The sequence below is a fragment of the Stigmatopora argus genome, chromosome 1, assembly GCF_051989625.1.
Source record: "Stigmatopora argus isolate UIUO_Sarg chromosome 1, RoL_Sarg_1.0, whole genome shotgun sequence".
NCBI classification, from domain to species: Eukaryota; Metazoa; Chordata; class Actinopteri; order Syngnathiformes; family Syngnathidae; genus Stigmatopora; species Stigmatopora argus.
The window spans coordinates 25,192,067-25,311,809 of NC_135387.1; the positions used below are offsets into that span (position 1 = coordinate 25,192,067).

Sequence of the window (119,743 nt, forward strand, 5' to 3'; positions counted from 1 at the left end):
TTCCTAAATAATATTTCAATTGTAGGCCCGGTTCTGATATCTGAAAAGCTCCAGTGTTTGTATTTAAGCTCCAGTGTTTGTATTTAATTACTAAATGCTGCTAGGAAGTGGATTTTACCCGTTGAAGGCGCTACGAGAAAATGCACGGACCGCCACTGGAATACAGTAATGATGACATATGTTCAAAGAAGCCATTTTTTTCCAAGTCTTGTCATGTTTGCTCATCGAGGAACCAGACTCGGAGGGATTTGCAACTTTGCCAGTGAAGGAAAACACTAGGACACCATGCTGCGTCGGCAATGTGTATCACATAAAAGCTAATTAAACTAATATGTCATGCAGCAAGAAAGCAGCGTGAATTGCCTCTCTCTCTCTCTCCCTCTCTCTCTATTTCTCTCTCCCCCTCCTTCGCAGGCGCCCTCCCTTCTCCTCCAAACCACCTAACTTCCGGCCACGCTCCCCGGCTATTCTACCTGCCTTTTCGTGACTCGTATCCCGCGTGCAGTTTCCAGTCGCTCCCCGTGTTCGAAACCACTTGAAAGCTCCATGTTGATCCGGAAAGTGTGGATTTATCGGCCTCATTGGAACCACGGCTGGCATCCCGTTTGTGTTGCGGCTCCGCCCGGCGATCGGTGCTAAAGTGGCCGGCAGAGTTTCTTGAAGGGTCCAACAACCGCGGTTAGTAGGGGGGTCGGTGTTGCTTCCCCCCCTACGCTGGACAAAGAAAGAAAATGGGATATAATCGCGTAATGGAACGGAAAATAATGGATATCTACCTCCTCTCGGTGCTTTGGGCGACGCTTATGTTCGGTAAGACGTTTGTTGCTTGAGAGCTAATTAACTCGAGATACGAATCTCGCTTTAGGAAGATTCTTTTTTTTTTGTCTTTTTCTTTTTGTTTTTTAATTCCACACGAAATTAGTTTGGAAAATTCATGTAACTGTGAGAGGGGGACATCACGCAAAGAAGTTAAGAATATTCTAAATTAACACAGCAATTTTAAATAAATTAATGATGCACTTGACACTTTTCCATCATAGAAGTAGAGATTGTTGGTGTGTTGGACAGGCGGACTTAAAAGTGTTGTTACATTAAAATATCAAATGATTTTTTTTCGATAGTAAATTAGAAAGTACCTACTATGGAATTGAATTACTGTACTTAACTTGTTGGGATTTCTACGTGCTATGTTAAGCACTCCGACGCGCCTGGTGTTGTTTGTTATGCTCTGTTGCCTTGGCAGCAGTAGGTTTGTTGGTAAATAATCCAAATATTAAGATTTTTTTTAAAGTTTTGGGTAGTTTTTTTAACAACCAACTGCACTGAACCTGCAGCTCGATAGTTGTGTGTTGGTAATATTTATATTTATGTATATTTGTGTGTGGATATAAATTGTGCTAAAAAAAGAGGGCACCTGATAACTGATAACATCCTTGAATTTCCTCCATTAATAAAGTTATCTATGCAGGTGGAACAGACATAAGCCATATTGGTAGGACCAAGAGAGGCATTAGTTGAAAATGCTGGCCAAGCAAACGGTTAAGAGGCAAATAGAAAGATATTAACATGTGGAGAGAGGAAATATTTGCTTATAACCTCTCTTACTGGATAGGGTGTGATCATACAAAACAATTTGAAATTGTTTCCCAGCTACAGAAACTTGCTTTATTTTAAACAGATTCTTTCAAAGGTTAGAGAAAGTTGTTTGGCGAGATCAAATTCTTTCACACCAAAACACACTGGTCAGCCTAGGTTTTTGACATGCCTATTTTTCTCAATTGTGATGGAATAGAAAAGGTCCTTCCCTGGAATGCTAGTGCAAATTGGAAATATCATTGTAAATACAAATACAGTCATACTTGAACTTACGAATGCCTCTAGTTATGACATTTTCAGGTTACAAATTTATGCAAATGAGTGACTCAAGATACGGAAAAGATCCAAGTTACGAAATCCCCCCAAAAGTAAATGCATTTCCTTATCTGTTATTTTATTTTGAAAATATTGTCGTGGATGCATTGATTCTCACTTTAGAACATCGCTACCCTCTAATGGGCTCTCAATTCATTTCGTAAGTAGATTTACGACTGTATATGCAAGTGTCTACATGGCTTCATGTGACCGACATTTTTTTTGGCAACACTCGACACACTCGGCAAAGATTGTTACTCCTCGATGAATGCCTTTTTGATCATCTCTTGTGATTGGTCTGTTCAGTCACATCCTGTGACAGCATACTCAAATTTCCCTGGCATGGCTCCTAACTACTGTCAAATTTAAAAGCTGTGCAAGGACAATGTCTGCGTTTTTTTAATGCCACCACTACTATAATAATACAAAAATTCATAAGTGTCAGCGAAATCCTGGCATTAGATTTCCGCGCTGTTAAGTTTACAGATATTGGCATACCAGTGAAGGTGGAAGTGTCAAATCTAGAAAAGAAGTGTATATGAAATGATGCCTTTAGGCCCTATTTCAAAATGTAGAAAAAACTGCCATGATCAGGATGTTGCCACCACCATCACTATACAGTTGTGGTCAAAAGTTTACATACACTTGTGAAAAACATAATGTCATGGCTCTCTTGAGTTTCCAGTTATTTCTACAACTCTGATTTTTCTCTGATAGAGTGATTGGAAAAGATGCTTCTTTGTCACAAAAAACATTCATGAAGTTTGGTTCTTTTATGACTTTAGAATGGGTGAACAGAAAAAAGTGATCAAATCTGCTGGGTCAAAAATATACATACAGCAGCGCTAATATTTGGTAACATGTCCCTTGGCCATTTTCACTTCAATTCTGCGCTTTTGGTAGCCATCCACAAGCTTCTGGTTGAATCTTTGACCACTCCTCTTGACAGAACTGGTGCAGTTCAGTTAAATTTGATGGCTTTCTGACATGGACTTGTTTCTTCAGCATTGTCCACAAGTTCTCAATGGGGTTTAAGTCAGGACTTTGGGAAGGCCATTCGAAAACCTTAATTCTAGCCTGATATAGCCATTCCATTACCACTTTTGATGTGTGTTTGGGGTCATTGTCCTGTTGGAACACCCAACTGCGCCCAAGACCCAATCTTTGGACTGAATTTGAAGGTAATCCTCCTTCATTATCCCATTTATGCAAAACACGCTTGACTGTGGACACTGACACCTGTGTTCCAGCTTCTAATTCTTGGCAGATCTGCTTTGTGGTGATTCTTGGTTGAATCTTCACCCTCCTGACCAATTTTCTCTCAGCAGCAGGTGATAGCTTGCGTTTTCTTCCTGATCGTGGCAGCGACAAAACAATGCTATGCACTTTATACTTACAAACAATTGTTTGCACTGTTGCTCTTGGGACCTGCAGCTGCTTTGAAATGGCTCCAAGTGACTTTCCTGACTTGGTCAAGTCAAGATTCGCTTTTTCAGATCCATGCTGAGCTCCTTTGACTTTCCCATTGTAGCGTTTGTGGGCGTTTGCATCCAATGATCCCTATTTAAATGGCCTCAGAGAAGTCACCAGCTGTAGTCACTCATAATCACTCACAAGAAGTTAAGAGGCCATGCTATGAAGCTCATTTCACTGACACAACTTTCTAAGTCACCAAAATTGCTAATTCGTGTTGCTGTATGTATATTTTTGACCCAGCAGATTTGATCACTTTTTCTGTTAACCCATAATAAAGTCCTAAAAGAACCAAACTCCATGAATGTTTTTTGTGACAAAGAAGTATCTGTTCCAATCACTCTATCAGAGAAAAATCAGAGTTGTAGAAATAACTGGAAACTCAAGAGAGCCATGACATTATGTTCTTCACAAGTGTATGTAAACTTTTGACCACAACTGTACATATGGTGTTTCTTGGTGATGAATAGTGTTGTATTTGTGACAAACACGTTTAAGAACTTTGGCCCGAAAAATGAAATTTGCTTTATAAATGAAATACAATTTTCAACTTGTTTTGGAGATGTTATTTTACAGTCAATATAACGTGTTTAATATATGTCACAATGTGCAGCATTTTATTGGCAGTTTTCAAGCAGTTTGCAGAATTAATTGGCATTGGTTGGGTTTCTAACAACTTTTTGTTGTTGTTGTTATAATGTAAAATTATTGGTATTATTATTAGCATATGGTTAAATGCAATAGTTTTGCTATGAGCTAACTTTAGATGGTTTCTGACAGAAAGCCAAGTTCTGTATAAAAAGACCTTGTCTTGGCTGGCATAATCAGTTAAAAGGCTGCAAACTCGCCAACAATTGAGCTCAGTTCTCCCTTCATCAAGTTTCTGATCTTTTGCTGCTCATTTTCAGAAAACATTTTCACGGTTGTCTCTTCAAATTAAAACTGAAAAGACAACACATCAAGTTTTATTGTGTAGAGAAGGTGAACGGGAGGCTTTCCAAGCCACTCCCTAAATGTAAACAATGATAACCTAGGAAGGATATAAATCTTTGAATATTTAATAAAGCCACCCAAACTAGGATAGGCTTGCAAAATTACAGGAACAATTTAACATTGGACCCCTTTTCATAATTGCAACAGTGGGAATAAACCAGAAATTTTGCAACATGAACTTAACTTCTTAAAACATAATTTACATATGACAGTTGGGGAAACATGTAGTATATGTATATTTTTTAAAGTGTTTTTATGTACAGGTTAAACTTGAACTTCAACTTTAACAAAATCAAAAAAAATCCTTTGAAAATGGAGCAATTAATAGCTATATTTCAGAGAAGATGCTTCATTGTCCATAATGTTGTGCTTAACAAATGGCCCCAATGTAAAATGGCTGGTGGTTGACGATACCTGTTCAAAGTATAAGTGCTGCATATTTCTAATTTCCTTGCTGTTATTGTTTAAAAAAAACATTCAAAATATATTGATGAGATGCGATGTTAGGTAATTGACTGGTAGTTAAAGTTAATTGGCCCGTGCTGACTCTGAATCGCTAATCTGAGTAAGCATTAGGCTAATGTTAATAGGTTTTTTCACTTTATTTATAATTTTTTTATAATATGAATGATGTTAATGTTCCGTGCAACAAATATATACATTTAAATGATTTAAAATAAATAAACATAAGTAAACATTTATTTTTTTTAAATGTATTTCTGTCCCTGGTCCTGAAAAACAATCTTAAACGAAACACACGGGCACGTGAGGACACACAGTCACAATCTAAACAATTTTCATAAGTTGAGAACCCTGTCTTTACATCTTTTGCTCTGTTCATATTACATTGCAGATTACTTTTTCTCCCCACTCCTTTTTGTATATACACAAACCAAACAAAGAGCTCAAACTGGTTTGAGTGGATTAGACAAAGTAAACAAAAATGGCATTTACAAGCTGAACAGTCTTTTATCTTTCTCAGGTTACAAGTGTAATTCTTCTACCTGAAATACAGACACAAATGACAGCACGTGACATACTAGCTGTTTGGTACACCATCCAGTCATTTGTTTACCCCTCACTTGGATTGCAGGTGATCCTATCTGTGCAGTAAATATATATTTTTTTCTTTTATTTTTTACATCAATAAAATACTTTGAAAACTTTTCCTCTATGTGGAGCTTCGCTGAGACAGTGCATTCATTTGACTTCCTTTGATTGATGGAACAGAGTCAAACAGCAAATCTATGATAAATAAAAATAGATTGCGAAAGTGAGTTGCTTGAATGCACAACAACAGTAATTGGAGTTCATTACTACCAATCTCTGGTTTGAAATTATATTTCAAAACAACCTCCAAACTTTGAACAGTCTACAAATAAGAAAGAACAATTGTAACAGGTGTCTCGTAAACATATTTTTGTACAACCTTTGACTGCTGTCTACCTCGAGCAATCTTAGTCAAATGTCTTGCCTAAACAATTTGGAAAATTTGGATTTAAAATATGCAGGTGGTTTATCGGTGACGAGCAAGGCCACGAAATTGGACTCCAGTTCAGAACTCAATGAGTACCCATAGGTGGTCAGGTCACATTGTGCCTTGTCTCTTCACACTCTTTAATACTAGATTATTTGATAGGATGACATTTGCCTGTGCTAATGAGAGAAGGATGATTTGTAAATTTTCGAGTGGCTCATCTACGTAAATCTCTCGCTTTCTGCTTCCTGGACAATCATTCTTAATCTGCTGACACAATCATTCACATGAATTCTCTTCATGTTGGTTCTGATTGCTCATGTTCCTGTTCCTGTTCCTCTTCTCTGCATGTTGCAGCGTGTTCACTTTGTCAGCTAAATGTTTAGTGTTCTGTAGTTTAGGATGTAGACCAGTGTGCATCTGATTTTATGGTTGGTTTCATGCGCCCTTGTGGTTGTAGTTTTTGATACTGTATCAGCATAATTTTAGCTTATATTGTAAAATACATAACACCAGTGTCATCTTTTCGGACTCTAAAGATGGAGTTGAGAAGCGATTAATTTCAAACCAGAGTTGGGGCTGTCACCTTTTGAAAAAAATTGTTTTAACCAATTATCTTAACACTTGAAATTGCCCCTATCCTATTCATCCTTTCCTGTCCGTGAGATTTATGAAGGACCAAAATGCCCAAATAAAAAATAAATATAAATACAAAAATAAGAAATAAGGTTCAATGATTAACAGTAAATATGGAAATAAATTCAATTCAAGACTCTTTTTTTTTTTTTGCTTAGCCGATTAGCTTTTCTGTACTTTTTATGTTACTTACTCATTTATTGGCACCACTTGTGACCAATTTTAAATTCAGATTTTTTTTTGGTAGTGATTGATCTTTGCTATTCACTCAAGGTGGATGCTTGGCCCGGGTGGTGACAGTATCTCCTGGCCCACTGGTGCGTGTGGAAAGTCAGCCGGTCTCCATCAGATGTGATGTCACTGACTACATGGGGCCTCGTGAGCAGGTAGGTTCTTTTTACTACACTACAGGAATACTGTTTTTTTTTCATTTTCATTTCATTTTATCCAAACAAAAGGTAAAAATAAATAAATGTATACATTGATAGATAAACAACACAATATCTTCACTCTATTATCGGCAATCTATCCAATAAAATTCAATCCGAAAAGGGTCCGAGAAGAATTAAAACAACTTATCTATTCCCACCCATTTACCTTCACCAGGATATGGCATTTACATTCACCCTGAAGCCTTGTTCACTGGTAACCAATTGATAAGTACCTTCTAAAGCAATAGCAATGTCAGAAAAATCGGCAATTAAAAAAATCAAATCAAAAGCCTTTATTGTCATCATACAGCTGTGTATAACGAAATTGGTGGTGCTACTCCACAAAGTGCGTTTTCCCAGTAAAAAAAACATAAATAGTAATATAAAAGTATAAAAAGTCACATCCCGGCTAGGTAAATTCTAAAATATTGCATATTCTAAGATATTGCACATTGTTATTGCACCCCCAAAAGTTATTGCACAGAAGGGATTGTGTGTCGTGCTAACGCAAGTTCAGAGTCCTGATGGCTGTGGGAAAGAAACTGAAAAATAAGAATAATGATGATAATGCTACATATGTATGGAACAAATGTCAACATTGAATACATAACACAACTAAGTGCTCAATTTGTTTTCCGATCCTAATATTCTATATTTGGATTGGATTGGATTGGATAACTTTATTCATCCAGTATTCGGGAAATTTCATTGTGACAGTAGCAAGAAAAGGCATAGTTATAAGTTAGACAGTACAGTCAAAGGCCGCAGAACAACAAAGCAAAAGCAAAAAGCACAAAGTACAAAGCAAATCTAAGTCAATGGGATCATTAAGAATCACCAAATCATTAAGACAGAAAAGCAGCAAAAACACAAAACGAGCTACGAGTTTCGGTAGCAAAAACGGATAGACTCAAAAAGACGTAAAGTTGGACAAAAACTGGAACCACACACAGGAAGTCTTCCACGAGATGGGGAACTTCTGCAGACTGTGACCGAGGTAGAGAATATGCAGAGTCACTCTTCCAAGCTTATCCGCAAAGTTCCTCAGTAGTCTGGAGCTGAAGAAAACAGCAGCAGGGCAGAACTCCTCGACTCCGTTGCTGGTAAGCGCCGACAGCTCTTCCATCTTATCCCACTCATGGAATGGTTGGTCAGAAGCGTTGCCTCTCCTCCCGGCACTTTTGGCCAGCTCCGAAACTCCGGCGGCACCGAGGTGTTGCTCCTTCTGCTGCGTATTGCATACCTGTCAACCTCTGCCGATAACTGCCCTTATAAATGATTATGATTCCCCTTACAACCCCCCAAAAAACCTTACAAACACCGTACGTACGGTGTTTGTAAGGTTTTTTGGGGGGTTGTAAGGGGAATCATAATCATTTATAAGGGCAGTTATCGGCAGAGGTTGACAGGTATGGTATTGTAACAGCTAGTCCCGTGTGTGTAGGCATGGCTGAATGGTTCCAAAAAAAGAAGTAGCCGAAAGAAGCCAGGCTAACAGAACAAGGAAAGTTGTAAAATCATTAAAGTAAAAAGTATAAAGTACAAAGTAAAGTAAAAAGGGATGTGTTAAGAAATATTAAAATGTAATTTAAAAAAAAAGATTGAAGGGCTGTAAAACACGAAAAACATAAGAGTGTACAGAGCTACTCCCACTGGTTCCCGCGTGAACGGCGCCATCTTGGAAATTTTGGATATTTACTTAGTATTTAATTTTTAAACATTTCAGCCTAGTACCTTTTAGTTATACCGGCTTTCAATTCATCAATGCAGCAGTTTTCCACAGTGTGACCGCCTTCATTTTGAACTGTCTAATCCACTGTCCTTCAGGACTTTGAATGGATGATGTCCAGGGAGGCCAACGGCCAGCATATCAAAATTATATCAACCTTCGATGCCAGCTACTCCCACGGATCGCTCAGCAAGCGAGTGGCGTCAGGTGACATCTCAGTGATGCGTCTCCAGGACAACACAGTGGAGTTGAAGATAGCGGAGGCCAAGTCACAAGATGCCGGTTTCTACGTGTGCCAAACGCCAAGCACTGACTCTGTCATCAGTGGCAATTATGAGGCTCAGGTCCAACTCATTGGTATGAGGGAATGTGGGGGGGTATTTGTGTGTCTGTGTTCGCGTGGCAAGCGAATCATTTGACCAAGCTATTTAGTTTTACTTTTTATAAGTAGTTATCTCCCCATGGTTCATTTAACAGCCATTGCCATGACTTAGCAATGCTCTAGTGAACATGTTAAAACCTAACAACATGAGCAGCCATAAAGGCTTCCTTTACTATGACCCCGGTTTGTGTTTTGACTTTCACACGAAATTGCTAAACACGCGTCAAACTTTCGGCACGACTGAAAGAACATCTGAATTACTTCCAAAGTACATAATACAGGAAAAAGGTGTCACTTGAACATTCATCCATCTTTTATACTTTATCTCCTCACAGTGTGGTAGAAAAGGCCATGAATACATAGAGTAGGACCACTTCTTATTACAGTATTTTATCAAGTTGATTCACTCCTTGAACCCTTGACCCTGGACTGATTACTCAACAAAAACTGAATCTTTATTTGCTTAAAGGGCAGAGTAAATTGGAGTTTTGGGGAAACGCCTGCTGAAAATATTTTTTCTTTGAATTTTTAGCGCATTCATGAAGCCTTAGTGCAATTTCAGTCCTGCATAATCTGGCTTGTTTTATGGAAAAATAATTTGAAGATGATGTGTTCAGCATTTCTTTGAATTTAATTGAGTTTTTGGCCTGCGGTTTGCTCGTAAACACCCCGGAATATTAGAGGGGACCTTCTGTTGTAACACTACGTCTGTCCCCATCTCAAACATGCATAAAGAAAAGGATGCTTGTTTGGCATTTTTGAAATATTTGACACATAAGCGATGATGCCTGAGAACAGGTTATTTAGCTTCATAATGCACAATCATGTTCAGCTGCTCCCTAGTTTAACTCCCCTGGCACCTTGTTAAATATAGACCTGAATTAACTTGGCAGAACTGTTATGTGGACCATGTGTGTACGCGTGTGTGTGTGTGCATGCAATTTGCTATGCACATGGCGCAGAATATTCATGTAGTGTGTGAGAGAGAGCCACTTGGTTGTTAGCCGAGATGATGAGTCGGATTTGCTGCTGTAGGGTGTGTACCAGTCGAGACTTGTGCACTACACACACACACACACACACCCTGATGAGGGTGTTTGGTTATGTAAGAAACGAGTGAATTGGAGGTCGCTGTGGGTTTCAGAACTCAGTTCGGGCTAATTTTAATTGATAGTGCAAAACGAGGATTATTATTTCCTTTGGCCTTAGCGACGTGTCATCAACACTCATGTCATAGCCCCCCTGACCACAAGTTGCACTGGGCAGTAGTCGTGGCATCACGAAATCCGTCTTAATTCTCTTGACAATCAAACCATGGAAACCTGATAAAGTTATTTCTGTTCTGACATTTGAACAAGGGGGTAGTTGGCTTTTTCTTTTTTTAAATCGACTGTACTGTATTCCAAAGGCCTGAATAGATTAAGGAACAAAAGTGTTGAAGTAAATATCTGCCTTGCAATTGGCACTATCAGAGGTACATTTATATTATTTGTAGCAGTGTAGAACTGCACAGGATTATACTGATGTTTTTTTAATATATAAATTGTTCCCTTTTTGCAAAGCTTTAAGACATAAAAAATACACCTAACCATGTAAGCACAACACTAATGTGCGTATTACAATAACGGCACAACATTCACGCTGTGTGTATCTAACGTTTATGTTTTCCAATTTAGTGATATTGATGCTCTGTTCTTTTAATGCATCATATGGTACTTTACGTTCTAATTATTGCTGACTCCCCCTTTATTACAAAAGATAATTACTCATGAATGGGCAAATGTACTTTTGGTTTTAAATTAATGACTTGGTTCACCAAAATGAAGACAAAAACTTGCATCTACTAAATTGCAACAACAGCTCCTGGGTGTGTTTAATCCACGCACCATGTGATCTCACAGTTCTTGCAATAACTTGTCGGACGTCATGCTGCGGCAGATGAATCATTACAAACTTTTAGCTTTTATGTAACATGTGATTGACCAACCCACCCTGACCCTGAACAGGATAAGCAGTAAACCATAAATATATGAATGGATGGGTGTTTGGTGTTAATTGACAGACAGTTTTACCCAAACCACATGCTTCCCTCAGGCTCATTAATTTTTATATATTCTCAGTGAATTAGATTTGCCTTGAAATTAAAAGTAGGGCAATGGGAGCGTTGCTGGCAAAGAGAGCTCATCTTCATTATGTCTTTTTGTTTTTCTCCCTTTTTTATTTTTGTCGCAAAAGTAGCAGACATGAATCTGGTGTAAATTTTCTTTCCGCTACAAAATAAACTGCTGTCAGATATCCGAACAGCAGCAAAACATTCCGAAACAGAATATGCTATCAACAGCATGTAAAGGCTTTTATTGTCGATAATTTTTGGTAAATTTTATATTTTAGCAAGAAAATAAAGTCTCAGTGGAAAGTGGTTAGCTTGCCGGTCTCACGGTTCTTGGATCGAGGGCTCGATCCCAGGTCTGGAGTTTGCATGTTCTCTCCGGTCTTGTATGGGTTTTCTCCTGGTACTCCAGTTTCCTCCCACATTCCAAAACCTGCCGGATATACTGATTGAACACTCAAAATTGTCCCTACATACTGTGAAGATATGTCACTGCATTATTTTTGAGTTGCATGTTGCGGTCCTGAACTCTATTGGGTATGAGTCTGAGCGTGAGTAGTTGTCCCACTACTTGTGCCCCACGGTTGGCTGGCCTCCAATTCCAAATGGCCCATAGTTGGCTGAGATAGGCTCCAGCACCCCCCGTGACCATTGTGACAATAAGCGGTACGGGAAATTAATCAATGAATAACGCCTCATGTAAGCACTTAAAAAAACATTTCTTTCATGAAGAGACCATTCATTATCTTGAAGCACTTGAATGACTTTTTTAGTGTCAACACATTGTAGACATTTTACCATTCATAACAGAAATGAGTCATTTCAACATAAGCCACCTTTGACAGTATAGTAGTATACATTATCCTACTTTAAACTGTCTCGTGTTTTTTTGAGAAACCAGAAATACATCAAGCAGCATATAATGGTCAACCTCTAAAAAATGTATATCCTCCAAAGTGACCAGTGAACAGTTTTAAGCATGTTATTAAACCTGTAATTTGTCTATTTAAGAAAACATGCTGAACATAATCAAAAGCATATCCTCTCGCGGTAGGTTTAAAATAAAAATAATTTGATCTCTTCACCTTTTCTTTTTCAGTCATTCCAAACACACTCTTGGTGACCCCTCAGACTCCGCCCCCTGTCGTCCCAGAGGGTAGCGATGTCACGCTCTCCTGCAACGTCACCAGGGAACTCACACAGTCTACCTACCTGTCCGTCACCTGGTCAATAAAAAAGGGAGGAACGTCAGAGGAGATTTTGACTTTTGGCCCTCAGGGTGATGTGGTCACGGGTGCCAAGTATGCGCGCCGATATGCTGATGGAGCCATCCGCTTAGTGCCCGGGAAGAGTGGATTGTTCGAATTGGTCATTTCCAGAATGACAACATCTGATGAGGGGATTTACGAGTGCAATGGAACAGAGTGGACTCATGAAAATGGAGGCAAATGGATTCAAATTGTGGGAAGCAAAAAGGAAATGGGAACTATTGCTGTTACTCCAACAGGTAAGAAACACCCATTCTTTCAAAATAGAAGAAAAACTAAGACTAAGAAAAAAACGATTTGTAACATTGCAGTGGTTGTTACTCAGCTTTTATGGCCTTGGCTCAGAGTGCTATTTATTTAGAGAAATCTTGGCTGCAGTGACTTGAAAATTTTGGAGCAGGTGGTGAGAGCAGGCTTCAAACTTATGGTGCTATGTCCACGCAGTTATTTTTAAAAGAAGCGCTGCATTTGGAATAGACTTTAACGTCTGTTATAGACCTTTTCATCACATGTTCCTGGTGGCAAAAGTCTTGACTCTTTTCTCTTCCCTCAAACCTAATCATAGTGGTTTGGTTCTGTGTCTGTCCTAGTATGCCACTAAGAACTTGTGATCACTATGGAATTATTTATACAAGCCACCCTATTTATTTCTTTCCCCAAAAAATAACCCTCGATAAATATCCATAATTTATTTGGAAAGAGCTGAAAACAATCTCAACCTTTTGGGAAATGTTTAGATGTAAGTACATCATTTTCTGTTACTGTCGGCAGTCATCTCTTACATTCAGCCCTCTAGATATTGCAGAAAAACAGGTTGCTAAAAGACACTATGGTGGTTTTTGTTTAAGGATGGAAAGAAGAAAGGCATTACGGTGATGTGTTTTGTATTGTTAGTACCTCTCATGAGAGGTCGTCTGCGATAGGCTCACCTGCAACAACTAATAAGCACCAGTCTAAAGAAAATGCTTGGATCGACTTCACTCAAAGAGGGTACCCTCCATTGTGTGGCTGTCTGCATTGGAATGGAATCCTTTGCTCTGTTTTCTAGAAGGCTGATGACCCTCACTGCTTGAGTATTGTGTTTTAGTGAGGCCTAAGCACACATACTTGACTCATTCATTGTTGTTGCCGTAGCCACCATATCTTCTATCTTTCTGGGTCCCCACATCCTCTAAAGTACTGGAAAACACACTGACTGATTTATGATTACTCTCGTCTCGAGTTCAACTACTACACACTAAGGTACACACATGCGCCCGTTGGTCCGGGGTACGTCTTGTTTCTTATTGACTGAGCAACTTAAGCAAAGAAGATGAGAGAAGTCAAACAGTTTGGGCTTTGTCTCATTGTGTCCAACTCCAGACTCCATATAGAGACTTTTCCCAACATGGAGCGCTCTTGGTTGCCACTGGAGACTGTGTCCAAGTTGTCCGTTTGAAGATAGCCAACCCCCGTTTTTAATTAAGCAGTCTGTTTTTTCAAAAGGCAGCACAAATTAAAAATGTTTCTGTTCTTTGTTGATGTTCGCAAATTTGGTTTTTATTTTGACTTTTTCCCAGTGATTTTTAAATAATATGAAGAGATAAGCATCTCTGCCAATTGCTCATTTTCTTATAGAGGTATAGATCAATAAACAAAGCATCCTGTTTAGGACTTAGCAATTCAAATTTGGCACGACTGTTTTCTGCGGGGAAATCTAGAAGATTGACAAGTCTTCATGCTTTATTGATGTTATGACAGTTTACGCTGATGCGCTGCTTTCAATGCCTTGGGGACTAGTTTACTGGGTATGGCTTTAAGGTTTACAAAATATTAGGTCTCTCCAAAAATCTGCAGTGTGTTTTTTTGTGTGTAATTTTGAGAATTTTTGTTGATCTCCATTTAATAATCAATATCTGTAGTCTTAGATTTGCAGTTTCAGCTAAATTATTCGACTTTTACATTCATTACAAGTGTAAAATGAGCACGAAAGCCACACGGTTAAGTTTTCTGTCTGATTTGCAGCCATTTGTTTGTTCTCTTTTCAAGGTCAGTCTCTCAGCGTGAAGGCTTCTTCGTTTTCCTCGGCACCCTCCATGAATCTGCACCTCACACCCGGCGACAAACTGATGCTGCTTTGCTCTGTCGCCGCCGACAACTTGCCCTCCTTGTCCCTGGAAGTTTCCTGGTTGGCCAATGGCCGAGATATCATCACTATGGAGCGCAGTGGGGTCGTGATCTCCAATACCTCTGCCAGTTCAATGCAAGGAAATCACGAGGAGGCCAGCATAGAGAGAATTGGTGCTAATGAGTACAGGTTAGCGCTGAGGCAGGTGAGCACGGAGGATGGTGGAGCCTATGTTTGCCGCATCCGGGCCTTCATCGAGAAAGGAGGCAAGAGCTCTGGAGGAGGAGGGCGCTGGCACATGGCAGCTGAAAAAACATCCAGCCCTGTGATGGTGAAGGTGATGCATATCAGTAAGTGTCATTTTGGTTTTCTTTTTAAATTCAGAGGCAACAGATGTTAGAATGAAGAATGAAAGCCCTAAATAGATTCAAAATGCAGGTAATTTTAAACATGTTGGTCTACATAAATGTGTGTTTGCACTCACACATACATACACGGGATGTGGAACTGTTCTAACTGGTGGTGTTCCCATGTTGTAGCCTGGAGGCATGCATTCCGGCATCCTTCATCTGTCGACATACTACACGTGACCAAGTCCTTCCATACACGCACCAGACTGTCAAGCTGTTTTGTGGAAACTTGTTATTGAAGTGCACACATGCTCACAGTCACTTATACACGCACTAGGGGTTAAGTCCTCTAACCCATGGGCTGTGCTTTGAAGTGTGTTTCTTTTGTTTGTCTTTGTGAGTGTTGCTTTGTCAGCTGGAATTGTTGTCAATAAAGTGCTCAAAATTTCAATAGAATAGCAAACTTTGGGGGCAGGGCTCGGAGTGAAGCCGATGCTCCTCCGCCTTGAGAGGAGCCAGATAAGGTGGCTTGGGCATCTGATTTGGATACCTCCCTGGTGGGTGAAGTGTTCTGGGCACTTCCCCCTTTAAAAAAAAAATACAAAACTTTACTACAAGGGACAGTAGGGAACGGTGTTTAAGTAGCCATAACCAAGGTTTTGGGTTCGATTCCCCACGTCTAAGTGATTGTTAGTTAAATGAGAATGTAGGGCAGGGGTGTCAGACTCGGGTTGGTTCGCGGGCCGCTTTAACATCAACTTGATTTCACGTGGGCCGGACCATTTTAGATATAATATTTAGATTTTTTTTTTATAAATGGATTAAAAGAATTGGATTAAAAGCCCGTAATATTCAGTTTTTTATAGATCTAAAACAATGTTTTATTTTAGCTTTTTTATATATGTTTTGATTTTACAAAATGATTTTTGAACTAAAAACACAGAAAAAAATGATTAAAAAATTACAATTATTGATTAAAAAGAGGGCAAATCAGGAAATTTGATATACATCTATACTCTTCATTTTAATCTGATCCTAAAACAGAAAGTCGGCACTCATAATTTACTTTCCCGGGCCACACAAAATGATGCGGTGGGCCAGATTTGGCCCCTGGGCCGCCACTTTGACACTGGTGATGTAGGGTTTAAAGTCCCTGAAAGTTGGAAAAGCGCTACTGTAAAAATGTAAGTCCATTTATCAACCATTTACCTGGAACAAACAAATATTTAGTCTCACTGTAATGTATTGTAGTTTTTTAGTAGTTTGTCTTTTGAATTTTTCTTCCATTGCCTTCCTAGCCTTACGATTTTACCAATTAGTATTTCTTGCGGAGCGTTGTATGAATGCACATAGTCTTGCATTTGCTGGTTAGCGGGAAAGTCAGACAAGACGAATTGGGTGGGTGTCTGGCTGTTTAGTGTTGTCAGAGTCCGGATCAAATCAGCCTGTCGCACCCACGCTCTCCGCTGGCAACACAAAAGGAAGACGTGTAAGTGATGGCACCTTTAAAAAATGTATGTGTCATCTGGTGTATCTGAGCACAATAAATATGCAAGTCTTTTTCTTGGCCCTGATCCGTCTTTAAATTGATAAAACAGTTTCATTTCTTATAAGCATGTTAATATGCCTCAAAATTCTAAATAAATTACAATGTAATATAGCTAGCTTCATAATGTTATTTTACTTTATTTAAGCATGCCCTACAGAAGGGAACGTGCGAGCAGTTAAAATACAATTTGTAATTTTAATTTTTATTCCTTGCAGTATTATTTTTTCCTCAAAAGCTACATTTTCAAGTCGCTACTTGAAGTTTTGGCCTAATCTTGGTGAGACTGGGGAAAAGGAGTGCCAGTTGACATCAACGGTCTGCTTGCGGTGCCTTGCTTGTGTTGCTTTGCTAAATAAGCCATTCCAGTGAGCGAGAGTGGCACATGAATAATTGCCAGGGAAGCTTCACACTTTCTCATCCATCAAAGTGTATGTGTGTGAGTGGGAGTGCCTGTGTGCCTGTGTGTGAGGGATGTGCTGGAGTGTAAAAGCAGATGGTGGCTGTGCATGAGGTGCTGTGTGTATGTGACGTCCAAATGACATCACTCTAAACCAAACGCATAAATGTGCATGAAATAAATGTGCTTTTTTTTTACTGTGCTGATGCTTTGGAGGGTGATGTTCACCACAGATCTGTGAACAATGTGGGTCAATATTAGGAACATCTCACAGCCCAACACCTTCGTCATGCAGGTGTGTGTTTGCTGTTCACTGAAGTGTAACGATGCAATCTGTAGGGCTGACAAGAGATGCACACCTCATCTCCCAGAGTCAACAGTGTTATTTTTCTTTTCGTCTTGTGGCCTGGCTCGTTGAATTCGAGATCCAACGCAAAAAGCAGCCATCGCTACACTGGACTTGTCTGTCCACTAAGGACAAAACCTGGCAGGGACATATGAAAGTAATGTGGGAAGGGAATCATTTGTCGAGAGGCAGCCCCGTTGCTACCTGCGTTATTATTAGAATTAAGCTGTTGTTCAAGGAAATGCTGCTCATGATAACACTGCTTGAAACAGGTCCAAATAGTACTTTGACTTGTTTTAACAGCAGATATGATATTTCGAGTGAGAAGGAAATGTAACTTCAACTGTTATATAGAAGCACTGAAACATATTCAACGCAAAGTGTTTGAGAGTCTCTAAACACTGAAGTGTAGCTGCTGGTACTCAATCAATATCTGGAGCACATTGAGTAACATGTTTTGCTTTCTTTTTTCCCCCAGAACCGAGTTTCACCCTGGATATTGAGACCATCGTTCACCCCCAAATGACCAGTGAACCGACAGAGTTGGCTTGTCATGTAACCAATATCACACACTTACCCTTGGGAAGCAGGCTGGGTGTTACATGGGAGCACATTGCACTTGCTGGTACTTAAACTCTGGTCATCAGGAACATAAAAAAAATGCATTCGTGAAGAAAAAAAAATCTTTATGGCATTGAATCTTTTTCATTGTCACAGGAGCTACCAGTGAACCCAAGGCTGCACATTCTATTGGCTCTATGGACGCTTATGGCAATCTGTTGCCTGGTGCTATTTATACTGACAGACTGAAGAGTGGCATGATGTCACTAACAAGAGTCCAGCCTGACACTTTCAAACTGCGAATCCTCCGCTCACAGGTATAAAACGTGACCGTTTCGTCGAAAGACGTTTGGTCTCCGTACGTTTGGTCCCCGGACGTTTGGTCGACCGGACGTTTGGTCGACCGGACGTTTGGTCGAACGGACGTTTGGTCGAACGGACGTTTGGTCGAACGGACGTTTGGTCGAACGGACGTTTGGTCGAACGGACGTTTGGTCGAACGGACGTTTGGTCGAACGGACGTTTGGTCGAACGGACGTTTGGTCGAACGGACGTTTGGTCGAACGGACGTTCGGTCGAACGGACGTTCGGTCGAACGGACGTTTGGTCGAACGGACTTTTGGTCGAACGGACTTTTGGTAGAACGGACATTTGGTAGAACGGGTTCGCTCGCTGTCAAATTATGACAGAGAGTTTACTGTTGAAACCAGCTCTCAAAATTATAATCATGAGAGAGAGTGAGTTTCAACAGTAAACTCTCTGTCATAATTTGACAGCGAGCGAACCCATTCTACCAAATGTCCGTTCTACCAAATGTCCGTTCTACCAAACGTCCGTTCTACCAAACGTCCGTTCGACCGAACGTCCGGGGACCAAACGTCTTTCGACGAAACGTCCGAGTACTGGTATAAAATCTGCGTTTTTTTTTTCAATGGCTCAAGAAAGCATTCACATGAGTCAATTCCTGAGTGTGTGATATTTGCCATTTACAGGAAATTGACATGGGTCAGTACATTTGCGCCGTCTCTGCGTGGAGCATTAACAGCCAGGGCGATGTGCTGAAGACTGCCGAGCACCACAGCTTGCCGCTGATTGTGCGATGGGAAGCTAAACGTATGGGAGTTTCAATCATCCAATCCCTATGCACATGTTCTCGGAATATACCAGTTTGTTGTCTCTATGAACCTCAGTATCTATTTCAAAACGGCGATGTGTATCCTGTGGCCTGGTTTAAAATGGATGGCTCCATCAAGTCATAATCACCCCGCTGTTGGATTTGATCAATGAGTTTATGTCTGAAATACAATTGTAGCATTTCTAGACTTCAGAGGAAATCTCTCAACGGGGTCTTTTGTCTGCCTCCGTCGATGCACTTCCCCCTCCCCAACTAAATCCACATGCTGAACTTTATGCCCTTACCCTAGCTAATTGAGCCATGATGTAATAGTCTTGCTCTGTGGGCACGCACATCTGCTATGAATCAAATTTACTTCATGGTTTGATTGCTGCTGTTGTGGGCTTGGCCCTTCAAAGAGCATGTACTTCCACCGCGACTGAATAATGTCTTTCATAAAGTTAAAGGATCCATTCATTGATCCACTGGTGGGTATTTCTAGGGCCATCGCTGGACGTTGTAGCCAAACGCATTCGCGAGGCTTCCGTGGGCGGTGCTACCTTTGAGATGGGCTGCACCATGATGACCCAGAACCTCGGTGAGGCGGGATATTCAGTTCTCATCCAGTCACAAGAGAGCCTGCAAAGCAATGTGAGAACCATTATGACCCTTAGCCCCGACAGTGTGGTGCAGCATGGAGGAGCCACAGACCCAAACAGGAGGTATGCAACCCCCCCAGGGAAACCCCTCCCACTTGGCTCACTGTAAATCAATTTGTATTTCAAAACAATGTCCTTTTTGTTTATTCAGAGACAGCCTCGTTTTGACAAAGTCCGGCCCGGTTGAGTTTAGGTTTCGCCTCGGTGGTGTCCAGTTGTCAGATCGAGGTTTCTATTGGTGTGACATCACTGCCTGGACAAAGCAACAGCCCGGTCAAACATGGACCAGAGCCACGAGTGCAGAGTCCAACAAAGTCAAGATCGACTTTCAGGAAAACGGTGCGTTCAAAGCCATTTGCAAATGCTCACATTCCAGCGTAGAAGCGTAGCATTCCAATCGACCACCCACACTTGTCAATAGCTCACAACTCTACATATGTGTGCGTATCTGACCTACTTTACTGTGTTTGATGTGAATGGGAGGCAATCAGAACAAACGTTCAAAAAGGAGTAGACGTGCTTCTGTTTAAGGATGCACACAGAAGACATGTGAAGGATGAAAGGAGGTGGAGCTAAGCAAAGTAAATCTTTCTCTGAGGAGAAAGCCAGCCCTTGAACGTGCCCTCTTTCACCTAATTGTCGATTTTTCTCTCACGTTCCAGCCGTCAAACCTCTCCTTTAAGTTTCTTGCCTTTTCTCCCCCTCCCTTACTGGGATGTCTTCAAAGTGATACCCTTTGGCTAATAATCCATCTACAGAAATCTTCACCACTGCATGCTTTTCCCTGCGTGCATACACGCATGTTGTTTCCCAAAAATATGCTGGGTAGGTTGGTTGAACACTCTGAATTGCCCCTAGGTACGAGTGTGAGCGTGAATGGTTGTCTGTCTCCTCGTGCCCTGTGATTGGCCGACCACTGATTCAAGGTGTCCCTCCCCCCTGGTGCCCGTAGTTAGCTGGGATGGGCTCCAGCACCCCCGTGACCTTTGTGAGGATAAGCGGTTCAGGACATGAGTGATTTTAATGAGAAACAAATTGTCTGAATTAAATGTGGGGCCACTTCATTAGTGAAAGTTGTTTTTTATGCTAAGACTTAATGTTGAAAAGGCTTGGAAATCTTTATTATTTCACAATACGTGTAATGCTTTCAGTGTAATTATTCTATAGCAGGGGTGTCAGACTCGAGTTGTTTCGCGGGCCGCTTTAACGTCAACTTGATTTCACGTGGGCATTTTAGATATAATATTTAGATTTTTTTAAATAAATTGATTAAAAGCCCTGAATATTCAGTTTTTTTATAAATCTAAAACAATGTTTATTTTAGCTTTTTTATATATATTTTTTAGATTTTACAAAATGATTTTTGAACTAAAAACACAGAAAAAAATGATTAAAAATTGCAATTATTGATTTAAAAGGGGGAAAATCTGGAAATTTAATATACATCAATACTCTTCATTTTAATTTGATCCTAAAACAGAAAGTCGGCACTGATGTTTTACTTTCCCGGGCCACACAAAATGATGCGGTGGGCCAGATCTGGCCCCCGGGCTGCCACTTTGACACATGTGTTCTATAGTATAACATGTGTAATATTGTTGAAGTCATGGGGTGACTGAAGAATATTAAAAGACAAACATTGCTCTCATGTTCCATAAGATTTATACTAGCTTTCTTTTTCCAATATTGTCTATGGAAAAATAAAAAATTCAAAGGGTCCACTTCTGTTTTTACAACCTGGGTCACATTCTCCACAGCTGAGGCCCCTTTGCTATCTGGACCATGTGTATGAAGCTTTTTTTTTGTTCAAAATATTTGTATTCATGCACAGGTCACATAATGGACTGTTAAATGTAGAAATAAATTGATTAAAAAAAAGGATTAGGCTTCAAAATATATGAACACTGGATAAATGCCCACTGGATTTAATTAATGATGTCAAGAGTGATCTAAAGGTTGAATTGTCATTGTAACTTATTTTCATCCATTGTTACCCACATCCTCAGGGATTACAATTTTTTTTCTTGAGGCAAATACTGCTGCTAAGCACGTTTTTTAATTTTTTTCCTCCCCAGGACCTTCCTTCTCGATTGCCATCCATTCAGACACCAGCACTGTTTATCCCTGGCAAACAGCCAAAATGAAGTGTTCCCTTCGCGTCTCCGGATCCTCACCAAAGACCGGTACAACACACAACCAGAGGCTCGCATTACATACGTTCAAAGTCATCTTCAGAAGCCCAACCCCCACTAAAATTCCATTTAAAAAAAAACATTAACAACCAAAGTGAATCCAAATCACGTAAAAAAAAAATCCTTCTTATAAATCTTAGCGTATCCTATTTTTGGTGAATACACACTTTCCACGTGCTTTTTCATTCACACACAGATCCAGAAATAGACAAACCTGGATCTCAAGTGAATAATTTGGAACTTTCACCTACCAGTCAACACCACTGCCTATAAGGCTGCTTAGTATATAAGAGATTTATGAGTAAAAGTACAAAAATACAGGAAACAAGTTACATTCACTCTTACAAACAATATTTATTCCTGCTCAAATGAGTTGCATTTATCAAAATCATTCTGCAAGAAATCGCATGTTCGTCTCATTGTAGCAGACTATGCCACATGCAGAAAAAAATGATTTTGTTTGTGTTTTCCATTCCGCTATTTCACTGCATCATTCCAACCATGAAGGATTTTATCTCACATTTAACCATGCCTTCATCCTTCTGCTTTCTAGAAACCCATCAAGTTTCCCTTTGTCGTCATGCATACGTTCTGTAGATGTAAACATGTCACGTGATCCCATGTGCCACTCCCTGCTCGCTTCAATCCATCTGTCAACATTCTTTGCCTCTTTACCATACCAGCCACCACATGCCTTCTAAGATTAATCCCCAAATTGATCAAACACGGCGCTCGTCAGCCACCGCTTGTGAGCTTGTTTGGGGTTTCTTTGCAGGATGGCATTCCCTGCCATGCTTTGTTCATATGCAAATATGTTTCTTTGCACTTGGGTTCTTGCATGAATGTGTGCATGCATGTAGTGTGGAGCCTGGCTCTCGATTCTTCCAATGCGATCACCTATTTTCACCTGCAGATGCAAACTGCAATTCATCTTCACACTTTTATTGACCCTGAAATAGAATTGTTTTGTTTTGGTGTTGAAACTGTTGATGTATCAGGTTTCCACAGTCTCAATGAATGGCACTCCTAGTTGTTTCTCAACTGTTTTGCAACTCAAAATTCCCAAAGGTAGAGAATGTCACTCTATGGTTCAAAGGTTGAGGATGCATGTAGGTTTGAATGTTAAGTAATAGGCCATCGAGCAGCTTGGTGTCATGTGACATGCATAAACAAAGGCGTGCCGCTTTTGCTAGCCAAACCTTTGCTTAGGTGTTCTGACTTAACTTGTCTGCTAATAGCTCTAATGGGTGTGCCAGGGTATTTCTTTTGTAACACCAGTACTGCCTTTTTTCTCCGTATTTTTTCTCTATCGTTTAGGGAATGCAATTTACTGAACATTGGGATCAATGTTGTACTAATCAGATGCCTTTCCAACCTGCCTGTGGAGACACAATTCCTAAATACATCTTTATTTAATCAAATGGGCATACAGTACATGAGAAGTTTATTAGCATAGTACAATAACTAACGAATGCAAAGTAAACCCTGGTCCTCGCAGTGAAATAGACAAAAGAGTATACTAACCATTATAGTACATGGTACCAGTTGCCCTTTCCCTGACATCAGACGTTATAAGATCATTGGAGCATATCATCCTTTGTCACGTGAAAATACATGCCTCTTTCTTCTTTCAAGGATGCAAATCAGTTTTGCATAGAGAGGCCTTAGATTCCTTGATGACTGTATCATTTACGCTTTCCAACAAATTTTCAAATTAGTATATCTTCAGTTTTCACAAGCGCATGGAACAGTGGGCTATGGGAGCCTCCTATTTCATACCATGCATTGTGGTCATTCAATGTTGTTTCTCAGGCCATTCAGGGCATACCTGAACGTGTTTCAAGCAAAAAATAATAAATCCCATGTCCTCCATAACCATCTGGTGTAACAACTCTGCCAAGCACACAAAAAGACTTCAACGAATCATAAACGACTAATAAAAAATCATTGGCCTCCGTCTTGTATCAGTGGACAAACTCTGCACCAAATAAAAAAAATCCACGACATAAACTGTCCAACACCACACACCCTACTAATCTTGTCTTCTGACTTCTGTTTCCTGGAAGACGGTTCAGTTCCCTCAGAATAGTTTTCTCCAGCCAGCACCCTCAGAATAGTCTCTCCAGGTTCATTAAGTATATCAAATTACACATTTCTGGTCAATTCAATCTACACATTTATGCGGTTGCGTTGGCATATTTAAAATCATTTATTTAAATATATATATTTAAAAAATTATATACCCCACAGTATGTCACGTTAACACAACCAACATCGGAATGCCAGAGATTCATTGCTGACTTGGTGAAAGGCAGACAACAATCGTAAGGCACACGTAGAAACAAATAACAATTTGCACAGCAATCACAATCACACCGCCACTAAGCGGGAATCGATCCCACACTGCCCGTACCTAAGTCAGGCGAATGGACCACTACACGACCAGGGGGCCTTGATTTGGAATTTTCCACCTACATAGTTGGTCAATTTGTATAACTCATTCTTCCCTGATAGATGTTTGTGTGCTCACCACAGCTCGCTAGCCGTTTTGTAACTCAGTTGCGCAATTGAGCAAGTACATTCCTAAAAGGCCGCTAAAGACAGCTTTCCTGTTCAAACTTGCTTTTAAGATGGGCATTATTTATTCATTCATGCACTTCCTATGATTCGCCCTCACTTCATCAGCAATCATTTGTACTGCAAAGTCAATTGAACTGCAAACGTGTTTTTAAAAGACCAATCTTGTCTGTGTAATGGGAATAGAAAGTATTTTCTTCCAGATGGTAGGTGGCAATGAAATAATCTCACTGGTTCTTGTGTAAATAACAGGTGAACATTTCAGTAAAATAGACTGTACAGTGGTACCTCTACATACGAGCTTAATTCGTTCCGGGACTGAGCTCGTATGTCGATCTTCTCGTAACTCGAACCATTGAAATAAACTAAAAACAAATTAATTCGTTCCAACCCTCTGAAAAAACACGAAAAACAGGATATTGGATTGGAAAAAAAAATTATTTCTTCTAATTCGCCATCTATTAACAAGGTAACACATAACTAGTGGTTTAATAGTAATAAAATCTGTTTAATAGAACTAAATTTACCTCCAAATTTTCACTCTCCTGGAGCTCGATTAAATCCTGTGTCATCAGTTCTTCGTGGTGCTCGGCGATTAGATCATTCACATCTCCCTCGTTAACCTCCAGCCCCAAGGAATTTCCAAGTGATACAATATCATCCATGACAATGAGCAAGCTCTGTGACATGGGAAAATGCAAGCTCCGCCCAGTGCTCGTAGATATCTGTTATACACGAAAGAGATGCGGCAAAAAAGACTTGCATCTTGAAATTTTCTCGTATCTAGAGATAATTATTTGCTCGAAATGTTCCTCGTATCTCGAGCATCTCGTATGTAGAGGTACCACTGTATTACCTGCTTTCTTATATCCCACAGTGCACAACAAGCAAACAGCTAATCGTTCGTTTTGCGAGGTGAAAGACACAGACAGTGTTTTCTATTTTTCAAAAAGGAAATCCATTTTGGGAGAATTCAAGATTGTCGCATCTATAAATAGCAAACAATTCAGTGCTTTTATTTATCAGTATATTGATGTCAATTTTAGATAAGAATAATTGAAGTCTTCCCTTAATTACGGCTATTTCACTTATCGCAAAATAAAAGTATAAATAATGTTATTACACTGTCTTTATATTCCGGGAGAAAAAAATCAAGAAATGACACTTAATAGATACACTAGATAATTAATACACTTAATGGATGAGAACACAGTGATTTGACAGGTTTAGCACGAGAAATGTAAAGCGCCATTCGAGTGTACGAAATAGTATTTGTTATTTACATTTTCAGTGGCTTAAAAAAATAATAATTCCTTCTTATTAAAGTGCTATTCCAACCAAAATTGTGCCTTCCTTTTTTCTAGGCCAACTTACTCTCTCTAATCACCTGAAACATAATAGCAGGCTTTAGTCTCAATCCGTCTAGTAGTTTTGACACAATTTGACATCAAAAGTGTGCCTCCCCCTCTGCGTTTCGCAGACCTCCGGACCAGAGTGCGACATCACACGAGGTGTTTACACTTTTATGAGGCCACACTTCATTACTATTCCAATGACGAGTCTAGCCATCCATCCTCTTCGTCTTTTTTCCCCAGGAGTGATTTTCTATAGTAGTGTAACATTTGCTGCTAAGTAAATTTGGGTCTCAGGCTAAGCAGGGAGAAAGGAGGGCAGGTTGATAAAAAGAGAGATAGGTCAGTTGTTTTGACTGCTGCTGATAGCTTTAGGACAAGGGTGTAAGACTCGGGTTGGTTCGTGGGCCGCGTTAACGTCAACTCGATTTCATGTGGGCCGGACCATTTTAGATATAATATTTAGATTTTTTTTAATAAATGGATTAAAAGCCCTGAATATTCAGTTTTTTATAGATCTAAAACAATGTTTATTTTAGCTTTTTTATATATATTTTTAGATTTTACAAAATGATTTTTGAACTAAAAACAGAAAAAATTGATTAAAAAAATACAATTATTGATTTAAAAGGGGGAAAATCAGGAAATTTAATATACATCTATACTCTTCATTTTAATTTGATCCTAAAACAGAAACTCGGCACTCATGATTTACTTTCCCGGGCCACACGAAATGATGCGGCGGGCCAGATCTGGCCCCCGGGCCGCCACTTTGACACGTGCTCTAGGAGGAACGTATTTTGAAAGCTGAATTCAATTCGTCTATGCGGTGAACGTCTATTACTCTGATGTACTTCATGACAGCCATATATCAACTAAATACATTTAATCCTTTTTAATCAGGGCTAAAAACCCTATTGCTTACAATACTGGATTCCTAACACCTACCAATTTTCCAAATCTAAAGGTGTTGCGCAGTGTTCCCCATAATCCCCTTCCATGTCGAATGATATGTTTACTCTGCTATCGGTGTTGTATGTCCGTTCAAATCAATAGGCTCCGGCGCCAAACTTCTCTTGTTGAAAAGCTATATTTCCAACAAAAAGTTTGCAATATCCACCAATTGTGTTTCAGTCATGATCCCATGTTGCTGCTTGACTATTTTGCTTGTACTAGGTAACAGCATTCCCTGAAAGCCATTTTCCCCCTGCTGTGTGTCACTAAATGCCTTTTACTCAATGATTGACTAAAATCGGTGCATTTAGCTACCAATATGTTATAATTCAGATGTACGTGTAGCAATATTTTAGTAAAGAAGAAAGCTCGAGTGAAAATGAAATGAAGACCCATTTTTGTCAATGGTAGGCAATGATTTAAGGCCATATTGCAGCATTTGTTTTTGTTTGGATAATAATAGCCCTTAATAATTCAAACAGGATTGGCATAGTTGCTCATACTACGCAAAACATAAAACACACATGACACTATCTTTTGAACTGTTATGTTGTTTCTGCCAGTTTACCACTGCATGCTAACAAGAAACTTGTATTAAAACAGGGATTTCATGTATCTTCAGGAAGTGTGTTTAAATCACACTACAATTTTACTTTCCCGACAGCAATGACATCATCATTCGGAATTTTTTTTCTTCCTCTACAATGAAGCTTTGTCCTTATTTTCACTGATGTGAAATGCAGTACCTTTTTAAAAGCACCAGGAAATGATAAAGCTGTGTGCATCATGCAGCTTTTTGGCTTTTCAAAGAACAAATCAAGATTAACGTTTTAGAGCAATCGTCTTTAATCTCAGTATTTGCTCAAAATCAATTTGGTACCAACAGTCATTGTTGCTACATATGCACATGCCCATGTTATGGATATTGGAGCATGAAAATGTAAAAAAAGCATCTCACACTGAACATAAAAAAAATTCTATCCCTGACCAAAACTCTCTTTAAAAAAACGAACATGTTCTGCCTGCTCGGTCATTTGATCCCAAAGTATTTCACAAATATTACCACTCAGATAAAATTCCATCTGTGTCATTTATAACAGGTGGAACTTTGAAACGGTTTCTGCCCCATCTTTTTGCAATGGCTAGGATTGAAGCAAAGCGACAAACATGCCGATGTTTGTCGCGTTTGCACTTTGTGACCTTCCTCAAGCAGGTGATTAACACCTGCCAAATTGTTGAGCACCTCTGATGAATGGATCGTATCATCTTTTTGAGTCACAAGTCTATCGTCTCTCTTTTCATTCCTTTTGCTCCTTTTCCTCCTCCTCTCCCTTCCTCTCCACTCTCACCAAATTACCCAGCTGTCTTTGCAGGGGCGACAGGCAACCGTTAATTAGCCAATCTCACGCTCCGTTAGCCGGCCGAGGAGACAGAACGAGCTCGCGAAAGAATAGGTGGTGATGTGGAGAGGGAGTGAATGAGAGAAAAGTGGAGGCCACTAAACAGACTGTTAAAGTGAGCAACAGCGATGGAGGGTGAATAGCGGAGCCGGCAAATGGAGAAGAAGGATGCTTGAGAATGGTGTGAAAAGTTTCCCTGAGTTGGGAAAAAAAGCTTGTTGAGGGGTGGGAAAAAATCCTTCCCCATTGGTTGCATTTCACAGCAGTTCATAAAAAGCATTCCCTGTCCGGAAATTAGCCAGGAATACACATTATATGGTGCAAAAAAAATAAAAAAAGATGAGTCACACTAGTACATTTCTTAGCGGTGGCAGTCAAGTCGCATTTGAATAACGTCCAAAAACGAACCACCATTAGAATGTTTTGCACCCCCCACCATCCCCACTACTGGAAGAGCTCCAGGAATCTAGAAAGTGGTGATTATGTAAGTAACAAAACCAGGAGACAGATGGATTTGTTGATGCAGCTTGGCAGCTTGAAATCACACCACCTGATTGGATGTTAAATCATCAATGTTCATCTCAACAGGATACGCTTGTACAGCATAAGCTCTAATTCTGTTTGGACAGCAAAAATGTCTTGTTCGCTTTGACTCAATGTACTGCATATCCCACAACTAAGGTGGGATAGATGCCTTTTCCACATTATGAAGTGGGAAGAGGATTCTTTCATATAACTTTAATGCGCCTCAGCCAGTCTCATTTAATTATTCCCAAACATTTGTAATATTCAGAGACCTCCAGATGACTTGAATCAAAATTGATGCGCATGCTTTTGACACTTTTATGCTACTGATAGCGTAACAAAAAGGAATGCGTAATGGAGGACGTAGTGGGAGGCTGGTCAATAAAGAAAGAGATGCAGAAGAGAGGTAGACAAGAAAATTAATTAAATATGTCAAGGAAATAGAAAAATAGGTATAGATGTACAGTGATTTTAATTTTATTAGCCGCATTGTTAAAAAAAGGCAAAGAATTTGAAGGAAGCCTTAAATATCAAATTCAACTCTCAGTTTACCGATCAAAAAGCCAAAGCGTGAAGAACAAGAATCAGTCAGTAGATGAGCGCTAAGCAGTAATGAGGGGTGGATTGCTGCCCGGCAGCTTTGTCTCTTAAGGCTAAATGTTGTTTTTATCTTTTGTCGGGATTCCGCTCTGCCAACGCCGCCTTGCTTTATGGTGCGGAGAACTCAGCCATTTTCATTATAAGCCTGTGTGGTAATTGCCGGTATTTTGCGTGTCTGTGTTTGAATTTCAGGCAGTTAGGACCCTTGTAGTCTTCTCCAGGGATTAATCAGAAGAAAATCCAATCAGGCTGTTTTCATTTCCACAGACAGCCATTTTAGTTTTATGAGCTTAGACGAGAGCCGGATACTCCGTTCTAGGTGCGCTGTAGTTCCCAATATGCCATCGCAATGCCGCTCCTTCCCTGCTTAATGAAGCCACCACATCACTAAAAAAAACATGTAATGAAGCCTTAGCACTTAGTGAAGTTGTTCGCTAATCAGGTTGACGGGATTTTCCTCCAGTGTTGCATCTTGAATTCCTCGTAGTGCTAAGTTACACTGAAGGGACAAACTTAGCTGGACACGAAACCCCGTAATCTTGTTGGAAACGGTAGAAAACAAAAGATTGGTCTTAGTTTTTATTTTAATTGTGCCGTGGAATGTACAGGACTGTTTTTTTTTCTTTTATTGAACAACAATTTTTTTTCTGTTGTTATTTATGACTTAGAGCTGATTATGGGGGGGAAAAAAGAAAATATAGTCCCTGCCCTGTCACTTCCTCGCAGCATTCCGTGTGCGGTCGTTTTGTCGCCGGTCTTTTGGTCGCGGTCTTTTGGTCGCCCGGACGTTTGGTCGCCGGTCTTTTGGTCGTGGTTTGGTCGCCCAAATGATCGGCTGCTGCCATCTACTGTCAATTTATTAAAAAGAAGACAAAGCAAATTCACAGATAGTGTTTTTATTGAAGCAGTAAAACGTACAAATTCTAGCAACCTTCATTCTCTCTGGGAGAAATAAGAGCACTCATTTAACACATCGGCTGCTGCCATCGACTGTCATAGGCGTCCAATGAACCTTCATTCTCTCTGGGAGAAATTGCAATGTTGAAATACTTTAGATGGTCATTTTTATGAAACAAATAAAAGTCTTAGTATACTTTTAGCCCGGAACTTTGACATTAAAATAAAAGGCAATAAGTAAAATTAATTTATTAAAAAGAAGACAAAGCAAATTCACAGATGGTGTTTTTATTGAAGCAGTAAAACTTAAATTCTGTACAAAAATTACAAATACAAACTTACAAATTATGTACAAAGGGAATTCACAGATGGGGGTTTTTATTACAAATTGTATGCAATGGCTTGCAGGTGCTCTACATTGTTCGCGAATCGATTCGGGTTTCCATAGTCCTCCGAGTTCATTGACCAAAAGACCGCGACCAAAAGACCGGCGACCAATCGACCGTGTACCCCAGCATTCTCGCCAGATCAAATAAGGGGACACTTCTTTCACAATTTTGGTTTGAAAGACCTAACCTAGCAAGATCTAGAGACTGTGGTCCACTTGCGGGCCACAGCTGCAAGTCAGCCTAGCTGAGGAGTCTGTAGGAACAAATTGTGGGTAGATGCTCAAGGTGTCCCCCTTTATTCTTAGCTGTTTTGTAAACAAAATAATCTCCACACCCACTAAGTACTCCAAATCTCCAAATTCAAACCACCCCTTCTAAACTGCTCATTCCAGTCATCACGGCTGTCAAGAACAAAGACGTAATGGATGAGGGATAGAGGACAAACTGTTAGAAAGCTGAGGCTTACTAAATATAGCTTCATTCCTTGAACGTGGTTGCCATTACCAAAAATGAGCAGCCTGTGACATTATGCAAAATGTGTGTTTGAGTACTAATGGGAAAGGCATCAATGTCTGAAAAACTGGTGCAGTTTTCCAAGCAAACCATTTTTTGGGACAAAAAAAAACAATAAATAAATGAATAACTGTCATGTGACATTTCCCTATTCACATCATCAAAGATTTATTTTTTGGAACATAACCCTGACTTTTATGCAAGAACTTTGTCCGGACTTGCTTGGGGACTTTCTTGGTCTTTTTGGCTTTCTTGCCAGTGTCATAACAACTAACATTTTTTTTATCTAAAGCATGCTTCAGAAACAGTGGATACCAGAATAAATTATTTAAATTGCTTTCCTGGTTTGCATCTCATGTGTGTGGTTTGATATTGTCTAGCTAACAGATGTGATATAAAAACTGAGCACATGTTGTGCTTTCTAAGTAAAGTTCCACCAACTAGGTACTCATTCATTTTTATTTTAACCTGAGAATTCCCTCGTTATTGTCAACCCTGTTTGCATATTTTGACAAATACCCATTTCTAACAATACTAATATGATTGTATAGTGGAAAATCTCAATGTTGAGGGGGGTGAAATGCAGTGATATTGATTCATACTCCAAATCAAGCGTGCAAAGTTGTTTTCAGCCTTTATTCAGCACCGCTAAAATGTAATGAGGTATTTCATCCTTCACATCCATTCGTTGTACTTGCATAGTTTGTCATCTGGTTTATGTAATTTTTTTTACAGTGATAGTCGATACTTGGTCAAGCACAACTGTTATAATATGGCATTTATCCGGTCTACAACACAATTGACCGAACAGATGTCAGGACATTTTGTTGAGTGAGTGTTGAAGGTAGTGCTCAGCCTGATGAGAACCAAAATCAAAAGCTTGATTATCATAGCGGGTGCCATGACTGTTTTTAAAGGCGTAACACTCAAATCCTTTAGGAAGTGAGCAAGCGAGCGAGGGAAGTTGAGATGTGATTCATTACTCCGCTTCGGGTGACTTCACTCTTTCCTCTTCATTATGTTCGCTCCATTCTCTTCTCTCATCCACCTCGTTTCTTCATCTATCATTTTCTTGCCTGACACCCACCGTCTTTTAATAGTTTTCATCTTTGTTTGCCTTTTTCTTTCCTTTTGCGTCAATTGCAAATGCTCCCGTGTTTCACTCATCTGAAATCTCTCTATCTGCGCAATGACAGGGTGACTGTCTATATCATATGGTGCTTATTGTATGTATCTGTGCATCTCTGTTTGTTTTTCTGTATTTTTCTACATGTATTGTATGAAGTGTGAGTTTGTGTGTCTGTGTGTGGGAGGCATTACAGTGTTAATGGTTCTTCTCCCTGACACACTAATGACTGGTTTGTGCTCTCCCTTTCTGCCTATCTCACTTTTCTTCACTCTCTCCTGCAAATAATTAGCTTTCCCCCCTCCTCCGACGATTACATCTATTATCATAATTCTCTCTCATCCTCGTTTGCTTCCATTTGTCATCACCCGCATCCTTTTTCTTATGGCACCTATCCATTAGTTTTATCGCCATAACTGGGAGAGCAGCAGCCACTCCCTACGCTGCTCAGAAGGTTCTGATGTATACACGTGGGTGTCACTTGTCGGGGTGCATCCAAAACACTACAATTAGCTGCATTTCTAAGATGTGACATGTCTTTGTAAATGGTATGCTAGATGCAAAAGTACAGCTCATCATTCCAGATGCATGATGGGACGGGATTTTGAGGGAATCCAACTCTGAATTCATCTGTGTTTTATTTGTATTACTAATCTCTAAAAAGTTGCTGGTATTAAAGCGGGACCGGACGTTTCGTCGAAAGATGTTTGGTCCCCGGACGTTTGGTCCCCCGGACGTTTGGTCGACCGGACGTTTGGTCGACCGGACGTTTGGTCGACCGGACGTTTGGTCGACCGGACGTTTGGTAGAACGGACGTTTGGTAGAATAGACGTTTGGTAGAACGAACGTTTGGTCGCCGGGTTCGTTTACTGTTGATATTTAGATATTAAACTCTCTCTCTCTCTCTCACGATTATAATTTTGAGAGCTGTTTTGAACAGTAATAACCCGGCGACCAAACGTCCATTCTACCAAATGTCCGTTCTACCAAACGTCCGTTCTACCAAACGTCCATTCTACCAAACGTCCGTTCTACCAAACGTCCGTTCTACCAAACGTCCGTTCGACCAAACGTCCGGTCGACCAAACGTCCGGGGACCAAACGTCTTTCGACGAAACATCCGAGTACTGTATTAAAGTACCCATGTTGTTGTGTCGTGGTAAGTGGTAGCTGGGCTTTCGCGTTTATACTTCTACCCGAAAGGCACTCAAAGCACTTTAACACTGTTTCCTAGTGCGGCTACTGATGATGGACAATCAGCAACAAATGGGATTCAGTGTCTTGGTCAAGGATACTTTGGCTATGTTCGTTCACACTTAGAGGTGTAATTCCTAGTTTAGATTTTTGGGTCGGGGGTGAATTCCACTTCTCTTGTGTGTAGCCGTTTATATTACAAAAATATGCAACTCGTAGTGTCAACACAATGCCACTGCAAATTCATACACTTGAACTGCGACATGCCGCCTCGTGTTGCAGTGTTTACAGAGAAGTAAATATTAACCAGTCTGGAGGTCTCTGCTGTCGTGCTCTTGTGGATAGTTTGAAGATTTTATGCTACCGTAGCTATCTTGCCAGCAGCTCATAGTTTCAATGCAGTAAAAGTAGGAAAATATATCTTTTGTTCATTTGTTTACGACATATGAGCCAAATTCATGCATGCAAATGGGCGATCAAAGTGCAGTGTCAAATAGATGCAATTTTTATTCATGAATGAGCCGATGAAAAAATCGGAATTGGACTGTTCACACTACATAATTTATAAACGAGATATTTGTCGCAAATCTAATCTGGAGTGCGAACATAGCCTGGGACATGGTCGCATGGGTTTAGATTTGAACGCACAATCTTTGGTAGGCATAGAAAACGACCATTCCACCGACTATGTGGTTTATTTTATACTCCTTCGTTGCGTTTAGAACAGCAAGGTAATATTATTAATCGAAGGTTTTGACAACAGCCCTTAATTAAGTAACTACGGAAGAAAATATGGGCACTAGCCCCATGTTCATCCTTTGCACCAATTAGGGAGGGACATTAATCTAAATATTAAACTAGGTTAATGGGAATTACTTGACATTTCAAAGGCTTGTTTTTCTTTTAGACCACCTGGCCTATGAGGTGCGTTGGTTTTTCACGCGACTTCGAGGTGGGCAGACAACAACACAGGTAGCCAGCGTTGACCGCTTTGGAGTGATCAGCAAAGCGTATCGCAACGCCTCCAGTGACGTTTCCATAGAGCGTCAGGACACGCACTCGTACACGCTGAATGTCCATGGCGCACATGACAGGTGAGTGTGTGTTTTTACCAATGCAAACGCAACTCTGTGCAATATTTGTAAGCAGGGCTCACTTTAATACAAAATTCTCATTTGTGATTTACTGGTTACATTATTTTTTTGGGCATTAGTTTTACTGGTCTAAAAATATGGGCATCGGATCAGTATCGACATAACATATCCCAAATAAATCTGCATCAGGACATTCCTAGTTGAGATCCCAATTTTCACGTTCTACAAAAAAGAAACCCGTGAAATTGGTGACAAAGGGAGTGAATCAGAGAGCATTCCAAAACAAAACATTCCGCATCACTGGTCTTATATTAAGAGGATTGTTTGATTGTGTTGGCTACAAAAATCATTTGTGCTGAATCCATTGTTTACCTTAAACAGGTACATTCAGTAAATTAATAAAGTAAAACTGCGCATATGCAGTCTTTTTTTACTCTGGACAGCTTACGTTATAATAGTAATAATCATACATCTGTCAAGTGGATGGATTTTAACTCGTATTATGAGAATTGAGACAAACTGGCCTTTTTTTGTATTTTATGTATGACTACAGAGTGATTCTCTTTCTGCTCATGGTTCTGAGTTTTGATGTGTTTGTTCTCCTAGTGATAGCGGAGAGTACCACTGTGTCGCCACTCCCTGGTACCTGTCTGCCTCCACAGGAGTTTGGACTCAAGCTGGGGAGTTGACTTCATCTCGAATATTCTTGACAGTGCGATTCGCTGGTAAGGACTGTGTGCACTTGAAGTGCATTGCCAACGCAAATTTACTACTCATCCTGTTTTTTTTCTTTTCATTTACAGTTTGGGAGTCCCTAAAGTTGCCCCTCTTGTACGGCGTTACAGCATCGATAGGTAAAATATATTTGGTATACATTTGTTTGCATGAATAAGAACTGATATTGGACTGGATTTAAATGGGACAAAAATATATTGTGGTATAGGCATAATGTACTCTCCTGATTTTCTTCTAATTTGTTTTGATCCAAAAACCATTTGTCACTGTAAAAACAGGCACAATTTTGAGGGTAAAATTCAAGGATTTTAAGGCAATTTTAACGGTAAAATTCAAAGATTTTAAGGCCATTTTAAGGGTAAAATTCAAGGATTTTAAGGGTAAAATTCAAGAATTTTAAGGCAATTTTAAGGGTAAAATTCAAGGATTTTAAGGGTAAAATTCAAGTATTTTAAGGGTAAAATTCAAGGATTTTAAGGCCATTTTAAGGGTAAAATTCAAGGATTTTCAGAGTAAAATTCAAGAATTTTAAGGCAATTTTAAGGGTAAAATTCAAGTATTTTAAGGGTAAAATTCAAGTATTTTAAGGGTAAAATTCAAGTATTTTAAGGCAATTTTCAGGGTAAAGTTCAAGGATTTTAAGGCAATTTTAAGGGTACGGCTTATACACGTAGACGATAAAATAAGGTAATGACTGCTTCCCTGAAGGCTTCCTGCCATGGAAAGAGCCCCACCAACCAAGACAAAACCCCGAACTCCAATGTATCCTTGTACTCTCCACAGGTGTGGGCCTCTTCTCACTGGTTCTAGGCCTTGTTTGCGCCCAGTGCTGCTGTCGCAACGCCGCGCACACTCCACGCTCACGCAACAAATTGATGGACCTGGAGATGGACTGACAAATACTTTCCCCTGCACCCTCACACTGCAGTGCTCCCAAGAAACAGCAGACGCACCACAGACACACTCCCGCCAATGACTTGTGGGACACCCAGTTGTTTCCAAGCCGAGAACGTTGGGAGTAAAATGGGCGCCGTGATTCTTTGGGAGCGTACAAGAAGCTTCCTGCTGTACTCAGAAACATTTCAGCTCTGCAGTGGAGGAGCAGGGATTATTCTTTTTTTTTTTTCTCCATTTCTTCTTTTTTTTATTTTTTTTTTAACGGCACAGGAGAGTTCACTGCCATGTGGGAATAAAAGACCACTTATCTACCCAATATTAACAAATGAACTTCTCAGGCTGCCCCAGTGCAAACGAAAGCCACATTTTGAATGCACAGAAAGTGTTTGTTGGAATTAATGGGTTTGAAATGGAACATCGCGGTTCGGTCCCACAGCCAACCAGACAGTGTGACTGTTGAGACAGCATGAGGTTTTCTTTGTGGGGGGGGGTGATGGAAGGGGCATTGCACTACTGACCCCGAGGGATCCGATTTTAACAAATGGACGATAACTACGTTTTAGTCACGACTCTAGTTTTTTTTTTTTTGGAAAGATAACAAATTTTAAAGTGAAATATTTCTATGCGTCCCAAGGAGACATGCCATGTGTGTGCGTACGTAAGTGTGTATGAATCAAGATACTGTTCGAGGATTATTTTTTGTGAGTGTGCATGTTGTGTCTTATAGCACTAAGTGAGCAGCAGGAGCCATTTTAGAGGTACATCAAAGCCTCCTAAAATTTGCCTACGCTCCCTAGAAGGAATTGTTCCTTTAATTTCCACATCTTGCACATCTCACCCTCCAACAATGATTGCATTCTTCATTTTTTGCTGGGTTTGAGCAAAGCCAAGCCACTATATTTGTAGACCCTGTGGAGCTCTTGTTTTTTTTTCTCCCTCGATTAAAATGCTGCTTTGAAGATACGGGTTTAATTTGTCCCTTGACCTCACATCTCAAAATACTCCAATGATCTTTGCCCATTGCAATAAATATAAAATATCGTCTCCCCAAGAATTTAAGGAAAATGGATTATTTTAATTAAGGAAAATTGCATTGTCTCATTGACTACAAATGGAAACAATAGGAAACTGAATAGGATTTATTAAATGGTTTGTGGATCATAATGACTTCATTGCAACTTCTGATGTTTATGCATTACGAAGTTATGCAGTTATGAATATACATTAGTCACTCACTAAACCTAGTAATATTGGTCGCTTTTATCAGAGGACAAAGAATATACAGTCTGTTTTCTGTCTAAAATTGTGTTTAAATTATTATTCAGTAGCCCGGCTACAGAGTTTAGCATTGGCAACAAACATATGCATACCTGTCAACCTCTGCCGATAACTGCCCTTATAAATGATTATGATTCCCCTTACAAACCCCCCAAAAAACCTTACAAACACCGTACGAGTCGTACGGTGTTTGTAAGGTTTTTGGGGGGTTTGTAAGGGGAATCATAATCATTTATAAGGGCAGTTATCGGCAGAGGTTGACAGGTATGCATATGGTAGTTTCAAATACCTGACGTGTATTGATCCTTGGGTTCTTTGCTTTTTGTATTTAGTTTGACAACTGTTTTTGATCCTTTTTAAGCCATTTATAATATAATCACTGCTTGTTGCAGAGTAAATTCAGTTGAATTCACCGGTGCTCTTATTTTGGCTTCCTTCTCAAGTCGATGCAAAATAAAAGCCAAATGAGTTCTCGTGTAATGACAAACTAATCTGGTTCCTGACTATACTGTAGTTGGATCGCATCCGCATGTCACGTGAGCACGGCGTTGTTTTTGCACAAAAGTAAGGCAGTCCTTTTTTGAAAAGGTACCAGCATTGTGTAACCACGATGGATTTTTACAGAACTGTCAGGTAGTATTGCAAGCAAGCAGGAATACTATGTGAACGTAGAGGAGCAATATTGTGCCGTCTTTAATTATTTTCCACCCCGAGTCCGAGTCCTCGGGGCCTGATAAACGGCGCCTGTGAAAGTGCAGCTACTCTTCAAATAGTGCGCCACATGCAACCGTTATTATTTCACACACCTGTTGCAATACCACATTTAAATATTTTGTGCCAAATTGTCAACCTAAACAAATGCCACTGACAGACTTCCTTCTTTTTGTGTACTGTCATTGTATTGTGATGAGATGTTTTTTTAAACAAATAGAATTGTAAAAGGCTGATTCTATATGTAACTCCAACCAACATGCAGTTATAATAAAAGTGGCTGTCTCTTGATGGGTGTGTTTTGATTGGCACAGACTAGATGGATTTGTGTGTAAATAGAGAAGCGGGTGTAGGGTCTCCAACCCCGCATTCCCCTCTCGCACAGCTGAAGATGAGTTTTCTCAGCGAATCTGATGTGGTTGAGAGTGTTACCACAAGGGGGAAGGGGGGGTATTATGGGAATAAGAGCAACATTGGTTTTTGTCTGCATTTGCAGTTCAAGCCATCAATCATTTTTAAGCAACTTCCGAAACTCTCCTCACTGTTTCATAATTCAGGACTGGGCCACATTTTACTGTCTTCCATCCACTTGTTAGTCTTACGGGAATCCACTCTGTGCGTATATTCTTTTATTCCCCATTTGTCTCCGGCTTCTCTTTCTGCGCTCCATTTTGACGCATCTTTCATTGCCTCGCCACATTATACCAATTCCTCTCCTCTCACTCTTGATTGAAAATGCAGATGAGGCCCGGCTGTTCTCCCGGGCTTTGATTTTAGCACCTCTTCATTGCCGGTTTCTCCATCCATCCTGCTCCCTCTCATTTGCATCTCATGTGGAGAGAAGTGGGATCGGGTGGCGTCTGGTACGCGTGCGCGGCTTTCCAGCGTGATCTCACAGGGTCCACTTGACCCAGTTAGGTGGTCCTGCTTGGGGTGTTCATTTTTGGCATGGATCATTTAGTAATGTGGGCTTGGTACGGCTCAGCTATTGTCTTCCGCGAGGATTATATCTTGCCTTTGAAAATAGGACTCTCTTTGCCGGTACTTGGCCGTTTGGTCGCCAGACTTTTGGTCGCCCGCAAGGTTATTGATAATTAGCATTTAAGATTGTTGCTCAAATTCCCTAAATACAAACTGTGAATTATTATTTAGTCATACTTAATGCCCTATTAATTATTAGGCTAAAGAAAAGCTCCAAATTTCCCGGACTTTTATTGTGTTTTGTTGGAGAACAAGGTTAAACAACACGGTCTACGCATCAATAAAAGCCAACAATGGCCCTGAGCAGTTTCACTGAGCCGACGTGTGAGTGTATAAGAGTTTGTATGTACATGAGTTGTCCCCTTAGGAAGGGACGTCAGTCAGGGTCTTAACAAGTTCTCCAACAAAACACAATAAAAGTACGGGAAATTTGGAGCTTTTCTTTAGCCTAATAATTAATAGGGCATTAAGTATGACTAAATAATAATTCGCAGTTTGTATTTAGGGAATTTGAGCAACAATTTTAAATGCTAATTATCAATAACCTTCCGGGCGACCAAACGGCCGAGTACCTGGCTACCCTGCTAGTTAACGTCTAAGGGCCATGTCTGTTTAATTAAACCAAGAAACGGAACAGATAAACATTTATTCAGTTCCTGAATAACTTTGAAAACTATATTTAGCATGTGCATTTTAAATCATCTTATCTATCTCACTTTGAAGACAAATAATATATTTTTTTTTGTTTGTTTTTATTTTAGCCATACTTCACACCTCAATAGGGACCTAAGGAACCAAAGTTTGATAGCCTCCCAAATGACCTCCAGCACAACCTCCCCTTACATGGTGTGTCATATACACGCATGACCACAAATAACTGGTCGTGCAAATATGAGCCAGGGATGAGTCAGTGGCTTGCCGCCAGCCTATAGCTCGCTGAAAGATCAGCCAGCAGCAACAGCTTGACGTGCATGCCATTAATACTGTATACTTCATCGTCTGAATGGTTATTAATACCCGCGATGACGAATGCAACTGATCATGACCGTGCCGGATTGACTCTCAGTTTATCATCATTAGGACGAGAGAGTCAAACGTCTTCACGTCAAGAAGCAATCAGGTAGCTGAGATATCAAAAGTCCTTTTATTTCATCTCCTATTACTGTGGGTTCTCAAAACTCTAAGTATGGCACGATATAGTGTCTTGAGGAGCACATCCAGCTAATCGCCAACACTGTGTATTGACATCCCGGCTATAATTCCACATTAGGCTGCAGGGATCTCAGCTAATGCTTCATCGGGAAAGCATTGAAGTGAAAGGGGATAAGGAAAGTCACTGGAAGTCATACGCAGCTGTCAAGACTTGTGAGTCTCCGCCAGAAAAACTTGCAGAATCGTGGGGCCACTACTCCAACTTTGTGGGTCTACAACTTGCTTTTCACCAGAAGTGCTCTTGTAATGTCTCGCAAGCTAGAGCTAGTTTCGTGAAATCAAGAGCCAAGAATAAAGGCTGCTCAGACAGACATAAATGTCTGCAATTCCAGCTTGCCGGATTGTAAATGTGCCTATAAAACCCTGCTTGACCTGCTTCTGCCCTCGATTTCTATAAAAGTCAGGCATCACATTGAAAGGCACATATGTGACTGATAATAGACACTGGCAGACTATTATTATAATTGGGTGATCTACAAACTGGTGATGACGTTTCTCATGTACACAATGTGGCCCACAGAAAAGGCCATGAATAGACTTTTATAAGTATCCTCATAGAAAGAGTTAATATGGCAAAATACCATGTAGAATGATTCTCCTTATATGGTCCTATTCAACCTCAACTTAGGGTGTTGTAAGTCCACCATCCCTTAAGGCACATCTTTCAACGTGGTGGTCCGGGGGCCAGATCCGACCCACCACAGCACGGTGTATGGCCCGTGGAAGTATAAATTGTGTGTGCCAAGTAAAATTCAAATGATTATAGATATATTGAGAATATTTATGTTTTTGTTTCCTTTTTTAGAAAAACTAAATTTTAAATAAACATATTTTCAATCAGAAAAATCTAATATTTTCATTTTTTGCACTTATTTTTTAACTTAAAAGAATGACCAATCAAAATAAATAAATGAAACAGGATATTTCCTGTTTTCTAAAATTATTTCTAAAGCAAATAATAATAAATATTTCTTAAAATATATTTTCTGTCTTCATTTTTTAATGTAAACCAAACAATTTAAAAAAACATTTCAGTTGTATATAAATAAATAAAAAATGAATATTTACACTTTTTTCCTTTTGATTAAAACACAAGATGAAGATAAAAGATCAGTAGTTCCTTTTAAAAAGCTAAAAACAAAAAGAAGATTTGGCTAAAAAAATTGTCATTAAAAATGTCTGCTGTCAATTCAATAGTCAATTATTTTCGGCAGCCTAATTGGCAGACATAGCAAATAAGACCTGGCCCATGAAAAAATAATAATTTTGACCTAAGGAGTCATTGTTTTTTGTTTTTTTAATTTCTTTTGTTGAACCTTTTTATTTGAATTCTTGCTGCATTGAACTTAATCATTTTACATCACAGTATTGCTCTATTGACACACTGACAAATATTTGTGGCCCTCTGAGATTGATGTGTGACTAACTGCTATATTGCGTGTAGACTTCCTTTCAGAAAAAACAATCCTTAACACACCAGTCTGACTCATTTCACTGAAAAGTGCATTCATTTTTTATACTAAATATTCTCATTGAAGAGTGCATGAAGCCTGATAGATACCCCATCCCCTACGACAATTGTAACCATGGTTTAAAAACTAAGACTAAAATGAAATGGGTTGTGTAACCTTGCATGACCTGGTCCTGTCGGGTTCCCCATAAATGAGAAACGTAGGCAAAATGTGGGTCAAGTCATCTTGAAAGTGCGATGCCATGTTTGTGTGTTCCTGTGGCCAGCGCACCATCAATCACTGGATTTCACGGTCACATAAACCCCGAGAGCGCAGAAATGTCGAGCTGGAACATGTCGACATCAAACAACAGCCCAATGTCTCATAAAATACTGTATATCATTATACACACACTGTATATATTGGCAAACTCAACAACGCGACTGAAAATAGTTGTTGCGTAACCTTAAAGCAGGAGGACAAATAAAAGTCATTGTGTCTATCTAGTCTTCAGAGACTCTAATACCGGTGTGCTTTTCATTCTAAGAAATGGAGGACAGCTTTATCGTACCTTCCAATTCTAGCAAATCCCAAATGTCTGTCAATGTGACTGGAAAAGCATCTCAATTCACGTGAATTTTATTTATAATGGTGATATAAAGAAAAAACAACCACTGAATTGAAATCTGATTCCTCCCTCTTCCTCATTCTACAAAGCTGGTAAATGTTCCAATTTTAAATTTACCCCCTAAATCTGCTAGTCCTTAAAATCTTGTAAAGAATGATTTAATTGTCATGAATCTGTGTTTATCTTGTAAAACAGTCTATCCTTGTAAAATGTTCAATCGTCAAATGGAATGAGTTTATTCTCATAAATAAAGAATGTTATATTGTATAGAGGTCTTTATACCCTAATCACATGTGTCAAAGTGGCGGCCAGGGGGCCAAATCTGGCCCGCCGCATCATTTCGTGTGGCCCGGGAAAGTAAATCATGAGTGCCGACTTTCTGTTTTAGGATCAAATTAAAATGAAGAGTATAGATGTATATTAAATTTCCTGATTTTCCCCCTTTTAAATCAATAATTGTAATTTTTTAATCATTTTTTTCTGTGTTTTTAGTTCAAAAAGTCATTTTATAAAATCTAAAAATATATTTAAAAAAGCTAAAATAAACATTGTTTTAGATCTATAAAAAAACTGAATATTCAGGGATTTTAATCCAGTTCTTTTAATCAATTTATTAAAAAAAATCTAAATATTATATCTAAAATGGTCCGGCCCACATGAAATCAAGTTGACGTTAACGCGGCCCGCGAACTAACCCGAGTCTGACACCCTTGCCCTAAACGATGTCTTTATTGTCATGACTAATGACTTAAATCCCAACAACTGTGCTGGGCCATCAAAAAGCTAAAATAAAACATTGCCTAGCCTAACACAGCTTCCACTAGCTTATACTTAAATGTATTTTTCATGATCAGTGTCGTATATTTATTCCAGAGCTTGAAGACCCTGCGGCTGATCCCCAAGGGTGCAGTTTGTGCGGAGTTGAACATAGAAATGAAGTGAGTACACGGTAGTTCTGGTTGAACAGGTGGAAGCTTTATTCGTGCAGAAATCTGATATCTCCAAATAATGCAACCATTGTTTTCTCACGAGTCAGGAAGAGAAAAGAGTGTCCCCTCACCCACTAAGTTAATAAATTATCTTGATGTTTCTTTCTTCTTGCAACCTGGACAATAGAAGGAATCTAGACCCCACACCCTTGGTTGTGGTGGTGAGGGGGTCTTGCCTTGCATGGTACTGTGTCTTCAATATAAAGTCACATGTTTACTGCAGATAGGACATGAATAAAGAAATATTCATTCATTATTTTTATGTACCACCTAGCCTCAGAGGGGGTGCTGGAGCCACCCTAGCTGACTTTGGGCACCAGGCAGGTACACCCTGAACTGGTCGCCAGCCAATCGCAAGGCACAATGAGACAAACAACCAATTACTGAAAGCTAGGTACAATTAAGCATCCAATTATGCATGTTTTTGCTTTGTGGGAGGAAACCGGAGTACCCGGAATAAAACCCACGCGTCAGGATCGACTCTTGTGAATAAAAATATCACTTTATAAAATAATAATTCCATAATAACACTGTTTAGGTACCAATGTTCCCTCCAAGCTGCGCGCGTGGGCAATTGCGCGCTACTCTCGTCTTCTCTGCGCACAGCAAATCATATGGAGCGCACAAAATAAAATCCCAATTTTTTGTTTATTTTTATAATAGCTGTGATGCCGACGCGCGAACCACTCATCCGCCGGGCCGCCCATTCGTAGATATTAATCATTACATTTTATTATTACTAAATCATTTATGTGTAGTAGACATAAATCTGCTTATGGCAGGTGTGATACTGGTGTGTGCCCATAGCGAGCAATGATAATGTTGCTCACACCGGTACTCAGTGTGCTCAGGGAGGTTGTCTTTCTGCCCAGACAAACAAAAAAATTAGAGGGAACATTGTTTCGGTACTATATTAATCTCCTTGATACAATGTGAAAAGGAAAAGAACTAATGACAAATGCAGTAAAAATTGATTCACCTTAATCAGATGCGCTTTGTGCGAGAAAAAAAAAGTCGATTGATGGTGTGACTTATAGTAGTCTGAAAAATACATGTAGTTCTTGGCGTTAATATTGTGGAAACAGCAACAACCTTTTGGTCGGCTTGAATGAATTATATTATTCTGAAGTATGAAAAACAACAACTCGTAGAAAACACATGGGTTGTCCTTTATTGGGATGGTTTACATCAGAAAATGTTAAAGTGAACCTCGGCTGGTAAAATATGCCACCCTGTCTTTGCTTTCGTGCGCTCCTTGTCTCGGCTGCTTCATGTTCTCTTGGGTCAAATTCCAACAATGAATGAGCACTGCCTGCAGCCATATTTCCAATTAATTTTTCCTCTGTGCGCGTAACTGCGGATTTTATTCCTCCCTGCCAAGACTTCTGCAGTGTTTTACACTTCAGACGCCATTGCAAAGCCTTTCGTTTCTGTGTCCTGACCAGTCCGTCCTCCACCTTATTGTCAGTTTAAGCCTCCCGAGAAGTCTGTGTCTGTTGCTTGTTAAACCTTCAAACAAATAATCTGAGCATGATGATAAAATGCAGAAAATTAGGATTATATCATCATAGAATTGCCAGCCATCACATGCCATTTTCCAGTGGCGGTCCGTGCATTTTCTCGTAGCGCCTTCAACGGGTAAAATCCACTTCCTAGCAGCATTTAAAGATTAAATACAAATACTAGAGCTTTTCACACATTACAACCGGGCCGGGGGGTGATTTTACCGGGAAAAGACAGCGATGGACGTCAATGGCGAAACGGCAAAAATTGCACTAAAATGGGGTAAAATCCACTTCCTAGCAGCATTTAGTGATTAAATAAAAACACTGGAGCTTAAATACAAACACTGGAGCTTTTCAGATACCAGAACCGGGCCCACAATTGAAATATTATTTAGGAATATAGCCATATTTTACTCACAAAAAATCATTTTTAACTGTACACAATATCCATCCTCCTTTCTTTCTTCCTTCTTTTCTATCGCCATCGAAGCTAATGCTGAAAGTCGAGCCTGTCCTGTCGTATTTCTGGCATAGTCCGTCTTGAAAATGGCTTTAAATCAACACAACAACATATTTGCTTGTGCAGCTCGCTACATATACACTTTGGTAGCTCTGGCTAATCACTAGCCAATCATAGTTGGTGAAAGCGATGACTTATCCATACACCCGCGACAAGGCATTGTGGTGCTGCCAACTCAAAATCTGATTGGTTAAAGCAATAGTCTTATCGGCGCTTGTTTAATGCAGCAGAGCCTGCAGAACTGATTGTGAAGGCCTTGAGGCAGATTTCTGACCCTGGCAACAAATAATGGCTGAAATGTGATTGGTTAAATGCTTCAATATGAAAACACACATCTGGAAGCAGTGTAACCAGGGGGGAAAGCAATGAAAGGAAGCTAACAGACAATTTGGAATGATTTAATAAGTATTGATGGACAAAATATAATATATGATTCACATATTTCTTAGGCCAGCAAAGAAGGCCTTGAAGGCCCTGATAGCCCGCCACTGCCATTGTCGCACACATTGACATACAGCATTTACACAAGACTCATGTTACTTTAGATCAAGAAATTGGAGAAACAAAAGACAACGAGCTACACCTTCCCTGTCGTACATCTGTCAATTTTGTCCTCTCCAATATGCTGAGCCAGGGATGCACGTCAGCATTTTTGAATGTGAGGATGTGTGTGACTTTCCCCTGTGACCATAATACTGTATAGGATATGACTGCATAAGATCCCACAAAATGAAGGACATTTCACCAAGGTCTTTTTCTTCAAGCACATTCTCCAGTGAAATGATTGCAATTTTACTTCTACATTTGGTTATCTAATCCAGGAGTTGTACAAAGGCATATTCTCCTCTATTTCTCATCTCCCCACGTCTGTCTGTTACACATATTCAAACAATGTCTACTTCGTTCTGACAGGCGTGTTTGTAGAGATCACAAAGTTGTGTGCCTTACTCTGGTGTTTAGCCACTTTGTCCATCTATTACTTTCGCAGGCGTGCACGGGCACTTTTTTTCTTCCTCCCAGAATTTGTCTTCTGCACTGACGTAAGTGTAACCGTAGCAACAGTTTTACATTTATCAAGTGGCGGTCCGTGCATTTTCTCCTAGCGCCTTCAACAAATCAATCCAACCCTCAAAAACTATTTTATGGCTATAAAACCTCTATAGCTGCGACACATAAAAAATAATCAATAAATCAATGCACAAAAATGGGGTAAAATCCACTTCCTAGCAGCATTTAATGATTAAATACAAATACTGGCGCTTTTCAGACATTACAACCGGGCCAGGGGGGTGATTTTCCCGGGAAACGACAGCGATAGACGTCAATGGCGAAACGGCAAAAATTGCACTAAAATGGGGTAAAATCCAGCCGAAAACAGCATTTATTGATTAAATACAAATACTGGAGCTTTTTAGACATCAGAACCAGGCCCGGAGTATCATTTCCTCGGGAAAAGACAGCGATGGACGTCAATGGCGAAACGGCCAAAAATTGCACTAAAATGGGGTAAAATCCACTTCCTAGCAGCATTTAGTGATTAAATACAAACACTGGAGCTTTTCAGATATCAGAACCGGGCCCACAATTGAAATATTATTTAGGAATATAGCCATATTTTACTCACCAAAAATCCTTTTTAACTGTACATAATATCCATCCTCCTTTCTTTCTTCCTTCTTTTCTATCACCATCGAAGCTAATGCTGAAAGTCGAACCTGTCCTGTCGTATTTCTGGCATAGTCCGTCTTGAAAATGGCTTTAAATCAACACAACAATATATTTGCTTGTGCAGCTCGCTACAGATACACTTTGGTAGCTCTGGCTAATCACTAGCTTGGTGAAAGCGATGACGTATCCCTACGCCTGCGACAAGGCATTGTGGTGTTGCCAACTCAAAATCTGATTGGTTAAAGCAACAGTCTTATCGACACTTGTTTCATGCAGCAGAGCCTGCAGAACTGATTGTGAAGGCTTTGAGGCACATTTCTGACCCTGGCAACAAATAATGGCTGAAATGTGATTGGTTAAATGCTTCAATATGAAAACACACATCTGGAAGCAGTGCAACCAGGGGGAAAAGCAATGAAAGGAAGCTAACAGACAATTTTGAATTATTTAATAAGTATTGATGAACAAAATATAATATATGATTCAGATATTTTTTAGGCCAGCAGAGAAGGCTTCGAAGGCCCTGACGGCCCGCCACTGCATTTATCCCTACATTTATGTATTACTGCTACTGATATTAGTTTGATATCTTATTCAGATTACAAGCAGAATAATGTTTTAGTCAACCAGGGGGTCTGCATTAACAAATTAAGCTTGCATTTGTGTTTTTCATTAACGCAAGGGAATTAGTCCCCCCTCCAACCACAAACTTGACAACGATGAACATGTTGGAAGTGATTTTTCCATCTGCCTTTCATTCCTGCCACCATCTGCCACCCACAGTGATTTTCTTTGCAGAATTGCACCGCCCTTCGTTTCCATACAGAAGTGTGAGTGTGTCAATCCTGTGGGGGGAAAAAAGATAAGATGATGTACCATAGTATCACTGATCCTCATCCAACCCAAGCTCACACACAAAAATATGTATACTAAATTACGTTACATGATGCAAAACTTTTTAAGTAAAAAAATGGCCCTTTGGGTCTGTTAACTGTGTTACAATGACACTTCTTATTTATGTATTTTATTTCCTTTGGTTGAAAAGATCCAATGCAATGATGTTTTTCAAAAATGCTTTGTTTACATATGTTATACTGCTGTATGTATTTTTACTGTGGTGAAATATTAATGTTTGTGATTGTGGTTGTAATTTGCAATAGTAGAAACTGCTCTGAATCATATACTGCTCTTTATCTAGAGTGTGACACTCTGAAACACATTTTTTATGATGCTTCATTGTTGTATTTGAACATAAACTGTGTAAAAGTCCTGTAAAAAGGTAGACAACATAGATAAATGATTTTGGCTGGACCAAACTAAAGATTTGATGATTTGATAGCCAAATTTTGAATGAGGAAGTTGCACCTACGCCAAGTAGCTGTAAACCCGGATTTTGATAGACATCAGTTGAAATCTGAAAAAGGGTTCACTTACTGCTATATCTCTGCAATTCAGCACTAAATTGTTATCAGATTTTTTTACGTTTCCAGTACTTACCTTAAACATATTTCCTGTATTTGCAAACAACAAATCAAAATGGCTTTACAGGACTGGACACAAGTGACATTAAGGATTGGGGAATGTACATATGTAGCAGGGAAAAATAGTAAACGTGCTGATAGTTTTAAAGAAAACACCACCCTCTAGTGGGATATTGCTGGTATTGCAATGGAATATTTTAATATTGTCAGCCTTTGGATATTTGAAATGAATGATATTTGACCTTCTACTTTCACATTAAAAACAATATATTTGACTAATTAATGCAACACTCCAGATAATTTCAAAAATGTTCTCATAATTCATGATTGCGTGTGTCGCAGTTCAAGTTGCAGGGTGCCTTTTGCCAAGTTATCTGGGCTCTTTTCATTGAAAATGGATAGATTATACATATTGATTCATTCATTTGCTGCACTGCTTATCATCACAAGGGCCACAGGGGTGCTAGAGCTAACTCTTTGTAGGAGACAGTGTAAACATCATTCAGCTCGCCAGCCAATCGCAGAATATGTAAATAAACAAAATTCACAGATGTGGAATTTCTGGAGTGTTTCATCGATCTTGCATGTATTTTTTTTAGATGTGGGAGGAAACAAGAGGACCTGGAGAAAACCCATACAAGCACAGGGATAACATGCAAACTCCACACAGGAAGGCCATTGCCCGGGATTGAACCCTTGATCTCATAACTGTGATGCATCATGTTTAATCAGTGACAGATTTACAAACTACGTAGTTTGTATCAAACCTTATTAACTTGACTATGATTCTAGCTGGCGTTTGGGAAAGTGGATGCATACATACAATACACATTTACATTATACAAATCTTTATGATTATCATCAGTTGAGACACCTAATGTTCGATTTCGCCAATCAATACCAGAATTCAATTTGAGTGTAATGTTTTTTTTCTCTCTTCTTTTTCTCAGAAGGTGCAAATAATTATCACTGACCTAACTTCAAATCTGTAGATTTACCGGCCTTGGGATGTACAACTAATGTCTCATAGCAATAAAATATATTAATCATTGTCATAATAATTGTCATAATTGTCATGACCTACCGTATGCATGCATGTACATCTATGTGCATGTATGTATATATGTGCTAATATGTGTATGTGTGTATGTATATGTATAGGTGTATGTACACGTATGTATGTATGTATGTATATATATATATATATATATATATATATATATATATATATATATATATATATATATATATATATATATATATATATATATACTTCAGAGACACGTTTATTTATTTATATATTTTTTCATATATTTATTTATTTATTAAGCCTTTCCTATTTCTGCATCCTCACCCTCTTGCTACTGTGACAACGAAATTTCCCGAATACGGGATGAATAAAGTTATCCAATCCAATAAATGTAATTTTGATTTGTAAAAGTCACGCATGAAATGCAAACTGCTCTATAGTTTAAAAAGTCAAAACATACTATTATAGGAGTTGTGTTCATTTGGGGCGCAATCAATTAATTTGGTGAGCATATACTGACTGTTTCATAACGTGATATCCGGGTAATCATTTTTCCCCCCCAGAAAAACGCAGAGAGTTGCCCATAAACAAATTTCATTTATTTAAAAACATCATTTTGACCTCAACTGCGGATCTTTTTTCCCCCACGTAAAATAAGACTTTTATTTTCCCTTTATTTTTCCACCGTCACCGGATGTTTTTTTTCCTATTTTGTTCACGCGTGCTTTCTTAACACATCTTCATTCCCAGCTGTAGAACAAATCGACATCAGCTGGCTTTGCATCAAGTAGCACCTTGGTTGCCATCGCCGTGGATTTTTAAACAAATTATTTCGTGCTCTCTGCAAAGTGTCGGCTATTCTTCGAAACCTGCCGAATCTCTCTTTTGTCGCGGCGAGGCACGCGACAAAGGGGCGATAACGTTACATCGAACCCCGGCAGACAAAGAGGTCTTTTTCTCAACGTCAACATTTTTCCTCCATATTCCCTAGTGATGAGTCATGTGTCCGTCGAGAATGTCCATGGTCTAGAACAACAGGTAAATAACCTCGTTTGTTGTTGTTACTTATGGCGTCATGCGGGGGGAAAAGTATTAGAATGGCGTTAGCTCGCAGGCTAACCATGGCTAGCGAGATGCTATCGTGCTAGCTTTGGGTGCGTTTGTTTGTCAGCTTGTGCAACGAAGCCCACAGAGCGGCCGCCCCGTTATTCCCTTTTTTCTCAAAATTTTTTGCACTTAGCGGTCATGTTGCATTCCCACGAATGATATTTTCAAAAAAATCGTCGCTTTGTGAAGTGATGCGATACTCTCGAAATGTTACTTGGTGCCGAAATCTGCTCAGGAAATAACGGTGGCCTCCGTCGGGCTGCCCGGTGAGAAGATGAAACGTACCCTTCCGCTATTCTATTGACTGCGTTTGCCTTGCAGCTCGACAAAAAATAAAATGGAGGTGCGCTAAAGCTTTAGCAGTGGAGTTGGTACCCTCAAATGCTGCAATTAACAGCAAGATACACTTGCCGGAAAATTCAACATGTTTATAATTTTTTTTTCAATATGTGGAATTGTTCTGCGTCACTAACGGCGTAGGAAAGGCGTCCGACTGTGACTGGTTAAGCAGCTAAATCGATAGATTTTTTTTGTATGGTAGTAGTCCTTATTTTGCCAAATGAAATGAAATTAAGTATTCAACCAATTTCACTTCCATTTGTAAGACAATTTGGATATTAAACGCGGCAATTAAATCCACACGCTGAATTTTTGTTGAATCAATCAAGGGGAAAAATAACGTGATTTACAAATTAAACATCTACTATTCATTAATAAATATACAGAACTTCATTTCAATAACAAATAATATATCTATTTGAAACTCGCAATACAAAATATCGTAACTTAAAACATGGAATCTTTAAAAAAAAAGTTATATTTTGTTACAACACTGAAAAAAAACACAAAAATTGTTCCACTACCTGAATACAAATGTTAAGTTTTTTAAGTGAAACTTTTTGCAATTTTTTTGTGCAATGTAACATTTCTGCAAAGTGATGTTTTTAACAAAGTGAGCATATAGTACTTACAAATATATCAAAAGCAACAATATGTAGCAATGTGTTATATCATATTTTAGTAAACTGCAGACACAGGAAACCAATAATAAGGACAATGCGAGATGTGCTTCGTTGCCAAAGTGCTCAAATATTTAAAAATCAGTCAACTATGAAAAGGTAAAGTTAACTGTTCCCAAAGTGCTTGAATATTTAAGTAAAGATAGAAAAGGTAGAGAAGGTAAAGTTAACTGTGATTCAGAAAATAATAAATAATTTTGCAAAGGACTGCAAAGTTAAACAGTATTGGATGAAAATATATAAATGATTTGTTAAACAAAACAGAAAAAAACACATAAGAATCTTTAGAAAGGAAAAAAAATCCATAAAATCTAACGCACAGAAGAATTGGGGAACAAAATTGTATAGGATCTGTTGGGGAAAACAAAAAATAATGTTGTGTGTGATTACTTCCTCAGCTTGCTGTCCTAGACTTGAATGTGGCAGACGGACAAGGTGGTGGCACCAACAGTAAGTCTTTTTTTTCCTTTTTATTCAATGTGTTTCATCTATGAAAGCTCTTAATAATAATTATTACAATATAATTAAGCAAGTGGCACCTTGGAGACACAGTGGCAGCTGCATGGGGCCATAAACAGGCACTATGAATTTTGCAGATCGCCACCACAATTTGTTGCATTAAGGATGTTTTTAGGTTTTCTTTGTATGTACCTGCCCGACTTACTGATTATTAGAATGAGGCTGATGTCTCTCTCGTGTCTGCAGGAAGATACATTCCTCCACATTTACGGAACACAGATGGTCCTAAAAATGGTGAGGAGCATCTATTCAGTGCTTCTTCCAACAAAAAATAAAATAAAATAAATACTTGCTATGAGTCTTAGCGGCCCACGTGACTCGAAATGCTACATTTTGAAATGCTAACTTGCTGCATTCAGTTCACAATTAACTGTCCCTGTACAAATTGTCCACAGTTCTTTTTTTTTTGGTTTATATATAGCAGATAAAACCACTTGTGAAATGTTGTCATCTTGTTCTAGGAGGAAATGTGTTTGCTGCCAGGGCAGGTTACACCATTGCACCTGCTGCTGCCTGTAAGTTGTCGTTTCTCTGAAGTTTTTAATACTCATCTTTCTTGTCTCCAGTTTTCAAATTTTTTTTTTCTCTTTAGTTGGTTGGGATGGGGGCCGTGCCAACTTTGTCAACGGCTACCATGACAACCGCATGACTGCCGGGAATGCTTACAACCGCGGCCCGCCTCGCATGGAGCGGGGCCGGGGAGGAATGGGTGGAGGTGGATATCGTGGCAACAGAGTTGCATCCTTCAATCCTATCAACCCTGCTCAGCCAATGGGATTTGGCTTGTACGACAACAAAGGTGGCGATCCCTTTTGAATGCCTGCAACAAAACTGTGATATCTATGTGGCTGGTTGAAGGAACTTGACTCCCTTTTTTTCTTATGTTGTACGACCATAGATGCTGGTGGTTGGAACACTGCCAAAGACACGTACAGCAGCTTTGGAAACAACCGAGGAAAATCTGCTTTCTTCAATGATAGAACCAATGCAAATCGTGGACGGTGAGATGAGACTAGTTCCTACCTTTTTCATTTTCTTCGTATAGTGAAGATTCATGAAAGTCAACAAAGGATTTTGCAAGTAGACTTCTACCAGCGACTGGTAGCTGTACTGAAACTAATTAGCTGCCATAACTCTCGTTCTGCAGTCATAAAACTCCTTTAATAGAAAAAAAATATTTATAATACATAATGGGTTTCAGACACAGATTTATGGCATTTCAATTGGGAAAAATATAGCCACAATAATTTATGTTAAAATAACTAGTTAGCTGTCGAGTTTGGTAATGAACAAATACAACTCTTGCCACTTTATTTGATTTAATACAATAGTCCGTTATTCATCTCCCATGGGGGAAATTCACTTTCCGCCACAGCATAGACAAATAAAGTAATATAAATGTCACTATATTGCACACAAAAACAATGGAATAATAAATAGTATACAAAGTAATCTGAATAATTAATTGCAGGAACGATAGTGCAATTGTTTTCAGAACAGGCAGAGAAGTTTGAGTCCAGTTTATTTTATCACCCGCTGATGCTGGTGTTATAGTTTTATTGGCGTTTCATATAATAAGGGAATCAAAATTAGATCGGCAGGTAATAAAACACACTTTTGCACACCACCCTTCTCTTTAGAACAAAATTAAAGTTGCAGCTGTTTGTCTGTTTGACACATTTTTCTTTGCTTATTTTTACTTACTAGGTTTGACCATGGCGGATACAGTGGTGGTGTCGGTGGAAACAGCCGTTGGGTAGAGGAGGCCACCAATGATGGAGACTGGTCTAAACCTACTCCACTCAATGAAAGACTTGAGCAGTAAGTATAAGGAATTATTATTTATTATTATTCATACTTGGTTGTTGTCTATTGCTTTAAATACCCATCGACAATTTCCCACAAAGTTTTGAACTGGTTCTCCTTTTTCCTCTTTTCTAGTGAACTATTCTCCAGCAGCAACACCGGAATTAATTTTGAGAAATACGATGACATTCCTGTTGAGGCTACCGGACAGAACTGCCCTCATCACATTGACAGTGTAAGTCAGAATAGACTGTCTGTTATTTTCATTAAAAGCTGATGTTCTACTTGCAAGTAGTATGTATGACCATGCCACATACTTGTCCTGTCTTGTAGTTCCAAGATATAGACATGGGGGAGATTATAATGGGCAACATTGCGCTCAGCCGCTATACTCGACCAACTCCTGTCCAGAAGTATGCCATTCCAATTGTCAAGTCGAAGAGAGACCTCATGGCCTGTGCACAGACTGGTATCGCACTTGTACAGTAGGTCTCCAATGTATAATAGGAACAAAAAGGCTAATTTTCATATGTTTTGTGCAAAGGTTCCGGAAAGACAGCTGCATTTCTGCTGCCAATTCTTAGCCAAATCTACGCTGAGGGACCAGGAGATGCTGTTAATGGAGCTAAAGCCTCTAGTCAGGTGTGGAATTTTGTTTTTGCTAATGCTCCCCTTATTGCAGTAGCAGTAGTGAGCATTTTATCTCTTATTCCAAGGTGCCAGATTGATCTGATGTGCAACTTTTTAAGAAGTAGCATCTTTTGTTGAAATTAGCACAAGTCCTGAAATGAGACTATTACATTGTTTGTGCAAACTGCTGAATGTCTAAGTTTGGTTTGTGATTTTTTTTTAACCAGCACTGATGAGAAAATGTGGCAGTTTGTCTGGGAAAATGTTAAAAGGGTTTAAACTGCCCATGTTGATCTTCAAACTTTTACCCAATGGAGCATGCATTTTACGTGCTACATGGTGATGTTTTTCAGTTAGTTGCAGAAATAAGGGAAATGCATACTTTACATTACTGTTTACATCAACTCTAACGTTGACAACCACTAAGCACCCAAAAATTGCACCAATGTACGGACCATTTTTTCCCCAATGATATTCTCAGTAATTAATCTGCTTTTTGCAGGACAATGGAAAATATGGCCGTCGTAAGCAATACCCCATTTCGCTCATCCTAGCTCCTACTCGAGAACTAGCACTGCAGATATACGATGAAGCCAGAAAGGTAAGTCTGTCGTCTGTAAATATTGAATAAACAAAAAAAAACATGATTTTTCTTAATTTTTCCCCTAGTTTTCCTACCGATCTAGAGTGCGTCCCTGTGTTGTGTATGGAGGAGCAGACATTGGTCAGCAGATCCGAGATCTGGAAAGAGGGTGTCACCTACTAGTGGCCACGCCTGGAAGACTGGTTGACATGATGGAGAGGGGCAAGATAGGGCTTGATTACTGCAAGTAAGCTCTGAACCATAACGGGTGCCTTTTTTTCCAGCTCCACCAAGGGAGCATTTCTTTTGAAAATGGTTGGTTTAGCAGTAAAAGGGGTTGGTTGCATGACTAAATTGAATATAAATAGATTTATATTAGTCTAAGCATGTAGTTGCTGATGACAGCTCATATCACAAGGGATATTTTCTGACACAAACCCCTGAGACATTTGGTTCACGATTGCACAACTTGGCCAAATGGGTAATTATGTCCCAGTTCTAGGCTCACCAAAAGGTTAGGTTGTGCTAGAGAATTTCTAGGACTATTGTGCCACAAACCTTTATTCATAATCGCTTTTTAGAACATGCGGGAGAAGTTTGATGTTTGTTCTCTTCAAGCCCTATAAATTGGCAATGAAAGAAACACAAATGATCTTCAATAGGAATAGGAACAGGAACATGAAATGGGTCCCTTTTGGCAACAATCCTTCTCCCTGCACAAAGTCAGACAGAAAAATACACTATCTGTAGCTCAATATAACATTCAAAAGGTTATCGCATGGTCATCCACTTGGGAATCAAATAGCATTTTGAGTTACAGCACAGTATCTGCTTTTGTCATAGGTACCTTGTCCTAGATGAAGCAGATAGGATGCTGGACATGGGCTTTGAGCCTCAGATACGGCGCATTGTTGAACAGGATACCATGCCTCATAAAGGCACCCGGCAGACCATGATGTTCAGTGCGACCTTTCCCAAAGAAATACAGGTAGGTCCATTCATCTTTGTTTTTTTGTTTTTTAAGATTGAACATATTCTTCTTCAGCAAAACATTTAACTCTTCTTTCCCCTGTAGATTCTGGCCAGAGATTTCCTGGATGACTATATCTTCCTGGCAGTGGGCAGAGTGGGCTCCACCTCAGAGAACATCACTCAAAAGGTGGTTTGGGTGGAAGAGAGCGACAAGAGGTCTTTTCTCCTAGACCTGCTCAGTGCAACAGGTAAATTCCTCGTAAAATATCAGCAGACTTCCGTCTCTGTGGCCACGTTGCACATAAACACAGACACAAACAAAAAATACATACGCAGGCATGCACACACGGACAGCATAGTTCCTTTACTGGTTGGAGGGCAAGTGTAGTGGTTGGTCTTGATGATTTGGTGTGGTTTTATCCCAAGTCATCCCCAGTGAAGTGCAGGACAATGCTGGAGAGAACATGGAGAAGCCTGGTAAGCTCTTGCCTAGAGAATCTCGCATCCACATTTATTTTTCTGTGATGACAAGTTTGCCTACGTGCCTGCGATACTCATCTTACTGTGGTATCTCATCGGTTCTGTGCGTCCTGGCATGAGTCGGATGTAAAGCCGAACATGCCAAAACATTTTTTTTATGGCTAAAGTCATCCGTACAATGTGTTTATAATCAGTAGTCATGGTTATGATTTACAAGATATATTTTTCAAATCTATTGAATCTTTTTATCCATACGTCACGCAATGCATGTTTTTCATTTGTCATCGCTAACATTAGCAGCCATATGAACAAAGTCGGCTTAAAGGTTGTGTTGGTTTGATTCTCACTCGTAGATCACATTGTTAATTTTCTGTTGTCAATTCTCCTTTGGCTGACTAGGAAAGGACTCGTTGACTCTGGTTTTTGTGGAAACCAAAAAAGGAGCCGACGCCTTGGAGGACTTCTTGTACCGGGAAGGTTACGCCTGCACCAGCATCCACGGGGACCGCTCCCAGAGGGACCGAGAGGAGGCCCTGAGCCAGTTCAGATCTGGAAAATGCCCCATCCTGGTGGCCACAGCTGTCAGTAAAATTCTCAATTAGATTTAGTTAAATGCATAGCTGTTCACCCCCATGTGAGAATTCTGAAAGTTTCTGTTGTTAACACTCAGGTTGCTGCTCGTGGCCTTGACATCTCCAACGTGAAACACGTTATTAACTTTGACCTGCCAAGTGACATAGAGGAGTATGTCCACCGTATTGGACGCACAGGGCGAGTAGGAAACCTGGGTAAGAAGATCATTGCTTGTAGAATTTTTATATTGTATGACTTCTTGTCAGATAATTTCCTGCAGCACAGTGGTTGGTAAACAAATGCACAAAACCAACAAATGAGTTATAATTTCTCCAGGATTGGCCACATCGTTCTTCAACGACAAGAACGGCAACATCACTAAAGACTTGCTCGACATTCTGGTCGAAGCCAAACAGGAAGTTCCTTCCTGGCTCGAGAGCTTGGCTTATGAGCACCAGCATAAGAGCACCAATCGCGGACGCTCCAAAAGGTCCACAAATGCAGTTTTTGACCGTTGCGTGCCCTCCAAATGAATTCGATTCATGCTTAGCTTAAATTGTCATTGTGTTTTGATGGCTTTGGCAGGTTCGCTGGCGGTTTCGGAGCGCGCGACTATCGTCAGACGGCCGCCGGAGGGAACGCCGGAGGCTTTGGAGGGCGCGGTGTTCGGAACCAAGCCGGACACGGAGGAGCCCGTGGCTTCGCAGGAGGTGCGGCTATGGTTTTGGTTGTAGCTCTTGTTGTCTCATTTTTGCCAGAGAAAAAGCATCAACATTGCCCTCTATCTTTCCTGCAGGTGGCTTTGGAACCTTCTACACTAGCGACGGCTACGGCGGCAACTACTCACACTCTCAAGTTGACTGGTGGGGCAACTAGACTTTTTCCTTTTTTTTCTCTTTCCCTTTCTTTCTCTCACACATATTTTGTCCCCTCCCCACTCAGCTTTCTTCCTTTCTCAGCTCTGTTGTCTTCACCCCATCTGCCGCTGTAGTCAACATTTAGGACCTATGTGCATGCTGTATAAATATACTCATTATACAACACCCCCACAACATCCCTGGACAATGACCTCTAGTTTAATTTTATAGTCAAAATCTCACAACAGACTACTTGGCGAAGGGATTCTTCCAATTTTGTTATTTGCCCTCGTCGGACGCATACTTTGTCACTTTTCATATTTGAATCTTTGATTCATTATGTTTTGTGCTGCCGTCACTCGGGCTGCCTTGTGAGCCTTTTCCCTACCATGGATCTTTGTGTTCAATGCATGTCCATCATACGAGTAAAAAGAAAAAAATACACTGCACTGAGACATGAAACAAATGAAGACATAGGAACTGGCTGAGGCCTCCATCTATAAGAGGTCACGAATATTGCTCTTATTATTTTTTTTAAATAACTTTTTCTTTTAATTGAAGTGCAGATTTAATACATATATCTTAGATGTCTGAGGACACCTAGGGAATCCCAGGATTGGAATCGAATCCTTGCAAGCATCGTTGCCCATCATTTGAAATGTTAGCAAACAGAATCATAGGACTTGTGCTTTACTTGGCAAAAAAAATAACAGCAAAGTAAGATCATTTGTTTCTGTACTGTGCCTTCAAGAATTTGAGCATTGGCTTTTCTTATTTCTGTGAATAACATTTATTTAATGTCATATATGGGTTTGTTATCTTGATTTCTTTTTGGAAGGAAACAAGCTAGACTTGAACTAAATCAAACCTTGGCAAAACTAAACTAAACTAAACTACACAAAGCTGCTTTGAGTCACGATCTGATTTTGTTCCTAAAAGCATCCCACCTCTTATAGTGGGCTTCTAGAAATCAGATATGAATACTGCAGCTCTGCTTTGAGCTTGGAGTCAAGACGTTCCCTACATGCTCATCAAAAGTTGGTATTTCAGTTACTGGGCCACTGAGGGGTGCGGTGGTTAGACTTCAGGACACCAAATTTTTAGGGTGCCATTTGTCTTGAGTCAAATGGTTACCTTACCGGTCGGTGCAGCACTGTCAAGTTATGTCCATCAGTGCCCGGTGTCTGTTCTGCCTCTTTTGGTCAAGATGCTTCTGGGAACGTGACTCCACCCACAAACGTTGAAGCCCTTTCTGGTCAAAAGCATCTTTCAAAGGGAAACACAAATAAAGACTCCGAATTCCAAAATTCCCTGCTCACTCTATCCTGGAGAGTCACATGAAGAGTTTTCTCTTTAAAACAAAACAAAAAAAACATCATTCCAGTATTTCTTTGAGTGTTTTTGGATTAGTCGCGATCAGGATGAATGGCATACATTGGGCCAAAGTTTTTCCCGGCAGGGCAGCAGAAGCTTGTCGGGGACTAAGACAAACAGGGGAATGCTGTTGTTTACTTTTGGAGGATTGAGTTCGGCTCAGTGATCATTGTAATGGGTCCCATTCATAAATATGAGTAGTCTGCGAGACAGGCAAAGACTTGTCACATTTGCACGGCGCCCTGCTGTGGAACCAGGCGATGTTTAATATACCTTTTCATTTCGACTAGTGTAAGGTCAAAAATCAGGGTGTGAATTCATTTTATGTATACGTGGAGATCTTAAAAGAATTAACATGTAAATAGTTGAAAATTGTCGAGTGAAAAAAGTGCTTGGTAGCTCAATGCTGGACTCGACATCTTGAGAGCTGAGTCCGGTAGACAATTTGATTCCAATAGATTTCTTGAAATTGCCTACTGGCTTTGTGGGCAAAGACAATAGGACATATGCAAGTGTTGTTGTGTTTTTTTTGGTCAAGCAATTTAGATTTGCAAAAACAAATGTTGCAATTCTCTAGCGGGTTTTTAAGTTATGCAGATTTTACTTTTGGGGGGAACTTTGTTACACTGGGAGGCAGTGTTCAGTTGAGTACTTTGTTCGGAGGTTACAGTAAAACCTGGAAAGCAACATTTCATTTAGGTTCACTCTTAAAGTTCATGCAAATCAGAATGAAACCCGTTGAATCTGGTTGCCCCTATAATACCGAAATAAGGCTTGCAGAGTGGTTTTTACAGACGGACTGATTCTGCCCTTTTTTAAAATAATATTTTTTTAGCTGTAGTAAGTTGCAGGGAAAACTACAGAGACATTTTGACCCTAAATGTGTTGAGTGCAGGCATCTCTCACTGTCACGATTTAAGCGATGCACTCTTGACGCCGAGCACACAGTCGGGTTGCAAATGACAATCGGTCAACGACTTAATTCCCCTTCTATTAAAGCTGCAAGATTGTCGGATGGTGGTCCGTCAGTGTCCTAAACACCCGCCCACTCCCAATTGACTCCTTTTTGTGGTTTGCACGCACTTTGCTGTCACCAATTCTGATGTGCTCGGTGCCTTGAAATTCTTCCACGCGGTGTGTCGGTACCTTGTAGATCACTTAAGCTGCTCGTAAATGTCGAAACCTGCAACCTATTGTTTATTATGAGTGGGTGAACCTGCTGATTTTAGCATTTAGCACCAATTGCACAGTGTCTCGCACACTTGTGGCTTTTTCTGCGTTTTCTGGGTCTGTCGTTGCCATTTGGTGGTCAAGCACGGTACGTCACGCACAGCCTCCATAGTAAGTCCTTTTACCTTCCGATGCCTTAAAATTCAAGACTGATAGTCCTATTAAAAGTGGTAGTGGTTACACTTCCCAGTGTGTTACCAAGGAGTTGGTTGTACGGATAGTACCGCCGTGGTAGAAAATTAAGCACTTCTGTGATATCTTATTAGACTCTTAAGTAGACTGAGAGGTGTGTTGTAGTGGAACATTTTAACGGTGCTATGCTCCCTTTTGCTGCGGCCAACAGGCCTTTCGTTTGTAGACAGACTGATAATCCTAGTTTTTACAACAACAAGAAAAAAAGTAAGATCTCTTCTGTAGCACGGGTCCTCCAGCGCCTTGTGAGAGGTACACACTAGTGAGTGTTCGTAGTTGCCAAAAACGACTCCTCCGTAGTGGTATAAACAGTGCGTGTGTTTGCGTGTGTGTGGAAAAGGACGTTCCAGTTGGACCGGTTTGCGTCGTAGTTCAGAGCAACGGCAAGATCCAACTGTTTGCACCCAAAGTTCTCGAGTTCGCCGGTTTGTGTAATTTATCAAACATTTTTGAGAAATATTTATTTTTATAAGCCTAGTGCAAATGTTTAAACAAGTGACTTGACCAAAAGACAGTGAACAAAAACACTGGCACATGAATGTTGAATGTCATTGGTATGAGTGGAAATTTCTATTTTTCTGGGGTAGTGTGAGCTTTTTAATAACGGCGTAATAGGGTTTCTCTGACTACGTTCTGAGCTGTAGAGGCACCGTTTTAGCGAACAAATTCGACCTTACGCGGCGTCTGCACTCAGCGTACGGAGAGAAACCGATTACCTTGAAAGTCTCATTGGACTCAGTATCCGATCCACCGACCTGTTACGCGACAGGTTCCGATGCCAATCATGATGACAATGATGATAAGAAAACACCATTCGCAGCCATTTTCAATTGGCTCCCCCCCCCCAACAAAAAAATCATAATTTGAGACAATTCTACTGAATATGCCAAGGTTTGGATTAAATTGTAAGAATCAAAAACCATTTTATAGAAAAAAAATAGAAAAAGAAAAAACAAACACGCAGTACAAACATGTCCAGATTCGCTCCAAGTCAGTTTTTATTTTGGTTGTCGGTCATATGTTTTGACACTTTTCCTTCCTGTTAATACCCTTTGTGTGATTGTCTATCAAGTGGGGATGTTTAAAGTCTATAACACAGAAGTAACTGTGGTTCTATTGCTATGTTGTTGTGATCGGCATATTTTCAGGCACAGTGTGCTCATGCGCTCATTGCTGAGCGTCCGGCCAGTCAGGATATTAGCAAAACGTGTGTGAAGATTTCAATTTGGCTCGTTTGCCGTTTGTAGCTCCTCGGCCTCCGTGGTCCACGATTCAATGGGGCCACTGCAAAGTCTCCATTATTGGCGCACGTTAACACGCGTGGCCTTTTGTATTCCAAATTATGGAAATGTGAACTGATGGCCCTTTGCGTTGTTTTGTCAAAGGCAATCTGGCAGACTGACTGAGGTGACATGGCAACAAGCACTTTTTTTTGGTTTTATTTCATGAAGCGATTTCAAATATGTGATACTCTGTGCTGATGTTGTCACCATTATTGACTGGCCAGACAGTTCAGCGTGGACACACGGTGCCACCAGCCTGCTAGTTAGTATTTGCTTTATGTATTAGTTTAGCAGTTGTGCACGAAAAGGAGCACTACGTTAAGGAAAACAATATTGTGCATCCATTGTGATTTTACCACAATTAAAAGTTTGGAGTTGCAAAATTATCATGCCTCGGTCACTTTTTTGGCTAAGAAAGCCGCATTGCCTACTAAAAAATGATGTAACTCTGTTTTTTATATCCTTCCTTCTACCATGAAATGTTATTTTCTCAAAGCGTGACAATCCCTAAATTGTATAGGTATAATACTCTACTTTTAATGCATGCACAACTGAATATGATAAGTTATCTTAAAAAGTGAAACTAATCAGACAATCAGAATGTTCAGAAGATTAAATAAGGCACTTTTATTTGATGCTGAGTCCATAGCTTTTCAAAGATACATTCTAAATTTTCACATAAAAAATGATATTTAATGACTTTATGACATTATACATGCAAAAGAACATCTTTGCATCCATTTATACCGCGAAATCCCGCGCAAGAAAGCACCTTGTCTTGACTGACCAATCATCCTCAATTATTGGTGCACAAAGTCACTTCACTTAACCTTGGCTCCAATTTAAAAAAATAATTATAATAATTCTGCAGGAGCTGGTTGTTTCTCAAAAGTTCAACAATGCAGGGACACGCCCTAATTTATTGAACCATAACTGAGCAAAATCTACTTGAAAAATCACAGCCAACAATATTAAAATAATGCAAACCTGGAAATACTTTAAATTACATCCCCCCACACTTCTACATTTCATTTAATTCTTACAGCACATTTGCTCCAGTGAAAATTGCTTAAATTAAAATATTTTTTCTTCTAAACTATTTACATGGCACTTCAAACATACATTGTTTGCTTTTGTTCAGACAAGATGAAGATTTGACAAAAATAAACACTACTTCTCATCCCTGGGAAAAAGTGCATTTAAGTTTTGAGTCGTGTTGGTCAACTGCTTATTGGTCCAATAATACTACAACACAGACAATATATTTGCATCACCTAATTAAATTTTCCAATCTGCCATGAATTTCTTTTGGGCCATCTGGTATCTCTGACCAAAAGTCTGGGTGGTCCTCGTACCATTTCACTATAAACAGACAAAAAAACACAGTACATGAATTGACAGTACCAATGTGAGTTTTGTCATGAAATTCTGTTATACCAGTCTGTTTGATGCCTTGACTCCAAGAGATCTCAGCCTTCCAGCCGAACTTCTGCAGCTTCTCACTGTTGATGGGGTAGCGGATGTCGACTTTTGGCCTGAGGAGCAATGGAAAAGGCTATTCTACTCCATATTGTAAGATTACCTGCTGCTAGTAACCTGAGGGCTCTTTTTTATGGTGCACGGTCGATTGGTCGCCGGTCTTTTGGTCGCCCGGAAGGTTATTGATAATTACCATTTAAATCGTTGCACAAATTCCCTAAATACAAACTGTGAATTACTATTTAGTCAAACTTAATGCCCTTTTAATTATTAGGCTAAAGAAAAGCTCCAAATTTCCCGGACTTGTATTGTTTTTTGTTGGAGAACTTGTTAAAACCCTGACTGACGTAGCTTCTTAAAGGGACAACGCATGTCCATACAAACTCTTATACGCTCACACGTCGGCTCAGTGAAACTGCTCATGGCCATTGTTGGCTTTTATTGATGCGTAGACCATGTTGTTTTACCTTATTTTGTCGCCGGTCTTTTGGTCACCCGTTGTCGCGGTCCGGGCGACCAAAAGACCGGCGACCAATCGACCGCACATTTTATAAGGGCTTAACATGATGACTGAAAAGATGGGGAAAAAAAGAATTTGGCCTTACCTGTCAGGCACAAACTCAAGCCAGGCGTTTAGCTCTTCATCCGGCACGTTCTGTACCTTTTTATAAATGATACACACACATTTATACCACGGAATGTATTATATTTTAGGCTACATGTGTTGTTCAGGTTAACCTACCATTTTTATAAGTTCCCTGGCAAGTGGCACTATGCCAATCTCACAGTTTGACCCCATGTTGTAGACTTCTCCCACAGTTCCTTTTTCCAAAAGCAAGAGGAAAGCATTGATGGCATCGTCGATGAACAGGAAATTGCGAGATTTGGGGAGACTTCCCTGAATGGTACTGAGCCAGAATGAAAGTGAACACAAAGTCAATGCTCAATACATACAACCTTTAAAAAATAAAACACCTACCATTTCTTGTTCATTTGCAAAAGGGTGATAAACCTTGGGATGACCTGTGAATACAGAAAAATATACGATTTCCCTGCTTTGATAATCTGCATAGAGGGAAAACATCTCAAAAGACTTCAGTCGAAAATAAAACTTAAGTATTTTGCTACATTTCTCTCCTAAAATTGTGCCATTTAAACAGTGTAATTGGAAAAATAGTTCCTGCCCCCTCACTAATGTACCTTTTCAGTATATTGCTGCGGACCGTAGATGTTGTTGCTCCTGGTGACGATGACCGGAAGCTTGGGAGCAAACACAATAGTACTGTCAAGAATTTTGTCCAAATTTAGTTTCACAAGAAAGCATCTCGAAAAGCAGAGCAACTTTTGCTTTTAAACCGGCTTTCACAAAAGAGTGTTTTTCATAGCAGGCATTCATGCATCAATGGACTGCTGCGGTTAGACCAGACATGGGCAAACTACGGCCCGCGGGCCACATACGGCCCGTTAGGCTTTTTAATCCGGCCCGCCGACGTTGTCAAAATTATAGTAAAAATCAATGACCTCATTCATTTCCCTGCAATACCCTCGTTTCCCCGATATATGGCACACTAGTCTAGTAAAAGTATGTAAATGTGTGTGGGAGCTCAAACAGAAGATTAGTTCGTTATTGGACACATTTCTGAACATTTAACTTTTACTGTGGACATCCTGACACACATGAATGGCTGAATGTGAAGCTACAAGAGAAAAAACAGTTTGTGCATGAAATGCAAGCAAACCTTCCGCCTTCAAAACCAAGCTGGTTTTTTTTCAAGCAAATATCAGACAAGTCATTTGCTCATTTCCCCACACTGGTTGCCTTAAAAGAGGCCCCCACATGTGAAAAAATACAGGAAATCATTGGAGGACCTGCTTGAGCAATTCTGTCGGTTTTGTGATTTTGGAAAAATGGACAGCTGGTGTCATGTCCTTTCTCACAAGACCCGGAAACGGTTCCACAGGAGTTGCAGTTGTAACTGATTGATCTCCAATGTGACAAGTTCAACTCCCTGAAAGTCTCTGAGTTTTATGCTTCATTAAGTACAGCCAAATTTCCAAACATCCAGAAGATGGCACAGAGGATTCTGGTATTATTTGGCTCTACATATGTGTGTGAACAGACCTTTAGTCTGATGAAAACCAAGAAAGCACCCCATAAATCCCAGATGAGTGATGAGTATGTTCATACTTTAGTCCTTTTTTCTGTTTGTTTCATATGTACTGTTAACGGATGCAGTTTTTATATGTATCGTATCTTGTGCTGACCCGGCCCGTCTGTCAAATTTAAAGTCAATGTGGCCCCTGGGCCGTAAAGTTTGCCCAACCCTGGATTAGACCCACTGGGGGTGATAGTAACATCTTGACTTTACCTTATATTTGTCCCAGTAGAATCTAACCAGGTAGTCGGCAGCTGCCTTTGAAGCAGCATATGGGTTGGAAGGCCTCATAGGACTTTTTTCATCAAACACCTGTAGAACCGAAAAACATAAAGGCTACATCAAGGGTCTCCAAACTGGTCCTCAACATCCACTGTGGTGGGTCCTGGTCTTCGTTACAACCAATCCAGTACAAAACTATTGGTGAATAAAATTACCAACCTCATCTAGACTCGATCCATACACTTCATCGGTGCTGGCGTAGATGAAGCGGTAAAGCCGATGGCAAGTCTGGCTAGCAGCCGCCAGCAAGACTCGGGTTCCCTCCGTGTTTACATGCTGGAATGTGGTCGGGCTTTGGAAGGAGGAATCTGAGGGAAAAGATGGTTGAAAAGATCATTTTGTAGTTAATTTTGTCGTTGCTGCCCTGACTGCTGCTCACCAACGTGGGTTTTGGCAGCCAAATGAAAGACGACGTCAATATTTTCTGTGTTGAAGATGTGGTTGACCAGCTGGGAGTTGCATATATCCCCCTGCGATATGAATGCATAATAATGGATTAACACAAAAGCAGAAGCAGTAACTTTAGAGAAACCCAATTAATTATAGACACAACAGTCCCCCCCAAAAGTAAAAGTTACCTTGATAAAGGTGTAGTTTGCATTGTTTTCAATGCTCTCCAGGCTTCTTGGGCTGCAGCAGTAATCCAACTAGAAAAAAAATACATTTAAGAAACGTTTAAATACAATCTTTATCCAGTGTGCGTGTAATACAGCAAATCACTATAATAATAACAACAGCAATTTCATGTTTTATTATGAAATCTTACGTTATCCAAGTTATAAATTTTCCATTCGGGATGCCTTTGCACCAAGGAACACACAAGATGAGACCCACTATATGGACAGGAGAATAAATATATGTATTAAAAATTAGATATACAAAAAATATATAAACCATTTTGAAATCATCACCTACATAAATCCAGAACCCCCAGTCACCAAAACAGTTCTGACCAAGTCCATCGGCCCGATGATTTTATTATTTCCCCAAGCGTATCCATTTTTCATCGTTGCATACGGCTATCTCTGGTTTTTTTTAATTCTAACTTCATGATTTTAATCAATATTTGATGTTTATTAAGCGACGGTCCTAAATTTGCTTGTTTCCAATGGATGTACCGTAAATGAGTACAGTCAGCGCAACAGTAGAGAACAATTTACGGTAGTGTTGACACGTCGAAAATGGGTTGAACATATCTCGCCCAATTAGATCACAATCATCCTCAAGATTGGTTAAAATTGTATAGATGTTACGTAATATTGTTTTGATTGGGTGAACTTTAAATCCATCAAGCTAACAATAGCACCGATTGGGTGAAATTACAAAACAAAGTTAACGAAGAAATATAATTTTTTTTAAAGACTTCCGAATTACAGTGTCAAAATAAATGTTTATGAACTGGCGATTATTCAATGTTGACGTTAACAAACGTGAAATTTAATTCCATTTTTTCTGGGATTTCGTAAATGATGAAATTATTGCAGTTACGTAGTTTCATTAAACTCTTACATTGAGTAAAAACAATATTTTCTTACTTTTTCACCCTTGAGTTTCATTCCAGAATCTTTTGACTTCCGCTTTACTTACGTGAGCTTGATTAATCAAGGATGTCTACTGGCTTCATGGTTCATTGAAGTGATGAGCTAACATTTATTGGCGTAAAACGCAAACGACGACGTGTAAAATGTCGTGCTTATTAACCACATTTTTAGCAGCCGCATTCTTCTCAACGCAGGCTTTTGGGAAAACCGTGACGGGACTTTTTAAGACCGAAGTAGCGCGAGAGCATAAAGGCCAGTTCATCACTAAATTCATGTATCAAGGTAATGCATTTTTTTGTCATTTGGAACTATGTCATCATAAGGACTTCCGTGTCTAAGGATCTCAATTTGTTTTGTAAAAATAGAAGTGGATAATGACAGCATTTTCTAAATCATGATATGTAATTGGTTGAAATGTTTCCCTGAATTTCTGTAGGTGATGATGGTTTGTTGGTGTGTCAACTGGAGAACCCATCACTTGCTGCAGAGAAGGAATCTCGACTGCTTCTTTATCCAAATGTTGATGACAACTGGGAGAACCTCAGCTGCTCGGAAAAACTCACCGGTGCCCACTTCACCAGTAAGTCGTTTGCAACACTGCATGATCATGTCATACCGCTCAATAATTTGCTTTTTTTTGTTTATATGTATTTGCAGTTTCTCTCGGTCAAGAAGAACACAACCAGACGATCCCCCAGGAGTCGTCGCCGACAGTGTGGCATGCTCTCTATGCGGATCGATATACTTGCCAGGTCATTTTACTACACCGGGGTTTCCAAATCATGAGTTAAACTAAAAAATCTATATTTTACAAATAACATACCTGTCAACTTATACATTTTCCCCCTATTTTATACGTTCTTTTTTAATCATTTCACATTGTGGACGCCGTATAACAACTTTTGTACGGGAAAACATTTTTTTTTGTAAAACACGATCTTGTTTTACTAATTTCGGCTCTGCAGTGGTACCTCGACATACGATCTTAATCCGTTCCGGGACTGAGATCGTATGTCGAGCTTTTCGTAACTCGAGCGAACGTTTCCCATTGAAATGAATTAAAAACAAATTAATTCGTTCCAACCCTCTGAAAACAAACACCAAAAACAGGATATTGGATTGGAAAAAATGTTTTATTTCTTCTAATTCCGCATCTTTTAACAAAGTAACACATAACTAGTGGTTTAATAGTAATAAAATGTGTTTAATAGAAGTAAAATTAGACCCATTGTGGGTAACGAAGTTTTATTCTGAGAAAGGGGGCCATTGGCAATCGGTGTTGTGTGCACGAGTATACTTCATTACCCAGAAAGCCCTCTTTTTGCCCGCGCATGCGCGTTGTGTGTTTCCTGGTCAATGTGTAGGCGATATAAACCGTTCAGTGCTCGTAGATATCTGTTATACACGAAAGAGATGCGGCAAAAAAGACAGTGCGCTACAATGATAAACAGCCTCTCATGTCATGGCCACCTGGCTTTCTCGCATCTCAAAATTTTGATCGTATCGCGGGCGGATTATTCGATCGAAATTTTCGTCGAACCACGAGCATATCGTACCACCAGCTGATCGTAGGTCAGCGCCATATAGTGACAACTACAGAATCTTGAATTTATTACATATACAGTGGTACCTCGTCATACGACCGTTCGTCCAACGGAATGCTCGTCTTACGGGGGAAATTTCGATCGAATAATTCGCCCGTGATGCGGTCAAAGTTTCGTGATGCGACCAAGCCAGGTTGCCATGGCATTTTTTTTGGCATATCTTTCGTGTATAACAATATTTACGAGCACCGGATGAGCTATTCAGACCAGGAAACGCACAACGCGCATGCGCGGTGAAAAGAGGGCTTTCTGGGTAATGAAGTATACTCGTGCTCGCAAAAGTATCCCCGGTAGCAACTCTATCATAGGCGCCGTTCGATGGGACGCGAACACAGATGCTACAAGCTAAAAGGAGCCGCTAGCCAGCGCCCTGAAGCTCACATGAGCAGCGGGGCGATCGCTGATAAAAGACTCTGCTCGTTGGCTGCTCATAAGAACATCGGGGGCACTGGCTCGCAACAGCATCCCCGGTAGCAACTCTATCATAGTCGCCGTTCGAGGGGATGCAAACACAGATGCTACAAGCTAAAAGGAGCCGCTAGCCAGCGCCCCTGTAGCTCTCATGAGCAGCGGGGCGATCGCTGATAAGACTGCTTGCTGCTCGTTGGCAAGTGGTCGTGCGTTCTCCGATTGTGAGGACATTTGTGTGCATCATTTTCGGAATATTTTGAAGGGAATAGTACGACAGCAAACAGCCCATCGATAGCGAACGTGAGGGTGGAGTGTTTGTTCTGTTTACGAGTGCATTGTGTGGAGGAAAAAAAAAACGAAGCCCCTCTCCCCTCGGCGAAATCCGGCCAATTTTAGTTAGATTAAACACTTTATTTCTATTAAACCACTCGTTATTTATTACTTTGTCAATATATGACGAATTATAAGAAATAAAACATTTTTTTTCAATCCAATATCCTGTTTCTGGTGTTTTTTTCAGAGAGTTGGAACGAATTAAATTGTTTCCCATTCATTTCAATGGGAAACTTTACCTCGAGTTACGAGTAACTTGTCATACGAGCTCAGTCCCGGAACGGATTAAGCTCGTATCTCGAGGTACCACTGTAAAAGGTAGGTTTAAGTGCACCCCATGTGAGTGAATATGTGCCGCGTTGCATTTGTACGGTTTATTATCGCTTAATAAGGGGAATTGCAATCATTAATAAGGGGATCAATTGGCCGAGATTGACAGGTATAAAATAATGACTACTCAGACTAAGATTGTGGATTAAATGATGCACATTTCAGTTATTTCTTCACTCCGCTAACTTTTCATAGTACACCAGTGCTTTTCAAATATAGTAGGGCGGTGAAGCTATATTTGATTTAGAAATATGTATTTTTTTTACTAGATTAAAGTGTAATGTCACATTTACTCAGTGGATGGCAGTGGCGCGCTCATTGTTCATTTTAGCAAGGATACCATCGTATGCATTAGTGTCCTTGGAATCTCATCTCATGTTATGTCTGAGTTACCTCTGTAAATGATCTCTCTTTCCAGGATGGTACAGTGATTCCTTCTCATGGTGACCTCAGGTTTACCGTTCTGCTGTTGAATGCTGATTCTGCTGGAAACCCCCTGGAGCATTTTAGTGCCGAGGAGGCAGGTCAGATGTCTGTCATGCTCAGTCAAGTTCTGGGCAATAGGTTTTATGAAAGTTTGGCTAAATTGCCTTCATTTATTCTTAACATTTTTTTCACTTCTCTTGCAGGTCTCCACACGTTTTACTTCCTTCTGCTGCTTGCCTATTTTGTAGCTTCCTGTATTTACGTTAAACCACTATACCAGGCTCTGAAAAAAGGTGGTCCCATGCACACAGCCCTGAAGGTCCTGACCTCTAGTATGGCTTTGCAGGGCTGCTCAGCACTTTGCAACTACGTTCACATGGCTAGGTAAGAGACAATTTCAATGAAACCCAACCCAAACATACCATAATAATCTACTCTATAGGTATGAGAATCATGCACACAAGCTATATTTTAAATATTCTTTCTACATTTATGTACGGGGGGCCCGGTGGAGCAAGTGGTTAGCGCATCGGCCTCACAGCTTTGGGGTCCGGGGTTCAGGTCCAGGTCGGTCCACCCGTGTGCGGTCGATTGGTCGCCGGTCTTTTGGTCGCGGTCTTTTGGTCGCGGTCTTTTGGTCGCCGGTCTTTTGGTCGCGGTCTTTTGGTCGCCCCGACCGCGACAACGGGCGACCAAAAGACCGGCGACAAAACAAGGTAAAACAACACTGTCTACGCATCAATAAAAGCCAACAATGGCCATGAGCAGTTTCACTGAGCCGACGTGTGAGTGTAGAAGAGTTTGTATGTACATGCGTTGTCCCTTTTAAGAAGCTACATCCGTCAGGGTCTTAACAAGTTCTCCAACAAAAAACAATAAAAGTCCGGGAAATTTTGAGCTTTTCTTTAGCCTAATAATTAATAGGGCATTAAGTATGACTAAATAATAATTTGCAGTTTGTATTTCGGGAATTTGAGCAACAATTTAAATGGTAATTATCAATAACCTTCCGGGCGACCAAACGACCGAGTACCCAATTACACGCACTGTATGTATAGTCTGTTCTGGTTATCTTCTGATAAAGCTGAAGTTGGCATGAAACAAAGTTGAGATGCTCTCCTTTTTGCTCTGCAGATATTCCAGAGACGGCATCGGTATTCCGCTGATGGGCAGCCTCGCAGAGTGTACGTCATCGTTTTTTATTTCAGTTGAGGAGCATTAGAATCTTGTTTCCATAAGTGCCCCCCAAGGTGACTTCTTCAGCTTTTATTCTTTGCGCAGTTTGGGCTGTGGCTGCTCAAGTGTCGATGCTCTACACATTACTCAGCCTGTGTGTGAGTTGGTCCCTGAGTCGAGGCCGAAAAGCTCAATCCCGACCTTTACAGTGGGAACAGTCTCCAGTGTCTACGGCGGTCGCCGTCTGTGGAGTGGTAGTGCAGGTTAGTTGGCTTGAGTGTGGCCGCCGGTACACGGTCGATTGGTCGCCGGTCTTTTGGTTGCCCGGAAGGTAAGTGATAATTACCATTTAAATCGTTGCTCAAATGCCCTAAATACAAACTGCAAATTACTATTTAGTCATACTTAATGCCCTAGTAATTATTAGGCTAAAGAAAAGCTCCAAATTTCCCAGACTTTTATTGTTTTTTTGTTGGAGAACTTGTTAAGACCCTGACTGACGTAGCTTCTTAAAGGGACAACGCATGTATACATACAAACTCTTATACACTCACAAGTCGGCTCAGTGAAACTGCTCATGGCCATTGTTGGCTTTTATTGATGCGTAGACCGTGTTGTTTTACCTTGTTTTGTCGCCGGTCTTTTGGTCGCCCGTTGTCGCGGTCGGGGCGACCAAAAGACCGGCGACCAAAAGACCGGCGACCAAAAGCCCGGCGACCAAAAGACCGCGACCAAAAGACCGGCGACCAATCGACCGCACACGGTGGCCGCCTGTGCCCGATGGAGAAGTCCTCATCGTTTAATTCACAGGGTGTGCTTCTGCTGTGGGAGCGCTGTTCTGTTTCTGAGAGCCAACATCATAGCCATCGGAGTCTGGCCGGCGTTCTACTCATCATTTTAAGGTTGCTGCTCGCCATCCTGCTGGCCTCAGTGCTCTATCAGATCATCTCCACCGAGAGAAGCACCCTGAAAAGAGACTTCTACCTCTGCTTTGCCAAGGTTATCTGCACTATCATGCTACTTGGCCATGACACTGTTTTGAGAATTTCTAACAATTGTTTTTTCTTTTGCTTCGAAGGGATGCTTCCTGTGGTTTCTTTGTCATCCTGTCCTTGTCCTCACGTCTGTCATCTTTAACGAGCATCAGAGAGAAAAGGTGACCTAGGGTTTCAGCATTTCTTCTCTACCCTTAATCATTTATTGCTAACAAATTAACAATGACTTTTCCACACCTTTCTGCTCGGTGTTTTTGCAGGTGGTCACCATTGGTGTATTTCTGTGTCAATCCATTTCCATGGTAATCCTCTACCAGCTTTTCCTGTCTCGTTCTCTTTACTGGGAAGTCTCCTCGCTGTCTTCGGTTTCCCTGCCACTCACTATGTCCAGGAACAACCAAAGGGGTCGCTATTGAGCATGCACTCTGGCTTTATGCGCTCTTTGTTTGCAGCTCACAGATTCTATCTAACACTGTAGGTCGAGTCTAGAGGTGTAAAAGACGAGGCGTTGCACTGCGGGCTCATTTCGACCTTTGCTGTTTTCTGTTAAATTATGGAACAGGCTGAGAGGCAAACAGCCTGCTTCTAAAGGAAGAACGGCAGGAAGGACTACAGGAGAATTATGCTGCGATAACAGTGGAATTTATTTAATATGTTAAGATATGATGGACCTGGAGGAAGTCCTTTTGAGTACGAGTATACAAATGTGAATTGAATTGCTGGTAACATAGTGTATTCTTTTAGGGGTCTGTTTTTCTTCTTCTTGTGGGTTTATCTCAAATCCTCATCAGCGGATGAAGGACATTAAACTCAAACATTTATAGCGAGTTACGCTATTTCATGTTTCTGGATGCGTGACATTCAAGTAGCGATACCTCGTTTACAACCTGATGCTTGTTGTTTATTTTCAAGATTCTTAAGTTTATGTACAGGTAAAGAACATTTAAAAACAAGGAAATAGTTCATTGGTATTGATGTTTTAGTCATAAGCACCTGTGGAAGTGTGTGACCTGAAATAAATAACTGCAGGGTAATAACAAGTGCATATTCTTTTTAATCTGATGTTTCAACCCTATCATGACAAAAACTGTTAAATGGAAATTTATTTTTAAAGGAAATAAAAAAAATGCACATGGGTCTTCATCATTGCGTGATGATTGTGAAATTAGCCATTCAACTTAAATTGCCTGGTGGCAGCCAAAATCCAAGTGTAGAACTACTAGTCCCATAATGCATTGCGTTGTTACACCCGAGGAAGTTGGTAAAACTTCCCAAACGTCAGTGATAAAGTAAGTATATATAAGGTAAGATGCGGAACTTTGCCTATAAACTACATTTGATTGCAACTAAATTGTTGTTTTTCATCGCCTTTAGTGATAACAACAACAACAAAACAAATTGCATTGGTTATTTAGCAAGACCGAGTCCATCCTTGTCATACTTAGGATGCACGTGGTCCGTGTGTGTGTATGTTTCAATGTGTTTGTGGTCATTCTGCAGGCTGGTTGAAAGCAGAGTGGACGCGTCTGCATCCTGAACCGGGCCCCGTCTAATTCCTGCTTTCCTACAAATCTCAGGTTGGTGTTGCTCTGATTCAGGAATGTAACCGTTCGCCGCTTAAATGTCTTCTTTTGCAAGTATCTCGTGAAGCTGTTCAATTACATTAAATATAGTTTGATTTGATTTCAGACACTTTTTCAGCATTTGGAAACTCCCAAATTGTCTGTATACTTTTTTCCCATTAGAAGTTGACTTGGGCTGAAATAAAAGAAGTTTACATGGCTGTCGTATTACTATTTAAAAAAAAAACCCATTCAAGTACCCCTGTATTAAGAATGTTTGCATGCCCTGTCTTGCTTTTCTGAGTCTGATCTTTTAAGGTCGTGATTATTCCCTGGCTGTTTTCCCCAAGACCAAAATCAATCGAGGACGCAACTAAAATTGCCATAACTGCCCCTTGTTTAAGGATTTCTTTTTTTAGGCTGAATACAGTAACAAGCCTATTTTGAAAGTGAAAACATCTGTTTCAAGATCTGTGGAATAAAAGTGTTATTCCAGAATGAGTCTGTTAAGATGAAGGTACCCAACTAAAGTGTAGCAATTTTTACTTTGCTACTTTTCACAGTCGCGTCATGTATATTTTCTGTGATGAACACAGACTTTTTCCATGTAAAAATGTGATTGGCACACACCGATGATCACAAATTCTGATATATTTTTTAGTTTAGGACAGGGTAGTCAAATTGCATCTGGCTAATCAGAGCATTTCACTGATGAAATCACATGGCTGCAAACAAATGTCACGCGGGTCGTAATCATTGCGACTGTGAGCTCTGCCTGAAAAGTTATTAACAAAGGGATGTGACAAATTACGACGACGGGGACGGGAAAAAAAAATCCAGATTGTCGAATAATTCCTTGTGTGCTCAGTCACCTGACAGAAAGCTTGTCCTGTTGGTTTGCCTTTTTGTTCTGCCTGATTGGGCTTATCTAAGTGTGACAATACAAGATAATATAGGACTGCAGTTTTCTGAAAAGGTCAGCGCTTCCTCGCCTGTCGACCTTTTGTTGAGTCTTGGTGTCTAATTAGACGACATGGAGTTGTGAAAGGTCATTTTCCCATATCACAGATGCTATGGCTGAACGGGTGCTGGTTGTCGGCGGAGGAGGGCGAGAGCACGCCCTGGCGTGGAAGTTGGCACAGTCGCCGCACGTCCAGCAAGTCCTGGTGGCGCCTGGGAATGCTGGGACGGTGAACTCTGGCAAAATCAGCAACTCGGGTATGTAAAAAAGCACTACCATTAATGTATGTACCGTATTTTCACAACTATATGGCGCATCGCATTTAAAGCCGCAGTGTCAGTAACGAGTGCTATTTCTGTATTTGACACACACACACACAAGACGCATCGCATTTGAAGGCGCACCGACTAGATGGTGCTGCGCTAAAGGGAATGTCAACAAAACAGTCAGATCGTTCAGCCAAACTTTATTAATAGTTTACAAATCAGCTTTCTGACAACTCCATTCACTCCCAACATGAATAAACAACAGTTTTTTTTATTTTCTCTGAGGTTAAAGTATTAGTATTTTTGTGACACAGCAATAGCATAATAACTCATGTTGAACAGGTGGGCATCTCACTAAAGTCGTCATTCATCGAGTCAGTAATTTCTGCCTTCCTGAAAGCTCGGACCACAGTTGAAACTTCCACTGGGAATGAGGACGAACACAGAATTAATGTGCTCGATCAACCGAATTGCAACGCCGTTTTATATATCTCAGCATTCACTGGCGCACCGGAAATAGAGTTTGGGGCTGCTTGCCGTAGATGCCAGAGCTTTTGCAGTTCGATACTTATCCATAAATAATATATATATAGTTTGCAGTCTAGCTTTGAATGCTCTTTTGACGCCAACATCTAGCAGCAGGATTTCTTTTGTAAATCCAGCCGGAATGACGGCGAGCACCAAATTAGTGTGCTCGCCGTCATACTGGGTGTATTGACAAAAGAACTATATATCCCAGTAGTCACTGCGCAGTACTTTTTCTACGGGGAAAATAGTAGAGCCGGGGGCTGCTTGCCGTAGTTGTGAGAGCTGTAGAGGATGGTGTACACTGTACCCTATCGACTGATTTATTTTATTTTATCGTGATAACAATTTTATTATTGGTCCATATATAAAGCGCACTGGATTATAAGGCGCCCTGTCTATTTTGGAGAAAATTCAAGACTTTTAAGTGCGCCTTATAGTCGTGAAAATACGGTACTTGTGGTCCGTAAAAATAGAATTGAGGAAAAAAAATCATATCTGTCCTGTAGTAATCCAATATTTATTCTGTCTACAGAGGTGTCTGTGAATAACCATGCCATATTGGCTCAATTTTGCAAGGACCATCATGTGGGGCTGGTGGTGGTTGGGCCTGAGGTTCCCCTTGCAGCAGGTAGGTGCAGCCACAATCCGCCCAAGTAGGAAGCACCTCATTGCTGTGTGAATCAGGGATCGTGGACGATTTGATGGCGGCTGGAGTGCAGTGTTTCGGCCCCTCTGCGAAAGCCGCCCAGTTGGAGGCCAGCAAGAGCTTCTCCAAGGCCTTCATGGAGCGTCATGGCATCCCCACAGCACGTTACGGTTCCTTCACCAACCCCGAGGAGGCTTGCAACTACATCCGCACGTTAGTTTCAGCGCTTTTGACCTACTCAAACCTCTCTGACCTGATTTACACCTTGACATATACTACATTTCTCTTGTTTTGACATCCACAGGGCTGACTTTCCAGCACTTGTTGTGAAGGCCAGTGGCTTGGCAGCAGGGAAAGGAGTTATTGTAGCACAGGACCAGGAGGAGGCCTGCCGGGCTGTGGTAGATATCATGAAGGTAAATTGCATTCAGCGTGTGGTCTGAAAATGTTGATAATTTTAGTCTTCAGATCTCTCACTGATGAATTACAGGACCGAGCGTTTGGGTCTGCGGGGGACACCGTGGTGGTGGAGGAGCTACTAGAAGGAGAGGAAGTATCTGTGAGTCACTGCACTTTAAAGTAGGCAAACGAATGTCTGTCTTCAAGCCTTTTATGTACCAGAGAATGGCTTACCTGTTGAAAGGCAAACCCAAATAATAGTTTCTGGATTTCTAATGGAATCCTAACTTATCGCACCACTTGTTGCAGTGCCTGTGCTTCAGTGATGGCTCCTCAGTGTCGCCGATGCCTCCAGCGCAGGATCATAAACGTCTGCTTGATGGCGACCACGGCCCAAACACGGGTGGCATGGGAGCCTACTGTCCGACCCCTCAGGTATATGTGGTCTTCGGATTATGCAGCAAGATTAAAATGTACATACTGTGAGGGGGAAAAAGCCTAAACCAATGGCATGAAAAAATTGAAAACTTTTTGGGAGTGGCGCTGTCTCATGCTAGTTTTCAAGCTATTGTCCCTGTTCCGTATTTTGTTATTTATGTCCCACCAATTAGGAATATTTTTTCCTTTGTGTGGCAGGTGAGTGAAGAGCTCATGGTGCAGATCCGGGAATCTGTGCTTCAGAAAACCGTGGACGGAATGAAGCAGGAAGGAGTACCTTACGTGGGTGAGTGCGGATTTCTCAACCTGGTTTGTGACTAAAAGGCTCCAATCACCTTTGTTGTCATTTGACCCTCAAAGGAGTTTTGTATGCCGGGCTGATGCTAACCCAGCAGGGAATCAAAGTTCTGGAGTTCAACTGCCGCTTCGGAGACCCAGAGTGTCAGGTTTTGCTTCCCTTGCTAAAGAGTGACTTGTATGAGGTCATTTTGAACACCATGCAAGGCAAGCTGGCCTTAAGCACCCCTGAGTGGGACCATGACAAATCTGCAGTCACGGTGGTGATGGCGAGTGCTGGCTATCCTGGTGCCTACAGCAAAGGAGTTACCCTGACTGGTAAGTGCTTAGGGTATGAAAGGTGAAAAATAATATACATGTCCAAAAATATGTAGATTTATTTTTATTTTTTTATATAAAAGAAATTGGAGTATTATTGAAAGAGAGCACCAACAAATGCACATTGTTTAATTCTCCTCCTCTTAATCCCCAGGTCTATCCCAGGTTGAGGGTATGGGGATTCAGGTATTCCACGCAGGCACCGCATTAAAGGACAAACAAGTGGTCTCCAGCGGCGGACGTGTTCTGACAGTGACGGCGGTCCGGCCGTCTCTAGAGGCTGCGTTGCAGGCTGCCAATCAAGGCGTGGCGGCTGTGGGCTTCCCCGCTGCCGTTTACCGCCGGGACATTGGCCACAAGGCCATTGCCCATTTGAAGCAACGCAGGTGTGTTTGACTGCAGCTCAAAAACATTCCGTCTTCTGTATTGGCACTTGGCACTATCATTTTTTCATAAATAAACATATTTTGGATGATGTCTTATTTGTTTGTTTCTTCACTTGGAATTTTTATCACTTCGTTAGCCCTTTCAAAGGTGTGCCCACAGAAACATAGGAGTTATTTAATCGTGTCTCTGACAGAGGCCTGACCTATAAGGACAGCGGTGTGGACATTGCTGCAGGCAACAAACTTGTGGACATGATCAAGCCACTAGCCCGGGCAACTTCCCGACTGGGTAAATTGACATTTTGAAAACAGGTCTCAACTGCAGGAAACATGTTTACAAGTTCTTCTCACCAGGATGTAATGCGGAGCTGGGAGGTTTTGCTGGGCTGTTTGATCTTAAAGCTGCCGGATTCGTCGACCCCATCCTGGTATCCGGAACTGATGGAGTGGGAACTAAACTCAAGGTGGGATTTTGCTCTTCACATTAATCGTTTGCCTTCAGTTGAGTTAAGTTACTCAACAAGATGTACTTTAGTTATCATTTTACAAAGCCAAAGCTAGGCAATATTTTATGATTGACCTCATCAATGCGGTGCTGGACCCCAATCAACAGGACTAGATCCGTACATTCTCTGATATTTCCATGCCATAATAAAACTAATGAATCCAATATCCCCTAGAGATTCTAAATCTGTAAAGTAAATTTCATTCCTATTTACCATCATCAAGCTTATATCTATATATTGTTAACAGTAATCCCTCGAATATCACGGTTAATGTAGACCAAGGGTGTTCACGGGCCGCATTAACGTCAACTCGATTTCATGTGGGCCGGACCATTTTAGATATAATATATATATATTTTATATATAAATGGATTAAAAGAACTGGATTAAAAGCAACATTAAAAACAATGTTTATTGATTATTTTTTTCTTAGTAAAGGAAATTTTCTTTTAATCATTTGTTTTTCATTTCAAAAGGAAACCAAATTTTTCTTTAATTATTTTCCATATTAAAGTGGAAAAGAGAAAATAATTTTTAGATATTACAAAATGATTTTTTGAACTAAAAACAGAAAAAAATGATTAAAAAATTAAATTATTGATTTAAAAGGGGGAAAATCAGGAAATATTATATACATCTATAATCTTCATTTTAATTTGATTCTAAAACAGAAAGTCGGCACTCATGATTGACTTTCCCGGACCACACAAAATGATGCGGCGGGCCAGATTTGGCCCCCAGGCTGCCACTTTGACACCTGTGATGTAGACCACACATGGCCACGATAATAAAAAAATCGCAAAGTAGGGTCACCACTATTATAACTACCTTTGTTGTTGTTTTTTCTTCCATGCTGAGTCCTAGTAGCAAGAGTGGCTTACGAGTTTCAGCGTGTATTTTCACATTTTATGAACTAAAAAAAAGTTAGAAAAAAAAAATAATAGCAGAAAAAAATCGCCAAGTAAATTCGCAATAAGTGGAGTCGCGATAATCGAGGGAAGACTGCAAGTATATTTCCTTTCTCATGCTGTGCTTTATTCAGATTGCCCAGGCTTGCGGACAACATGGTGGCCTGGGTCAGGACTTGGTGGCCATGTGTGTCAATGACGTGTTGGCTCAGGGTGCCGAGCCACTCTTCTTCCTCGACTACTTCTCCTGTGGCGTTTTGGACGTGAATGTCACCGCCACAGTGGTCGCAAGTATCGCCAAAGCTTGCGAGATGGCTGGTTGCGCTCTACTCGGCAAGTATAGACATAGCTTTTGGCAATTCTGCAGTTCTAGACTGCCACATTAAACAATTCACCTGTGTTGGGTGTACAGGTGGTGAGACGGCGGAAATGCCCGGTGTGTACCTCCCGGGAGAGTACGACCTAGCTGGCTTCTGTGTGGGAGCGGTGGAGCGGGGAGCCCTATTGCCTCGGCTGGCGGACATCAGCGAAGGAGACATGTTAATTGGCGTGGCATCCTCCGGTATCCATAGCAACGGCTTTAGCCTGGTACGCAAGGTCTTGGAGCAAACGCATCTCAGCTACAGCTCCCCATCACCTTTTGGTAACCCTGACAAGACTGTCGGTAAGTGTGCCAAATGTCATTTGTGCATTAGGCTGTCAAAATCATTTTTATCACCTCCCACATCGTATTTATGCTTTCAATCGGAGCGTCGCTATGTCTGCCTATTAAACTGCCACACAATCGATTAGTGATTTGACAGCTTTTATGATACTCGATAGGTCATTTATGAATGTTAAGATATGTCAAAATCTTTTTTTTGAGCTTCTTAATAGGAAGTATTGTCTTGTATTTTTGTAAAATGCGCAGTGGTACCTCGACATACGATCTTAATCCGTTCCGGGACTGAGATCATATGTCAAGCTTTTCGTAACTCGAGCGGACGTTTCCCATTGAAATGAACTAAAAACAAATTAATTTGTTCCAACCCTCTGAAAAAACACCAAAAACAGGATATTGGATTGGAAAAAATGTTTTATTTCTTTAAATTCGCCATCTATTAACAAAGTAACACATAACTAATGGTTTAATCGTAATAAAATGTGTTTAATAGAAGTAAAATTAGACGCATTTCGCGGAAGGTAGAGACAGTGATTGATTGTGGATAATGAAGTTTTATTCTGAGAAAGGGTGCCATTGGCTATCGGTGTTGTGTGCACGAGTATACTTCATTACCCAGATAGCCCTCTTTTTGCCCGCGCATGCGCGTTGTGCGTTTCCTGGTCGAAACTCGTCTGAATAAATCATTCCGTGCTCATAGAAATCTGTTATTCACGAAAGAGATGCGGCAAAAAACGACGCTACAATGATAAAATGCCTTTCATGTCATGGCCACCTGGCTTGGTCGCATCTCGAAATTTTGATCATATCGCGGGCGAATTATTCGATCGAAATTTTCATCGTACCTCGAGCATGTCGTAGGTAGAGCTGATCGTAGGTCGAGGTACCACTGTATTTACATTCTTTTTACAAAAATGGGGGAAACATTGAATATTTGACACGTTCTTCAGAGGTTTGACAATTTATTTTTTGCATGCAACGTACATTGGAACTGAGGTGAAATTATGTTTTCATTATTGTCTCTGCAGGAGAGGTTTTGCTCACACCAACAAAGATCTACAGTCGTCTTCTCCTTCCAATCCTGCGCAGCGGTGCAGTCAAAGCGTACGCCCACATCACTGGAGGAGGACTTTTGGAAAATATCCCAAGGGTCCTGCCCCAGGAGCTGGCTGTCGATTTAGGTAAGGCCTGCATGTACGTTAGTCAATCATTACCATGGTTTTAATTTGTATCGACGCCATGTATTTTATTTGCTTATTCTTCTGTTTCCAATAGATGCTTCCCGTTGGAGCATCCCACCGGTATTCTCTTGGCTGCAGAAAGAGGGTGGGCTGAGCGAGCTTGAGCTGACCCGCACCTTCAACTGTGGCTTGGGCGCGGTCCTGGTGGTCGCCCCTGTGGATGCCCAGAGAGTCTTGCGGCAGCTGCAAGCTCACGAGGAGGCCTGGATTGTGGGTGCGCTCGCTCACAAGCCACCTGGTAAGACGCACCGAACCTCTGGGACGTTCAAACGGACACGTGACAATGTAAACGTGGGTCCGCAGGAGCTGAGTCTGTGGTCGTCCATAACCTCAAACACAGCTTGCTAAATGCCGGTCCGGCCTCCAAGAATGGCAGTTGCCTGTATGATAGCAGCATTCCTCACAAGAGGGCCAAAGTTGGGGTTCTCATCTCAGGCACAGGTTTGCTTCTTACTTAATGATGAAGTTTCATGAAATCGAGTAGATTCAAAACCCTGCATTGGCTTACTCCTTCAGGTACAAACCTTCAAGCTCTGATCGAACAGGCCAAACGTCCGTCTAGCTGCGCAGAAATTGTTGTAGTCATCTCCAACAAGCCTGGAGTTCAGGGTCTCAAGAGAGCAGCGCTGGCTGGTATTCAGACACGGGTAATCCGTTTGATTTGTTTTTATAGGAGTTTCTGTGCCAAGTTATTAGTCATGATCTCAAAATTTCTACTTTTCAGCATATGAAATACTTGTTTGATTTAGAAAACACTGCATCTTTCAAGTTAACATTTCACCTTATTTGCTATCTTGCTGCAAGTGGCTGATAACCAATTCAGGTTGTCACCTGTATATATATCATACATGCATGCATGCATGTATTATATATATATATATATATATATATATATATATATATATATATATATATATATATATATATATATATATATATATATATATATATATATATATATATATACAGGTGCATACATGCATACACGTACATACACACACCACCACACCTGTATGTATGTGTATATGTATGTATATGTGTATGCATATGCATGTGTATGCATATGTATGTATATGTGTATGCATATGAATGTGTGTATACATATGTATATGTATGTACGTTTCTATGTATGTGTGTATATGTATGTGTATGTATTTGTGTGTATGTATGTATATATATGTGTGTATTTTGTATGTATATGTATGCATGCATGCATACATACATGTACATACACACACACCACCACACCACACACACACACACACACGTGTATGTGTATATGTATGTGTATGCATATGAATGTATGTGTATGTCAATGTATGTGTATGTATTTGTGTGTATGTATGTGTGTATGTGTATGTATGTATGTGTGTTTGTATGAATATGTGTGTGTGTACATACATACACATACATACATATACATGCATATAAATAAATACATACATGCATATAAATAAATACATACATACAGATACATACATATATATACATACATACACATACATACATATATACATATACACTATTGGCATATATGACAAAGAATGTATAGTTAGACCTGACAATGTATGTGACTTAACCAGGTGGTCGACCACAAACTGTACGGCAGCAGAGCAGAATTTGACAGCACCATTGACCGTGTGCTGGAAGAATTTGAGGTGGAGCTGGTGTGTTTGGCAGGATTTATGCGGATCCTCACAGGAACTTTTGTCAAGAAATGGAACAGTGGGTTGAAGCATTGATCATCATTACGAACAAATCTTCCGTTTTGGCTGTTATTTTCTTATGAATGCGGTCTCTTCTCAGATAAGCTGTTGAACATACATCCCTCCTTGCTGCCCTCCTTTAAGGGTGTAAAGGCCCAAAAGCAAGCTCTTCAGGCTGGGGTGCGGGTCAGCGGCTGCACGGTTCACTTTGTTGCAGTAAGTCAGTCATATTGCCATCCAAACATGTTGCATGGCATGAAAGCTAAGCTAAAATTGTTGCTTTATTTTTCAGGAGGAGGTGGACGCTGGGGCCATCATTGTCCAGGAGGCGGTTCCGGTGTTAAGCAGCGACACAGAGGAAAGTCTGTCAGAGAGGATTAAAGAAGCCGAGCACAGGGCTTTCCCCACAGCTATGGAGCTGGTAGCCAGCGGAGTTGTCCATCTTAGTGAAGACGGACATGTTATCTGGAAGTCCAATTTACCACATTAGCACCATCAATCATTGTGTTGCTTAACTACATTCCATGTGTGCATGAATAGTGTTAGTGAATTGTGCCCAATAAAGAAATAGTTCTCGAAGATTTATTTCTGTTTTCTTCCGTCTTGGTGGGCTGTCATGCATTTGGCTTCCTGGCTGTGATCCATCTGTCCGTTTAAAAAAAAAAAAAACGACATAGGTACCTAAGTCTTTTTTGGGAAAAAAACGACATAGGTACCTATGTGTTTTTTTGGAAAAAAACGACATAGGTACCTATGTGTTTTTTTGGAAAAAAACGACATAGGTACCTATGTGTTTTTTGGGAAAAAAACGACATAGGTACCTATGTGTTTTTTGGGAAAAAAACGACATAGGTACCTATGTGTTTTTTTGGAAAAAAACGACATAGGTACCTATGTGTTTTTTTGGAAAAAAACGACATAGGTACCTATGTGTTTTTTTGGAAAAAAACGACATAGGTACCTATGTGTTTTTTTGGAAAAAAACGACATAGGTACCTGTGTTTTTTTGGAAAAAAACGACATAGGTACCTATGTGTTTTTTTGGAAAAAAACGACATAGGTACCTATGTGTTTTTTTGGAAAAAAACGACATAGGTACCTATGTGTTTTTTTGGAAAAAACGACATCCCCTACTTACGAACGCAATTGGTTCCGAGCGATTGTTCATAAGTTGAATTTGTTTGTAAGTTGATTCAGTGCTATATTTTGTATTATAATTTATGTTTAAGGCTGATACAAGTATATTGAAGTCACTGTGGTCCAGTGGCAAAGACAATGGGTCAGAACTTCAGGTGGACTCAAGTTCAAATCAGGAGTGAGTTCAATTCCACTCTTTGCAATTCTCAAATTGTTTATTGAGGTAATGAAAAGGATAGATATAACTTCCAATCACATTTCAGAAGTCACTGTGGTCCAGTGGCAAAGACAATGGGTCAGAACTTCAGGTGGACTCGAGTTCAAATCAGGAGTGAGTTCAATTCCACTCTTTGCAATTCTCAAATTGTTTATTGAGGTAATGAAAAGGATAGATATAACTTCCAATCACATCATTTCAGAAGTCACTGTGGTCCAGTGGCAAAGACAATGGGTCAGAACTTCAGGTGGACTCAAGTTCAAATCAGGAGTGAGTTCAATTCCACTCTTTGCAATTCTCAAATTGTTTATTTAGGTAATGAAAAGGATAAATATAACTTCCAATCATGTATAGGCGGGCCGCCTCGTGGTGTAGTGGTTAAGTCACCTGCCTGCGACGTGGGTGTCGAGGATTCACGTCCCGGTGTCGGCAGTCGGCCGCAGGCCACCAGGAACCCCCCCCTCCCAACCGTCTTCCGGTCAGCCAAAGGCTGACCGGAAATATTGTTTTGCTGAAAAAAATGACTAAGTCTTTATTTGAATGAAAAAAAGGATTACCCATTTACTGAACTACTAGTGTAGTGATTAGTCAAACGAGAGCGGGATTCGAACCCCATCTCCCAAATGGCAGTCAAATCCACTAACTTGAGGTCTGTCTGACCCATTATCTTTGCCACTGGACCAAAGTGACTTCTGAAATAAGATGATTGGAAGTTATATTTATCATTTTCATCACCTCAATAAACAATTTAAGATTTGCAAAGAGTGGACTTGAACTCACTCCAGATTTGAACTTGTGTCCAACTTCAATTTCAACCCATTGTTCTTGCCACTGGACCACAATGTCTTCTGGAATGACGTGATTGGAAGTTATATTTATCCTTTTAATTACCTCAATAAACAATTTGAGAATTGCAAAGAGTGGAATCAAACTCACTTCTGATTTGAACTTGAGTCCACCTGAAGTTCTGACCCATTGTCTTTGCCACTGCACCACAGTAAAGTTGGAAGTTGTATTTATCCTTTTCATTACCTCAATAAACAATTTGAGAATTGCAACGAGTGGAATTGAACTCACTCCTGATTCCCGCCTCATGTTCTGACCCAATGATTTTGCCAGTGGACCACAGCAACAACTAGAAGGTGAAGAATCAGAAGTCAGATTTATTCTCCGACTCTCTTAGCCTTACTTGCTATGTCATTTTTTAAAGAAAAAAAGCCTTACTATACTATGTCGTTTTTTAAGAAAAGAAGCCTTACTATACAATATTGTTTTTTAAGAAAAAAAGGCTTCCTCTACTATGTCGTTTTTCAAGAAAAAAAGCCATGCTATAATATGTTGTTTTTTAGGAAAAAAAGCCTTACTATACTATGTCGTTTTTTAAAGGAAAAAAGCCATACTATACTATGTCGTTTTTTAGGGGGGAAAGCCATACTATACTATGTCGTTTTTTAGGGAAAAAGCCTTCCTCTACTATGTCGTTTTTCAAGAAAAAAAGCCATGCTATACTATGTCGTTTTTTAGGGGAAAAAAGCCATACTGTACTATGTCGTTTTTTTAGGAAAAAAAGCCTTACTATACTATGTCGTTTTTTTAAGAAAAAAAGCCTTACTATACATGGTCTTTTTTAAACAAAAAAGCCTTACTATACATGGTCATTTTTTTAAGAAAAAAGCCTTACTATACATGATCTTTTTTGTAAATAAAAAGCCTTACTATACTATGTTGTTTTTAAAGACAAAAAAGCCTTACTATACTATGTCGTCTTTAAAGAAAAAAGCCTATTCTATGTTGTTTTTTAAGAAAAAAGCCTTACTATACTATGTCGTTTTTTAGGAAAAAAAGCCTTACTATACTATGTCGTTTTTCAAAAAAAAAAGCAATGCTATACTATGTCGTTTTTTAGGGGGGAAAAGCCATACTATACTATGTCGTTTTTTAAGAAAAAAAGCCTTACTATACTATGTCGTTTTTTAAGAAAAAAAGCCATACTATACTATGTCGTTTTTTAAGAAAAAAAGCCATACTATACTATGTCGTTTTTTAGGGAAAAAGCCTTCCTCTACTATGTCGTTTTTCAAGAAAAAAAGCCATGCTATACTATGTCGTTTTTTAGGGGGGAAAAGCCATACAATACTATGTCGTTTTTTAAGAAAAAAAGCCTTACTATACATGATCTTTTTTGTAAATAAAAAGCCTTACTATACTATGTTGTTTTTAAAGACAAAAAAGCCTTACTATACTATGTCGTCTTTAAAGAAAAAAGCCTATTCTATGTTGTTTTTTAAGAAAAAAGCCTTACTATACTATGTCGTTTTTTAGGAAAAAAGCCTTACTATACTATGTCGTTTTTCAAGAAAAAAGCCTTACTATACTATGTCGTTTTTCAAGAAAAAAAGCCATGCTATACTATGTCGTTTTTTAGGAAAAAAAGCCTTACTATACTATGTCGTTTTTTAAAGGAAAAAAGCCATACTATACTATGTCGTTTTTTAGGGGGGAAAGCCATACTATACTATGTCGTTTTTTAGGGAAAAACCCTTCCTCTACTATGTCGTTTTTCAAGAAAAAAAGCCATGCTATACTATGTCGTTTTTTAGGGGGGAAAAGCCATACAATACTATGTCGTTTTTTAAGAAAAAAAGCCTTACTATACTACGTCGTTTTTTAAGAAAAAAAGCCATACTATACTATGTCGTTTTTTAAAGGAAAAAAGCCATGCTATACTATGTCGTTTTTTAGGGGGAAAAGCCATACTATACTATGTCGTTTTTTTTAGGGAAAAAGCCTTCCTCTATGTCGTTTTTCAAGAAAAAAAGCCATGCTATACTATGTCGTTTTTTAGGGGGGAAAAGCCATACAATACTATGTCGTTTTTTAAGAAAAAAAGCCTTACTATACTATGTCGTTTTTTAAGAAAAAAAGCCATACTATACTATGTCGTTTTTTAAAGGAAAAAAGCCATGCTATACTATGTCGTTTTTTTAGGGAAAAAGCCTTCCTCTACTATGTCGTTTTTCAAGAAAAAAAGCCATGCTATACTATGTCGTTTTTTTAGGGGAAAAAAGCCATACTGTACTATGTCGTTTTTTTTAGGAAAAAAAGCCTTACTATACTATGTCGTTTTTTAAAGGAAAAAAGCCATGCTATACTATGTCGTTTTTTAGGGGGAAAAGCCATACTATACTATGTCGTTTTTTTAGGGAAAAAGCCTTCCTCTACTATGTCGTTTTTCAAGAAAAAAAGCCATGCTATACTATGTCGTTTTTTTAGGGGAAAAAAGCCATACTATACTATGTCTTTTTTTTTTAGGAAAAAAAGCCTTACTATACTATGTCGTTTTTTTAAGAAAAAAAGCCTTACTATACTATGTCGTTTTTTAAACAAAAAAGCCTTACTATACATGGTCATTTTTAAAGAAAAAAGCCTTACTATACATGATCTTTTTTGTAAATAAAAAGCCTTACTATACTATGTTGTTTTTAAAGACAAAAAAAGCCTTACTATACTATGTCGTCTTTAAAGAAAAAAGCCTATTCTATGTTGTTTTTTTAAGAAAAAAGCCTTACTATACTATGTCGTTTTTTAGGAAAAAAAGCCTTACTATACTATGTCGTTTTTCAAGAAAAAAAGCCATGCTATACTATGTCGTTTTTTAGGAAAAAAAGCCTTACTATACTATGTCGTTTTTTAAAGGAAAAAAGCCATACTATACTATGTCGTTTTTTAGGGGGGAAAGCCATACTATACTATGTCGTTTTTTAGGGAAAAAGCCTTCCTCTACTATGTCGTTTTTCAAGAAAAAAAGCCATGCTATACTATGTCGTTTTTTAGGGGGGAAAAGCCATACTATACTATGTCGTTTTTTAAGAAAAAAAGCCTTACTATACTATGTCGTTTTTTTAAGAAAAAAAGCCTTACTATACATGGTCTTTTTTAAACAAAAAAGCCTTACTATACATGGTCATTTTTTAAGAAAAAAGCCTTACTATACATGATCTTTTTTGTAAATAAAAAGCCTTACTATACTATGTTGTTTTTAAAGACAAAAAAGCCTTACTATACTATGTCGTCTTTAAAGAAAAAAGCCTATTCTATGTTGTTTTTTAAGAAAAAAGCCTTACTATACTATGTCGTTTTTTAGGAAAAAAAGCCTTACTATACTATGTCGTTTTTCAAGAAAAAAAGCCATGCTATACTATGTCGTTTTTTAGGAAAAAAAGCCTTACTATACTATGTCGTTTTTTAAAGGAAAAAAGCCATACTATACTATGTCGTTTTTTAGGGGGGAAAGCCATACTATACTATGTCGTTTTTTAAGAAAAAAAGCCATACTATACTATGTCGTTTTTTAGGGAAAAAGCCTTCCTCTACTATGTCGTTTTTCAAGAAAAAAAGCCATGCTATACTATGTCGTTTTTTAGGGGGGAAAAGCCATACAATACTATGTCGTTTTTTAAGAAAAAAAGCCTTACTATACATGATCTTTTTTGTAAATAAAAAGCCTTACTATACTATGTTGTTTTTAAAGACAAAAAAGCCTTTATACTATGTCGTCTTTAAAGAAAAAAGCCTATTCTATGTTGTTTTTTAAGAAAAAAGCCTTACTATACTATGTCGTTTTTTAGGAAAAAAGCCTTACTATACTATGCCGTTTTTCAAGAAAAAAAGCCATGCTATACTATGTCGTTTTTTAGGAAAAAAAGCCTTACTATACTATGTCGTTTTTTAAAGGAAAAAAGCCATACTATACTATGTCGTTTTTTAGGGGGGAAAGCCATACTATACTATGTCGTATTTTAGGGAAAAAGCCTTCCTCTACTATGTCGTTTTTCAAGAAAAAAAGCCATGCTATACTATGTCGTTTTTTAGGGGGGAAAAGCCATACAATACTATGTCGTTTTTTAAGAAAAAAAGCCTTACTATACTATGTCGTTTTTTAAGAAAAAAAGCCATACTATACTATGTCATTTTTTAAAGGAAAAAAAGCCATGCTATACTATGTCGTTTTTTAGGGGGAAAAGCCATACTATACTATGTCGTTTTTTTAGGGAAAAAGCCTTCCTCTACTATGTCGTTTTTCAAGAAAAAAAGCCATGCTATACTATGTCGTTTTTTAGGGGGGAAAAGCCATACAATACTATGTCGTTTTTTAAGAAAAAAAGCCTTACTATACTATGTCGTTTTTTAAGAAAAAAAGCCTTACTATACTATGTCGTTTTTTAAGAAAAAAAGCCATACTATACTATGTCGTTTTTTAAAGGAAAAAAGCCATGCTATACTATGTCGTTTTTTAGGGGGGAAAGCCATACTATACTATGTCGTTTTTTTAGGGAAAAAGCCTTTCTGTACTATGTCGTTTTTCAAGAAAAAAAGCCATGCTATACTATGTCGTTTTTTAGGGGGGAAAAGCCATACAATACTATGTCGTTTTTTAAAGGAAAAAAGCCATGCTATACTATGTCATTTTTTAGGGGGAAAAGCCATACTATACTATGTCGTTTTTTTAGGGAAAAAGCCTTCCTCTACTATGTCGTTTTTCAAGAAAAAAAGCCATGCTATACTATGTCGTTTTTTTAGGGGAAAAAAGCCATACTGTACTATGTCGTTTTTTTTAGGAAAAAAAGCCTTACTATACTATGTCGTTTTTTTAAGAAAAAAAGCCTTACTATACATGGTCTTTTTTAAACAAAAAAGCCTTACTATACATGGTCATTTTTTAAGAAAAAAGCCTTACTATACATGATCTTTTTTGTAAATAAAAAGCCTTACTATACTATGTTGTTTTTAAAGACAAAAAAGCCTTACTATACTATGTCGTCTTTAAAGAAAAAAGCCTATTCTATGTTGTTTTTTAAGAAAAAAGCCTTACTATACTATGTCGTTTTTTAGGAAAAAAAGCCTTACTATACTATGTCGTTTTTCAAGAAAAAAAGCCATGCTATACTATGTCATTTTTTAGGAAAAAAAGCCTTACTATACTATGTCGATTTTTAAAGGAAAAAAGCCATACTATACTATGTCGTTTTTTAGGGGGGAAAGCCATACTATACTATGTCGTTTTTTAGGGAAAAAGCCTTCCTCTACTATGTCGTTTTTCAAGAAAAAAAGCCATGCTATACTATGTCGTTTTTTAGGGGGGAAAAGCCATACAATACTATGTCGTTTAAGAAAAAAAGCCTTACTATACTATGTCGTTTTTTAAGAAAAAAAGCCATACTATACTATGTCGTTTTTTAAAGGAAAAAAGCCATGCTATACTATGTCGTTTTTTAGGGGGAAAAGCCATACTATACTATGTCGTTTTTTTAGGGAAAAAGCCTTCCTCTATGTCGTTTTTCAAGAAAAAAAGCCATGCTATACTATGTCGTTTTTTAGGGGGGAAAAGCCATACAATACTATGTCGTTTTTTAAGAAAAAAAGCCTTACTATACTATGTCGTTTTTTAAGAAAAAAAGCCATACTATACTATGTCGTTTTTTAAAGGAAAAAAGCCATGCTATACTATGTCGTTTTTTTAGGGAAAAAGCCTTCCTCTACTATGTCGTTTTTCAAGAAAAAAAGCCATGCTATACTATGTCGTTTTTTTAGGGGAAAAAAGCCATACTGTACTATGTCGTTTTTTTTTAGGAAAAAAAGCCTTACTATACTATGTCGTTTTTTAAAGGAAAAAAGCCATACTATACTATGTCGTTTTTTAGGGGGGAAAGCCATACTATACTATGTCGTTTTTTAGGGAAAAAGCCTTCCTCTACTATGTTGTTTTTCAAGAAAAAAAGCCATGCTATACTATGTCGTTTTTTAGGGGGGAAAAGCCATACAATACTATGTCGTTTTTTAAGAAAAAAAGCCTTACTATACTATGTCGTTTTTTAAGAAAAAAAGCCATACTATACTATGTCGTTTTTTAAAGGAAAAAAGCCATGCTATACTATGTCGTTTTTTAGGGGGAAAAGCCATACTATACTATGTCGTTTTTTTAGGGAAAAAGCCTTCCTCTACTATGTCGTTTTTCAAGAAAAAAAGCCATGCTATACTATGTCGTTTTTTAGGGGGGAAAAGCCATACAATACTATGTCGTTTTTTAAGAAAAAAAGCCTTACTATACTATGTCGTTTTTTAAGAAAAAAAGCCTTACTATACTATGTCGTTTTTTAAAGGAAAAAAGCCATGCTATACTATGTCATTTTTTAGGGGGAAAAGCCATACTATACTATGTCGTTTTTTTAGGGAAAAAGCCTTCCTCTACTATGTCGTATTTCAAGAAAAAAAGCCATGCTATACTATGTCGTTTTTTTAGGGGAAAAAAGCCATACTGTACTATGTCGTTTTTTTTAGGAAAAAAAAGCCTTACTATACTATGTCGTTTTTTTAAGAAAAAAAGCCTTACTATACATGGTCTTTTTTAAACAAAAAAGCCTTACTATACATGGTCATTTTTTAAGAAAAAAGCCTTACTATACATGATCTTTTTTGTAAATAAAAAGCCTTACTATACTATGTTGTTTTTAAAGACAAAAAAGCCTTACTATACTATGTCGTCTTTAAAGAAAAAAGCCTATTCTATGTTGTTTTTTAAGAAAAAAGCCTTACTATACTATGTCGTTTTTTAGGAAAAAAAGCCTTACTATACTATGTCGTTTTTCAAGAAAAAAAGCCATGCTATACTATGTCGTTTTTTAGGAAAAAAAGCCTTACTATACTATGTCGTTTTTTAAAGGAAAAAAGCCATACTATACTATGTCGTTTTTTAGGGGGGAAAGCCATACTATACTATGTCGTTTTTTAGGGAAAAAGCCTTCCTCTACTATGTCGTTTTTCAAGAAAAAAAGCCATGCTATACTATGTCGTTTTTTAGGGGGGAAAAGCCATACTATACTATGTCGTTTTTTAAGAAAAAAAGCCTTACTATACTATGTCGTTTTTTAAGAAAAAAAGCCATACTATACTATGTCGTTTTTTAAGAAAAAAAGCCTTACTATACATGATCTTTTTTGTAAATAAAAAGCCTTACTATACTATGTTGTTTTTAAAGACAAAAAAGCCTTACTATACTATGTCGTCTTTAAAGAAAAAAGCCTATACTATGTTGTTTTTTAAGAAAAAAGCCTTACTATACTATGTCGTTTTTTTAGGGAAAAAGCCTTCCTCTACTATGTCGTTTTTCAAGAAAAAAAGCCATGCTATACTATGTCGTTTTTTAGGGGAAAAAAGCCATACTGTACTATGTCGTTTTTTTTAGGAAAAAAAGCCTTACTATACTATGTCGTTTTTTTAAGAAAAAAAGCCTTACTATACATGGTCTTTTTTAAACAAAAAAGCCTTACTATACATGGTCATTTTTTAAGAAAAAAGCCTTACTATACTATGTTGTTTTTAAAGACAAAAAAGCCTTACTATACTATGTTGTTTTTAAAGACAAAAAAGCCTTACTATACTATGTCGTCTTTAAAGAAAAAAGCCTATTCTATGTTGTTTTTTAAGAAAAAAGCCTTACTATACTATGTCGTTTTTTAGGAAAAAAAGCCTTACTATACTATGTCGTTTTTCAAGAAAAAAAGCCATGCTATACTATGTCGTTTTTTAGGAAAAAAAGCCTTACTATACTATGTCGTTTTTTAAAGGAAAAAAGCCATACTATACTATGTCGTTTTTTAGGGGGGAAAGCCATACTATACTATGTCGTTTTTTAGGGAAAAAGCCTTCCTCTACTATGTCGTTTTTCAAGAAAAAAAGCCATGCTATACTATGTCGTTTTTTAGGGGGGAAAAGCCATACTATACTATGTCGTTTTTTAAGAAAAAAAGCCTTACTATACTATGTCATTTTTTAAGAAAAAAAGCCATACTATACTATGTCGTTTTTTAAAGGAAAAAAGCCATGCTATACTATGTCGTTTTTTAAGAAAAAAGCCTTACTATACATGATCTTTTTTGTAAATAAAAAGCCTTACTATACTATGTTGTTTTTAAAGACAAAAAAGCCTTACTATACTATGTCGTCTTTAAAGAAAAAAGCCTATACTATGTTGTTTTTTAAGAAAAAAGCCTTACTATACTATGTCGTTTTTTACGAAAAAAAGCCTTACTATACTATGTCGTCTTTTAAGAAAAACGCTTTACTGTACATGGTCGTTTTTTTTAAATAAAGCCTTACTATACATGGTCATTTTTTAATAAAAACCCTTAATATACATGGTCATTTTTAAAGAAAAAAGCGTGACTATATATATACATAGTATTTATTTTTTAAACAAATAAAAGCTTTACTTTACATAGACCACTTTTTTTTTAAAGAAAAAGCCTTACGATGTCCAGCCATTCAAGTCATTTTGCATGCCAGCTTTACGTTTGTACCAAATCTCGGGGTATTCTTTGCTCAGTTATGAAGCACGTCTAATAAGATGAATAAATATTTGACATTATCGTCGACAAGGAAAGTGTCGCCAAACTTTCGTCAAAACATATACAGACGCTCCCCTACTTACGAACGCAATTGGTTCCGAGCGATTGTTCATAAGTTGAATTTGTTTGTAAGTTGATTCAGTGCTATATTTTGTATTATAATTTATGTTTAAGGCCGATATAAGTATATTGAAGGTTTCTATAAGTGCATTTGTATGTTTAAGGCTTGTATAAGTAACACGCATTGGTTTGTACTGAAAAAAAAAAAAAAAAAAAATGGAGAGAATATGTACAGTACTGTAGAGATAGAGAGAGAGATTTATGTATTAGAAACTGGCCAAAAGAAGCGACCTAATGACGATTGCACAGTTTTCTTCTTTTTTTCATCATAAATGATGCGGTAGCACTGTATGGCATCATTCAATTGATTTGCAAACTTTGTGCAACGTTCAATATTTGGGTCCTGCTGCTCGATCTTTCTGTTTATAAATGGTACTGACGGTCGAACGATTCAAGTTGTATGACCGTGCAACGCTCACCACTCTCACGCGCATCAAGCTTCGTTATTATTGCCACTCGTTTCAAATGAAATGGCTTGCCTCTTCCTTGCAACTCCCTCAATAGAAGCCTTTAGCTTTTTACCAACCATATTCAATATTGGATGCATGAGATATTTAATGATACAAATGAAAAAGGTTCTTTGCACACTGGAGATACATTCACGCACTTTCGCATTGCAACGAAGAAGAAGGTAGATGCTGGGTGAGCTGAGCTCTCACATCGCCAGGCGTCGGTATTAGCGGCGGAAAGAAGTACTACTCCGAAAAAGGCGCGAAATACAAAATTGGACTTGCGAACATTTTTGGACTTAAACGCAATTTGCTGACATGTTCGTATGTACCGTTGTTCGTAAGTTGAATGTTCGTAAGTAGGGGAGCGTCTGTACCTATGTCTTTTTTTTAAAAAAACGACATAGGTACCTATGTCTTTTTTTTGGAAAAAAACGACATAGGTACCTATGTCTTTTTTTGGGAAAAAAACGACATAGGTACCTATGTCTTTTTTTTGGAAAAAAACGACATAGGTACCTTTGTCTTTTTTGGGAAAAAACGACATAGGTACCCGTCTTTTCTTTTAGAAAAAACGACATAGGTACCTATGTCATTTTCTTTTTAAAAAAAGACTTATGTTCCTATGTTTTTTTTTTGGAAAAAACGACATAGGTACCTATGTCTTTTCTTTTAGAAAAAACAACATAGGTACCTATGTCTTTTCTTTTAGAAAAAACAACATAGGTACCTATGTCTTTTCTTTTAGAAAAAACAACATAGGTACCTATGTCTTTTCTTTTAGAAAAAACAACATAGGTACCTATGTCTTTTCTTTTAGAAAAAACGACAGGGACCCATGTCGTTTTTTCTTATTTTAGAAAAAACGACATAGGGACCTATGTCGTTTTCTTTTTAAAAAAAGACTTATGTTCCTATGTCAATTTTTTTGAAAATACAACATAGGTACCTATGTCGCTTTTTTTGGAAAATACGACATAGGTACCTATGTCGATTTTTTGGGGAAAATACGACATAGGTACCTATGTCGCTTTTGGGAAAAAAAGACATAGGAACATAAGTCTTTTTTTAAAAAAGAAAACGACATAGGTACCTGTCGTTTTTTCTAAAAACCCATGTACGTACCTATGTATGTGTGTATGTATATGTATGTATGTGTATATGTATGTATGTGTGCATGTGTATGTGTGTGTATGTATGTATATATGTATGTATGTGTATGTATGTATATGTGTGTGTATGTATGTGTATGTATATGTATATGTATGTTTGTATGTGTATGTATGTATATGTATGTGTATGTATGTGTATGTATATATTCGTGTATGTTTGTATTTATATGTATGTGTGTATGTATATGTATGTATGCATATGCATGTGTATGTATGGGTTAGGGTTAGTATGTATATGTAAAAAAAAAAAAATCACTTGAATACTGGGAGAAAATCCACAAATTGTGTACATTTTGCACAGGTTCAAATGTTAGAATTGCACACTGGCCAATACGACAGAAATGAACCTCACAAAGACAATGTTCATGAAAAAGCAAAATTTGAGCTTGCTGACAAGGTGGACAATGATATACGGGGAACATTTTTGACCAGTGTTACTATTTAATAGCAAATAGTGGACATACATCTAACATGATTCAGTTAGCAAAATGTTAGACTTTACTGTAACACACTTCTGAAAGGTTTTCAAACCAGTATTTCATGTTTACACAATGTAATTCAGATTTAAAAAAATAAAACACATGATACTCTGACGACATTTTAACTTCATTAAAAAAACTAACATTTTTCCGGGTAAGTGTACGTGCAAATATTTTTCTATTTGCATAATTACTCTTGATTCTGATCATTATTTATTTACCCAGCATATTCATGTATGTTTGTGCCAATGGAAACACAGAACAGTCAGCCTCTCGTTTCCAGCTCTGGTTGACAGACACGGTTTTCCCTGCAGTCCATATTCACTCAGTATTTGGATAATCTCATCTAGGATGTGAAGGTGTGATGAAATTGGATTAATTAAATTGAATGAGGCATTTGAGAATGACTGAAATCACTAAGTACAGTCGTACCTCGACTTACGAAATTAATTGATTCCAGAACTTTTTTCGTAACTAGGTGTACTTTATATGTTCTACCAGGGCCGCAAGCCGTTCACATTGTAGTACATTTTTGACGTGTGTGTGTGTGTGTGTGAAAATATGTGCATTGCATTTGTACGGTTTTAATCGCTTAATAAGGGTAATTACAATCATTAATAAGGGGAGCATTTAGCCGAGGTGGACAGGTATGTAAGAGAATCTTGAAACATGGATGGTGGTTGTTGTGAGACAGCCAATTAAATTGAATGCTTTCATTTTCATGATACGAGATAGAACGTGTGCGGTCGATTGGTCGCCGGTCTTTTGGTCGCCGGTCTTTTGGTCGCCGGTCTTTTGGTCGCCGGTCTTTTGGTCGCCGGTCTTTTGGTCGCCGGTCTTTTGGTCGCCGGTCTTTTGGTCGCCAGTCTTTTGGTCGCCAGTCTTTTGGTCGCCAGTCTTTTGGTGGCCAGTCTTTTGGTGGCCAGTCTTTTGGTCGCCAGTCTTTTGGTCGCCAGTCTTTTGGTCGCCAGTCTTTTGGTCGCCAGTCTTTTGGTCGCCAGTCTTTTGGTCGCCCCGACCGCGACAACGCGCGACCAAAAGACCAGCGACCAAAAGACCAGTGACCAAAAGACCGGCGACAAAGCAAGGTAAAACAACACGGTCTACGCATCAATAAAAGCCAACAATGGCCATGAGCATTTTCACTGAGCCAACGTGTGAGTGTATAAGAGTTTGTATGTACATGCGTTGTCCCTTTAAGAAGCTGCTATGTCAGTCAGGGTCTTAACAAGTTCTCCAACAAAAAACAATAAAAGTCCGGGAAATGTGGAGCTTTTCTTTAGCCTAATAATTAATAGGGCATGAAGTATGACTAAATGATAATTCGCAGTTTGTATTTAGGGAATTTGAGCAACGATTTAAATGGTAATTATCACTTACCTTCCGGGCGACCAAAAGATTACCGACCAATCGACCGTGTACCGAGATAGAATGAGTAGAGGGAGCAATATTCTCAAGTGAGAATCAATACATCCGCGACAATATTTTCAAAATAAAATGACGGATAGGGAAATGCATTTACTTTTGGGGGAGATTTTGTAACTTGGATCGTTTTCATATCTCGAGTCACTTGTGCATATAAAAAAAATTCGTAACCTGAAAATTTCGTACCTAGAGGCGTTCATAAGTAGAGGTACGACTATACATTAAAACTAAATCATTTCCCCCAGAATCTACACTTTTGGCAGATTATTTGTTTTGTGCCATGAGATCATTTCTGTAGAGGAGTGATTGGATTTTTTTTAAAGGTAAACCCACCTGGATCGTTCTCTGCTACAGTGACCAAGTACAAGAGTCCTCGACTGGACAGCAACTTGGAGACAATTGGCAAAAATCTGTCAGTGACTTCACGGCCTCTCCTCCCTCCGGCCCAAGCAGCTTCTATGCCCGTGCTGCCCACCTTGGCAAAAAAAATACACAATGCAAACATGTCAATCCAACATGTCAGATCTCAGTTTCATTGACCTCCGAAGGCTGAGCCACCTCACAGGATGGTGTTACCACGTATGGGGGGTTAAAAAGGAGCACATCCACCTGTCCACTCAGCCTGGGTAATAGACTTTCCGCCTAGGTCAAAGGTCAAATAAGCATCTGAAATGTTGAAGTTGAGAAGTATGTGTCATGTGAAATCTGACCAGATCTGTGATGATGGGTTCGAGGGTTGCAGAGTTGCGTGATGCCGTCATTGCCGTGCACAGCGCTGCCGCACGGTTCACATCTGTACAACTGGTAAACAACTTTTTTTTGTCACATGAAAATGGATGAGCAGAGGAGACCAAAGTGGTAATGAACTCACAAATAGACGGCCGAAGGTCCGAGCAGGGATGCCAGGAACGCCGACACTACCCCGGAGCCGCTGCCAACTTCCAGACAAATGCACGGACCACTGAATTCGAGCAAAAAAATTACTTCAGCATTGAGGTGAGAACCCCACTTTTTAATTCATTTGAGCTCTTGTGAAGTTTTTGTGGCCCATTTAAAGAGCTCGATTCATTTGGGGGGGCGGCTCGGCGGAGCGAGTGGTTAGCGCGTCGGCCTCACAATGGAAGACCTGGGTTCAAATCCAGGTAGGTCCACCTGTGTGGAGTTTGCATGTTCTTCCCAGGCCTGCGTGGGTTTTCTCCGGGTACTCTGGTTTCCTCCCACATTCCAAAGACATGCATGGTAGGCTGATTGGACACTCTAAATTGCCCCTAGGTATGAGTGTGAATGGGTGTTTGTCCCCTTGTGCCCTGCAATTGGCTGGACACTAATTAAGGGTGTCCCATGCCTCTGGCCCGAAGTCAGCTGGGATAGGCTCCAACACCCCTCGCGACCATAGTGAGGAAACAGCGGTTCAGAAAAAAATGAGATTCACTTGGGAGAAAGCAAACCAGAATTTACGGAATGTTCGTGGAAGCATCACTGACTGATGGCCAAGTGTAAAACATGACAACCGGTCTGGTGTGTGTATCACTCACCTTATCTGCTGAAGTTTTTGAATGTCCTTCTCTAGCGAGTCAAGGAGCAAGAACGAATCCTCCGACGGCTCGTAAACGTCGCAGAAATCTCCTCGCGCCGCATGGTCGTACAGAGGCGTGGGGTAGTTAGCCGACATAGCGAACTAGGCACACACCTCTCTCCTTTTCAGGGTAATCATGGCCACTTTCTGGCGCTAATAACTTTGAATTAAACACAACACGTTTGGGATTTGCCACAACGGCATTTTGCTTACCACCATTGGTATAGTTTGTATCGATCGTGGTTCTAATCGTTAAAGGTGGAATCAACGGCGTAAATAACTGACGGCCATCATGCGACAGAGGAATTTAGAGCGTGCTGCTTTGTAGCCGAGTGAGTGATTATCACTCCTAAAATACTAGCAATTCACAGAAAATCAAATTTTGTATTTGTATGTAGGTAACGTATTATTTTGTCTCTACGGTTTATGACAAACCAATCCGTATACAAATCCTCCAAAATTAAGCTATTTATAGCTACTTCAACGTACATGTCCAATTGGCTCTACTTATCGAATGGCTCTGACGCAAAATGGCCGAGTGAGTGCGCTCATACCTTGTCGGCCTATGGCGTGTACCAGACATCTTAGTTTAGCCACAACTTGACCGGTTTACTTCCTGTAGTTTACACGTCCATGCGTAATGACGTTTTCTACGTAATAACGTAGAACTATGTCTGGTCCTTTGTGGTATGGTGCTGCTATCTGGTGGTCATTTTAGGGACTTACTCTATGAACCTAACCGCTTTAGTTTTTCAAATCAAAATCAAAAGCCTTTATTGTCATCATACAGGCTATTGATTTTGATTTGAAAATTTTAATTGTAAGTTAAAAAAAGAAAAAAAATACTATACTATTGCTTTAAGATGTGTAGATATGAAATAAAAATATATACAACATCATTTGGGACAGCATTTATTTTTTAAGTTTTGTTTAATTTCTGTATCTATGTAGTTCCTGTATGTGTTAAATCAAGGGTGTCAGACTCGGGTTGGTTCGCGGGCCGCGTTAACGTCAACTCGATTTTATGTGGGCTGGACCATTTTTGATATAATATTTAGATTTTTTTAATAAATGAATTAAAAGAACTGGATTAAAATCCCTGAATATTCAGTTTTTTAATAGATCTAAAACAATGTTTATTTTAGCTATTTTTATATATAGATTTTACAAAATGATTTTTGAACTAAAACACAGAAAAATGGATTTAAAAAAATTACATTTATTGATTTAGAAGGGGAAAAATCAGGAAATTGAATATACAGCTATACTCTTCATTTTAATTTGATCCTAAAACAGAAAGTAGGCACTCATGATTTACTTTCCCGGGCCACACAAAATGATGCGGCGGGCCAGATTTGGCCCCCGGGCCGCCACTTTGACACAGGTGTGTCAAATAATAAAAAAGTTAGTACTAAACGACTGACTAGCAACCAGTCTAGGGTCTAGTTATGCCCTCGAGTAATGTTGGCATTAATTTCAAAGGTTAATAAGAACCACATGTACAAAAAAATTGGAGGAGTTAAACAAAGCAGCGGGTAGGTATTTTTCTAACAAGTTCACCCTGTTGATTAGACCAAATTTAGGTACTACTGTCATCCTAGTTTGAAGTATCCCTTTCCCATCTACCTGTAAATTAAACACATCTAAAACTCTTTTAAAAATCTATATTTTTGGCATCTTCTATTTCACTGGCATTAGTAACATAGCTCAGATGGGAAAGTGTCTTCTACTAGCCAACAAGTGTGTGGGAGAGAGATGACCCTGAGACCCATTGACGATATCAAAGGGCACTTGAGCAACATTCTTTTTCATGCCTTTTCGATAGGCCAACGGGAAAGTGCTGTCAAAGTCTTTTCAATTCAGAAAAGTATGAAAGCGAATGCCCGTGGAGACTGAAGGACGTTATTACTTGTACATTCTTCTGTTGTAGCCTCAGTTTGGCTTGAATGTTTAATTTTGATATCAACACAAAGTTAGGTGTGAAGGACCCACACTTACATTTAAGTAGAAGTACACAAATAACGGCTATAGTAAAAGCCTCAGTGTGTCTGTTTTGATGGTTAAAATGCCAGAAATCCGGTTTCAGCCTGAATTTTGACACAATAACCAGATGGAATTGCCTAAAAAATACTCTGGGCAAGGAAGGAAATGTTGATTCTTTATGAACAGACTAGTCGGATGATCCATGCAGAGTCCAGCTGATTAGGGAATTTTTTTTGTCACTATGTCTACGAAGCTATTCTACCTTTTGCTTTTCTGAGGCCAGGATAACAATAGATGAATGAGGAATATTTTTTTAATTTTTTTTGGTCTGACTCACAACATACCCGGTCAGGGACACAAAAGAGAACATTTTCTTTGTGGATGGACATTTTGTCCCAAATGACATGTTTATATTTAAAATGGTCTCTGGATTTTGGGAGGCTTCTGTCAGTTCTATTTCATTGTTTCCAGTTGACCAACTCACCGAAATAGATTACGCACTAGAACATGTTTCCTAAAATAGTCCCCACAAAAAAAATGTTATAGAACATCCAAGTTTTTTTTTAAAGTAATCTTCCTATGAATGTAGCTGGAGATGAAACGGTACTCGGACGATTCGCCGAAAGACGTTTCGCCGACAGACGTTTGGCCCACGGACAGTTCGCCGAACGGACGTTTCGGCGAAACGGGATTCGCGCGCTCGCCCCGCCCCCAGATCGTGTGTACATGTTTTTCAACTTTGGCCCGCGGGCCATATACGGCCCATTACAGATAACATTCATTTAGGAATAACGAGGGCATGTACTGCCCCCCGCTGGACATATTTCTAAATACAAGTACATACTACACTACAATGTGCTGCCATTTTTTTTTATATATTTTATTTTATCCTTGCATTTAAAGTAGTAGCCATTTGGAGATCACGCAGAACAGAAAATAAAGTAGTAGTAACAGTAAATACTACTGTAATGAAATTGTAAATCCAGAAATCCTAATCCAGAAAATTTACACCAGCATAGAAAACGTTGAGATTAATCTTTGAATTAAGGTTCTCAGCAAATCATTTTGAATATATATTTCCTAAAATAATGGGAAATTATTTGAAATTAAACTAGAAGTAAAAGTGTGTTCCATGGCATTTTCAGGTATTGTTCTCTAAGCCCTCTAGTCTGTCCAAGGCACTTAGAATTTCACATAAGTCTTCTAGTGTTGTTTTTTCTCAGTGTCAGACATCAATCCCCAGCTTTGATAAATTACATTGCGTGTCCAAATGGCTACTACTTAAAAAATATATAAAAATTGGCAGCACATTGTAGTACGTACTTGTATTTAGAAATATGTCCAGCGGGGTGCAGTACATGCCCTTGTTATTCCTTAATGAATGTTATCTGTAACGGGCCGTATATGGCCCACGGGCCGAGGTTGAAAAACGTGTACACACACGATCCGGGGGCGGGGCGAGCGCGCGAATCCCGTTTCGGGGAAACGTCCGTTCGGCGAACTGTCCGTCGGCCAAACGTCTTTCGGCGAATCGTCCGGTCACGAGATGAAACAGTCAGAAAAGTACAGTACATATTTACCATATAGCAAATCAAGTATATAAACAAATAACCTAGGTACATTGCATTTACTTGGTGAGCAGCAACCACTAAAATTAACTTTTATCCTTGCAATACCCTGCATATTGTGCTTCTGGCACTAACAAACATGTTTTAATAGGTTTATTGAAAAGGATACGTTGCATTGTGAGTAAAAAACGTGTTGTTTTATGTCAGTTTAGTGGAAATGAGGCTTCAGTTCTAAGACTCCGGCAATGAGAAGCAGTTGTTGAAAATCATTCAAGGACATATGAGTCAGTTAGTTTGGCTCGTTTAAATGCGTATTCGTGGCCCCTTTTATTTTATTCACCATCTTGAGTATTGATGGAATTTGGGCCTCAGCATCTAGGCAGATATTCGTTAGGGAATTTCGACTTCTTGATGTCCTTCCGTCAAATGTACATCTGCAGTCCAAAAAAATGAAGCTTCAAGTGAAAAGACAGAGGTAGCCCATTTTCCCTCTTCCACTTGACATTTCTAAAAAGGATGACTTCAATCACCTGATGAACTAAGACCCTCTTCTCCTTGTGTAAACACATTTCCAGCCTAATGCTTCTGATATTCCTAAATCCTCCTAGCTGGATTAATCTCTTGTCTCTGTATGACCTCGAAGTTGCTCTCGACAAAATCATCGTCTCATTTCAATGCTAATGTGTGGTTATGGCTGTTTTCTAAGCGTAGCGGCTATTTATTATGAATCAGCTTACCCACGAGGCAAGTGCTAATCCGGTCCATCCCGATAGAGCCACTGCGCGCCAAGAGGTCAAGAAGATAATGTTTGAATAGACTCCACTCGTCTTATGATTTAGCGCGTACAGTAGTACGACCATCTGACCTTTAGTGGAAAGTTGCTTTCTCCTTGATTGATCACCCGTCATTTGCAGAACTCATACATTGGGACAGACACTCCCGATTTAGAATCTGGTTGCTTTAACTCATCTTTTTATGTTCTCGTAGTAAAACGTACAATACTTTACTGATATTTAACATTTTATGACGCACCTCTCTCTTTATGGACAACCCTAGCTGGACTTGAGGGGTTCATAAACTGAAGTTCTGCTTTAAAGCTAACAAATAAAAGAGTAATGGTCAGTGTGATGGACTAAATTGATCAATAATTAACAAACGGACTCTATAGTGTACTCCTAATTTTAGGATTTTGTTCTATTGGGTGGTTAGCGCGTCGGCCTCCCAAGCTCTGGGGTCCTGGGTTCAAATCCTGGTTGGTCCACCCGTGTGGAGTTTGCATGTTCTCCCTGGGCTTGCGTGGGGGTCCTCCGGGTACTCCGGTTTCCTCCCACATTCCAAAAATATGCAAGGTAGGCTGATTGGATGGGTGCGAGTGTGCATGGTTGTCCGTCTCCTTGTGCCCTGCGATTGGCTGGCAACCAATTCAGGATGTCCCCCGCCTCTGGCCCATAGTCAGCTGGGATAGGCTCCAGCACCCCCGCGACCATAGAGAGGTAAAGCGGTTCAGAAAATGAATGAATGAATGTTTTATTGGATTTTGGTTTGGCTGGCCTGGTACTCGGACGTTTGGTCGCCGGACGTTTGGTCGCCCGGACGTTTGGTCGCCCGGACGTTTGGTCGCCGGACGTTTGGTCGCCGGACGTTTGGTCGGCGGACGTTTGACAACATGACAGAGAGTTTACTGTTGAAACCAGCTCTCAAAATTATATTCATGAGAGAGAGTTTAATATCTAAATATCTACTATTGAAACCTGCTCTCAAAATTATATTCACCCAGGGGACCAAACTTCCGGGCGACCAAACGTCCGGGCGACCAAACGTCCGGCGACCAAACGTCCGGTCACGGGCTGGCCTAACCTAGCAGACACTCTCACCTATTTTTAGACCTTACATTAATATATTTGTTCCACTAATTTGCAAAAATGTATTCCCAAACACCTACAGTCTTCATTTTCCTCTCGGCACCTTGATATTCATTTATGTATGTATTTATTTGTTTGTTCCACCAGATTTTTGCTTCCATGTTAATCGAATCTTCCCAAAAATGGGAATCATAATTTCTACATTAAGCATTGGGTTTGATTAATGAACCGATCAGATTTGAAAATTGCTTTGGACAGCCACTTTGATGCTCCACAGTACAGTCCATATTTTTTATGTCATCTGATTGGTTGGTCAGAGCAAGCCAAGTTAATTTGACCGTCGAAAAAGCATCTCTGGTGAATACGCAGGCAATGCATCTTATTGATTTGTGTAGATCCATATTGAATCTGCTCCACTCCAAACAATGTATAACCTACACATTCTGACAAGATAGCGCTCGTATCTAAAGTGGTTTAAAACTAAATATACCTTTTAATAACAACAATGGATTTTACTTGGTTAAATAAAAATCCAATTGTAGCATTAGTTATTTATACAGAATTAAATGCACATTTAGTTAATAGGTTTATTGAATTTGAACAATATGAGGAAAGGTGCTACTAATATGTCCAAACAGAAAATAACAGAAAAGAAGCCTACAAATAAAATGTAGCCAGCCACGAAAAACACCGCAACGGTTAAGATGTCCTGTTGTCCAAACACAAAACGCGTAGCGACACCCAATTCAAACCGAAACATGTGGTGCGCGGCTTTGTCCATGAATACAAATCCCATTGCTTGCCACTATCAATTACCACTTAAAAAATGCTTGTGTGGAAGAATTCTCCGAGAGAGGTGTGACATGTTTGATAAGCGCCTGGCGCCTCACATACAGTAAATAGTGCGCACAGAAAAGCGGTCATTCCAAGTTGTCTGTAGCCCAGATTGTGTGAAAAGCCTTTTTTTCCTTAGAATGTTTTTAGCAAGTGTGTCATCAAGTTGTTCTCTTTTTAACCATGACAGCAGCAATCATTTTTGCCCTTTCTTCCTTCGCTTTTTCCAATAATAAATGCTTCTCTTGACATTCGCCTCCACGAAGTAACCAGCACGAATTGAGACACTCGTTCAATCACAAATGCTGTGACTGAAAGGTGGTCTTTAGTTTAAGATTTCGGCAGTCGCAACCTGCTATTAGCTCATGTCATCTGCTGTTCACCTGTCACTACAGTTGAGCGTTTCCACAATAACACATAGGAGACATGTTCTCGACGGGGACAACGATTTCCTGTTCGACGGTGACTGCAAAACACCTTTCACAAACACGCGCAAGGTCACGGTGACAAGGATGAGGCACAAATCTGACGTGACGTTTGGGGACCATCTGTCATTTTGTCACCACGGACAGCTGTTAGCAGCGCCAAATGGCTGGATTTGAGATTGTGTAAAAAAAAAAAATATATATATATATATATATATATATATATAAATATCTATATATAAAATATATATATATATATAAATATATATATATATATATGTATATATATATATATATATATAAATATATATATATATATATATATATATATATATATATATATATATATATATATATATATATAAATATATATATATATATATACGTATATATGTATACCGTATTTTCACGACTATACGGCACATTGTATTTTTAGCCACAGTGTCAATAACGAGTGCTATTTCTGTATTTTACACAAAGGACGCACCGTTTTTATAGACGCAGCCAGGCATGGCAAAACATACACCAGCTTAAACAGACACGCTACACCCACACGTTAAAAAACACGTTTTTAAAAAGGCAACAGAAGCAAAACTGAGTTCGGTTGTACTTTATTTAGCCATTTTACATTGTACTCACGTCATCATCACCCACAAATCCATCAAAGTTGCTTCGTAAAGCTGTGTTGATGCCGCCAGGCCACAATCCATTCGCAAATAGTAGCTAGCTACTAGCTAGCATCCATGCTTCGTAAAGCTGTGTTGATGCCAATCACCAGGCCACAATCCATTGGGTGTATTGACAAAAGAACTATATATCCCAGCAGTCACTGCGCAGTACTTTTTCTACGGGAAAATAGTAGAGTCGGGGGCTGCTTGCCGTAGTTGTGAGAGCTGTAGAGGATGGTGTACCCTATCGACTGATTTATTTTATTTTATCATGATAACAATTTTAGTATTGGTCCATATATAAAGCGCACTGGATTATAAGGCGCCCTGTCTATTTTGGAGAAAATTTAAGACTTTTATGTGCGCCTTATAGTCGCGAAAATACGGTATATAAATATATATATATATATATATATATATATATATATAAATAAATAAATATATATATATATATATATATATATATATATATATATATATATATATATATATATATATATATATATATATAATCTTACCCTCAATAACTATTTTACGTCTATAAAGCCTTTACTGCAGCTTCAGCTTCGACGCATAAAAAAGGCATCAATAAAAACCCTGGCGGCCCGGCAGCTGAGTGGTTAGTTTGCATGTTCTCCTCGGGCCTGCGTGGGTTTTCTCCGGGTAATCCGGTTTTTCCTCCCACATACCAAAGACATGCCAGGCGGGCTCACTCTAAATTGATCCTAGCTATGAGTCTGATCGTGAATGGCTGTTTCTCTCCTTGTGCCCTGCGATTGGCTGGCCACCAATTCAGGGTGTCCCCTGTAAGTGTACTGTTTATTCCTTACACCTCTATGATGGCACTTGTGTGGGTGTGAAGTATCCACACAGGTTCTTGCTATTAAAAATCAACACCAGACCAGTTAATGTGTTTTCATTAAAAAATGGAATTTATCATTATAAAAAGAACAAGCTAATAGAGCAAATCCTTGAATACTGAATGCTGACTTTTAACTATAGAGAAAATAGAAAATAGAAAATGACTCACTTTGCTGACAAACAGCTTGTTATGGCGTCGACAAGCTGCTCCTTTTTGGCCGTTTTAGCCACATTCTTGATGTTTCCCAGAAGTCTGTGCTCGTTGAGGAACTGAAACAAACAATGGAATGATTTCTTTTTAAAAATAAAGAGTTATAGGTAACGCAATGTAGCCAATTTGTTAGCAAACATTTTTCTGTCTCCATCCACGTAGGGCTTCATCACACAGACGAGGCATGCTCTCGTCAAAATGCACTCTTAAAATGAAAACTGGGGCTTCGAAATCCCCAAATGACAACGTACCGAATGCGCTGCATTGTCTTGTGGGAGCTTTATCGGGTCTTTCTTTGGTAAATCGTCACTTCTGAGCTGCTCTGTAGTCCACTCCTGAACTGACTCCTGGCTCATCCACCATTGTGAAGGTTGGTGGGGGCCATTTGAACTCTGACCTTGGTCATGCATATTAAAAATAGACACAAAAATACATTGTTTTCATGATAATGTGTATTTAAATCTACAACCATATCCATTTCTTCTCCTCCGCTATTAAATCAACACAACAATATATTTGCTTCTGCAGCTAGCTCCACATACAGTTTGGTAGCTCTGGCTAATCACTAGCCAATCATAGTTTGTGAAAGCAATGACCTATCCCTACGCCTGCGAGAGGGCATTGGTGTCGCCAACACGAAATCTGATTGGTTAAAGCAACAGTTTTATCAACACTTATTTTATGCTCAGGGCCTGCAGAACTGATTGTGAAGGCCTCAAGGCAGATTTCTGACCCTGGCAACAAATAATGGCTGAAATGTGATTGGTTAAATGCTTGAATATGAAAACGCACATGTGGAAGCAGTGCAGTCAGGCAAAAAGCAATGAAAGGAATTTGACAGACAATTTGGAATGATTTAAGCTCTGGGGTCCTGAGTTCGAATTCAGGTCACGCCCACCAGGTGTGTGGAGTTTGCATGTTCTCCTGTGTGGGTTTCCTCCGGGTACTCCGATTTATTTAGTCTGGGAAACCTTTTCTGTCCTTGACGTGCACACTTGGTTCATTTCTATACATGACAAGGCCCCAAGTCATGCAAATCCTTCATCTTTGGCCAGAGAAGTTCCACATCCCTCGTTATCCTTTTTGGCAAACATGAACCGTTTCCTTATATCTGTTTCTCATCATGTTGCCCTCTCATTGTCCTGAAGTTACTCGGCCTTCAATGAGCAGACTCTGGGAGCCTCTGTTTATTTGTGTGCGTGTGCTTGCAGGGATTGTTTTTGAGATCCTCCAATCTTGAAACAATTTCTATGCAAATGCTATGACCCGGTTTAGAGTAAGCTGCTTGGGTTTGCCGCTTATATAGCAACATAAAACGTCACGGATGCTCGTGGTAATTCTTGTCAGGTGTAGTGTTTGAATTCCGTTCACGCCATGGAAACCAAAATAGTTTGTCACTATTGAATACGTGGTTGTCCTGGTAATTATTTGTTAGAAACATGAGAGAAGTATGCAAGATAAAATGATGCACAGTGCATAATTGTCATCTGGTCAAAAATGTCAAAAGCATTTATTTGAACTTTTTTTTTCTTTAGAAAAGGAAAACATGAAATATCTTTTTAAAAATCTTTTAATGGCCCCCCAGTTTGAAACCTGCCAGACTCTTTTAGATTCAGGAAATTATAAGGTATGATTGCTCGTGTTATAAGTATGAAGTCCAGTGTTTCATCCAGCCATGGAAACTGACTGCTAGTCTGTTCCATGGCACTTCATAAAGACTTCTAACCTTTATGCTCCTATTCTTATGCTGAGTGGGAACAGCAGCCTGATCAAGCCAGGCTAATTTTCCACAAAAATCGCCCGACTATTTTCCATGCTGCTTCAATGACTTTGTACCTCAATTTGAAACGGCACGAAAATCCCCTCAGGACACGCCGCTTGCTTGCAGTAAGCACTTGCGTCTTACTCAGAGACACTTGAACCTGTTGCCGTAGAGTGCCTCCACTCTCCGCCATTTAGTCCACTTGTCAAAACGAAAAAAGCAAGTCATTTTCCCAGCTGGACCCCTTCATTGGCGGCAGTTCGCGAAAGAGGACCAACACAATCGTCAAGCAAAAGGGAACAAGAGATGTTTACGAGCTTACGTCTTTAATTAGCTCCCAGTTCGGGAAGCTCTGTGGCCCCTAGGTGCGAGTAAATTGTTTTATTTGGACTCAAAACAAGCCCGGGCGCGTCCCCAAACTCTTCAAAAGAATGCCGTGACCCTTTGCCTGCGGTCGTGAGTAGTAGTACCATTATTAATCCTCAAGCGTCAAATAGGAATACGGTATGTTGCTAAGCAACCAGACTTTACTGGAAACTGTACAAGAAAGTGATAAACATCAGAGGATTTACTTCATTGTTGGAACATCTTTTCCCATTATGAACCTATATGTCATACGGTGGCTTAATGTCGATTGGTCGCCTCCTGATGGCGAGGCACTCAGAGGAAAGAGATGTAGGGGTGACCACGAAGCGACTATCAGCTTGAATTTTCTATGGCGTAATGCAAAGCAATTCGTGTAGGTAGGCGTTTTCGTCTGAAATACTCTTGATTTCTTCATTATAAAACAGACAAAGAACGTTCATAAAAGCCTTTTTCACATGAAACAACGTTTTGACTAGCGTGACAAGATGAGCCATTGTCCAATCAGCAGACATTTTTTTAAGGTACCTCTCACGAAAAAGTCCTCTAACGGTCTTGTCCAGCTCGCCACCAATACAGGCTGTTCCCATATTCTCATTTCATTTTCTGAACTTCTTTATCCTCACTAGGGTCGCTGGAACCACTTTATCCTCACTAGGGTCGCTGGGGGTGCTGGAGTCTATTCCAGCTGACCTTGGGCCAGAGGCGAGGGACACTCTGAATTGTTGGCCAGCCAATCGCAGGGCACAAGGAGACAAACAACCATTCACGCTCACACTCAAACCTAGGGCAGTAAGACAAAGGAAACGGTGATCGATTTTCGGAGGAATCATCAACAGACCACTCAGGTGAACACCCAGGGTGCAGACATTGAAATCGTGGAGAATTTTAAGTACCTGGGTGTTCACCTCAACAACAAACTGGAATGGTCCACAAACATTGTGAAGCCGATGCACTAACCACTCAGCCGCCGGGCCACCGCTGTTCCTATAGTTAACTGAGATAAGCAGCTCCAACACCCCAGCATGGAAGGTGAATGAAATACTCAAGACGAACAGTATATACAACTAATATTATTTGAGATTTGGAACGTTAGCTGGATGAGCAACAGGAAGAAACATATGACAAAACAGACAAGGTCAAGCAGAAACTGGGGCACATTGTATGTATGTGATGTGATTCCTGTGATGCTTTTTCTCCTTTGGTGAAAAACTATCGCTTTGCACAAGACCTTGGCACACTGAACAAAACCCAAACGTTGAATGCAGACATTTGTCGAGGTTGCCGTTCAGTTATTTTCACAGTCTAGCCCTCAGGCTCATTGCCTGTTCATTGGGGTTCACCCCGGTTGATGAGGGGTTGCTTTCCTTTGCCTTTGAGTTGGTCTCACGGGAGCATGAGTATCCACTTTGATCAACTCTCTTATTTTAAATATGATAGATAGAACCTTATAATAGATGGGGCCTGCTTTTGGAATTTGTTTTGAAATCCTATTTTGAGACGCTAACACTAGTTTGAAACCATAAACCTAATTTAAAACCCCCATTGGAACCTCTAAAGTGGGATTTAAATCCTACTTTGAAACCCTAACCCTATTTAGAAACCAACATTTGGGTCCTTTGCCTTAGTTTGAAATCGCATTTGAAACCTCAAACTTAGTTTTAAACCCTAATTGCAGACTCTAAACTGGGTTTGAATGAAAGCCGCAAAATGCTAAAGAAGAAATCAAAATACAGAATTATTATTTGATGTTGTTTGAATTGGACATTGAGCATAATGTCATGCACAATTATAATCTCCACTCCGAAACCTTTCCCCAGAAGTTTGTCAAGTTCAATATGCTAATGAACCTCTAGAAATCCATTTGAGTTTTTTTAAACACCACTCTTGTCTTTTCCATCCAGGATCATATGAGCTGTAAACCTAGAAGGCTTGTTCATAGCACAACACGCCGATGCCGACAGCACAGAAGCACGCCACAGTCACAATTGGACTCGGTCAACGTGCCTGCAGTGGCATGCTCCAAGTTAGTCACCCCTGTATGAAGCATGAAGAGGTTGTTGACACCGTGACGCTCCAATGATCCAACATGGGGCAAGCAGTCCATGCTTGGCGAGGCGCGGCTGGTCTGCGCGGGTCGATGGGGATTTAGCAGCAACGCTGGCGGACTTTCGGGGTAAGCAGCGTGAGTTTCATTGTTGACACATGCCCCTCGCCCAGGGACAGTATAAAAACATGAAGCAAAGAGATTGGCCGGCAGCCTAAAGTCCCTCACTGGGAGTGTAAGAGTGAACTCCATTAACGTGAGTGCAGAGTGAAATGAGAGGAGAAGGCGGCCGTGATTGGCTCGACGGGGTGGTGGCCATTATGAGAAGGAAACATAGTGGCAGACAGATTCTTTGTCAATAGTTCACACGATGTTGGAGGACATGCACCGAACAAGAAACACAATGGGAACCCTTGATATCCATCAATCCATTAACCACTTATCCTCTTCAGGCATACGAGTGAGTTGCAGCCAATTTGGGGTGGGCTAAACATCGGGCCTGTCGGGAAAGAAAGACAAATATTTGCACGTACTCACATTCGTGCGACTGGTCATTGAAAACAGCGATTCAAAATTTGGGGAGCTAAGGCATCCCTTTTACAAATTTCACCAAAATAATTATTACTTGTACAGTGGTACCTCGTCACACGACCGCTCGTCATACATATATTCTCGTTTTACGATGGAAATTTCGATCGAATAATTCGCCCGTCATGCGATCAAAATTTCGTGATGCGACCAAGCCTTTTTTGCATATCTTTCGTGTACAACAATATCTACGAGCACTGAACGATTAATTCAGACGAGTTTCTACTACGCATCGACCAGGAAACGCACAACGCGCATGCGCGGGCAAAAAGAGGGCTTTTTGAGTAATGAAGTATACTCGTGCACACAACGCCAATAGGCAATGGTACTCTTTCTCAGAATGAAGCTTCATTACCCACAATCAATACGTGGGTAAGCTCAGTTGTTGCATTTCCTGTTATTTTTATTATCTAATACGAGGAGTATTATATTACTTCTCGTTCGCTGCTCCTAAGAACATCAGCGGCACCGGCTCGCAATTCCCTCTTTGTAATATTTCTGGTCGCAACTCTCTCTCATAGGCGCCCTTCAAAGCGGTTGCAACCAGAGCCTTTTCAACGAGGGAGTTGCGAGCCGGTCTTTATGAGCACCGGAGCGATCGCTAAAATGTACTACAAGACTATTTCTCGTTGGCAAGTGGTCCTATTGTGAGGACATTTGTGTGAATCATTTTCGGAATATTTTGAAGGGAATACGTAGTACAACAGCAAACAGCCCATCGATAGCGAACGTGAGGGTGGAGGCGTGGCAAACCGCCAACCCGGAAAACGAAGGTAACAAAAGATTACAACAAAATTAGAATTCAGTTTTGTGTAAAGTTACATTAAACGTATGTTTGAGTGTCTGTCCAAGTTAATTTAAATTTGTTTGTTCCGTTTACGAGTGCGTTGTCGTGGGGAAAAAAATGAATGAATGAATGAACATCATTCTGCAGCCATCTTAAAATGTCGCCCTTAGCCAATACAGACCTTACATACTTTATAAAGTGCAATGTTTCAACCAAAATTAATAAATGACGTCAAATAAGCAAATTGGGCACTAGAAGAATGATTAGATTGCAAAAGATGCCACGGAATTAATGTCAAAATCTTACCACTAATGATGGAATGAGCAGCTCTTTGAGAATTGAGACAGGACAAAATTTTCCCAACAAACAGGACACACTTCATCATCAAACTCCCTCGTTCATGACATCAGTCCACTTTTTTTTCTGCACGTAATGCTTCGGGAGCACATGCAATTATTTCAAGGCGGATGTGCAACGCATGGAGGGCGCAGACAGATGGGAAATGTAATTACGGGATTTTCCAGCGCTCTGAGTGGGGAGAAAAAAAATCATGTCACAAAAGAGCTCATGAAAGCAAGACAGCCACATTTGTCTTATGAGCCTGGAGAAATTAAATCACATGCTATTTACATAGGTTGTATTCTTTTGAGATTGCCTTTCAGCCCCAGTGATGAGTATTTATAGGAGATGTGATGAGATATTCCTGATAAAAAGGTGTTAGTGGGGCATAGATGAGAGAAAATTGAAATAGGATTTTAAACACTCTGACACCTTTGTACGCATTGGAGAGCTCCAGCACAGGTGATAGTTTCAAAACCTGCAGGGAATGGTTAAAGGCCTAAATTAAAGAATATCAGTTGAGGGAATACAGGAAAATTGAAACCTTATGAACACTGAACAATTCCAAAATGAGACCGACTGGGTTAGGATCTTCTCCCTTTCTTATCTTTTGCATGTTTCAGTAAATTGCTACCTGTTAAAAATATAATGAGATCCCCAACAAAGAAAAAAAACACCCTTCTGTCATGACAGTCTTTCAGTCTTCACGGATTTGCACCTTTTGTAGGACTCATTTTGACCCAAGAAAGTTACGGAGAGGCTGAGTGAGTGTATCCAATAGCACAATGCACAGAGCCAATCGACCGAAAGGGAACTATAAAAACTACAACTGCTACTTAATAAACTGTAACCCATAGAAATGGAACTCCACTCTGAACCAAGACCACCCTAATTGGACAACTCTGCCATGTGGATGACCTCTCGATGACCCAAGCACACTGCCTATTAAATCCAAAACACAAACGAGCACCAAATAATATATCATATTTGCCGGGTTGGTGCTTTTGTGTCGTGAACCTGCCGATGCATTCATGTTTGAGTGTATGTTTTCAGGCAGTAAAGGGGAATCAATGAGGCCCCTCTCATGCAGATGGCTCATTGACCAATGGGAGTAATGGTCCATGGATAGGCAGCAAGCCATTGACTGCTTCCTTGGATGGCCGGAAAGACAGATGGGGATGAGATCAGTGACTCAATTCACCTCCATCATTCAAAGTTTAGCTCTTTTTTTAAGACGTCTAGCAATACACTCAAGCATATTGAAGGCCTCACAACTGCCCACTGTGCCAACAAAGCCAGACAACCAAAACTGAGAACCTGTGAAACCTGACAGGATTAAGCAGTCCGTCTCATTTAAGTATATTGTATTCTCATAACGGCACCAGGTGAACAAATGGGGCAGTAAAACAAAATTATGATATGCAACTGTTAGAATTATTATGGAATATTCTATATGTGTTGTAAGCATTTTTCAATAAGTAATAAGGCTATAAACCAATTCATGGAACCATGGACACTTTTCCTCCACATCGTCTCCTCAAGGCCCCACAGCTCGAGGACACATTGTTTTCACACACGCTTTTCGGCAGAACACAACGGGACTGTTTTGACGGGACTCCAGCAGCAGATGGCGATAATCGCATTATTGTTTGAAAATACGGCTTTGCTTACAGTATAATACTGCTTTGTTTACCTTGAAAGCATTCCTCACACTGTTGTTTTTCTAACCAGCGAGGGTGTTATTGTACTGATTACATAACCATGTTTTTCGAGTGTCGCGATTAAATACAATGATTCAGTTACTGCAATTCAGAATGCACTGGGGACTAAGACGGCGTCACATTGCATCTCCTTCGAAGTTGTAGGCAGAGTTTGTTGAAAGATGTTTTTCCTTTTTTAATTAAATATTACTAATAATGATTTAAAAAGGTTTGAATCATTATTCCAACAGCAACGTTCCCTGAAAAGCTCATTGGTATTCGTTGTATTACTCAACCCAACATGGTCAAGGCCAATATACTTCTGTATTGGAGGCTATCAGTGAGTGAAAGGTCGCCATGATTCTGAACAAGGAAACTGTGGAAAGGCTCATTATTACGACACTGTGCTAGTAGTACAAACGAACAAAATGTCAAAAATAAGTGCACAAGAATGCCAAATGTCAAAAATAATATTTCGGAGTGGGTAAGGAGAATTTTCAGATTTCCTAAAGGCATTTACCAGCTATACGTACAAAAGTAAAGCGCAAAATGATCCATTTTCTAATGCTTTTGAAACACCTTTATTCAATAGTTAATTCTTGCAAAGAGCAGTCAACTATTACTCACATATTTGTTTTGTGCACAAAGTTAACACACTGCTTGAAACAACTGATGAAAATGCACATGTGTCGTTGAAAAGGAAGTGAGGACCCTAATTAACTTTCAAAATAATTGAACTTATTTAGAACATCACATTACGTTTCGAAATGAATCATCATGGTAAGTTAAAATGGCAAACTTTCAATATTGTAATGTAAATTAGTGAAAAAAATGCTTGATTCTTTTTTTTATTTACGTAGTTTTGACACAAAATGGTTATTTGGTATTTTGCTAAAAACGGGCATAGTAAACTACGCAAGATTGGTAGTATTTTCCAGTTTGCAGGCATGCCTCTTTTGACCCAAGCAAAAGGCATAGAATTTAATCTAAATTTGGATATTCATGCTTCAATATCCTTGCTTAGCAGTCAAGCAAGAGGTGGATTCCTTCTTAACCCTGTGGGTGGAAAGGCAAAATCCATCCTTGCGATGCTTACCCCCTGCAAGAGCTGAAAGGTCACTCAGCTGTCAGGAAGTAAAAGTCAATACCTCAACCTTTCAGGCATGTCTCTATACTGTGTGTCACCGTCACAGCTACACAATCTCTGTCAGGCTGCTCGCTGCATGCTAGATTCACACTTCTGGCTGACAAGCCACATCCTTGTTGACGGCCACAACCAGCATCCCTGAGACCGGCTTTCCTACCCCAGAGCAAATGTATTGAGGCTCTGCTCACTCTGCCACAGAAATCCAAAAATAATGATGTACCCCAGGTCCAGACATCTGTATATTATTCTTTCTGCCAACTCTCTGTATGGACAAAAACGGTTAAAATGTGAAGCACCGATGACTGACTTCAGCATAGGGTACTCGGCCGTTTGGTCGCCCGGAAGGTTATTGATAATTACCATTTAAAATTGTTGCTCAAATTCCCTAAATACAAACTGCGAATTACTATTTAGTCATACTTAATGCCCTATTAATTATTCCAAATTTCCCGGACTTTTATTGTTTTTCGTTGGAGAACTTGTTAAGACCCTGACTGACGTAGCTTCTTAAAGGGACAACGCATGTACATACAAACTCTTATACACTCACACATCCGCTCAGTGAAACTGCTCAGGGCCATTGTTGGCTTTTATTGATGCGTAGACCGTATTGTTTTACCTTGTTTTGTCGCCGGTCTTTTGGTCGTCGGTCGATTGGTCGCCGGTCTTTTGGTCGCCGGTCTTTTGGTCGCCGGTCTTTTGGTCGCCGGTTGTTTGGGTCCGGGCGACCAAACGTCCGCGACCAAACGTCCGCAACCAAACGTCCGCGACCAAACGTCCGCGACCAAACGTCCGCGACCAAACGTCCGGCGACCAAAAGTCCGGTCACGAGCATAGAGTATATAACTGTGATCATTACATCACCTTAAGTCAGTACTTCTCAATTATTTGATGTCACGTTCACACCCATACTTAGGGGAAATTAAGAGTGTTCAACTAGCCTACCTTGCATGTTTTTGGGAAGTGGGAGGAAACTGGCATACCCGGAGAAAACTCACGCAAGCCTGGGGAGAACATGCAAACTCCACGCAGTGAGGACCAACCTGGGCTTGTCCGCAGAACTGCGAGGCCAATTTCTGCAAATGATTGCTTTTGGGGCTCCCTTTTTTCGGCACAGAAACACAGCGGTCGAAATTTCAGAGTGAAGCTGAGCGCTACATACGCATCATCATATTTCCTCATTTTGGCTTTCGGGTGAGTTATGTTTGACTTACTGACTGCGTTCCTCTCTGCCTTTCTTTGCATCCCTGAAAAATATTTTCCAATGGTGTCGCCGACTCGCTAGTTCTGCTCAGTGCCGTTTCTTCTTCTTATCCCTGAGCGAACTCTGACAGTGAGCGCCCCACTGCTATCCACCGAGTGCTTGTACAAATGACACTTTATTCTAGCCTGGCAAAAAGTGTTTTAAAGTCACAAGCTCCCAGGAATCCCCCCCCCCCTTTCAACTGGAAAATTTGGTTACTGTATTTACTCGCATATTAGCCGCCTCTTCGTATAAGCCGCATGCCTTAAAATTGTTGAATTTTACAATTTCTCTCGTATCTCCCTGATTCACAATTTGCACCTCCATATTCATGGTTTTAATAGGGAGTACAAATGTGTTACTTTGAAGGGAAAATCTTAAGAAAAATAATTTCCCGTGGTATTTCTGAGATACTGTATGAATTGAAAGGATCGTCTGCTGGACTGCATATTCCGAAAGGGTGTTGCCTGCACGTGGACAAATTCAAAAAGGAAGTCAGGTGAGCAGTACAACCAGGAAGTGCGTCCTTAGCGGTCTAGTTTGTCATCCCTAGGTAGGATGGAGGCGCCCTGAGTGAACAATGGCCACGAGGAAATACAGTAACTACAAAAATGATGGTGGCACAGTGTTGCCGTTGGTTAGAGTGCATAGATAAACACGCCCATGCAAAACATGGCTTAGTAACCTAAAGGAAATTAATTTAATATGAGTCCAAGTCAATGGTTTTGTATTAAAAGCGGTATGAGTCCGGTAAAAGTTAAACGTAAGCTGAGTGGAAGGCTGGATTTCAAGTTTTAAATCACAGCAAACAGTCACAGGGATTTTTTTGTGGTAGAGTATAGGGCAGTATAAGGCTAATTGTATTTATTTTCAACTTGGAAAACAAAGTGCAAGAACACAAAGAATTATAGAAAGTTAAATCCCAAAGAGATCTTTGGAAAATGAAGAACATAAAGGCACGCACCATGACAAAAACAAAAAAACAAGAAGACTTGACCTCAGAGACGAGGTGCCTGGAAACATATACCACATGGGGGAAAAAGCGATATATATTTTTTGAAATCTAGACATCAATCATAACAGAAAAGCAATTCTGAACAAAAAGGCATTCTTAAAAGGTAAAAGGCAATTTATTGTTTCATTGAGGCCCAGTAAGAAACAACAATATTTCATTTAAAGAATGACACTGGCAAAAATGATTTACATAAAATTTTACGGTAATTAAAAAAAAAAGAGGAATGAAATAAGTACCAATGTCCTAGCTCTTCCTACCCAACAAATAAAAATAAAACTTTATGGTGAAGCATGTATTTTTCGGATATCAAGGAATATTTTGAATATGTTGGCCACATTAGTGTACAATTCCAAAAGATATCCGAAATATTTGCTCAAAAAAATTATGCGTAACATGAGGCTATTGGTAAGGCTATTATTTGGAAGTTGGTCCACCACTGCAGAATTTTATGAGCCTTGACAGGATTTCAAAAAAGAAAATCATGTGACATTTCAGACAATTGACTCCTAGCTTCGCAATAGCCAATGAACAGCTCAACAACGGATGTATCTCTGGATTATTGGCGGATTTTGTACCGACGGAGAAGCTTGCTCTTGATAAGCTTGTATTTCTTGTCCTAACGATAGCGGTCATGTCGGCTTTTTGACACACCATAATAGAAAGGAGGAGAATGTGGAGGAGACTAGATGGAGACAAACTGTACGGGCAAAGAGAAACGACAACCTCAAATAACGGAGGGCCCGATCCTAGTTCAAAAAAAGAAAATATCAATTCCAATTCTATTCAC

General features: G+C 39.6%; 6 protein-coding genes across 11 annotated transcripts; 4 read left to right on the plus strand and 2 right to left on the minus strand.

The window, feature by feature from the left end:
* The first annotated feature begins 444 nt into the window (after positions 1-444).
* ptgfrnb (prostaglandin F2 receptor inhibitor b) lies at positions 445-37,329 on the plus strand. Its single transcript, XM_077611822.1, has 15 exons — positions 445-810; positions 6,764-6,876; positions 8,749-9,007; positions 12,242-12,649; positions 14,439-14,867; positions 17,638-17,784; positions 17,877-18,037; positions 18,713-18,833; positions 19,337-19,556; positions 19,645-19,832; positions 21,569-21,676; positions 34,121-34,307; positions 34,914-35,032; positions 35,111-35,161; positions 35,826-37,329. Exons 1-15 carry the CDS (start codon positions 732-734, stop codon positions 35,936-35,938), a joined length of 2,703 nt encoding a protein of 900 aa, XP_077467948.1. The 5' UTR covers positions 445-731; the 3' UTR covers positions 35,939-37,329.
* Positions 37,330-49,986: 12,657 nt separating this feature from the next.
* LOC144083773 (putative ATP-dependent RNA helicase an3) lies at positions 49,987-62,404 on the plus strand. 4 transcript variants are annotated; one of them, XM_077611835.1, is made up of 21 exons: positions 49,987-50,431; positions 51,918-51,969; positions 52,225-52,272; positions 52,500-52,553; positions 52,631-52,837; positions 52,937-53,039; positions 53,746-53,859; positions 53,980-54,079; positions 54,178-54,313; positions 54,389-54,486; positions 54,977-55,075; positions 55,144-55,304; positions 55,901-56,045; positions 56,133-56,277; positions 56,456-56,506; positions 56,909-57,090; positions 57,180-57,297; positions 57,419-57,572; positions 57,668-57,792; positions 57,879-57,945; positions 58,025-62,404. In XM_077611835.1, exons 1-21 carry the CDS (start codon positions 50,387-50,389, stop codon positions 58,071-58,073), a joined length of 2,253 nt encoding a protein of 750 aa, XP_077467961.1. In that variant the 5' UTR covers positions 49,987-50,386; the 3' UTR covers positions 58,074-62,404. The 4 variants fall into 4 exon arrangements, with proteins under 4 accessions (XP_077467961.1, XP_077467972.1, XP_077467981.1 ...); XM_077611846.1 differs by lacking the exon at positions 52,225-52,272 and having other exon boundaries at positions 49,988-50,431; XM_077611855.1 differs by lacking the exon at positions 56,456-56,506 and having other exon boundaries at positions 49,991-50,431.
* A 217-nt stretch (positions 62,405-62,621) lies between these two features.
* tgds (TDP-glucose 4,6-dehydratase) lies at positions 62,622-67,102 on the minus strand. 2 transcript variants are annotated; one of them, XR_013299467.1, is made up of 12 exons: positions 66,851-67,102; positions 66,702-66,768; positions 66,514-66,582; positions 66,315-66,405; positions 66,095-66,243; positions 65,867-65,965; positions 64,698-64,757; positions 64,477-64,520; positions 64,240-64,405; positions 64,103-64,158; positions 63,456-63,578; positions 62,622-63,380 (listed from the first exon to the last, which is right to left on the minus strand). XR_013299467.1 is itself a non-coding variant. In XM_077595285.1 (12 exons), exons 1-12 carry the CDS (start codon positions 66,940-66,942, stop codon positions 63,289-63,291), a joined length of 1,083 nt encoding a protein of 360 aa, XP_077451411.1. In that variant the 5' UTR covers positions 66,943-67,100; the 3' UTR covers positions 62,622-63,288. The 2 variants fall into 2 exon arrangements, 1 of the variants encoding a protein (XP_077451411.1); XM_077595285.1 differs by having other exon boundaries at positions 63,456-63,553; positions 66,851-67,100.
* A 405-nt stretch (positions 67,103-67,507) lies between these two features.
* gpr180 (G protein-coupled receptor 180) lies at positions 67,508-73,894 on the plus strand. Its single transcript, XM_077595770.1, has 10 exons — positions 67,508-67,758; positions 67,913-68,056; positions 68,134-68,228; positions 70,573-70,678; positions 70,784-70,964; positions 71,715-71,764; positions 71,862-72,019; positions 72,567-72,755; positions 72,835-72,912; positions 73,012-73,894. The coding sequence occupies exons 1-10, from the start codon at positions 67,620-67,622 to the stop codon at positions 73,165-73,167; spliced, it is 1,296 nt and encodes a 431-aa protein (XP_077451896.1). The 5' UTR covers positions 67,508-67,619; the 3' UTR covers positions 73,168-73,894.
* A 73-nt stretch (positions 73,895-73,967) lies between these two features.
* On the plus strand, positions 73,968-84,153 carry gart (phosphoribosylglycinamide formyltransferase). Of its 2 annotated transcripts, none has more exons than XM_077613782.1 (22): positions 73,968-74,055; positions 74,252-74,328; positions 75,382-75,531; positions 76,601-76,696; positions 76,753-76,927; positions 77,019-77,130; positions 77,205-77,273; positions 77,423-77,548; positions 77,750-77,837; positions 77,912-78,166; positions 78,321-78,552; positions 78,747-78,841; positions 78,907-79,016; positions 80,101-80,299; positions 80,379-80,630; positions 81,656-81,808; positions 81,903-82,106; positions 82,172-82,309; positions 82,385-82,515; positions 83,452-83,593; positions 83,675-83,790; positions 83,867-84,153. In XM_077613782.1, the coding sequence occupies exons 3-22, from the start codon at positions 75,387-75,389 to the stop codon at positions 84,062-84,064; spliced, it is 3,036 nt and encodes a 1,011-aa protein (XP_077469908.1). In that variant the 5' UTR covers positions 73,968-74,055; positions 74,252-74,328; positions 75,382-75,386; the 3' UTR covers positions 84,065-84,153. The 2 variants fall into 2 exon arrangements, with proteins under 2 accessions (XP_077469908.1, XP_077469918.1); XM_077613792.1 differs by having other exon boundaries at positions 73,977-74,040.
* A 12,339-nt stretch (positions 84,154-96,492) lies between these two features.
* On the minus strand, positions 96,493-100,142 carry hemk2 (HemK methyltransferase 2, ETF1 glutamine and histone H4 lysine). The gene is made up of 6 exons (XM_077616480.1): positions 99,513-100,142; positions 98,849-98,938; positions 98,688-98,778; positions 98,536-98,619; positions 98,311-98,452; positions 96,493-96,898 (listed from the first exon to the last, which is right to left on the minus strand). The coding sequence occupies exons 1-6, from the start codon at positions 99,647-99,649 to the stop codon at positions 96,783-96,785; spliced, it is 660 nt and encodes a 219-aa protein (XP_077472606.1). The 5' UTR covers positions 99,650-100,142; the 3' UTR covers positions 96,493-96,782.
* Positions 100,143-119,743: the final 19,601 nt, after the last annotated feature.

Excerpts from the sequence above, each read along its gene's own strand:
- ptgfrnb (XM_077611822.1), top strand. The coding sequence starts at position 732 with ATGGGATATAATCGCGTAATGGAACGGAAAATAATGGATATCTACCTC. Across the intron at positions 14,868-17,637 it reads GGTGAAGGTGATGCATATCA|AACCGAGTTTCACCCTGGAT; the intron begins GTAAGTGTCATT and ends TTTTTCCCCCAG. Across the intron at positions 17,785-17,876 it reads GGAGCACATTGCACTTGCTG|GAGCTACCAGTGAACCCAAG; the intron begins GTACTTAAACTC and ends TCATTGTCACAG.
- LOC144083773 (XM_077611835.1), top strand. The coding sequence starts at position 50,387 with ATGAGTCATGTGTCCGTCGAGAATGTCCATGGTCTAGAACAACAG. Across the intron at positions 57,091-57,179 it reads CCATCCTGGTGGCCACAGCT|GTTGCTGCTCGTGGCCTTGA; the intron begins GTCAGTAAAATT and ends GTTAACACTCAG. Across the intron at positions 57,298-57,418 it reads AGGGCGAGTAGGAAACCTGG|GATTGGCCACATCGTTCTTC; the intron begins GTAAGAAGATCA and ends TAATTTCTCCAG.
- tgds (XM_077595285.1), bottom strand. The coding sequence starts at position 66,942 with ATGAAAAATGGATACGCTTGGGGAAATAATAAAATCATCGGGCCGATG. Across the intron at positions 64,758-65,866 it reads TCTACTGGGACAAATATAAG|CTTCCGGTCATCGTCACCAG; the intron begins GTAAAGTCAAGA and ends TTTGCTCCCAAG. Across the intron at positions 64,521-64,697 it reads CGCAGCAATATACTGAAAAG|GTCATCCCAAGGTTTATCAC; the intron begins GTACATTAGTGA and ends CTGTATTCACAG.
- gpr180 (XM_077595770.1), top strand. The coding sequence starts at position 67,620 with ATGTCGTGCTTATTAACCACATTTTTAGCAGCCGCATTCTTCTCAACG. Across the intron at positions 67,759-67,912 it reads CACTAAATTCATGTATCAAG|GTGATGATGGTTTGTTGGTG; the intron begins GTAATGCATTTT and ends GAATTTCTGTAG. Across the intron at positions 70,965-71,714 it reads AACTACGTTCACATGGCTAG|ATATTCCAGAGACGGCATCG; the intron begins GTAAGAGACAAT and ends TTTGCTCTGCAG.
- gart (XM_077613782.1), top strand. The coding sequence starts at position 75,387 with ATGGCTGAACGGGTGCTGGTTGTCGGCGGAGGAGGGCGAGAGCACGCC. Across the intron at positions 80,631-81,655 it reads TAACCCTGACAAGACTGTCG|GAGAGGTTTTGCTCACACCA; the intron begins GTAAGTGTGCCA and ends TTGTCTCTGCAG. Across the intron at positions 83,594-83,674 it reads TTTTGTCAAGAAATGGAACA|ATAAGCTGTTGAACATACAT; the intron begins GTGGGTTGAAGC and ends GTCTCTTCTCAG.
- hemk2 (XM_077616480.1), bottom strand. The coding sequence starts at position 99,649 with ATGTCGGCTAACTACCCCACGCCTCTGTACGACCATGCGGCGCGAGGA. Across the intron at positions 98,779-98,848 it reads GGACCTTCGGCCGTCTATTT|TTGTACAGATGTGAACCGTG; the intron begins GTGAGTTCATTA and ends GTTGTTTACCAG. Across the intron at positions 98,620-98,687 it reads AACCCATCATCACAGATCTG|GCGGAAAGTCTATTACCCAG; the intron begins GTCAGATTTCAC and ends CCTTTGACCTAG.